The following is a 144179-nucleotide window of genomic DNA, read 5'->3' as shown; positions in this document are numbered from 1 at the left end:
CAGTTATTGACGGCAGGCGGGAATTCTGAAACGTTACAACACCACTGCAAAATAACTAATTCCGACAACTACATGACTCACCGCAATTCTAAAGGCGTCTTAGAGGTCAAATGTCATGTAATTTGTTTTGGGACAGTTTTGATAAAACAAGAATTACAGTTCTTTTGCCTTACCCTACTCCCTGTGTAGGCGGTCATGTACTAACAGTTGATGGGAATTCTTTAACGTTTACAACTTCACTGCCTTCGCTAAATAATTGCGACAAGTAAATGATAGATCGCCTAAACCATATTTCGAACTTTTGCGCCTGCGTATTCACAGGTAACGCATACGATGCAAATTAAATACCGTAATGCGGCTAAAACTCGAGACCCGAAGGTGTACAAGACAGAACTCGGACGCCAAAGCCGCGATTCGCTTTTCTTCATTACGTGCCTTCATTTGGTTGCTTAGGATGAGAGAATTCGTAGATACCCACCAAACAACAAACGTTTCAGCTTCTTAAGCTTTCCTTAATTTAACACACGCCCCTAACCACAAATCGTTGAATTTTTGAATAAAGGTACAATTGTTAACCCGTGCTGACTCGGGTCTAATATTTGGGCACAAGCCACAAAAAGCAAAGAGTACAGGATTTTTCTTCGAACGCAAGGAGCTTAAAAAGCTGAGTGTCCTTTTTATCACTCAGTTAGGCTTTGGCTACCTGAGCACAAAAAACGTTCGGTGTATCTGCCTGTCTATCACATGATTGAGCCACCTGGTCCAGAAACAACTAAGGAACTCGTGTTACGGAGGTTATATATATATATAGAGAGAGAGAGAGAGAGATCATGAGGTTCGATGGGCCAGTATAAAAATAGTGAAAGAAGTCGACTGACAGCCCTGAAGAAGGAGTTTCTAACTCCAAAACTGTTGGCAACAAAAACGGGAAACGTGTCAGTCGACTTCTTTCACTATATATATACAGAAAGATAGGTCGGCAGTCTACAATGCCAAAGGAGGCATAGGGGTGTTGTTAGGCTCTTTTCTTTTTCACTACGGTTAATTAAGTAAACATTATTTTTTTTTAAATATACAGAAGAAAGAAAGAAAAACACGCGCCCAGAGTGGGGACCGAACCCACGCCTTTCGATTACATGTCGAATGCCTGGTAAGGCATTGGACATGTAATCGAAAGGCGTGGGTTCGGTCCCCACTCTGGGCGCGTGTTTTTCTTTCTTTCTTCTGTATATTTAAAAAAAAGTAATGTTTACTTAATTAACCGTAGTGAAAAAGAAAAGAGCCTAACCACACCCCTATGCCTCCTTTGGCATTGTAGACTGCCGACCTATCTTTCTGTATTTTCCTCAACGAGCCCCTCATTTCCTTACTATACATATATATATATATATATATATTGTGAGCTGAGTTTGTGTCGTGCTGCCTGCTAGAAGATATTTGTCCACATCGGTAACAATCATCATCACCATGGCTTGCGGCTACCGCATCATCTGCTGTACCTACTGATCATCACCGGCGCAACCTCTTCTTCGGCTAATCATCATCAGCAGGGACGCTGAGTCGCCATCTTGGTTCTTCCCCGCCTGACGCCTCGGAATAAAGGAGCTGCGAAAGCAACGGTCCGGTCTCCTTCTATCTACGGCCTCACAAGTGATGGAGTTGCAACTCGATCCCGAGCCGTACCTCTCCTTCGACACTCCTGAAGCTTCGTTCCGGTCGCCGCTTGCCCTCAAGACCAATGTCCATGTCGCAAGATACTCCGAGTGGAGCAGCCTAAGCACCTCTACAATGCATCGTGACCACTCCTCAGCGTGACCCGCCTGAGTTCGCTGGTTTTCGGGGCGAAGACGTGGAGGAGTGGCTGGACAGCTTCACACGCGTCAGCCAGTTCAATAGGTGGGATGATCGCCTCAAATTGTTCAACGTTGGCTTCTCTCTGAAGCAGATTGCCGAGACGTGGTATTTAATCACAAACACGAATCTACCGACTGGGCTGGCTTCACCACGGAGGTGCAAAAGATTGTTGGCTCCCCTAAAGCGTGGAGTGACAACGCCAGGAGGAAACTGGAGGTCCGCGTGCAGCAAGTGAATGAGACATACACCTCATACATTGAGGATGTTCTAGCGCTGTGTCGCCGCGTCGACAAAGATATGCCGGAGTCTGACCCAGTTCGTCACATTCTCAAAGGGATCGGCGAGTTCGCTTTCAGCGCACTTGTTCTGCAGAACCTTTCCAACATAGCAGACGTAACATCCCCATGTCAGAGTATCGACGAACTTCAATCGATCCGCCTCCCACGGGACACAGCGTCTACCCCTCATCTTGGGAACAAAGACCTTCGTGCTATGATTCGAGCTATCGTTCGCGAAGAAGTGTACGGCAAGAGCTCTCATTTTGCGCACGGTGTTCGCCAAGCCGCTGTGGCTCCTGGCCTTCGCGAGATGGTTAAAGACGAGCTTGTGGCTATGCCTGTGCTAGTGCCACCTGTCCATCCAGTTGCCCCATCAACACCGTCCTACTCGGATGTCGCTGGCCGGACACCTCTGCCGTTGTCCCCGATCATGACTCACCCTTCGTCTGGCTATGTTGCGGCCATGCCTCACGCGCCGAGCTCAAAGCCATACTTTCCTCCAAGTCAGGATGCCTTCGTCAAACGTCCCGTGTGCTACTATTGCGGCATTCGAGGTCACATCTCCCGCTTTTGTCGACGCCGCTAACAGGATGAACGACGTGGCTATGCTGCCTATGAGCGCGAGAACGTACCCCTGAATTGCTACGGCTACTGGCGTCGTGCGTACCCGTCGCCTCCACGCCGCTCCTCGTCTCCGCCCCGGACTGACGACGTTCCTCGCAGCTCCCGTGCGCCGCTCCGAACCCGCTCGCCTTGACCAGGTCGCCGTTCAGTTTCCCGTCTTCGTCCTGCGTCTTACATCCCCGACCACCGCCAGGATAACTAGTTAATGCAGTTTTGGGAGGGACAACTGCATCTCCTGCGAAGCTTACAAGTCCTCCAGAGCGTCCGTCGAACTTGCTGTCCGTTTTGGTTGAAGGTGTTTGCGTCGATGCCTTTGCTGACACTGGTGCGAGCGTTTCAGTGATAAGTGTGGAATAGTGTGCTCGTCTACGCAAGGTACGAACACCCTACACGGGACCTTTTTTACGTGGAGCGAATAGCAGCGTGGTTAAGCCATCCAGACAATGCACAGTGCGGATTGTTGTTGGTTCGCTTCGGCAACATGTTCAGTGTGCGGTGTTGTCCCCCTGCGCTCATCATCTTATTTTGGGTTGGGATTTTCTGTCATCCGCATCCGCCGTCATTTCATGTGATCACCCTGAAATTCAACTCACGGATACAGAGCAGATAAGCGGAATTTCTGAAGTACCACAGCTACACCTCACAGCGAGTGTAGATTGTGTTTTAAACCCCCGCCGCGAGACGCTGTTTTCTGTCTGCTCAAACCGAATCGGTGACGGAGGCGTGCTTATAGTTCCCTCTCCACGTTTTCTACCCAAAGGTGTCGTCCTCCCAACATGCCTCGTCCGCTTTGCACAGGAATTAGCAAAACTTCTGGCTACAAACACCACTTCTGAATCCATATTGCTCCCTGCGAGCGCTACGATCGCCTCTGTTATGCCTGACGATACGCTCTCATTAGTTCCCCTGTGCTCCGTCTCTTCCGTTCCGGCGCCTGCACAATCTGAGCCAAGTATCTCCACACTTAAGGCTACCATCAGCAAAGATTTCTCAGAAAGCGAAACAAACCAGCTACTTCAGCTCCTGGAAAAACACAGGGACACATTTGACTGCCTTTCAAGCAAGCTGGGACCGACGTCTGTGACAGCACATCGGATCGAGACGGATGGGACCCACATCGTCCACCGTCGCCCATACCGCGTGTCATCGCGCGAACGAAAAGTGATCGAAGAAAATGTGGCGGACATGCTGGGACGAAACATCATTCGCCCATCTTCCAGCCCGTGGTCTTTCCCCGTGGTTTTGGTCCGCAAGAAGGATGGTTCCGTGCGGTTTTGCGTGCACTATCGAGCTTTGAATAAGATGACCAAGAAGGATGTTTATCCAATGCCACGTATAGATGACGCGCTCGACTGTCTACAGGGGGCGGAATTTTTCTCGAGCTTAGACCTGCGATCTGGTTATTGGCAGATACCCATGCACGAGCCTGACAAAGAAAAGAGAGCGTTTGCTACACCAGACGGCTTATACGAGTTTAACGTAATGCCGTTTGGTTTATGCAACGCCCCAGCCACGTTTGAGCGCATGATAGACACAGACCTTCGTGGCCTTAAATGGGAGACGTGCTTGTGTTACCTGGATGACATTGTTATTTTCTCGTCGAATTTTCCTGAACATTTCCGGCGCCTCGACGAAGTTTTGACTAATCTGGCCAAAGCCCACCTGACTCTGAACACCAAGAAGTGCCACTTCGCCGGCAAATCCATCAAAGATCTCGGTCACATTGTCAGCAAAGATGGTATACAGCCCTACCCCGACAAAATTTCCGCTGTGGCCAATTTCCCTCGACCTCAAGAGCAAAAATCTCTTCGCAGTTTCCTTGGTTCGGCATCATATTTCAGCTGTTTTGTTTGAAATTTCGCCACCCTGTCCTCGCCCCTCAATCCGCTGCTGCATTCCGGTAACCCCTTCGTCTGGAGTGACGACTGCGAGAAGGCTTTTCAAAACCTAAAGAAAGTACTTACTTCCGGGCCTGTACTTTGCCATTTCGATGGCACGCAGCCAGTTCTTCTTCATACCGATGCTAGCGGGCATGGAATTGGCGCCGTCTTGCTGCAACGCGATGCACACTCGCGTGAACGAGTGGTTACCTTCGCAAGCCGCTCTCTGACGTCCGCAGAAAAAAATTACCCCTTCACAGAGCAAGAATGTCTGGCTGTTGTGTGGTCTGTACAAAAGTTCCGGCCATACCTTTACGGCTGACATTCCAGTCGTTACAGATCACCATGCTCTGTGTTGGCTGTCATTTTCGAAAAATCTGTCAGGACGACTTGGGCACTGGATTCTCCGCTTGCAAGAATATGACTTCACTGTGATCTATAAGTCTGGTCGCAAGCACCTCGACACGGACGCACTCTCCCGGTGTCCGCTGGTGAAGTCTCTAGATGACGTTGCCAGACATTCCAATGTGCCACCTTTGCCCATTGCACCCATCGATATTCCTATCAACGATACCCCCGACTTGGTTGCCCTTCAACACGCAGATAGTTATTGTCGGACAATAATCGATCGGCTCACAGGCTCCACACGACCACCGAATAGCCGCCTACGTCGTCAGCTGCGCCAGTTTCAGCTTCTGGATGGCGCACTGTACCGCATCAACCACCACACCGATGGAGCTAGATGGGTTCCGGTTGTGCCCCGTTCCCTCCGTCCACGCATTTTGGAAGCGTTGCACGATGACCCGACTGCAGGCCACCTCGGATTACAGAAAACCTACGACCGTGTCCGAGGGCGCTTGCTTTGGCCAGGGATTTCTACGAGTGTCGCAAAATACGTCGCCTCTTGTGCGCCTTGTCAGAACCGGAAACGCTCCACGTCACCCCCTGCCGGTCTACTCCAGCCCCTTCCGTGTCGGTATTGAAGTAGTCGGTATTGACCTTTATGGTCCCTTGCCTCCGACAGCGGCCGGTCATCGCTGGATAGTTACTGCCGTGGATCACCTGACTCGCTACGCCGAAACCGCTCCACTTCCTTCAGCTAGCGCCACCGAAATCGCTCACTTCTTCTTAAACAACCTTTTGCTACGCCATGGAGCACCCCGCGTTTTGCTAAGCGATCGAGGCAAGACATTTCTGTCTCAAATTCTCGCCGACTTGCTTCGAGCTTCCAACACCTGTCACAAGATGACGTCCAGCTATCATCCCCAAACAAACGGCCTCACAGAACCCTTCCATCGAACTCTCTCTGATATGATCTCTATGTATATTCAACCTGATCATCGCAACTGGGACGCCATCTTACCTCCTGTTACCTATGCTTACAATACCGCAATTCAGACCACAACCGGATACTCCTTATACTACATTGTATATGGCCGTCACCCTTAGCACACTCTGGATACCTGCTTCTTCGCCGCTCCCGTGTGACCTTATGTGACGTCTCCCGAACAATTTGTTGCTCGCGTTGAACACTGCCGCCAAATTGCCCGCATGCGCAGTGAAGCGAGCCAACGGGATCGAAAGCAAGGCTACGACGCTGTGCATCACTCTCCTCAATTCCGACCCGGTGACGAAGTGTTGGTGTGGACGCCTATTCGTGTTCCGGGCCTCTGCGAGAAGTTCTTGCACCGTTTCCTTGGTCCGTACAAGGTTCTCGAGGCGACCTTTCCTGTAAACTTTCGCGTCACACCGGTTTGCCCAAGTTCCGACAGCCGCCATCGTGGCACCGAGATAGTTCACGTTTCCCGGCTCAAGGCCTTTAACCGCCGCGACGAACTCCGAAACGCGGCCAGGCGGCCGCTTCTTTCAACGAGGCGGACAATAGTGTGAGCTGAGTTTTTGTCTTGCTGCCTGCTAGAAGATATTTGTCCCCATCGGTAACAATCATCTTCACCAGTGGCTTGCGGCTACCGCATCATCTGCTGTACATACTCATCATCACCAGCGCAACCTCTTCTTCGGCTAATCATCATCAGCAGGGACGCTGAGTCGCCATCTTGGTTCTTCCCCGACTGACGCCTCGGAATAAAGGAGCTGCGAAAGCAACGGTCCGGTCTCCTTCTATCTACGGCCTCACAATATATATATATATATATATATATATATATATATATATATATATATATATATATATATATATATATATATATATATATATATATATATATATATATATATATATATATATATATATATATATATATATATATATATATATATATATATATATATATATATACGTCAGAAGATGATGCAATGGGGCCCGGTGAAAATACCGTAGAGCGAACAGACGAACGGGTAACAAACAAACTTTATTGACGTTTCGGCCTGGGACAGGCCTTCGTCAGAATAAAACCCAAGCGCACGAGCATAAGCTTATAAGGCTTCAAGGACCAATCACAGCAAAGAGGGTTACACGTGCTGCGTGGTACGTCAGAACAACTGATAAATCTTTAAAAATGATGTGCAATGCAATAGCAAAACATTACTGGTTTTCACAGAAACACGTCATTCATGGCTGTAGCGAACAAAACAAAAACAGATAAATGGAAGAGAGGGTGCAGCACAACAGAACCATCATTCAGTTACCATGCAAAGAGAAAGAGAGCAACCGCGACATTCGACCAATGCGTCACTGTTATATATATATATATATATATATATATATATATATATATATATATATATATATATATATATATATATATATATATATATATATATATATATATATATATATATATATATATATATATATATATATATATATATATATATATATATATACATATATATATCTATATATATATATATATATATATATTCAGTCGGTACTACTAGAACTCTTGTTATAGCTAATATATGTACACATTGTTCAGCGCGAACAATATATCGGGCAATTTGAAGCGAAATATAAGTACACAGCCGAAAGTACCAGCATTCTTTTAATTACGAGAAACACTAGGCAGAATAAATTTTATGATAGCAAATGAACAAACACGCGTTTGGCGTGGCGTCGAAGAGAGGCGAGATAAGAGATAACACTAAATAAGATCTCTAGCTCGGGCTGCGCCGGGCTTAAAAGAAGCAAAAGGTCCAAAAAGATGGCACGCCAGCAAGCAAACGCGGTAAAACAGCTGTATCGGGCCCAACTCTCCTGCATTCACCATAAGACGAGGGGGAAAGAATGGGGGTAGAATGGCGAGAGAAATCGGGATGTCACGCAGGAGTGGCAGCATTTGGAACGATGTAAGCAGATGCCCGGGCAATTTTTAAAGCAGAGCTTTGCTCCTGTACCATTCAAGGGCTTTGTCGCGACCGTCGGCGTCAACAGAGAACTCCGGCGAACAAATAAGAAACTACTCACACCGACAGGAATCGAACATGGACCGTATAGAAAAACGGAGCGGTAGCCCGTTGCCTTACCAATTGAACTACGAGAGCACGCCCAGACGAGGAGAGGAAGACGGTGTACTCACAAAGCACAGCCACGGGTTAGCGTTACGCGACTCCTCGCGCCGATGTGCGCTTCACCCACGTCACGTGTAGCGGCCGTATGCGCACCAGTGGTTCGTCCATTTCATCCTCGGAGAGATTGGACTCGTGTGTAACACCGATACCAAACAACCGACTACCATCCCTGGAAAGTGCATTGACCTAACGTTCACGAAAAATATAACTGCGGTGAAAACGCAAAGTCTGAGTGTGTATCACACCAATCATGAGGCCATCCTGAACGTCGTGCTGAAGTGAAATAATAAAGAAAGTGTAACAGCTACAGTGAAACGTGTGCTTAACGCAAGCAGGCCGTAGTCACCCGTGGTAGGTGATGCATAAAGCTTCGCTTCGCAACCACCTCCACAGGGTGGAATGGCCCGCAATTTTTTTTTTATTTTGTCGTCATCCCAACGCCGAATCACCGCCAGATCCCTCAGCAGCATTGACTATACTTTTGGTTCCGAAGTCAGCATCATGTTGTACAGTACAATGCCGGGAAAGTCTTAGCTCTGATTTTAGCTCTGCTCTTTGCTCGTACACAACTTTGTGATGAATTTTAGGTGAACTATTTTACGCTGATGGATTTCATCTACTGCTCATGTAGGGTATGCAGCCTGCAGCCGATCACGGCGCAATATGGCGAAAAATGTTGAGTAATATGTGGCTCAGTATCCCCACTTGGTTAGCCAAAACGTGGCACGACTCTCATTCGTTAGACGTAGGGTTCATGGCGAAGGCTTCGACGAATGTACACTCGTTAATTATAGACGACACGAATAGATGTCTAAGGAGACATCAGTTAATAAAACTATCACGGATGCAAATCTTGTGTTAATAAGCTTAAGAAATGAATAAAAAGATCGTGACAAATGTTCCCAAGAACAATGCAAGGTACTATTGTGATAAAATATATTGTTGAATGAATTCACTGGCAAAGCTTTAAAGCACAAATTCCCGAGTTAGACAAGACACAATACACGCACACGGAAGCGCTAATTTGTGTTACTCCTGCTTTTCTTGTTTGTCAATTTAGCGCATTAAGTGCGGAGTTCGGATGTACCCACTAGCTCAGAAGCAAGCTCCTGTTGCTCCAACGAGCTCTTTAAATTCCACCGCTTTAGAGATCGTTTTTCATGTTATTGTACTGGGAGTTTTTTGTAAGGAAGGTAAATTTGAGGACCTGCTGATGACCTTCCAGACATGCCATACTCATCATTATAAAGCAAACGTTTCTTTCGATGTCACACGTGCATAACCAAGGACAACATTTCAGTATATAACTCATTGTCGACGTTAATCGCCAGACGTATAGCCAAAGGCCTTGCAAATACGCAGCGTATGTGTTCTGCCATCACGGCGCTCACGTTTCAGCAATTGTTTGGTGTGACACGCATTTGCTAATATTTGTGTTTTGCTACGATCATTCCAGTATTTTTAATAAAGATCTGTTCATTTTCTTTTGATCACTTTATTATATAATTTCTGCGCGCTCTAAAAACTTAATACATGTCGTTTATCGCGTTCCTAATTCTGCTGTCGCTGATAAAACTTCACCTCAAATGATAAACTTTCGATAAACTTCAAAAGACTCTCAGTCTCTCTGAATCCCACAGAGGGAGCTGGCCAGAGCTGCCTCCAACACCGCGAACGTATTCGTGATAGTGTTTGTTGAAGACCACATAATAGGGCAGCCCCACGTTGTGTGAAATAAGTTACAAGGGCATCCGCATTTATTCAATGTGCCTGCGTGTTTGTGGGAACATTTTAAATACCTGGGACTTGTCTGTGCAAGTGTGTCGGTATTTGTCCCAGCGTTTAAGCATCCGCTTTAGAGAGGTTCTTGTCCGGTGTAAGGAAAACGATTCGTGCACCTCATTGGATCGTGAGGCGTTCTCCAGAGCCGCTTGTGGGGTGCTGTAGTATGCTAGGACTGTGGGCCGCGCGGTTTGTAAGATCTCGCGCAGCTTGATCGGCCTCTCGTTTTCCTCCAGCTCCTTGTGTCATGGATTTCACATAATGTTGGAAAACGAACATTCAAGTGTGTGTGCTATTGGCACGTGGTCACCGCCAAAGTGGCACGCCGTTCAAAACATGATCTGGACTTCAAGCTTACATCTTTCATCACTCGGATACGCATCTTGAGTACATTAGTTACCAATACAAACCAACCCGACCACCGTACCATTCAACAAAATTTGGAGCCACGTCTATGTTGTGAGCTAACAAGCATCGTTACAGATCCACTTTTAGGGAGTGCAATGGTTTCCGACATTTGCGTAAACACTTATTCGCATACCTTATACATTACATATTTTACTGAGTTTGTACATTGTGTAAAGTAAGCAGCCTGTCATGATTGCAGTCCATCTCATCCCAAGAACAGAGACATCCAAGTATAAATAAATGAATTCTACAAATTCTACATGGGCATCGGCAGGATTTTGTGTTGGGGACGATCGAGAGGGCCATGGGGCGGAGCAGTTGTGCTGGGCTGGCTTTGGGGCGAAGGGGGGGGCGAAGGGGGGGGTGCGGTGGGGCAGGTGCCCCTTTTGCACCCCCCTTCCAATGCCCATGCAATGCTGCATTGATAACATGAAGAAAAATGTCTATTTCTGGAGCAGTTTTACATACGATAGCAAGAGCTTTTGGTGTCATTGAAAACGCCTTATTTTCTATAAATTTTGTCAGCTTTCCAATCCCCTCAAATAATTTTAGATGTTTCACACAGTGTCAGCAATGCTTAGAAAAATTCAGTTATGAACATTTTAATGCTCATTTTTTGTGCTAGCAGGAACATACTCGAAACCTAAGTGTTTCTTTTTTTGTGCTGCCCTTGGAAACATGCTGCGATTGCGTCAAACATAGTGAACCTCGAAACTGTAACGATACTCAATAACTTCAGTGGAGGGACATTTTTGCGAAGACTGCATGAGGTCTTCTAATTACGAGGTGCATCACATACGTAACAAAGACTTGAAGGCACTCAAGAAATTTATCGTACGACATTGTGCGGGCGCCAGAGTTTACGCGCGACAAATAGACGAGGCATCGCACAGTCACCGCGCAATCGCCCGCGAGCGGCGTGTGCGCATTCGGAGGGACGGCTTCACCCGAACTCGTCACAGGTAGAGAGGAGGAGGTCATTCATTAGGGCCAGCTTCACGCTCGCGTCACCTTAATCAAGTCACGCGACAATGGCCGCATTCACCGAGAGGACAGGCAGCCACGGAAAATTTGCACGTAACATCGTATATTTCGTCCTGGTTTGGCTAAGAAGGGTGTCAAGTTGGGCAAATGATCTGTCCAGGATAATGATGAGAAATGGCGCAATGTACAAAAGGACGAAAGAAAAAGGGATGACAAGCGGCACAACGCTGCGTCGTCGCTCTTTTTTGTACGTGTCTATTCAAAGGTATTTTTCGTCCCGCTTTGGTTGAAGGGTAAATACAAGTGACCAAAGAGACTGAAATGAACTGCCGTGTTAATCATTGCCCCTAGAAAAAAACTCCTTGTATACGAGTGAAGATATGCAAAATGGTGTAATGCACGAAGAACGCTGCCTCTGCAAATTATATTTTCCAGAGCTTGATGAAAGAGTAAGCAGAAATGGAAAACGTATTTTACACTGCTTTAAAAAAAAGGGGCGGCCAGTGAAGCGGTACATAGCATGTATATGGCTCATTAAACATTTCTACTCCCATGCTCGAGGGAGCAAATGTTTTTTTTAGCACCTACCGGTGGTTCCACAAGTGATGCTGCCAAGTGTCTTAGGATTTGAGGTAGAAAGGAGCACACTGAGGTAGCGTGGGGTAAGAGCTCCAGGAAAAGGTACGTATTTTTGATAAAACCTTCAGTAAAGTCCATGCTTATTAAGCACATATTTTAGCCTAACCCGATAGACAGCACCCACAGAATACTTGGTAATTCTATTGTAACGCCCAATCTTTCCACTATTTAACAAAGGAAGCGAACAGGTAGGTCTACTCATGGTTTCCAGCACTTTCGGAGACCACGTGACCGTTAATCTACATTGGAAAAGTTGTCTTGGGGCCGATTTTGATGTCATCTTTCTGTCTAGCATGTTTCTCCAAAGTAAGCAACTTTAGGGAAGTTTCTTTACCATTCACAAAAAAAATTCTGACATTTCTTCCGCCCTGAATAATCACGTCTTACCTGTTCTCATGTAGAACGTGGATAGCACAGCTGACCTTATAGCAACCGTGTGCCCAAAAACAAACGATACCTTCACTTTTGCCTCAGAGCGAGATCACCGCAGTCAAAATACACCGCTTATGCTGTTGCCTGGTCGTCAGAACCGTAGCGCCTTAGTGACGACTCGCACCCCTTTGCAGCAGAGTTCTACGAGGAGGGCGTCGAAGCGTGAAATAAGATGTGAAGCGACGACAGCGCTGAGTAGGCGCAAAAATGATCGAAACGGAATAACCGCGGGAAAATGCGGATATGCCTTAGCCCAAGAACCTTACCGGCCACCTTACAGTTGCCCGAAATGCCTTCACTACTGGTCCATCGGGGTGGGTAGAAATGGCTTCAGCAGCGTTCGCCGTGAGGCATAAAAATGTATTCCGCCATATTTTCAAAAAAAAATGAAGAGGTTTTCTAACTTGCGCGTTTACCGGAGGAATAAAAAAAGGTGCAGATTCTAGCTACATCTCCAGATGTGGCGTCACAGGTGCACAAGGAAATGCAACGTATACACCACGGAAATGCAAAAAGGAAATGCAACATGGGAATGCAAGAAAATGCAACATATTTCGCACAATAGTTTCTGCGCATTCCTTTGCCGAACACTTGCCGCTTGTTTGTCGATTTTCGTTAACATACATTGTACGGATCGGTTTCTGCGCTCATTGTTGCTGAACACTTGTTGCTTCTTTGCATTTGTCGGAATAGCTTGGTTAATATGTACAAATTGTATCGTGCCCAAATTTGCGACTTTGTTTGCATATGGCAATGCTTCTCTGTACAGGGCTAAGATGCTTTGTTGGCGTTATTTCTCTTGTTGTTTTGAGCAGACTCACCCTGTAACGGCCCCACTATGGGGCTAACAGTATAAATAAATATGTAAATACACAGAAAAAAAAAATAAACGTTGGAACTTGTTACGCGAGAGTTTGAAACTGCAGCTTGAATGAACTGTGGGTCCTTGTTGTTAATGCCCTGTTTTATTTTTGTTCCATTTCCGTTTTCTTGTGTTGCAATTTTTGGTTTTGTTTTTTGTGTCCCTAATAGGTCAGCCATTGCCTGAAAGGGACCGCACAGGAGAATCGCTCCTACACAAGAAAATGATCTTCAAGTTCACTCTGTGGGTTGGAGCGCTTACGTTTGTCCTGAATAGCTGGCTCAGTCGGTTCCAGTGCGAGGCCGCAACTGGGATTGCCCCAGCTAAGATACATAATGGTAATACTTCGCGAATTAGGTCCTATCGTTCATTGCCTGTGCATTCCTCTGACCCGGCGCGGAACAGAGCCTGCTTATATGCCGCAGTTGCGAGTGCTACATAAGAAGAAATTGACTGCTGATTGGCCGTTCACTCAGATATTTATTATAGGAAGCATCATCAAAACGTATTTTTTGCGTTCTTTAAGCCCTCAGAGCAATATTCGAAACCCCATACATTGTGGTATAGAGCATGGAATCAAGAGACATAAGTGGTGAATGAGAACCGTGCCTAAGAAAAGCCAAAATACAGCTCAGACATGCCACCCAAATTAACCTAGGGTCTACTGGCAGATCCTTGCGGCACATGATAATGTATTTCCTGTCCCTCACGCCCATTATACTGGTCATGGTGCGCACGCATTGCTCAAGTTTTACTACCCGCTACACGTCCTTTGTCACACATCATCAGCGCACCATGCCAACCACGTTTTGCCTTGTAACGGTCTCCCTAATAGCCTCTGTTCGCTTTAGCAGGGGTACTGGCGACCGGTAGCTCCTTTCGTTGTTCACGAATATCGGCACTTTGCTGCCGCCATTTCTGTTCCCTATACATTTGCGCTTACTCGACATTTTATTTCTTGTCCTTTCTACACTTGGACGTCGGGAGCCCCGGAAGCCGGATGCGGCGAGAGCGTATCGCGCTGAGCCGCAGACTGGCAATGCGCAAAGTTAGCGCCTCCCATGCCAGCTGGGCTCGAAATCACCTGTCTCAGCACGTGATCTGCCGCCAGATTTTTTCAAGCGAAGCTTGTATTGCCTTAGTAGCGCCGTCGGTGGTGGCGTGCGCCGAAACGCCTTGCGGAAAAGTCAACTTCATTAACGTGCTTAATTATTAGTATCGAGATTATGACGATGATGATGATGATGCCTTTCAAGTGTTTGTCACGTGCCCACTAGGAAAGTTTGGACAAGGATAATGCGTTGACTATGACCACTCGGGCGAATCCAGGGATGGTGAGTGTGCCCTAGTTGGAGCTTATAAATTGAGTTATAATTAAAACCCTCCCGGGATTACCCTTTTCTGGCGCAGCTCTCTCTGGCCGTTCCCAAATGGCGCGTGCACGGGCGTGCAGACAAGGGTCTCGCTAGCGTCACTAAATAAGCTACGCTTAACAGTACGGCCACTTCGTGCACCCGGAAGCGTCTGGGGGCCATTTTGTTTCTGGCGTGCAGTGTTGCCATCTCTCCCAACGAAACCGCCGCCGGTTGTGACGGGCAGAGTGTGACAGGCCGCTCTAGCGTCCGCGCAGCAGAGAGAGTGAGGAGAGGCGCCCAGAAACCAAATGGCTGCGCCCATACGCAAACAAATATCACGTGGTGCCGACCAACCAATGAAAATCCTGGCGGCACATAACAATATTTAGTGACGCGCTATATACGCCAGAATGTGATATAAGTAGCGTCGTCGTAGGCATCACGCCACCATAGAGTTTGTTACTATATACACTGGAGAGGAATCTGGCGCTAGCGTCTATGTGGCTCAAATCAAGGCCGTGTGTGTCGTCATGGGGCGGCATTCTACCATGCGCTCGCCTTAGTTTCAATGGATTGAAACGTTTCAGTGGCCCTAAATTTCAGTACATTGCCACAAATAAATGAAAATAAAAATAAAAATCAAGCGTGTTCTTTTTTTTTTTGCTAAAGGACTGGCAGAACCGTTGTGCCTGATATTCTACAGAGCAAGCTGGAAGTCAACAATAATGGAAAATTTTGGGAGACACTCATTACAGACTTTTATTTTGCAAACATTTCAAATAATAGATTGTTTGAAAAGCTCAGAAAGGTTTTATGCGCGTGCTTACGAAAACATCGCCTTCGCGGTGTTTTCGTAACAGCCCATCTGCTACAACTTTCGAGGCGGCAAATTATCCGCTCAGTCAAGATCTCCGGGTGCTGTCAACGTATATGCTACGGAAAAAAGAACCGGGAAGCGCACTATCCTTACCACAAACTAACGCGTTTAGATAGTTAGTTTGTACTCGTGTAAATATGTACTGATGGTCGCTTACCGGCGCTAGACCTCCCACTTGCGTACAATGAAGCACAGCTGTCTTAGCATGAACTTGTGGGGCGAATTTCGAGTTTCCGAGGAAAGCGAGTTTCGGTCGGCCGGATCGGCTACCTCTTGGACCCATGGAGGAAAGAAAAGCTTAGGAGGGAGCATCACGTGACAATTGTGAAGCCTAGTCATAAAAATAAAAAGGAAAAGCTCATGGGATTTGCACCACCACGTGACAGGCAAGCGGTACTTTGCGCCTCATGCGACCGCCCGCCCCCGCTGCGTGCGTCTGTCCGTTCGGTTGCCGGGCCCTCCGGGTATTCGGGTTTCGCGGACGACTTGCCCTCCGGGCGTTGCGCGCAGCGCTGCCTGCAACCCGAAACGCGCAGCGGCTGATCGTGCGGGCACATTGGGCGGACGGGAGAGGCGGAAAACATCTTAATTTATTGAGCTTTCGGATCCGTCCAAGCTCACGCCGCAGTCGAAGTGTTGTGTGCCGCTGCCGTGCGAAGTAGAGATGAGAGAGTACGACATCCGTGCCTTATCTTTTATTTCACAAAACACACCGCACTTTCTTGGTTCTGGTCATTTTAGCTTTTCAACTCCCAGGCGTATAATCTTGCATTCGGTTTTTTTCCATATACCTATCGCACGGACTGAGCAGTCCTCGGACAATCAGCCCGCGTACTGCCTGCGACGTGAGGCGGGAAATGATCCGTTCCTACCGCACCCGCCCCCAATATCAGTGCTTCTGCACCTTTTTCTTTCCAATGCACTGAAGGAGACAGCAACGCACCACAAACATCATCCCGACAATTGTGGCACGTATAACGTGCCACCATGCCGGAGCACCGATAAGGTGATCGTATGCAAATGCACACACGAGCGAAACCAAAGCTTTTCGCACCGCCTCTTAGCTGATAGGACACTCGTTACAGCGCTATGATGTAAAGGGAAGGTGGCGCGATGACTCCCAGCCGAACGCCAAATGCAATCGCCAAATCACACCAGGCAAACACCACGCACCTGTAGGCCGCGCTGTGCTTGTGAATGTTTACGGCGGCGCAAAACCGGTCGTTGTTCGAGCGGCAAACGTCAGAAGTTGAATTTGGCTCGCAGCTAGTGAAGGTGTTTCCTGAGTATGGGATTTATGTCTCATGTCGCTTTGAACAGCGACACTACTTACACGATACGAGGGTGGGCGCGCAACGCTGGCGAAAAATCTCGTACGGCGCCTTCGGCGACGCCGCTCGGCTCCACCTCCACCGGCACCCAGCCGGAGCCACTAAATGCTACCACGGGCACCATGACCGCGGGCCTGAAAATGGTTTATCGTCCATGATACATTGCGCGGGAGGAGACCGAGAGAGGAGAAAGCGGCATCAGAGGAGGTTGGCTTGCCAAGTCTGGGCCGCCTGACGCCATGCTCCCATGGGAGCATGGCATCAGACGGCCCAGAAAATGTTACGTGCACGTAACATTTTCTTCTTCCATGCTTAGACCTGTTCTCAGCCATGACTGCCCCGGGGAACCCTTTTGGGCTTGCGAAAGTGATGGGGGACCCCATGATGGAGACATGTTGATCGGTGTCATAATGTCAAACAATTCACACTTACAGCGTACGTCCCCCACATTTATTCAATGCCTGCTTTTTCTGCTTGACGTTAATGACGGTGCGCGTCAAACTGTTGAACAATTTGCTCTTGAATGTGAAAGTGTTCTAAACACGTGTATGCCGCCTTTTCTGTTCATGGTGAAAAACGGCGCAAGAAAGACAGGGACAAAAGGAATTTGCATCTGCACGAGTTGCATAAATTTGTGTGAATCTGTGTGAATTTGCATGTCCACCAACTAGCCCAACTTGCTTTTTCGGTGTGCGTTCTTTTTCTTCTCATAGCTGGCGTGTTCTGAAAAAACGGATGCTAAATATATGCTACGCGGAGAAACAAAACGCACGTGTAATGCGTTGAAGCCACCTTTTTTTCGAATAGCAAGCAAGTACTGGCAAAAATAGAGAGAACATTGGCAGGGGGAATGTTTTGAGGAAGGCTTTGTGGACCCCTCAAATGCTCTCACAGACCCCCATTTGAAAACCACTGTCTTAGGCATAGTAATGCATAGTGAGGAAAACAAGCCCACGAAGACGCTTAAGAATACGATATACATGCCAAGCCCGCAGCTGTGGTGTTCCCATAAGTCCATAAATCCGCCCCCCGCCGACATGTATCCCAGGCGCAGTTTCCTGTCTAGTATAAAGAAACTCTATGCACGCCACATCGCTGGTAGGGCCGCTGGCACTCATTGAGCAGTTCACCTTCTAGCGTGGCATGGGTGCGGTGCACGCGGTTCCCTCCGCGGAGCAGCAGGCAGCCACTCAAGAATACAAATGTTCCCGATAATCACAGACGAATAATCTGCAGTTAAGGTATACCAAACATTTTTGTTCGGGCAAAGCTCAGTGAAATGAAAGGGTTTCATTTTGGTCGAATGATAGTTTTTGTTTCATTTCGGTGACTGCCTTTTGATTTTGTCAGAAGTGTTGGCGTTTTCGTTTTCCTTTCGCAGTTATTGTGTTTACATTTCGGGTCACTTTCATTTTCCTTGAGTTCAAGATCCGCGTGCACCCCTGTTTCCGGAGGGGAAGGGTAAAAACTCTTTTTCTCTTACTTTCTCTCCGTCGATCAAACCCTATATTTTTGCCCACACGGGCAATCTGTTGCTCACGCTTTCAAAAGACCGCATCGGGTTTTGAAATACAACTCTAAAAGACAACTTTGAAATACACCAGGAAAATGTTGGTGCGCCTTTTTGCAGGAAATCATGCTAGGAACGTGTTGTGTAGGCTGTTAAATTGGCTAAATGTAACAGAAAACCCAAAATGAAACGTAATACCTCAGCAAACAACCTGTAGAATATTGCTGAAGTGCCCCCGTCACCAAAGTCATTTCTTGCCTCTTTGTACAACACGTCTCCTTTGGTGCTTAGATCGCCTGGCTCCGGGGATATACGGAACTTCACCCTAAAAATTGATTTTTTCCTCTACTGTTGTACTGAAGCATTCATATTCGCAAAAATAAATTAATTTCACAACGGCCCACACAGATAAAGGCGTTATCAAAAACATTCCTCTAGCTGGGAGTTATATAAATATACTGAAACATCTTAGGAGCTAAATTTTGAAGAAATCATGATAGGTTTTGAGGCCATTAAAGGAGCCATGAAGACAAAACACAAGTTTGTGTTATTCGAAAGATTTCGTGTTTCATAGTGCCCCCAGCACTTGCCCGAGTGCAAACGATGCTTTATTCACTAAGAAATTAATTATTCTAAGTTAAAATTTTGATTTTCCCGGTAAATCGTGCGGTTTCGTTGTCTGCAATGACATCACAGGGACTTGTTCACCGTTAGTGAACCTAGATTGCGCCACCGCAACCGCGGCAAGCCGTTTTCTGCCTTTGGATTGTTTGTGAACGTATTTGCACCTGGCTTGTTTTGTTCATGGAGACAATCGTTTCGTGAAACCTGGTGCTCGCTCGACAAATACAGTCACGTAACACATCGCCGCTTGCGTCAATCGGCCAGTGTCGTCTGAAACAACCCAAAATCCCCGCAGTCCTGTGCAGCTAAACCAAGCATAGTGCGCGCAGTACCAACAGCAGTACGCATCGGTACTTCTATCTTTACGTGAGCTTTCGTAACGTCCACTGTTTGTCGAACCATTCTTAGGGATTTAAAAACGCGCCCTAAATTTAAGCGCAAATAGCTCGTTCTGCAAGCTTATAAGCTCTGCCTGATTTCCGTTTGCTTTTGCCGCCCTCCGCCAATCGCAGAGCTGTCTGGTATGACATCATAGGTTCTGCTGCGGGAAATGAGCTAGTGGGTCGCATGGCCATTCCCTTTTTTCCTAATTGTGTTGCTTATCTGAGCGAAGTTTACTTGTCAGTATGATTTTAACGAGGCAATCTTTTGAATGAACCAAACTGTTTTCTCTTCGTGGCTCCTTTAAGTAAGTCCGTCGTAGAAGCAGAAACCCAAGAGAGGCAGGCCTTCGTGGGCCTGGAAAATTGTGGCAGTGTGCTGACGCCTGTCACCCAGATAGAATTTGGTTATCTTCGTTAGGGCAAAGTTCTAAAATTTCTGATTTTTTCGGCAACTTTTTGGGCAAAATCCCTTCGACTACCTAAAGGGCCAAAGAAATATTGTGAGGTGTGTCATACTCACTTAAATCAAACGCTCCTACATTCATGAATTGAATCAAATAGATTTTTAAAAGTCTTGACCATTTTGGTCAAGATTGACCATAATACCTGTTATAATATGAGTAGCATAAATCTGGGGAAAATCATTCATATGTGAGTGCGCATTTCTTATGTGGCTGGCCACCATAAGAACGGTTCTCTGTATTCGTGGCTGTTAGCTTCAGTATTCTTGCGCGTTCGTTTATTTCATATTATATTCTATCAGTTTCATTTCAATCCCAATAGTACCGCTACAGATCTGCACTAGAATGCTCAACATGGTCATTGACTAACCTCCTGAAAATTTGGTGCGCCTGGCAATATTTATAACCGCAAGCGACAACTCCGCTTTCTCACTCTGCGGAGCGAAACTTACCAAAAGACCCGAAGTCAAAATGTACACCCACGTACAAATTTCCAGCAGTGAACATTCGAAACGAAGAAAATTACAAAGTAAAATTATCTCCGAAGTTTTAGATGTATGTAAAATCAAACAGAACAAAAAAACTTTTCTTTACTAGATGAATCTTGCAGCCACGTACACCAATCTAGTGAGTAGATACGGGTAAGGAGAGCAAAAACGCTCCTAAATCACCAGAAAAAGTTAGCCGGACTAGCCGCCCAACTTGATAAGCCAGATGGGGGTGGAGAGTAAAAAAAAGAACTCACATGCACATCGCTGTTCAAGCAAACACGAGCACAAAACGCAAACACAAATTCAGGTGAAACATTGATTTGACCGAATGTGTGCAGCGGTATGGCACACCCCGTTCCCAGAAGTTATGATAGGGGTACCTGTGTTGCGCAACAGGGCATACTCATAGAAGTTCTTCTTAAGAGATTTGGGTTGGCATGGGTAGGTCCAGAGAAATCTTAACGGTATTACTTTCCCAGTCGTATCGATAACACGCGCATCAAAGTGTTTGAGGTCTCCAAGAAGTGCACTGATCAGGCATAGGGAGGAAATCTATCATAGCTCAGAAAAGTGCTTGCTGTAATCCTTATTAAGCTTGATCCAACACAGGACAGCTTCACCTAGTTTTAAACGGCCACCGCGTTCGGTGTCGGGCCTGCCTCCTTGGGCTCAGCAGGACAACGTCTTAGCCACTCATCCACCGGGGCGACGTGCCCATGAACTCAATAAAGCACATGTCATGCAACTTCTTAAGTGGTATACAGTTAATGGTAACTCTCTCCATCCCTATCCATTTACTTGTAACGTGAAAACAAGCTACAAAGCAAATAGTCTGGAATAGATCGACAGTGTGAAGTCGTTGAACAGCGTCAGCGTGCTATGTTGGCAACATTACGTGAGTACTGGTACGGTACTCGCAGGATCAAAAAAATAATACACGAGAACTACATTTTCCGTCTTAACTTAGAGGCATCAGCGTTACTTTGTCATCGAGGGAGCGTGTTGTACGAGAGCAGCTGCCAACAATATTCATGCTTTCCAAGTACTGAAGGTGCGCTGCCATAGCTAGACTAGCCGCAACGTTTTTTTTTTTTTTTATAGATTACGGCGCAGCAAACACGGAGACTTCATTTACGCTTGCGTCGTGCAGAATGTAACCTGAGAACCTACGGCCGCCTGGGGCCGTTCGGTTTGAGCATGAAGGGGACAGTGCCAGTGCTTCCAAGCATTTATTTCGTAGCGTCGTGGCGAAACTGACCATTCTCGTCTTTCGCTGAAGCTTGGCCACGTAGCGCCATCGTACCTTTGCGAGACCGCTTGAAGCGACAGCTGGGCGACGGGAAATTATCACGGTGATATCCGAATTTCTGTTGTTATATACCGTTTACTGGGTTCAAATTCTGTTTACGACACATTTAAGGTCCTTTTTGTTCATATTCTACGCATTTCATTGCGTATTGAAACCAGCGGTAAGTTATTGCCATTTTTTTTCTTTCTATAACGTAATCTTGTCGCGGGCGTCACTGTAGGCAATTACGTATTTCCGCAGACACTTTATAAGCACGGGCTTCGACACCGAGTACCCACAGAAAGTCGTTTAATGAGCCTGGTAAAACTGTTGCATTATTATCCCGATGTTGTGCGTTTGCCTACGCACCTTAGCGAGGACGTGCTGCTAGCTCCACGATAAAGATAATATTGAACCCACCCTGATGAAACAAGAATTCCCAGGCTGATAGATGTATACCGCTTAAGCGCTAACACTGTGATGTTATAGGCCGTACATCACCAGGCAGAGGTGGGAAGACCAATCCCCGTTGTTAGCATAACAACCAAACGGGCAGGCATGCATTTGGCTCAACTCGACATAACTTATGGCATCGAGGGCTGCGTTAATTTTGTCATTTTTAACCAACCCTTGCCCTACTGACACACAAGCTAAATGACAACACACAAACAACAGCAGCACCACATGAAACAGAATACCGATATCACAGCATCACAACTGATCATTCGGTGGCCTCCATATAGTATCGGCGATTTTCGTTAGTGATGTGACCTGCTATGTACAGTCATGGACAACCGAAACGTGAACACGAAGTAATGAACCAGAACACGCAAAATGGAATATTATTAATTTATTTTGGAGATCATTTAACGGCTACTAGAGGTATATTTGGAAAGACGCATTTCTAAGCTGTGTTGCGGTAAAGAAGACACGCGATAAGGTTACATACATGGAAAAAAATCGCGCTATTCGTGTGTTCTGGTTCATAATTTCCTGCTCGCATTTCATTTGCGCATGACTGTACCTGTATGGTTTTATGGTTGTGCTACTGGTAGCGTTCATCGTACCTCGAATTGCCGGCCGCACCCCACCTCTTTTATTCGGCAAACGGCAAACGAGAATTCCAAGTTAGTGTTCAAGAAGATCGTTTAGTTTCGAAGAAAAGTACGTTTTGTTCACTGATGCTTCTCTTCTTAATGAGGCTGCACAATGTCCCTGTTATAATACATTTGGCGGTGGTGTGACCAAAATGGACGATTGGGCGAGCTGGTACACCGCGCCTAGTAAAAGCGCAAACAACACGAGACAAAACGTGAAGATAACAGCTGCGTAGGTTTGTATAAAAACCACTGCCTTAAGCAATAAAATCAGTTTTTAGTTACCTCTGTGTTTGTGCCCTCTTCGCTTTTCGTCTCGTTTTGTTTGCGCTCTTACTAGGCGATGTTTTAAGCCCGCTGTAGGGCCCCCATATAGGTTTGTCTTCCTTGTTTCCATCTTGTCGAGGACGAGCACGACCCCGCCTTCACACCAGTATGGAATCTAGAATGCTGGATGAGGTTCCCGCTTTGTTGACGCCTATACACTCTCGGGTAGGAAACTGCCTTCGTACATTCTGCTGCGCCATTCTCACTACCGGAAGGCTCGCCAAAAGGTGGCAGTGCTTCCTTCGTTCTAAAAGATTCCCAGCGGGCGCTGGTTGTTGCGTGTCATGCAGGTTTGGCGGTTTAATAAGGACGCGTCTTGTGTATGCAGGCCGGCGAATTGTGCTCCCTTTAGTCACAGGTAACATTGTAGAGGACAAGCACTGCGTGAACTGGGGACTTCAAACACGAGTGGTCCGCGGTTACGACTTGCTGTTTAGCCTTCTTGGTACTTGACCCGCTTCCATTTGCTGTTTGTTTTAGGTTCTTGTCAAGAGAAAGAGAGAGAAGGAACTTTCATCATTACCAGCCTATCTACGCCCACTGCAGGGCAAAGGCAACTCCCAATAATCTCCATTTACCCCGGTCCTGTGCCAACTGCGACCAATTTATCCCCCACACTTCTTGATCTCATCTGCCCATCTAACATTCTGCCGCCTTGTTCCATGCCTGCCTTCTCTAGGGATCCACTCTGTTACCCTCAATGACCAACGGTTATCTTGCCTTCGCACTGCATGCCCTGTCCACGCCCATTTCCTCTTCTTAATTTCTAATAATATGTCCTTAACACGCGTTTCATCCCTGACCCACTCCGCTCTCTTCTTGTACCTCAATGTTACACCTATCATCTTCCGTTCCATTGCGCGCTGAGTCGTCCTCAATTTAGGTTGAACCCTCTTATGAGCCTCCAAGTTTCTGCCCCGTAGGTGAGTACCGGTAAGATGTATCTGTCATACACTTTCTTCTTCAGGGACAATGGTAGGCTGCCATTCATTATCTGAGAATGCCTGCCGAATGCACTCCACCCCATTCTTATCCTTCGAATTATCTCTGCTTCATGGTTGGGATCTGGGGTCACAACTTGGCCAAGTTGTGGAGGAACTTTATTTGAGCCCAAACTGGTAGATTGAAGGGAGCGACAGGGACTAAGTCCCCTGGCCTTCCTCGTTAGATGGCGGCCATGAGCCCGTGGGCCCTAGCGGCATGTGCCGCCAGCTGGACTAGTCGGTGTGAGAGCTGAGCAAGGCGCCGGGCGACTTGAACGTGTGAAAATGGCCAGCCATGTGTCCGCCTTAGTCACTGGAAAACGTTCAGCTGGAACGTAAGGAAACCAAGGACGGTGGAGAGAACACGAACGCAATGCTGACTAACTGTAAAACGCACACATATATCCGCAAAAATCGCAACAATTTGGTTAAAATTTGCCCCAATCAGCGCACAGGATAACCCCAGAGCACGTCCTTTTCTTTTTCGGTTAGTGTGAGGGAATCGGTGGTAACGCACGTGTCGCCCTTCTTGTCGATTGCAAGTGATTCGATAGTTTATCTTGCCAGACAATTGTGTTTCCGTCCGATAACGTCGCTTTTTTCGAGATGTTACCAATCACACCGATATATGCGATTATTTACGCTTGTTCAATCTGCGGTGCCTCTAGAACCCTACAGATTGTGAAACTCCGGTTCACAAATAGCTTTGGCTGGAAACATCTACCCCTCCTGCAGATTGCCGAATATTTAGCTCTGTGTACCTTCGGATAACCTCACCAGGTTTGCTACGAGTTTCCTTTCTACTTGGATTACATAATATAAATCCCTAATACCCTCACAAGAATACCGGCCACAGCTACACATTTCAGTTAATGCCAGCGTCTACATGAACGCAGGCACAGACACATGTTGTTTATTTAGTTTATTATATTGCTTGTTTATTATATTTCTGCTTATCTGGTCTAAGGACCCGTATTTATTCTACCTCGACTCCATTTGTATCTTCTTAACTCATAAATGACATGCCAGCAAAGCGTGCTGTATGAAAGCGACACTAGTTTTGCAAAGCAAAATAGAAGCTTGCTATTAGTGCAGTTTCCAACGCAGGCAGATACATATGTTGCTTATTTAGTCTATATATTTCTGGTTACATGGTCTAAGGACATGTATTTATTCTACCTTGCTGCCGGGCACGACGCCTCGGGCTCCGCCCGCTACCTAGCGCAGGTAGTTAGACGAGGTGCGGCGAAGCCCTGCGTGGCCTGACCCGCACCTTTCTCGCAGGACGAATTTATAAAGGTCATTTCTCTCTCTCTCTCTCTACCTTGCTTCCATTTGTATCTTCTTAACTTATAAATGACATACCAGCAAAGCCGGCTATTTGAAAGCGATACTTATTTTGCAAAGCAAAACAACTCATGGATATCAAGAGAAATCCTTCACCTTCATCGTCGGCTTAAGCGTGCCAAACGGCGGCACTCCACTCCCAGCAAGTTAAACTCATTGAAAACTCTTGTTGCATCCAACCTTTCTGGTGCAGCTAAATATTTCTCGCAAACCCTTCCAGTTGTATATAAAGCTGTCCGGAGAAGTTCCGGCGGTACTTAGGTGATTGTACTGAAGACCTCCAACAGATATCAATTAACGGTTCTGTTACCTGTGACTCGGTCGCTATCGCTAACCGTTTTAACCAATATTTTCACTCCGTATTCTCTCCAATCCAAGAACGTACACCGTACAACATGCCCCTTCCAAATCTGTCCTCGGAATTTATAATCGTTCAGGGTGTTATTAACATGTTACTCAATCTAAAAATTAGATCTTCCATTAGCCCCGACAACATACCCAATGCGTTCTTGCACCGATACGCTGAGCCGAGAGGGCATATTCTTACTCACCTTTTTAGGCTATCATTTGACTGTATCCAAATTTCTGACGACTGGCGCATGGCCTGTGTCGTACCAATCTTCAAAAAAGGAGACCGCCTCTTTGCAGATTTGCAGACACTTACCACCCTATCTCTCTGACTTCTAGCATCTGCAAACTCTTCGAACATGTAGTATCAAATTTTATTGCCTCGTTCCTAGAAGCCAACAATATTCTAAAGCCTTTTCAGCACGGGTTCAGAAAACGCTTATCTACCGTTACCCAGTTAGAAACCATTATTCATGAACTTGCGTCTTCACTCGATAAGGCTGAACAAATCGACGTCATTTTTTAGGTTTCAGCAAAGGATTCGACCGTGTTCCTCACAGTAAACTGATACTAAAGCTTCAAAAAATTGGCTTACTAGTACACTCATAAAATAAATCCAGTGCTATTTGTCTAACCGTAAACAGTTTGTTAAAATCAATAGCTTTTTTTTCAATACTCTCGCTGTAAATTCCGGTATTCCTCAGGGCAGTGTGCTGGGACCTGTACTGTTGTTAATTTATATCAAGGAGATTTCTGACGTTATTGACGCATATTCGATTGGTTTAAAGTTGTTTGTGGATGACTGTGTACTCTTCAAACGAATTTCATCCTCAAGTGATTAAGCTAACCTGCAATGTAACCTTGATGCTGTCTCCGAATGGGGTGCGAAATGGTCCATGGAACTGAAATGTGACAAATCAGTATTGCTCCAGGTAACTAACAAAAAATGCATTCACGTCTTCTTACAGGCTTATTGACCACACGCTGAAACAAGTAGACAAATATAAATATCTAGGAGTTACTATAACAAGCTGACTAACTCGGTCCAGTCACATTAACAAAATTTGCGCATCGGCCTCCTGAAAACTCGGGTTCCTCAGGCACAAACTAAAAGCCGCATCTTCACATGTTAAATTGCTAGCTTATAATTCCATTGTTATGCCGCAACTCGAGTACTCAAGCGCAGCATGGGACCCATTCATTAAAAAAGACATTCACAGATTGAAAATAGTGCAAAGAAAGGCAGTCCGGTTCATTTTTAACAGCTATCATAGCTGAGCTTCACCATCGCTTCTCATGGCCAACAACAATATAATGACCCTGGAAAACAGGAGGCAGCTTGTACGACGAATGTTTCTGTTTTTGCTTAATTCACAACAATTTAATGTTAATCCAGGACTTTATATTAAGCCCCGATTATCTCGTTCAACTAGACGCACCCATGAGCGCAGTCTAACTCCAATTTTTGCACGCACTAATTTTTTAAGCACTCCTTCTTTCCCCGCACAATCGAGCAGTGGAACAGATTGCCTGTTGATGTGTTTTCGGCGCGTGATGTGTCGGACTTTAAAAAGCGTGTACTTTCTGCAATATTTTAAACATCCACTGTGCGGCTACTTTTCTTTGTGTACTTCTATCATTTCTGTCTTTAGTAAGTTTCTTATTTTTTCTTTCTGCTTTTTCGCACTTGTTTGACTGTTTTCTGAAATATGTACCAATTTACCGTGCGGATTGATTCTTTTTTTTGTAATTAATTCCTGCCCACCTGCAGTATGTCTTAAATAAATAAATAAAAATAGAAGTTTGACATTAGTACAGTTTTTTAGCGCGGGTACTTTGTTTGAGTAGTCTGTTCATTAACAGTATTTCTCTGTTGTTCAATTCGGTTTGCAGGCAAATGTATAATAAACGGGTCGGTCATTGCTGACGGAAAATCTCTTGAGCTGGAAAAACCGTGCATATCATACACTTGCGACGTAAAGGCAAAGACGGTCGAAATTGTATCGTAAGTACCAGTACGTAGCTCACATAACTTGGGGTCAAATGCAAGACTAGGCTACCGAACTATCGTACGGTCGTACTGGGCAACCTTCAGAAGCCCGCCTCTACGGAAAAAATTAAATAAGATCATTGTCGCGGTGATACAACACTGAAACAAGTGTAACTGCCATCCGTACCCAATTTTCACTGAACTGCAGTTGAAAAGGTTTGACATGATGTCGACCATATTTACATTCGTCGTTGACTCTACCAGATGCTCAAGCAGAAGCTTGCCCACTTACTGCCGTTCTCACAACCACCTGGTAAAAACGCCTATCGACACGTTACTGTATGTACTAAAGATAAAATTGCATATGCTGGTATGCCAGTGGGGAGAATATGTCCAGCTTCAGGGTACTTTTGCTCGTAAGAAAGATAATTGTAATAATACATAAATGCAACAGCCACGTATTCGACGGCGAGGCGTATTTACACGATGTTCTGTTTGCACGTTCACTTAGTTTCAGGGTGTTTTGTAGTTGTTGTAGTATTTGTAGCGGCGAAGAACTGGTTTAAATTCACCATTTATCGATAAGAAATGCTATAGTCATGTGAGAGGAAGCCGATGAATACTCCTCTCTTGGTACAGAAGGCGTTTAAACCTCATAATCGGGCTACACTTTTAGCTATCGCCTTCAAAAAAAGTGTTTGTGGCCTCATTTTTCTGGCGAATCATAAACGAGCGTTTGCTGATATTAAGTGCGAGCTTACATTTTTGAGACTTGAAGACTACTTAGACGGGTATGCTTTAGGCAAAATTTTCGATTCCAGCGAATAATAGGGGGGGGGGGGGGGGGCGTAGCAAAGCGTCTAGTAAACACGTTTTTGAAAAGTAAGTTATAATCCCGAAGTCCTCAACCTACGCTATACTGCGAAATTAAAAAACGCTTGCGTCTGAATAGAAATATACAGCACCGATTCAGACAGCTTACCAAATCAATGAAAATGTCTTAGCTATTCGTTACACAATTTTTCGCGCTTTTGTTATTCACACTGTCCGCTTCGGAACCCACTTCCCAATCAGTAATATTTCAAAAAATGATATATTGTACAATAGCAAACACGAAGAGCTCGAAAATTGTGCACGTCACTTTTTTTGCACTCTATAAAAGTGCAAAAAAAATATTTTTTGCTATTTTCTACTCCTTGCTCTCCATCCATGATCAAGGGCACCTTCCAGGAACACCTATCACGCAATAGCGATCTGGTAACATTGGTCTGAGTGGTGGAGTATCCAAATTGCTTGATTACCCAAGTTTCAACACTTGGTTGGTCCTTGACTGCCCACAGGCTTTGAGTGTGACGCACACTGAGGCACACCGGGTATCTTAAAAATAAACAAACCGATAGCCAAAGTTTAGCTAATATACCCATTTAACCGGGCTTCCTGGAATTAAACACTTACTGCCCACCGAAGAACCCAGCACCGGCTTTAATCCCTACCCCATTATGCGACGAGCCTCCTCATTGAATAAAGTCAAACATTCAATCTAAATCTTACACATATCAGTTATCAACAAAAAGAAATGCCTCATTATTTTTACAATGTTACCCTGCCTGCGGTTACGCCCCTAATGTCTATCGAGCACCATGACATAATAAAAATTCCTTAACGCCTATTTTACCGCGGACCACAAAAAACGAGGATCAAATGCACGCCCGCATCCAGAGACGTTTTAAACGAAACAAACTCATGATCCAGCAATATCTTTTGGCAGGTGGCATAAAAGGGGCACAAAAATCAGGTGAAAGGCATCAGGATTTTTTATTTCATTTGTGCGCTGACGGCGTGCATCTCTAAGAAAGACACATACACACACACACAAGCACATGCTTTTGTTTTGATTCTACGATCCTTGAGGGTAGTGAAGTGATAAGTTTACTCAAGATGTATATCCGAGTGATGAGATGCATTAGCTTTAGGCCTTAGCCATGTTTTGACCTCGAGAATGGTGCTTGTTATTAACTAACCTACACAAAATGCACACCGAACGATGAGACGCATAAGCATCACGTCTAAGTTTTGACATTGAAAATCGGGAGTATTGAGAACTAATCTACTATGTATGCACACACAAGCAACGAAACGTAGAAGAGTGAGGTCTAAAGCATGTTTTGAACGGCATGCGACTTCCGTGGCAACTGCGTGCTGATTTCACACAAATCAGGACTTCCGTCTTCCGATGTCACGCACTTCAAACACACAAAGCCTCGAACGTTTTTGTTCTCGGATATCAAAAATGCACAGAAACCTCGTCATATAAGCTTCGCTTAAACAGTACGCACACGCAAGCACAGTGCACTCGCGCATATAAATACGATGGGAAGCTCGTAGGCTACTCACATTCCGGGCCAGTCCCCTGCACCTGATCATTTTCTAATACTACACGCCCTGGATACTATCCAACACATTGTATATGCCAGACTTGCTAGCCTGCCCCGTCCCTTCTTTTTCAACTGTTAGGAGTGCCTTCGGCTTAAACAATGCTTCATACTGAAATTCTGGTTAATTTCCTTTCTATTCTCATACTGCCGAAGTCCGGACACAAGCGCTAACCAAGTTCTTAACTGAAACAATGAGTGCACCTAAAACTCCTGAAGATGTTGAGAACGCGTTAGTTTCCCCCTACCGAACGCGTCCACACATTATTTTCATCATTTTCTCTTGGCGTGTGCTTTGTTTCAGTTACTTATGACCCGACATATACCCTGTTTTCCCGTCCCAAACAAAAATCAGAGTTTGTGAGAACGTGCCATCATACCCTCTGAAGTCCTACTTCTGTAATTGGCATGCTTCATATAGACACAGCTATTGTTTCTGACGAAGAGGCATGCCACTTGGCTTTCATTAAGTGCATCTTTAGTAAGTAGAGTCTCGTAATAGTGTGGGTATGCGTGCCCGCTTCGCGTTCCAGAAGACACCGATTTTAATACCAGCCAAAATCCCCGTTTCCCAATGTTCTTTTTCACTCAAGTACATAAATTTGCTTGCAGAGCTTACACTAAGAAATTTGAGTCAATAAGAGCATTTTTCTCATTTTTATTATTCGAGCTTACGGCCGTTCAGTGTGCTATTTGAGTACTAGAGATGCAAGAGTATTGGTCTACCGACTGAACGTATGCTTTGAATGAGTGAGCTAAAGGATGAGCGAAAGAAAAATAAAGTACCATTATTCTTGTTTTAGTCAACTAAGGCTTTCTCATTGAAATATGGCGAAGGCAAATGAAAGAATACATTTTTCTGTATTTCTGTATTTTGTATTGTATTTTGTATTCCAGCAGCTGAAACACCGACTGCACACGCTGGGCTGGCGCACCCTGTGAAAATGAGGCGTTTAAGAAATGTGTGCTCAATACATCCTTGCCGATGAATCCTGCCGAGAACCGTGTTCAAATATCATAGGCGCACAGATGTTCTTTTTTATTCACTCCACAACGGCGGGCATTCTCTGTACTGGACAATAAGGAGGATCTTTCTGACATTGTGCACTGTCGCACCTGCTGACGTTCCTATGATATTTACTAATTCATGGTCCACGGGCTTAAAAAGCATCGTCTACCACAACGGAAAGTTTTATAAAACCATAAAAACGTTTCTAATGGCCTAGTGTGCTTCATCCAGAAGTATATCACTTCTTAACTAAAGTAAAAACAAAAAAAAACTTTGGTTTACATTGTTTTCACTAGGCGGGGCTAGCTGTCTAGCTAGCAAAAGTTTCATTTTTTTTTATTTCAGTACCGAAGTGACATATTTCGAACAGGTGAGGCCCCCTTAAAAGATGCAGTAACACTAGGAAGCAGCAGCAGCTTTTCCCCTAGCCAGCTAAAAAAAACCACCGTTTAGTTACATTGCTTAGGGCGCAGGCCCCAAAGGGTTGACGGGCACCACGTTGGTGTTGGTTACGAGTGTGACGCATGTCCAGATCGTTACCGCAAACAAGGTCGAATTGTCGGACACCACCAGACTCAATTAGACCATTCGCCTTTACTGGAACAATTTATCTCTTTTCGGCTTTTAATATTGAAACGCGTGAGTGAAGTTACTTACGTGGTATCACGTGTAACAAGTGGAAGACCATGCAAGAAAACACAGGTTGTGCACGTGGCACGCCTGAAACGCTATAACTCCCGTACTGCACAGTGACTCGCCCAGAGGGTTCCGTCTGCGACCGGGGAAGTGTCACGCACGTGAAATGTAGTTTGGCTAACCTCATAACTCCAGCCTGCAAGCTGAAGAAGAAGAAGAAGAGGTACGTTTGAAAAAGAGAAAAAAAGAAGCTGGGACCTCTTGACGGTTTGGACAATCGGCGCACCAGTTTTCCCTACGCCTCAAGAGCCAACGTTCTGCAAATAAACAATCCCGGACGTCACAATATGTCATAGCGGGCGCGTACATGTTCAGACATCATTTTGAAAAAAAAAACGGATATGCGCTAGAATCATAAAAAAATTGCCATTTTTTTAAAACTTGCTGTCGATAAAACAACCTTACTGCCTGCTACACTTGAAAGCGTCGCTCCTGTACTATGAACCGATTTTTTTCTCTGTGTAATTCCCTGCGCGGGTTCAACCCCTACAGGTGTGGAAAAATCACCGCCTCAGGAAACTGCACGACCGTTGAAGGAAAGGGCGTCTACCCGAACTGCTGCGAGCAAGTCGTCTGCACGAAAAGCGTGCCGGTGCCATTAAACGCCACCGCTCTTCTCTCCAATTCAAGCAGTGGGTGTTAAAGATGGAGCCTTATCAAGACATCCTTTCAAAACATCCTTTGCGCGATCTTTTCCTTTCTGCGTACTATTTCTTTAGATGTAAGCTCTCTCTGACGTCTTCCTCTATATGTGAGAAGTGGCTCTGTGTACTAATCATTAGTTAAACATAGGCTGCCGTGTATGCCACCACAGCTGTCGGTGAACAACTGCTTCCTTTCATGTATTCTTTAAAATAAATAAGCCTATATTTTGGCGTGTTCGTGGAAACACCCTTCGGTTACTTGATTTGTGAATCCTGCTTTGTAATTATGGGTGTGCTTACATTATTGAAAGATTTATCTACTCTGCTGGGAAGGTTACCAATCTGCTTTCAAATTCAAGGCTCCATTTACAGATACTTCTAAGGAGACTATTATATCAATCACATGGTATATTTCAAGCTATTTGCAAGTTAGAATATACACTCTATTTTCCGAGGGAATTTTTGGAAACAGAGCTGCTAGGAATATAACCACCGTGAGAAAGAAGACTCCTGACGGCACCTTCTTTCTAAGGGACTACAGAGCATATCCACCTCTCTCTTCTTTTTCATTGATTGTCTTATTGTTAAAGCTGTTTCCTTAGTAACGAGGTGTTAACGTGTGTCACGCAGGAAAAAATGGAATATATTCACACTGTACTACTGAGTTTTTTTTGGAGGGGGTAGGAAGGAAGGCAGCCTACCATTGTCCCTGAAGAAGAAAGTATATTACAGCTGCTTCTTACAGGTACTCACCCACGCGGAAGAAAGCTGGAGGCTCACTAAAAGGGTTCAACCTAAATTGAAGACGACTCAGCGAGCAATGGAACGGATGATGCCAAGTGTAAAGTTAAGGGACAACAAGACAGCGGAGTGGGTCAGGGAAGAAACGCGTGTTAAGGACGTATTAGTAGAATGTAAGAAGAAGAAATGGGTGTGGGTAGGGCATGTAATGCGAAGGCCCGATAACCGTTGGTCATTAAGGATAACAGAGTGTATCCCTGGAGAAGGCAAGGGTGGCAGGGAGCGGCAGAAGGTTAGATGGGCAGATCAGATCAAGAAGTTTGTGGGGATAAATTGGTCGCTGTTAACACAGGACCGGGGTAATTGGAGAGCTATGGGAGAGGCCTTTGCCCTGCAGTTGGCGTAGATACGCTGATTATGATAATGATGATGACGGTGGTGGTGGCGGAAGTGGTGATGACTGAGGTAATTGTAGCTCTGACGTAGGCAGCAGGTGCACCTAAAACTTTGTTAGTTTCCAGTGGTAGCTGCCTAGGCTATATTTTCCGCTTTTCTCCTCTCCCACCTACATTGTAATCTTCTTTGGGTCACCTCTACAGCCGTGACGTTTACAACCCCTGTGCTACCCTTACACCGGAGGGCTTAGGGAAGCCAAGAATTCCTCGAATAGACCAACAAACTAAACATTCAAACGCAGTGTGCCTAATTGTTTCTGTTTTCTTTCTGCAGGCCAGATATCCTCTATCATTGCGGGTATATTTCACCAAAAAGTTGTCCGTTTTCAAGTTACGTGCTCTAGCCTCAAAAAGAAAAGTTATAACTGTTTTCGCTTTCTGGCAATAAATATCAGGGCCTGTACATCTTTAACGCCGTTTTATATTCCATTGTTTTCCTCCATCCACATCGTTTCTCTCTGGTTCGCCTGTTTTTTGTTATCGCGGCTGTCTCTGCGTATCCACATTTCTTTATACTTATATTCGTTGACCTTCCTATCCATAATAACCAGTGATTGCCCAATAATTTCATGGAGATGTATATAGACCCTTTATCTGTCCGCTTCCTGTGATTGTCTCTACCTAAGACCCCCCCACCCCCTACTATTTCTCAAGACATATATTACCTTGAGCTTCTCAAACCTCAAACAACGCACAGCTCCTATTTCTCTCCACTGCTTTGTTAGTCCTTTTATTACCGGTGCCCTAAGCAAAACGTTCTAGTGATCTCATGTTTATTTCAAGGCGTGGTAGCACGTCCGATTTCATGCAGAGTAGTGCAGTCAGGGAGGTTATTCCCGGAATCATTACGCACTTCTAAATTAGCCTCCACGACTTCGTTTTCTGTCTATCCACTATGAGCTCCATGCGTTATGATCACTATATTTCGCTTTCCTTTTTAAGCTGGTATTCATGTGTGGTTTATCTCTCTGATGCTGCAACTTTAAAATGCTCAGCAAAACTGCAATTCTCCCCAAAACAATCTGGTAAGACCCATTCAATAGGTGGACAATACTTGTGTTACATTAAACAGAACGTTCATAAATCCCATTACTTATTACAAGAAGTTGCCAATTCAGTGGAAATTGAGACAGACAGCTGATGTATGTGCTTGAGGCAGACTGACTGTGGGGTTTAACGCGCCGACGCAACACATGCGATGAGGCGCGCCGGAGTGGAGGGCTCCGGATTAATTTTGACCACCTGGGGATCTTTAACGTGCGCCGAAATCTCGTACACACGGGCGTTTTTTGCTTTTTGCCTCCATAAAAAAAAAGGGCCGCCGAGGCCAGAAATCGAACCCGCCACCTCGTGCTCAGCAGCGCAACGCCTTAGCCACTAAGCCACCGTGGCGGGTGACAGAGATAAAACCTAAATTGTATTGAAGTTAAATAGGACGTGAGTCTTCAATCATATTTCATGGGCTAAACCAATCTACAGGTAAACTCGTCTGAGTTGCCCCTCCTGTATGGCGAATTTGGAATTAATGCAAAGTCCGGGCAAGTTGTTTTCGTTTCAGTTGAGGTTCGAGATAGCGATCTCACTTGGCCGCATCTCGAAAAAAGCAGCCTCCTAGATGCCTGAGAAATTAATGACTAGGGCTTTCTTGTGCCCGGAATTTGTTTCATTCCGTCAACGCAGACGCTTGGAGGATGACGACAAGCCCGCCCATAGAGTGCTCCGCATTTAAAAGGTCCTGTCGCAGCAGAGCGCGCGCCCAGCGCGCTACTATGGTCCCTAGAAATAATGGCGGACACGGGCGCGGCCGGTGAAGGGCGGATCAGCGTCAGCCTGGCCCACGTGACTCGCCCACACTAGCCCAAGTTACTTTGAAATGGGTAGGTCGCATGTCATGCGTCAAACAACAGCCGCACGTCAAAGCTTCACCGGTTAATCATCTGTACGAGTTGCATTGTTACATCTTTAAACGTACATTTTCACTTTACCTGCGACTAAAGCTGAAGGTGCATTTTGTAAGAAAAACAAACTTTCTATAATGAGCTCGCCAGTTGCTGCTTGAAATCAAAAGTGTAGTAAAGGCACATTCAAGGGATAACGTCATCCTAATTATCAAGTGCAATGTCCGGATCTCTGTGTTTTCTCGGCTATAAATGCAAAGACTCGGAAAAACGTAGGCTTAAAATTGCTTAAAACTTATACTCGCAACAACCAACGAAGAATTAAAAGCTAAAACAAGAGCGCGATGCTCGTATATTACTTAAAAATCGCGTGATGTTCTTACCAAATGCAAGAATGGAGACTACTACTCCAGCATATTCCGCCATGGCTTAGATATCTGAAAAATATAATAGCGCGAAGGCATTTGTATTGAAACGCCTGCTCATACAATCTCTATATCGTAGCGCAACACCACCTAGTAACTTCATTTTATTTGGTTAACTCTACTTTAGGTTTAGTAGAACGACCACTACGCTTTGACACTCAGTGGAAAATGCAAAAAGTCGAGCTTTCTCTGGGACGAAACCTGGGACAGTCACTTAAAATAGAATATTAAATTATTTGTCGTGTTATCCCTGAAGTACGCCGTAAAAGATGGTAACACGGAATTATACTCGCGGCTTCGCCCGAATAGCGGTTCTCGCCGGGAATGTATTTTAAGTCTTGCAACAAAGACATTCTTTCGTGCGAGTTATGAGTTGAGCCAACGCACTTCAACTAAGCACAACATTTCCTTGTAAAACCGCTACCGGAAAAATGTATCTTGGTAGTGGAATAGAGGCACCATAGTAAAGATGCAGTAACATTAGAAAGTAGCAGCAGTTTTTCCCCTAGCAAGCTAAAAAAACCACCATTCAGTTACATTGCTTGGGGCACAGGCCCCAAAGGGTTGACGGGCACCACGTTGGTGTTGGTTACGAGTGTGACGCATGCCCAGATCGTTACCGCAAAAAGGTGTAATTGTCGGACAGCACCAGACTCACTTAGACCATTCGCTTTTACTGGAACAATTTATCTCTTTTCGGCTTTTAATATTGAAACGCGTGAGTGAAGTTACTTACGTGGTATCACGTGTAACAAGTGGAAGACCATGCAAGAAAACACAGGTTGTGCACGTGGCACGCCTGAAACGCTATAACTCCCGTACTGCACAGTGACTCGCCCAGAGGGTTCCGTCTGCGACCGGGGAAGTGTCACGCACGTGAAATGTAGTTTGGCTAACCTCATAACTCCAGCCTGCAAGCTGAAGAAGAAGAAGAAGAGGTACGTTTGAAAAAGAGAAAAAAAGAAGCTGGGACCTCTTGACGGTTTGGACAATCGGCGCACCAGTTTTCCCTACGCCTCAAGAGCCAACGTTCTGCAAATAAACAATCCCGGACGTAACAATATGTCATAGCGGGCGCGTACATGTTCAGACATCATTTTGAAAAAAAAAACGGATATGCGCTAGAATCATAAAAAAATTGCCATTTTTTTAAAACTTGCTGTCGATAAAACAACCTTACTGCCTGCTACACTTGAAAGCGTCGCTCCTGTACTATGAACCGATTTTTTTCTCTGTGTAATTCCCTGCGCGGGTTCAACCCCTACAGGTGTGGAAAAATCACCGCCTCAGGAAACTGCACGACCGTTGAAGGAAAGGGCGTCTACCCGAACTGCTGCGAGCAAGTCGTCTGCACGAAAAGCGTGCCGGTGCCATTAAACGCCACCGCTCTTCTCTCCAATTCAAGCAGTGGGTGTTAAAGATGGAGCCTTATCAAGACATCCTTTCAAAACATCCTTTGCGCGATCTTTTCCTTTCTGCGTACTATTTCTTTAGATGTAAGCTCTCTCTGACGTCTTCCTCTATATGTGAGAAGTGGCTCTGTGTACTAATCATTAGTTAAACATAGGCTGCCGTGTATGCCACCACAGCTGTCGGTGAACAACTGCTTCCTTTCATGTATTCTTTAAAATAAATAAGCCTATATTTTGGCGTGTTCGTGGAAACACCCTTCGGTTACTTGATTTGTGAATCCTGCTTTGTAATTATGGGTGTGCTTACATTATTGAAAGATTTATCTACTCTGCTGGGAAGGTTACCAATCTGCTTTCAAATTCAAGGCTCCATTTACAGATACTTCTAAGGAGACTATTATATCAATCAAGTTTCGAACTACTCAGTTTCACTGCAATATTTTAGTACTGTAACCAGGCAGTTAAGGACCAGAGGATATCTGTGAAGTTTCCTTTCCGGTACCGTTGTATTGACCGCTTTGTTGCATTTATTCACTGTTCCGACCCATTGTTGTTCCTCTTGTTTTGTCATCATTGAATTACTGATACTATCGATGTCTTGGCTCATCTCGTGTATTTTTCAGTATGTACACGGGATGCTTTTGTTGTTTTTGTGTGTGTGTGCGATGTATGTACCCCTCCTGCCTGGGCTTATGGCCTGCAGTATTTCTTAAATAAATAAATAAATAATTCGGTCAGCCCATTTCTAAATGTCTTCCAGAGGGTTACGCGTACGGTAGTACCGGGTAGAATGATGTATAATTCTTCCTTACGTAGCACACAGGAACACCGGTAGCACGTGGATGCATGAATAGGGCTGCTTGTGTCATAGGGATTACTGCTCTATTTTGAAACAGCCTGATACCATAAAGCATGTATTCCTTCACTGCTGGGTGGCGGTTTTTCTTTAGAAGATCCTCCAAAGAACCCGTAAAAAGCTCTCACAACAGTCATCCGGCTTACGGTTTTTGTGTGTATAGGAAATCAGAATGGCGTCCTCGTACTCTGTGAAGTGGCGAGGTTGATTGACCTCCGAATTATTTGTAGCTCACCGATGTCCTAGCTCCACAACCACACGAGTCATTTCCGTCAAGTTCCTTGACCACGGGCCCGGACCGCTGCTTTTTTGCAGTATTTTGCCTACGCGCAGCTGCGGATGGAAACGGCCGTCCCAAATCACCACTCTCACCTCTCCGTCATTAAATTCATTTTTTCTCTGTTTCTTTGTTTTTTGTCACCTACCCCTTATGTAATACTCCCTCGTCGGGTCTATAAGGAAATAAAATGAAGTAAAAGAAAAAAAATGATGTGTGTTCTCGGCCCACCCGACAGAGCTTCCAAGATAAGATCTGAAAATTTTTCGACGTTTATAATGTGAAGGGGCCCCATTCCTATGTGGCGCTGGAGACTTGAACACCAGATCAGTGTAACTGGTTCAACGAGAAAGCTTGCCTACCATCTGGCTGTTTACCTCAAAATTTTGTCGGTAAATATTGCATGTCGTGCTATGTAGGAAAAAGGAATAAAATTAAAAAACAACAGTGCCCTTCCACTGTGTGAAGGAGGATGACCGGCGTACCTTTGCGCTGTGCAAGAAGTCCACGAACAAAAACACGTTTGTTTGTAATGTGTGATTGAGCATAAGTACTAGCTAATTAGCTGAATTTAAACCAGAAGGAGAACAGTTTTACTCCAGGGTACCAACATGGGGCTGCGTGTGTCCCTCCTGTGTCGTAGGCATCTTGCTGTGTAATACGCCAACCCAAACCTCTCGACCACGGAGGAAGCATACAGGTGGCATCGGGCTGCGAGATGCTTAGGTTGAAGTCTCCTCCCAGCGGAACGGGTATATGAACGGTCTGCGCGTGAAGACCGCCTGTGCGTGCGTGGCCCCTCAAAAAGAAACTGCAGACATAAAAATAGCTCGGGCCGATGGATACCGCCCATGGCGAGCAGTATATACGTCTTGGGAATGAGTCAGCGGCGGTGAATAGTATAAAGGGGGCTGTAACCATTCTCCCTCCGTAGATGGCTATGATTAAGTCGCAACGTACAGTGTTGAAAGCTAGCTTACAAAAACCAAGCCTACGCTTATCTCTTAACATTCGACTACACCTCTAAATACAAATACATCGCCGGGAAGACATTGTTTCTGGGGCAGCAAAAGACGTTGTTGAATCAGCAGCGCAACCAACAAGCAAGGACGATAGGGAGAGAGAGATGCACAGGCGCTGACTTACAAGTGAAGTTTATTGCTTTGACGTCTGGCCTATAGATGCAGCAGAAATCAAGGCAACAAGGGAATAGACAAATAACACGTGAAAACATAACAAAACTGCCACGACATCACTACCGCCATGTGCTTACACACTGTCCGGATAGTTCATTTCTTTTGCTGCTAGCGCGGCAGAAGAGACTCACACACACTTTTCTTCATTATTTGCTATTGTATAGCCTTAATAGCGTCCCTTGTTAGTTTTTTTTATTTTACACAATATTGCGGTCATATGGAAGCAAGGCTCACACCCAGCAGAGTCTCTCCAATGTACTACTAGATGTCCGGTTTGCCCTTTCTCACGTTCTGTGTTCCTTTCCCGTCATTAACACATCTCCCCGTTTGCCCGATATGTTCTCTGCCACTCAGTAAAGGCTCGCTCCAAACTACGTTTGTGACACATGGAATGAACTCTCATTGCTGCTTCTTCTTACAAACCAAAGAACTAAGGTATAAGTGTTAACCTGTCTACAAAGTTTCGAAAGTTTATCAGGAGCAGAAAAAAAACTCACATCGGCACGCTTATCTCCAACATAAGCGCAATATTGTGAAACAATAAGCACGAACTGACAAATGAAATTACTAAGGCTCATGCAATAGCAAAGAATAAAAGTGTGTAGGCGTCCCTTCTGTCGCGCTATCAGGAAAAGAAAGCACCTATTTGGACAGTGCGTAAGCACATGGTGGTAGTGAGGGCGTGTCAGTTTTGTTATTTTATTTTCACGAGTTATGTGTCGTTTACCTTGTTGCCTTTATTTCTGCTCAATTTATATGACAGGCGTCATAGCAATAAACTTCAGTTGTAAGTCAGCGACTGAGTGTATCGCTACCCCTGTCGTCCTTGTTTGTTGTTTGCGTGTGAATTCAAGAATATGAAACACCAACTCGCCCAAGCATCAACGCTGGCCAGTAAAAGACGCCTTACAGGAAAATATGGAGGCCCTAAGGCCATGTATTTTATGAATTTTTGGCCCCGAGTTATCGTTCCACACGCTTAGTTCTCGTTCCACACGGGCGCAAGGACTGTGGGTATGAGATATACAGTTTTGCTGTAAAAACCAACTGACATCATCACATTGCAAGCAGCGCCACAGCAGTTAGCCTAGTGGCTGCTGATGTCATATCGTGCGGTAAGTGCACGTGATGGCACGTGAGAAAACACCTGCACACCAGCCAGGGAGAAGTCTGGTTCTCAGAAAACTGTGGCGCGAAGCATCGCCAGAATGGCTGTTGAAGTAATTCCCGGCAAAAAACAAAGAGGGAGAAAGAGACACGACTTTATTTCTCACTTTTGCAGAGACTCGGGGGGAAAGGTTCCGCGTTGGCGTTTCTTCAGCCGAAGGCGTGTGGGAATGTGTCTTGGCGGCGTCTTCCTCCAACTAGATGACTAACTTGCACTTCGGGGAGAATGCTGAGCAGCACGGGCTGCCACTGCTCGTAATTATTGATGTGGAATTCCTGGTCGGTGAGCTGGTGCTTGAGATTATCAGCCCAAACAATATGTGTTAGGCGGCCGATAGGCCTAATCATGTGAAGTGTTGTTGTATCTGTCAGGGTATTCTTGGCAATATAAGGTGGTGTCGTGGAAAGAGTATGTCTGCAGCCAACACCACACTACTGAAGTTTCTTTTGTGAGTGACCTGTGAGCCGTTGGATGTGTCGGACAAATCAAGCTGTAGTGCTGGGTACATTTCTGACATATTCAAATCCTGTTCCTGCCCCACTAGCGGTCAGCCTGGTAGCAGTATCATCGGGCTGCCTCATCAGCCTTCCCCAGGAGGATGAGTGTGCTAATGCACAAATCAGGCAGACTTCATTATTTTCCCCTTATACCAGAACGGGCACAAACTAGATGCGCCGCCGCCACAGCCTCGAATGCGGTCTCTAATGCGATAGCGTGATATTGGCCTGGGAGCCGTAACGATGAGCGCGATGGCCACTCGTTCCCCCTAATATGTGCAGGACGCGAAGCCACGGCATTCTCATGTTGAAGAGTTGATTTACTAATACCTCTAACCCCTCTCTCTTGGGCGGCATACGGTGCAGGCAGTACAGTTCTGACAAAAATACCATCAAACACATAGACAGTCAAAGGGTTTTGACAATCCTTTAATTGTGTTTAAATCACAGAATAACAAATGCACGGTATTAGGTGCTTGCATTACTTCGGAATCGGCGTATTTTATTTCAGGTAAATGTTTCTCAAATACGTGCAACATCCTGGAAACTGTGGATAACAAACCGTACGCAGACACTCAGGTGCAAAACTGGTGCGCCGTTAGTTTTAGGGGGCTCTATAAATTTCATGTTTGTTTGACTAGTTAACAATAAAAGACAACAACCCCTAAACTCTTTTAGAATTAAACTTAGCATTTGCTGTTATCATTGCTAGTCCTTGGTAAAAGTTGGAACAAAACGGAAAAGCTTTCAAAGTTGGAGCAAAACAGAAAATGTGACAAAATAGGTAAAATAGACCACTTGCAAGTTGCCAAACACGTTAGGTTTCATACCTCCTGAACTATTATTATAAAGCGCAATACTCCTGGTGGTTATTGTGTCTTCAATGTGCTTAAGGCATCCAACTTGTAGGAAAGAGGACCATTTTTTGGTGGCGCTGTGCAATAGGTTTGCATTAGCCATGTTTTTCTTTTCGTTTGGTTGCCTAACGAATACAATCTTCGGTGATTATGGATTACGTAGCTCCTCGGCACGAAACTGTCGGGGTTCGGAACACTTTGAAGTGCGAAACAATTCGTGTTGTTATAAACTTACTAAAAACACAAAAGTTTTTATAGATTTACAAAGCAAACCAACCAGCTCTAGTTAAAGGCAGTACAGTACGAAATATTGGAAATAAAGAGACAGTTTGAATGTCCTTGGACCTACAAACAGCTCTGATTCTATCAATCATGCAACACTGCTAAATTAGGAACGCAGAAAACACGTGGAGTGGCGGCTAACTAAAAGTTATTTCAGCAGTACGGGGCCGTTCATTGCGTTTAATGGTGATTCATCACAAGCATTACCACTAGAATAAGAAATTTATTGTGGCCAAGTTGAGACCATTGTACTCATGTTGTATATAAATGATATTCCAAAAATAGCGTATCTTCCACTAGAGGTGCAAGGCTGCAAAAAATTACTCCCACCTCCCCTCGCGGGAACCCCTGTGTAGATGCGACGCATAGGGGGTTCCGTTGTTGTTTCCGTTAGGTTGATTCTCCCATCGCGTGAAACGTGCCGTGAACCCCCTGCAACGGCTATGACGCAACGTGGCCCGGCTATCACGCAACACAATCATCTTTAATCCAATCCAATCCAAATCCAATTCAACCCAATCCAATCCAAGCCAAGCCAATCCAATCCAATGACCCTCGAGAGTGCGGCGAAGAGAATGGGGGAGGGGTGTGGACGGACAGCAACAACGCCGTATGGAGGGACAAGGCGAGTGAATGAGATGCAGTCGCATCTAAAACAGCAGAGCTGGCGGCCCTTCTGCCTCCGTTGGAGACCGGCTGCTGCACCTCGCATGTATTTCCGAACTTGCCGCTCAAAGTTCTCCATAACTGGAAGGCCCCGATTGTTTTGTCCGCAGCTTTTCACGTCTCTTTCAAACTGAACCCGTTGGCCCACGCTAGAAATCGCGGCAACCAACTTCGCGAGCTCGGCGTATGCGCTTCCCAATTCAGGCGCGAACGCACGTGAACTACCGAGGAGAAGAGCACGCGAGAGATCACTCCACGAACGCTGAGCAGAACGTTTTCGAAGGGTGAGCTGGCCGCTACCGGGCCCTCCTCACGAGGCGCATTCTCACGTGGGCTAAGTATTGATATTTTTGTGAGCGCCTCACGAGGATCAGGATCACCTGAAGTCGGCTCCGCTGTTTTATCGTAGCGCTCGACGGCGCAACTACAAGCTTAACAGCTACGCTGTTGAAAACATGCCATGCACACCAAACAGAGCTACGAATTCAGACTACGCGGACACATCTTTCTTTTCTACAGTATAAACTAGGTAAATTTCTGTATGAAGCACACATTTTATTGATACGTTTTACCACTGTTTGCGCGAAAATAATTTCTGAGATTGACAGAGAAGAGTGCCGATTATATATAATTCGCTACAAATTATCGATATGTGGAACCACAAGTAGAACTAATTACAGTATCCTAATTGTATTTAATTCTACTGTGTACTTATTACTTTATCGTCTTACTTTGTAATTTTACTATTGAAGTTGCGCAGTACTATAAAGAAAGCATACTCCGCAATTTCCAAATTACCACAGGAATTATGGCAACTTTAGATCCGATCTATTATTTCTGCTTGAGATTTCATTAATAACGTTGTTCGTGTATCCGTAGTGAACAGTCCGTGTCTCAGAGTTAGTATGCGGAAAGATCAGTAGCACTGATTTTTTAAGTAAGTTGTGCTTAGAGGAGCCAGAAAAGAAAATACAACTTCGTTTAATTTGAAAGAACTAGGATTCAGTATCTCACTCAGCTCCATTACAGCCACAAAAGATGTTTTTATAACAAAAAAAAGTACGAAGTATTTAAAAACTTTCAAATTTTGCGGCACAGTGACGTGTATGAGCAAGAATGACGTCATACAGGCCAACAATAAAACATAATTTTCAGTGCATTAACTGCACGTTAGCATTCAAGTGATGCGGTCAAATGGAACTAGAGGCCCCATTACAGACGTCCAGTCATGTGTCGTCGCGACAGGCCAGTTAGGCGGCCGCCAATCGTACAAACAAGGTTCTGTGACGTCATAGAAAAGTTGCGGGAAATTGGCTAGGGGGTCGTGACTGCTTCACACGTTTTCTTTAATATCTCGTTATTCGTTCGAAGATTGCGATGATATTGGTATCATTGGTATCGGGACTAAGCAGTCTTTCAAATAAACCCAATTTGTATTTTTTCTTCATGGCTCCTTTGAGGGTTAGACAACCGATCTCCTGTTGTAGTGAAAGCTCTGGGTTCGGCCTTCGATAACTCATTCCTGTTCCTTTTGGAGAGAGTAGCCTGCCTTCAGGTACCTGTACACGCAACCTTTACTCTATCTGCATGTCCGTCTGTCCCTCGCTTCAACCACCCTGCCAAAAGCTGAAACCATTTATCTGAGAGAGGTATAGTTTGTATTCACTTGCGAGGCATGCATGCAGGCAACCATGAGAGTGCGAAGTCACTGGTTACGTCGGGCTCCGCGGAATGGCGGTATTTGTCCGTCTAACCCCACGATGTGTATTTGATGGTCCAAACTGCACCCCACCGAGCGCAAAGTAACGACTCGACTCCAATGTGAGTGCGATTAATAACATATCTGTTGACGCCACAACCATTGAGAATGGGGTTAAAACGGGGCAGACGATGCACGCCGGTGTTTGTTCTCTGCGGCGTGCGCGCGCAGTGGCAGAAGCCGCGCCATGTCCGTGGCCGTTTCCAGTGTTGCCAAGCGAAGAAATTGACAGCTAAACTCCTTCAGTAAATACCATCTATATATACTATAACACTGACCGTCCCAAACTATTTAAAGGGTCCATGAAGAGAAAATACAAATTTGTTTAACTTTAAACAGTTAGGCTTCAGTACTTCACTTAGCTCCATTCCGGCCACGGAAGACGTTGTTTAACCGATAAAAACAGAAGAAATATTTAAGAACTTTCAAATTTCGTGCCACAGTGACGTGTTATCGGCGCAAGTGACGTCATATGGGCCAGCACTAAAAACAATTTTCAGGTGATTCGATCAAACGGAACTAGCGGCCCCACTACAATCGTCCAGTCACGTGTCCTGGTGACTGATCAATTCGGCGGCCGTCAATCGCGCAAACAAGGTTCTGTGACGTCATAGAAAAGTTGCGGCAAACTGGCTAGCGAGTTGCCACAGCTCCACACGTTTTCTTTAATATCTCCGTTATATTTTCGAAGTTTGCGATGAAATCGGTATCATTTTTATCAGGACAAAGCAGCCTTTCCAATGAACCAAACTTGTATTTTAAGTGCGAATGCACTTTATAAGCGACCCTGAATTCCGGCGACCGCCGTCCGTCCACATAGCAACAGCTGCGGGTGCGCGCGCTCCTCGTCTTCCTTGGCAACGGGGGGAGATGGGCGCGCGCTGCCTGGCCGCTGACATGGCACATACCCACGTGGGGGATTGGCCAGGAATCTCCTCGTCTTCCTTGGCAACGGGGGGAGATGGGCGCGCGCTGCCTGGCCGCTGACATGGCACATACCCACGTGGGGGATTGGCCAGGAATCGGGCGTGAGAAGGGCTAATGCACCCGCTTAAAGGAGTACTGACACGAAATTTCAAAGATGAGATCCGCTCTAGCAATCAAGTACAACGACAACACAAATAGGTGTCTGTGCATGGCACATACCCACGTGGGGGATTGGCCAGGAATCGGGCGTGAGAAGGGCTAATGCACCCGCTTAAAGGAGTACTGACACGAAATTTCAAAGCTGAGATCCGCTCTAGCAATCAAGTACAAGGACAACACAAATAGGTGTCTGTGAATAAATGCATCTTTCTTTGTAGTTGTGTGTGTGTGTGTGTGTGTGTGATCTCTCTTTCGCGAACATTACCGAACCGCGCAAATTCAACTCGTGCATTCGCACTTTCAGATTCTTCCCCTCGGGGAAATGCGGGGAAATTTCTTGTATTCCTGGCCCCTTTAAACCTTGCGTAAGTCATACGTGTTCACGTATGCAGCATCAAAGACACCTCAGGCGTGTTTTAGGCAAAATATCAGCACATTGTCAACCAAAGCAACGTTCTTTTAGGAAGGTGTACAGGTTAGATTGGTTTTTACGACCGTAAATAAAAAAATTCACGCATCTCTACGAAGTGAATCATGACGAGTGGGCGAAGCACTGGGAATCGTTCTTACCGTAAATCACCCGTGAGATGCTTGCTGCTGCTAAAACGACTTCCAATCCAATCCAATACAATTCAATAAAATCCAGCACAATTCAATCCTTTTCAATTCAATTCAATCCAAATCTAATTCAATCCAATGATCCTCGCGCATGCACAGCATGGCTCTCCAGGCACTCTCTCTCTAACCTTTTGTGAACCTTTTATTTTGTTCTTGTTCACCTTTCGTGAACCTTTTCTTCACAGATGTTTCGATTTACACCCCCAACCCCTCCATACAACAGTGGACGGTACGGTTGACCAGCAAGGACCCTACGTTCCAGCTTGACCTGGTACAAAAGGCCCGCACAGCCAGCCGCAGCCAGGGAATGCCGGACTAGGGACCCCCTCCACCGGGCGGGTGCCCTAACAACTGCACCTGTTGTTAATAAAGATTTGTTTCATTCATTCATCTACACGGTGCTGCACGTTTCTCTCTCCCACCTCTCTTTCTCTCACTCTCTCTCTCTGTCTATCTCTAACCTTTTGTAAACCTTTTATTTTGTTCTTGTTAACCTTTTGTGGACCTTTTGTTCACAGATGTCTCTATTTACACAGTGCTGTGCCGTAAGCACGGACGCCGGACGCCAGGCAAGCCTCGGCCTTAAGGTGCTTCGCCCCTAAAAACCGTTCGGGCCGCCGCATCACAGCGTGGATATCCCCACTACTACGTCCGCCCTACGCTCGCAGTTGACTCAGATAGTGAACACGTTTCCCGGTCCACAAAAACGGAAACAATTTGCGCGCCCTCCGAGCAGATGGCGCACGAGCAGACCCAGAGCGGAAAAAATGAATTTAATTTACAAAATAAGGCGCGAGAGCCTAGGGTAAGAGCCACAGGGTTTGGTGGGGTAGAAAGGAGACCGTGTTACGTTGCTAGCGCGGCACAAGACTATCGTCTTTTGACGACATTTGCAGCCGGGCAAGTAAATACACGGCTTATTTTTGGTCTGTTGGTGACATTAAGTGGCGTCCGTAGGCTGAAACACTGGTGTTCTTAGTTGAGCGCCCCCTGCTGGTTAACCGAGCACACCAGCGTCAATGTTAGCTTGATGCATGTACGCATTGCTGTCTGCTTTTGTAGCGTAAGCTACACTGGCCGAGGCTCAGCAGCTTCGCATGGACTTTGAAGGGCCATGCTGCGCAAGCGCAAGAATCATCGGGTTGGATTAAATTGGATTGGATTAAATTGGATTGGATTTGGATTGAATTAAATTGGATTGGATTTGTTTGGATTGGAAATCCAATCCAATTGGAGCACGGGTGTGTAGAGAATTGGGTCTGCACATTCGTCGGTCTGCGCATTTTAGAGGAGTGACGTCATAGCCGCGGCAGACTCACTCGCGCCGGCGCGTGCCAGGCTGTGCGCCTCTATTGCGCAGTAGCCAAGTGTGACGGTGCGCTGCAGCCGCTTGATAGCCGTTTAGCGTGGCTCCTGGAGAGCCGTGCTGCGCATGCGCGAGCAGTGACTTGACTGGACTGGATTGCATTGGAAATCGTTTTAGCAGCAGTAAGCCTGATAATCAGCTAATGCTAGACAACCAGGAAACCTAAGAATAACCAGCTGAACCTTAGCTCACGCTACGAGTATCCTGCGCTGTAAACGCAAACTAGCCGGAAATGGCGTTTTTAAGAAGTAATGTGCCATGAAAAGTACCTATAGCAAAACATTTACTCCCTAAGCATGGCGTAAAAACGTCGACGAACTTCAATGGTACTACCGTTGACCATCTGAAAAATAAAAAAAGATAATTTAGAATGACTTAACACCATTGGTAAGATGGTGTTCGGTCCCTGCAGCACTTCCACGTCCACAAAAAACGCCACCAAGAGTGTAATCATCTCAAGCGGTCGGTCGCCATGTTAGTCCTATGTTCCGGCCGTTAATTCACGCTGAATGTTAACTGTAACCGTCACTTATGGCTAATTAAACGAGTGAGTAGCACGCGATGGCGGAACGCAGTTGCAAAGCCGATATTCCATGCCTCATCCGGCGCGATCGTCTATCTTGACCTGTTTACTTTAACAATAACTGCTGCCTCATCACGCTGCCGGAAACAAGAGATGCATAATGCTGGTCGTTGCAAAGCTGATTAACGTAACTTGCCTGCGCACAACTAGTCGGTTTAAATAGCACGCGAATGCGCGCTCAAGCAACCGAGCGACCGTTGCCGGCTCAACACGGCACAATTGCGGAACTGCACAGCAAACACTGGGTATCGAATTCCTCCCTGGTCTGTGGTGTCGTGTCGGTGGTTGTGCGGGCAGTCGGTGTGGTGAAATGTGCGTGTTTTTTTAGATGCGACGCTGAGAGGAGCATCTCTTGTCGGCGGCCCTGTCCTTCCTGCGTCGTCGTCGTCCGCGTCCGCACAGCTGCGCCTCTCCTCCGCTCACCCCCTATCCTCTCTCCGATAGCGAACACTCTCGCCCAACATCTGCGGGCGCGTGGCGCAGCGCACTCTCACTCCGCCGGTGGGCGGCGCTGCGCGCGGCGCAAGCGCGCTGTGCGCATGTGCAGCGCCCTCTCTCTCCGCGGTCTCCTCTCCTTCGGGCGCGCTGCGCATATAAGCGGAGTGCCGCGCTCTCGCCGGTCTCTCAGTCGACGGTCGTCCGCGCTACGCTTGCTCTCTCTCTCTGTCGCATTACCCGACGATTGCTCACGCAATTCGAGTAATCAACCCAACGGAAACGCACAATGGAACCCCCTTCAGCGTCGCATCACAACAGGATTCCCGCGAGGGGAGGTGGGCATAATTTTTTTTCTTTTTTGGGGGGAAGGGCGAGTAATGTGAGGTAATACGAACATTCCTAGGTGCTCCCATAACGCGAGGAACGGCCCTAAACGCATTGCACTGCGGTGTTGCATTACTCACAGCAGCGTCGTTGTCTCGCTAAACGTTGTTCCTTTTAAAACCTGCGCTTGAGAGCAGGTAACACACGCATACATTGCGTACGCACCGCTGCACCGTTTGCTGTAGCATCAAGCAGCCCCTAATTTTTTTCTTACTTTTAACACATCGCTGTGCCTAAGGTACGGCGAACGTAAGTACCACGATCCATCGGGTACAGCGGACGTAGCGGGTGAATGACAGCACAGGCAAGTCGGACGCGCACGCTGGCGTATTCTGAGTGAAGTGTACGAATTTTCGCATTTGTTCGATACAGCGAGGCTTTACGTACGTCTGCTGACTTAGTAAGACTGATAATGGGCGAGAAAGCACTTAGCAGCAGCTTTGCGGTCTCCCCTGGAAATGCGTTTGCAAATCCGGTGACACTGAGAAAGAGCATCCCGTGTGATCTCATGCGATTTACACTGGACGAGATTACGGAATGCGGGGGTGCCTAATGTACAAAAATTTACACCATCTTCCCGCGAGGGAAACCATGGGGTAGATGCAACGCATCGGGGGTTGCCGTTGCGTTTCCGTTATGTTAGCGATGTAAGCGTGTGGATTGCTGTTGTTGTGTATCCTATTTACGCAGCATGTTCACCCCCGATGCGTCGCATCTACCCTATGGTTCCCCTCGCGGGAAGATGGTGTAAATTTTTAACCGAGCGCAAGCTGCGCTCACGCACAGCTGGCACGGCGACGGGAGCGAGCGCAGCCGAGCGCAAGCTGCGCGCTGACCGCGCTGACGTACAGATGGCGCTGCGGTGAGAGCGGCGGAGCGCGCAGCTGCCGCGGCGAGGAGAATGGGGGAGGGATGCGGACTATGCAGCGACAATGACGCGGGACAAGGCGAGTTAAAGAGATGCGTTGCATCTAAAACTTCGCACTGGAATATTCATAATTAAGCCAACTATTGGCGACAGGCATTGCGGGGCGCACGATTGCGCATATTGGGAGTCTGTTAGCAGCGCGATTCTGCTGGGCTTCGTGGCAACGAGATATCGCCTCGAACTTGTAAACCATGTGAATTGAAATCCTAGGTTCAAATCGCCTTCCGGTGTCTTTTTTTTAAGATAACCGCTTCACATTGCTACTCATTTTTGCATCATTTTCAGATGAACCTTCCGAGGTGCCAGTCGTTCTCGTAAGCGTTCTCCCGCCCGTGGCAGAAAAGAGAGGACCCATCCGTGGGTTCTGAGCCATGTCTGTGTTGGTTTCACCAAGTTTGTGCTTCCTTGACCAGCCTAAGCAGGGGAGGACTGCGAAAATTTCACTCTGTGTGCATTGTAATGAACTTTTCTTGCTCCTTGTAAGCGGTTTGTCACAAGTCCGAAGCTGCACTAAAGAGCTGAATGGCTGTATGCGTGGCTGGCAGAGTTCCCGAAACTTAAACTGTGTTTTGTGCACACTGAGTAAACCGTAGGCTAAAAAGTCTCACTCCACACCAGCCTTTAAAAATCGAGTGTTTTTTGCAGTGCTTCGTGTAATGAACGCAGCGTAACACATGCCACTCTGGTCCATATTTTAACAAGATGCAAAAATGCATAGCAATGTTGGTTGTCTGAAAAAAAAATTCCCTGATGATTACTATACTCTCTAATGCGAAATTTGTGCGCAGTGTGAACTACAGTCCTCTTGGTGGCGCATATCTGCTACCTGACAGGAAGTGATCGCAGGATCAGTGAACGCACGGCAGTGCGTGCTACTCTGCCGTTATCTCACGGGTCAGAATTGCCGCCGTCGAGCATGTTGTTGCCAATTGTGTTAGAACCTCCCGTGCAGATGTCACGTGCTTCCATGCGTGCTTCACATGAGCTACTGTGTCGCAGGAAGGGACCGCGAACTGCGCATTAGGAAGTGAACGCACATCATTGTCAAGCCCGCACCACCCTCTCGCACTTTCACCGTGTCTCCATGGAGGAGCATCTCGTGTGGGCTCAGCATACTGTCCCTCCCTTCCGCCCCCCCTCCCCGCACACTTTCACAAAAGTGTCTGGCGTCGCCACTGTGAACGACCCTCCCCTCACAATTTCGTAAGTTTCCCATTTTGCTTTCTTTAAGTCTTCTGTCTTCCCATCGTTGGCTCGGTTACAACGCCATCGCCGCTTCAAAACCACAGATGCGGCCGCCAAAGGGCCGGGCCCTAAAACCCACGGGCAGGGGATTCAAACCTAGGATTTCCATTCACACGTTCGAGGCGACACCTCGTTGCCACGAAGGCCGGCAGAATCGCGCTGCTAACAGACGCCCAATAAGATGCACAATCGTGCACCCTACAATGCCTGTCGCAAAAAGTTTGCTTAATTATGAGTATTCCAGTGCGAAGCTTTTGTCCATTAGGCACCCCCGCATTCCGTAATCTCGTCCAGTGTAAATCGCATGAGATCGCACGGGAGGCTCTTTCTCAGTGTCACTGGGTTTGCATTTCCTGGGGAGACCACGAAGCTGCTGCGCAGTGCGTTCTCGCTCCTTGTCGGTCTTTCTAAGTCAGCAGACGTATGTAGAGGCTCGCTGCATCGTACAAATGCGAAAATTTGCACGCTTGACTCAGAATACATCATCGGGGTGTCTGATGGGCCTGTACTGGCATCTACCGGCTACATCAGCTGTAGCTTTTTTAGCCCCTGGATATAACCCATGTCCAGCATACCGTAGGATTTTTAATGTTGGTGTACGTCCAGTGTATCTTTAGCCTCTGGGTATGTGGGTACGTCCAACACTTTTACCTTTAGCCGGGCTTTTGAAAGATGGACAAGCAACATGCACGTCCAAATATATCCCCACTTATGACAACCTTTTTTTGTTTTTCTAATAAAGAAATTCAATTGTTAGTGCTATGTCCTTTTCACAAAGATGAGCATGTGTTGCTAGTGCATAAACCGTTGAAAGTACCTTGTACAAGTAAACTGCTACTCACTAGCAACCTATGTTGACAGCCAGAGACAGCAACAGCCTATCGAGGCAGTTGCTGTCCCAAATGAACTAACCAGGGCTTGTCGTTAGCAGTGTGAGAGCAAATTGATTGACAACTCGAAGTGAGAAACCAGTTTTAATCGACCCCAAACGTATAGAAAGTTTCTGCGAAGGGAAAGTTTTCCTTAGCAGAAATTTGCTCCACCTTAGGAGGAGGCTTTCCATTTGTCCTTATAGTTATGATTCTTTAAAAAAAACAATTGCGAAAATGCACACAAGGTAGATGAAGAAGACAGGACGAGCACTTACTCACCACTGTGTTTATTTTGCTGCAGGCATTGTGCTACATATCAAACAGCCTATCACATTTCAGTTAAAAAGATCAAGGAATGCAGCCTCATTTTTATGCAAACATTTCTGAAACCCCCAGTGATACATCTTAAAACCTTGAACAGATGCATCCATTTATTTATTTATCACAGTACCCACAGCGCCAGTTTGCCAATGTAGTGGTGGGGGAAGCAGTACATATGTAATTGACAAATGAATTAGGCCAGTTTTAGAATAGTACAGTATAGCCCACTTATAGCGAACCCGGTTTTAACGATATAGCGGCTATAACGAACAAATCTTCGTTTCCCGTTACTATTGGTATACATAGATTTTCTGTCCAGATATAGCGAAAAGCGGATATAACGAAGTGATTTCGGTTTCCCGTTGTGTTCGTTATAAGCGGGCTCACCTGTATATGTTGTGCAAAAGTTTTACTCTAAACGTTTTTCTACGCTTTTGTAGTGTATTCCAGCCTATTTGGATGGCTACTACAACCAGGTGGCTGTTATTTGGTGAAAAAATAGTTCGACAGTAATGCTAAGTGACCTTACTTCATATTTTCAAAATTGGAGTTACAGGTACATTACCCAAGACATATATTTCTACTCCTACCAAACTTCACCACGACTACTCGAGGATGACAAGTTTGATTACCTGATATGATTTTCACACTTACATTTCTACATTTCACATAATATAGCTGGAAATGTAAGCATACTGTGGTTATGCTTGCAGTGCGGTGGGCAGCAACTATGACCCATTATTGTTACTCTGCCTTTTAGGCAAGGCTTTAATAATGTCACTACGTGCAACCCTAGGGAAGAGTCCATAAACGAACTCCGTGTTGGTCCGAACGCCTTAAATAAAGCAATGGACAGTGTTTTCTCAATGTTGGCAGTTTATTCACTTATAGGGTAGGTCTTCCACAGTCACCACAGGTAGTTGGCATACAGCATCACAGGGATCTAATAAGGTACAACAAGGACAAGAACTACAGTATTATGAGGGACAATATGCGGAACAGGGAACACTTTTTTTAATAGCAATCTACATTCGTACACTTCACGTACACGAAAAAGAAATATGACATGCTACACATGATAAAAAAATGCACAAAGAAGGTACAATGCAATACTGCAAGACACTTTTTCCGCTTTCACAACAAAAATAGATCGATTGATTGTAGGGTTTAACGCGCCGACGCAACGCAGGCGATGAGGCGCGCCGTAGTGGAGGGCTCCGGATTAATTTTGACCACCTGGGGATCTTTAACGTGCGCCGAAATCTCGCACACACGGGCGTTTTTGCTTTTCGCCTCCATCAGAAAAGCGGCCGCCGCGGCCGGGAACCGAACTTCACAAGAAAAATAACTATATAGGCTCTGTTAGCCGTTCCACAAATAAGCAAAACTGATCAATATTTGTGCCATTTACAGCATCGCTTGAGAGTGTTCCAAGCATTCACAGTACGTTGCAATGTGCACTGAAGGGCACGAAATGACGACAGCATTTATTCTGGTTTGTTCGACTAGAATGTTGGCCAGGTGGAAGAATATAGTAGTCTTCGTGGTCAAATAATCCAGTCCGGTATTTGACACGAACTTTCATCAAGACACTAAAACTATCACATGGGAATCAAAAATAGCTACAGATTCTCTGCATTATCAAGTATTTCAAAACACCAATGTGAACTCGAAAGACTGAAGCTTGAAAAACTCGCAGTTTTTATTTCATGGGTCTCATGTCAGCTTGCGGGTAGCATCTATTTACATATTTACACAGATTTACATTAAAGATCCACCCGCTGCGGTGGCTCAGTGGCTAAGGCGTTGTGCTGCTGAGCATGAGGTCGCGGGTTCGATTCCCGGCCGAGGCGGCCACTTTTCTGATGGAGGTGAAAAGCAAAACGCCCGTGTACGAGATTTCGGCGCACGTTAAAGATCCCCAGGTGGTCAAAATTAATTCGAAGCCCTCCATTATGGTGCGCCTCATCGCCTGCATTGCGCCGGTGCGTTAAACCCTACAATCAATCTACATTAAAGATCCCCAGGTGGTCAAAATCAATCCAGAGCCCTCCACTATGGCGCACCTCATCTCCTGTGTAGCGTCGGCATGTTAAACTCCCACAATCAATCAAATCAATCAAGCATCTATTTACATGGAGAGAATGCCTTAATGCTGCAATAGAGTCTATCACCTAACAAGCTATCATACACCCAATAACACCATACACATAGCCAAAGTGTACATTGGTTCAAAATACTCTTCAAGATGTTCAATGTTTTCTATTACAACCTTATGTGGGCTTATGTGTGGGCGACAGTGAAACAGTGAAGATGACTGTCAAAGTATTGTGTCTCTAGGATAGATGTAACGACAAAGTACCTGTTGTCACAACATGCAATCAGCTGTACCTGAGCGAACTGAGGAAGTTCGTCTGCTGCGACAATTAGTGGCAGCACACCAGACGTGCATACTGTCGTTGCTGACAATGTAACTGTTGAAAAACATTCAACATGCATCCCTGCTATGCCAAGTTCCTGAAGCCTGTGCTTCAGCAGTTCAGGCAGTGAGTCAAAGTCTGTTTTTGCCACCCACGGTGGTTACTAGCTGAACTGGTTGAGCAAGGGAATACATCAAACTCAGCTGGTGGCGACGGCTTAGTGTAGCTGAAAGATTTTTGAAGTTGCGTGTTTTTCTTGCTACAGACTTGAAATATTGGTGCTTCACTTCAAACCGCATACAGGAGAGCTTTGAAAGTGGGCCATACAAAAGCAGAAGTCTGGGGTAGTGAATCAGATAGTGCATTTTTGGAATGACACAAACATTTGGGAATACTTCCTTAAAACTGCTGTAAAAATCTTCGATTTTCACCTTTAGGTGCGCTGCAACACTTTGGGGAATCTGAGGTGCAAGAATAATGTCAGTCACAACTTGCAATGCAAGGTAGACACCATAGGCTTCGTTGTCCCTAAGAATGCAGTCACCGATGATGAGGGAAAAGTAGCGAAAAAAGCAAAGCTTTTCTGCAGCTGAGCCCTTTATGACCTGGCTCCCAAAGGTAACTAGCCTAGCTTTCTTGTCAGCACCTTGAAGTGGGAATGAACTAAGCCTCTTGTTCAGCTTGTCTAGGGTGAAAACGTTGCTATCAAGTGCTTGATTACATGTTTCATTACGAAAGGAATGACACCCTCAAAGAGGTCATGCATAATGTCTGCTGGCAAACCTTGTGTGGCATCAAACGATTGGATGGCACTTAGGCAGCTTTCGCCAGTTGCACCATAGCAGTTGGATAAATTTTTGCCTGTCTTTATGAGCTCCACATGACGTGCATGGGCATCCTTGGTTCTCAGAGTGTATTTATGCTCCTGCCACTTTGCATCAATTTCATCTTTAGTGGCCATGCAAAAGCAGCAGATGGGGCCTGATGAAAAGCACTCGCTAAAGCCACCAATCTGGTGGCTGGATAAGTTGTTGCCGCACACGTACAACAATGACCCCTTTACTATTTCTCCATTGAGCTCGACCCCTTCAGTCTCGAACTTGTGAATGTCAGCAAGGAGTGGATGAAAAATTTTGTGCAGGCCGACTTTCTGGACAAGCACGTTCTTTACAATGAGTACAAGATACTTCTCATTCAGTTTTGAGCGAAATTTAAGAGGATGAGTTGAGAATTGTGAGGTACCCAGCTAACACCTTGTGCTTTCCATGCTTACTTCCTACAGGATTGCAAACATCAAACTCATCAAAGTAAAGTTGGAGAGCAAGCAGGCCTTCGTTGTTAGCACTCGAAAAAAATGAATGCTGTTGAAAATAAGAGCCATCTGGCACATCCTGCAGTAAGTTAGCCTTGTGTGGTTGAATACATTGAAATTCTTCACGAGCCTCTGCAACAGCCTGTATTGTCTCTAAAATTGGGACATACTCATAAGTGTCGCACTTTTCATCAGAGCAACTCACTCTGCGAGGAGACACAAATGTATGCACGGCCTTCCAGTGGTTTTCTCTGCCTATCCTGGTTTTCAATTTTCCAAGCTTAGATGTGTCAACTGATACTAGAGTCTCTTTAAACTCTGTTGTGAAGGCAATCACATCACTTGCTATCTCACTTATGGTACTTTCTGGTAACTGTCTGCCTTCCTGCCAGTTAAGACACGGCGGATCCACTGTATGCCACTTCCTCGCCTGCATCATCTTGGGCCTGCTGTAGCTCAGTAGGAGGTGCGCTGTTTATACTGCTCGAAGCAAACAGGTGACCATGATGACGGCTGACATGCTTGCGAAAGGAGCTGTAGAGCTTGTAAGTTCTGCTGCAGCCTTCCAGGTTACATTGCCGGTCATCTTCGGTGCCATGCCATGTGCAGTAGTGACGGAAAAGGTGGTTGAAAGAAGGTGTCCTCTGTTGACACCGATTGCAGACGTAAGCAGCTACGTGCTCCATCTGAAATGAAAAATGTGACAAAACAATAATTTGTTTCTACTTTGCTATGTATGTAACTTTGAGGAAAGCAGTGGGCTAACACACTGCCTGGGAGTGTAAAATGTGGAACCACTGAGCACAGAGGGTTTGGAAGTGTTTGGAAGGTGGGAAATGGGGAGGGGGAAGGGGGGATTTTCGACAGTGGCGCGGTTATGTTTACTGAGGAGGAGGAGGAAGTGGTAGTTGGGGGTGGGGGAAGGGGAGATAGAGGCCGGTAACTGTCTGGTGTTTCGCCGACACCTCAACCGGCCGAACGGAAGCGAGAGGGGGACAGTAAAAAGAGTAGAGAAGGAGGGATGGAGGAAGAGAGGGAGAATAATAATTCGGCACGCGACTCTTGCATTATACATTGGTTAGCAGGTTATGCAGGAGTGGATCACAAGGTTGGGGCTGTCGGGGGGAGAGGTGGGAGGGGACAAAAAGTAATAATAATAAAAAAATTAAATAAGAAAAATAAAAAATAAAAAAAAACAGTACATCAAAAGAAAATTAACAACAAAAGAGGCTAAGCAGTTGAGCCGCAAAACAGGACCGGAAGAGGAACGAACAGTGCGATGTTGGATAAAAAAACAAAAAAATAAAATAAAATAAAAAAAGATAATGAGAAAAAAAAAAGGAAACGAGAAAAAGAAGGAGTACACTAGATGGTAAGTAGTAGCTAAACTCTAATAACAACAATAAGGAAAAAGTTAAGTTGATGCCTAGAGTGGGTATCAAGACAAAATATAAGTTTATTAAATTTGTAATAACTAGCCTTCAGTAACTCACTCAACTGCATTACAGCCACGAAGATTTTTTGACCAAAAATAAACGCAAGAAATATGGAACACCTTTCAAATCTCGCACTAGTGACATATGGGCACCAGTGACGTTATATGTACCAGCATTAAACAGTTATCACTGCATTAACTGTTTTTCTTAACATTCAAACGATCTGATTAAAAGGAATCGCTCTGCTACGGTTGTCCAGTCATGTTTCGTGGCGGGGGCTGTAATCGGCCACAACCAATCTTACAAACAAGCCTTTGTGACATTGAGAAATCGCCAAAATGCGGCTGTGGAGTCGCTACTGCTTTATTTTTTTTTTACTACGTGGATTATTTGTTTGAAACATGTGATAAAATTGGTATTATTGCTATTAAGCTGAAGCATACTCTATTGATCTGAAGCATTCTTTGCATACTAACTTGTATGTATCTCACACCGTTGGAAATAATAAAGAATTCAAATTCAAATTCAATGAAGCACACTGGTCTTTTTGCTTTCCAACCAATTTTGACAAAACTTCGTGGGCTTGTTCAGTATTTGTAGCTGATTTCAAATATCTAATTAGTTTTATGTGAGATAAGAGTGTCCGAGTTAATAAAAAATTTCCTTGATTGTTATCAAGAACAATAGGAAAAAAACTATTCAACAAAAAATTACCAGCCAGACATGAATATATACCAGAAGTTTTGTAGAAGCAAATATGGGAAGCAGTTTTTTTGTTTTGCAATCACACACATGTTTACATCAATTAGAACTTTTAAGTTTGAACTACTACCACTAAACAATTAAAAATACGCAGTGTCTCGAGTTAGGTCTGACGGAGCACAAAATTGAAAACGAGTTACGTCCGACGAAACTTTAAGCCAGTTTCTAGAGCTACGCCCGACGGAACCCAGAATTGAAAACTAGAGTTACGTCCGAAGGAACTTTAGGCCAATGTTTTGAGTTACGTCCGGCGTAACGTAAAGCACTAAAAAAATTTTACAGCTAACGGCACCAAATACCGTGATGCTCTATACGTGTAATCTACACGCAATATTATTTAAAGGAGCCATGAAGGCAAAATACAAGTTGGGTTTATTAGAAAGACTGCTTAGCCCCGATAACAATGATACCAATACCATCACAATCTTCGAACAAATAACGGAGATATTAAAGAAGACGTGTGAAGCAGTCGCGACCCCCTAGCCAATTTCCCGCAACTTTTCTATGACGTCACGGAACCTTGTTTGTGCGATTGGCGGCCGCCTAACTGACCTGTCCCGACGACACATGACTGGACGTCTGTAATGGGGCCTCTAGTTCCATTTGACCGCATCACTTGAATGCTAACGTGCAGTTAACACACTGAAAATTATGTTTTATTGTTGGCCCGTATGACGTCATTCCTGCTCATAACACATCACTGTGGCGCAAAATTTGAAAGTTTTTAAATACTTCTTGCTATTTTTCCTTAAAAAAAAAACACCTTTTGTGGCTCTAATGGAACTGAGTGAGATACGGAATTCTAGTTCTCTCAAATTAAACGGAGTTGTATGTTCTCTTCATGACTCCTTGAAATGGTCGCTTGTACGATACACGACCTCAAATTCTAAAACACATAGGTCGCTGCTTTATGGCCAAACTGGTTCGGAATGAGTAAATCACAGGCAGGTAACATGTTTGACAGCGCCGGTTCCACGTCGGTCGAGTGGTCAGGAGCGTGATATAAGCGCCCACATGACTGCCCACACAACTGCCATACCACTCGTGGCGAAAAAGTGGGGAATTACGGGAAAATAATTATTTCTTTGTTGAAATCGGGCCTCGCCTTTTATAAGTACCTGGTACTGACTGACTGTTGAATCGGGGGCGGGACAGGACACGAGTGTTATAACAGAGTGGAGAACCGGTCCCGTACAGTACTTCCGCATGCGCGCAACCAGTATTTACATTTCTGTGCACGCGCAGTAGCACCAGTCGCCTACCAGAGCGTACCGTGACCTTCTTCACTCTGCTGCAACTCTTTTTTATGGCTAATCGCCAAATGGGCTTCGACGCCTCATTTCGGCAGAAAATACAATGCCGCTCTAGGCACAACTTCGACGCCCTTTGGCTTCATGCCAGGCATTGATGCCGTGTTTGATTCTTACCAGTTATTGTTAGAAAATTAAACATTTGTATATTTTTGTTTACTACCTTGTTCAGAGAACACCTGTTATGCAGTCAAGTGATTGGATTCTTTTGCTAGTGATTTTTGTAATTTGTGGCAAGGCATTAATTTAATTCACTCCTCTTTGCAGAACGCAAATCAGCCAAGAGAATTAGCCAGTGTTTACGCTGGTGTAATGCATTTTTATGTAGTTTTCTCTAAATGAAAGTCCCAATCCCCAATAAGCAACAATTTTTAACTAACAAGTTCATCATTGCCGAGTGCACCGCAGATTACGATGGCAGAAAAAGCTTATTCGCACCTTCCAGGACAGCCATACAAGACGCAGGGACTGGGGTTGGCGGGAAGCTTTAGGTGCTGATCACAAACGAAGGCCCCGTGCCAGCACCTGAGGACGTCGGGCTTCCGGCAACGCTTGCGACGAAAGCCAGCAGCTTCGATTTATCTGTTATAAGGGAAAAGGGCAGAACTAGGTAGTATCACACACTAGGAAGAAGACTATCATGCAATGAAAACAGACGAAGCCTTCACTCCTTTCGCCGTGGTAATTGCCATTCAAAAGCACACCAGATGCCAGAAGGTTAAACTGCACTTGTGGCAAAACAAGACGATGTGTCTTGACTTCGCACACAACTTCTACTCCTATGCTTCCACTCATTGTAATGCATACCACGCACGAAGAGCAGACACGCCAACATGAAAATGGCACACCCCGATTCAATCAACCAAACAGCTAGGAAATGCTAGGTGGCACTTGTGCTTCAGCACACCGCCTGTCCTCCAGCAAAGCTCCGTGCCAGTGCGCACTGTCGTAGGGCACTGCGCACCGCGCCGGTTTTGGGGGCAACCCCGGTGCATGTTTATCGAGGACGCTATAAGTGACCACATCCCCTTTTGGAATGTGCTTCGTGTTTATTGTCGTTTCTCCCATCAAAAAACTTCCAGCTCCGGACCAAAACGCTTTTCTGGAGCCAGCTGTATTAAGAACTTGCTTGGAAACCATTGCATAGCTGATTTTTCAGCCAAGTCAATCCAAAGACACTGTGCACCTTTTCCCACATTTCTGCTTCGGAGCCCCGTACCAAAAAATGCCTTTGTTAGGATTCACACTCTCAAGACTGCAATATTGGACGCTGTTCTTTTATCGAATGATAGCAACGCACAAGTGAGCATTTCGAAATCATTCGGATGGAACCTTGGGTGCTACACCACCATCTGGTGGCTGAAAGAGGCTGACAAGCGAAGATAGTTTGTGAAGAGAGCTTTACGACAGTTCACAAAATAGGCAAGGCAAGGCGGGCGACCGCCTGAAAAGCAAAAAAATGATTCGACGGTGATTACGAAGCTGGTGCTTACTAAATGAATGACTCAAGTGGTGTTTGCAGCAAAAAAGTATTCCTTTTCACCCCTTTTCTTGCTTTAAACTGAATTAGCTCAAAACAATGTTTTTTATTGCATACTAGGTATTATTATTTCCTATATCTTCCAGGATAACCACCTCCTTTTTTCCGTCATTTACATAAGTTGTCAGATCTATTGTGCCAGATTTGAAAATATGTACGCAGCGATTTTTTTCTTTACGCAATTTTGAATATGCAAATACAGCTAAAATTTCGTTAACGAGGAAAAAAAGTCGTAAGCAATTCAATTTAATATGATATTTCTAGTATAGTTAAAAGGGTCTAAAATTTGAAAGAAAATGATGAATGCATTACGTAGACACCTTTAGTAGATGCCGAGAAAAAAGGTACCTCAAAACGGTCAGAAATGCATGGGAAGTTTAGGGCTTAACGTGTGCCCTTAACTGCGGTAACTTCAGCGTGTGCATGCAATGCCGCAACCGAAAGTGAACCACAAATAATTATGATACTGAAATGGCTAACGAACAACGAAAATTGCTTTCACATTGGTTTTAAAGTCGAATACCGTTACAGTGGACTTGATCCAGTGGCGCGAATGGGAGCGCTCTGCAGCGTTGAAGCAAAACGCGTCTACCGCCGCTAGGAGCGCCACTGCGCCTTCTCCGAAAACGGTACCGCGGTTGAACGGGCCGTTGCTTGGGGCGCTCGCCAGCTATTGCCGCTGCCGTTTTTTAGTGTGGTACAGTAATTAACCTTTATGGAAGAAAGATTCTCACATTTGTTGTCCCTGTACCTTTTTGGGAACGTTTTGTTGCTTATCAGACCCGTTTGAGCCATTGGGCAATGGCTAGAAACAAAGTAGCACTGTGTCGTCTGCTAGCGGCGCAGACGATACGAGCGGATGTGCGATGCGTTGGCGGCGTGTGGTCAGACAGACTGTCCGTCTGTTTATGGTCGAGGCCGGCCTTTCATTTTCTGCGTGTTTTACGTTTCCGTGATGTTCCCCTACAGAAGCAAGAGGTATGCAATGGTCAGGAAAATAGTTATTGCGAGTGCTGTCGAAAAGAGGTTAGGCAGGCCGGGCAGCCGCGATGTCAAAACGAAGGACGGACACCTATTGCTTTGCTCCGGGGTGTCACAGTGGGTACCCAGGTGCTCCCAAGGCGTCTTTGTTCGCCGCTCCCCTGGACGATGAACTGCACCAAAAGTGGGAACAAAATTTGGGAAGACTGGACGAACCCTTGACCATATCTTCAGCCGTCGGTGAGCGCCACTTTGAGCCCAAATGCATATTGCGGGATTACATCCACGTAATAAACGGCTGTGAAGTGCGACTTGCACGTGGGAAACTGTCACTGGCTCCAGGTACAGTACCTACCATCCTGCCTGACTGTGCATCGAATTCTGTATGGAGCACGCGGAAGCCGCAAAGGAAAAGGTGGGCAACAACAAGAGTTCCAGTTTCGGCAGCCAACAAGAAGCCACGACAAAGCTCAAGAGCCGAAAAAGATGAGGTGTGCCAGCCACGCCACGAGGCTTCTCTCTCTCCGCAGGGCTCATCAAATGAAGTCGCAAGCTCTATGGAATGGGATGCTTTCACAATGACCCATCTTCAAGAAGTCAAGCTTCCTTCAAAGCTCTGGTGCCGGCTAAATTGTGCCAACGTTCGAAACGTTCTTTTCGCTACCACATAGATAAGAAGAGAAGAAAAGCAAGAATTTTTTCACGAGAAATTCATGCTCTTCTGCCCACATGACGACAAAGTGTCGGCGCAAACATTTTTTTACGGTGTGTTATGTGGAAGCGGTGAAATAGATTCTTTAGCTGTTGCGAACAGTGTGCTGCAAGAAGCTGACAGCAGTTCAGCTTGTAAAGGGGCCATGACGGCTACGGAGTTTAGTGCTAACACCGAAGCTGCTACCTCAAACAACCACATTTGGAGACGATGCCTTCAGCACTGAGTGCCTGGGGAAAGTTTCCTCTGAAGGTCATTTGTTCATTGCACACTTTGCTGCTGAGAAAATCAGCCGGGTGCTACTGGACGCGTGAATACTGGGTATAATTTGCTTCTGTAGAGGCAAATTCACAAGTAGGTTCATGCCGGGACTTTATTGCAGTAAATACAAAAAAGTAAATCCATTTGTAAAGAATTAAACATAGCAGTTGTCCGCTGGCGGCACAGCGAACGCGTATGCTCGTATTGATTGGCTGCGCAGGTAGCAGATGACACCAAACAACTCAATTTATAGCCGTTTCCCTACAGCTCAAATGGGCAGATTTGCAACAAAACGTTCCCAGCAAAGTACGGGGATGCCAGACACGAGTAGCCTTTTTTTTTTGTAAAGGTTAATTACTACCCAACATCGGAACAACGACAGCCAAAACCACTGCCGATCGCCTGAAGTACATCGACTGCCACGGCGGCACCTCTCGAAGAGGGCGCAGCAGCACCACCTGGTGGTTTCTACACAAAGAAGCACACCCCTTCCTCACCGTTTGCGCCACTAGATCATTCTAGTTCACTATACCGTACTTCCTAGAGCAAAAATAAACTCCGAAAATCAATTGTATGACTTCTTTAAGTGGCTGAACGTGATTGGACCAGGAGAGTGGTGACATGCCCGAGCTGAGACGACCGAGCTGCGGTAGCCAATCGAGGAAACAGTGCAAACCGGTGGAGTTTCTGTGCTACAAGCTGCGGTCTGTTTGGCTACTGATATTTAGCTACGAATAGCTTTGCGTTTTCTGCAGCGGTTGTTGGTCAGTCATTTGTGCGATGTGGCAGAAAACGGCCCCAATGGCGCTAATTAGGCGGGCACGCACCTGGACATTATAGGGCCCCTCAAGATGTGCACATGGCGAAGCAAAGCCCCGCGCACAATGCTATACTCTGATTTGACACTATTTTTACTCAACAAGCTGCCAGAACTTCACGACGCAGCCAACAAATACGCCTTCATCATCGACCCCAAGGTACCCCACGTGCCCGAACTCGTCGTGGCCATGTACTCTTTGGTCTTCAAATTCGCCAGCGCAGAACTAGCGCTTCCAGCACTGGCAAAGGACCTGCACAGAAACTTTGGCACACCCCGCACTGTGGAAGTGGATGTCGACAGCAACCAAAGTGATGCCATCGAGTTGGAGTTCGGGTACAAAATCTACGGGTAAAACGGCAGCCAAATTGCACACGGCAGTCGCATGTTACATTCGACGATTGAGGCCAACACGTGATAGCACGCAGATCGACCTGTAGCACCTGTTACCTGACACAGAGCTGCTCTACGCAGCGGTCTTTCACGCACTGTCTGATACTGGAGACTGAGGTTGAACTGGACATCAATTGGCCCATAATGGAAGTGGGCCTGAAGGTGCTCAACATCACCGATCTCGTCCAAAATGGGTACGCCCGGTTCGGCACCTATCTTTGTACCGTACTGGACACAGAGGTGTCTCACAGTGCCGACAAGACAGCAGTGGGCATTCCCAGCAGGTCACAGCTAAAAAGCCTTCAAAGTGCACTTGGTGCCAAGTTCACTACCGGGCAAGTTCCTGATAAAAACTTTGAATTGATCACACTAATCTGTACATCTAGGCACTTCTATGGACACAGCCTGAGATTTGTGTGCACTATGGTGAAGACCTGCATGGACAAACGCACTGACAGCGAGCTCATACAAGGAACCTGCAGCATTTACTCCCATAAGCTCTGGGAACCTGGAGCCGGAGTCTTGGTGCAGGTTGTTCTCGGACCTTGTAAGTGCCAGGTTTTCTTAATAGACTTTGGCAACTGAAAAACTGTGAGCTCATCGCGCCTGTACAAGGCCATTTCTAGGGTTCTGGCCATAGGTTGAAGTTCCAGCTGATGGACATCCAACCCTGCTCAGGATGGACTGATGGCAACTTTTCGCTGAGCTGACTTGTGGTGGCACCACACTGAGGGGCGCGATCATGGGGATCAAAAGTAGCTGCGGCGACTTTGACAAAACTGTCTACCTGCTAGAGCTGTTCAGTCCAAAGCCCGGCAATGTTTCTGAGCGGCCGTGCAAGGAAGGCCATGCCAGGCTCTTGACTGAAAGGGAAAGAAGGAACTTGCTTGTCCGCTGCAAATCCAGCCCTGCCACCACCTGACTCCATAGAGGTGGGCTACGACAGTCCGCTCAACAGCTACAGCGTCAACAAGGACAATCCCAGTGTGGCCACATGAACTGTTGCCATGAGAAGTACTGCGCAGCAAGCAGCCTAAGGCAGCAAGAGGTAGTTATTGAGAGCAGCTGGGGTAGCACTTGTACATGGCACGACTAGTGTCAGCCATGGAAAGGCTTGATGCGTTTTTTTTTGTGCTGTGAGCATGTGCCTTTAAAGCAGATTTTTGGGACCAGAATTTTGTCGGGTCGGCCATTGATGATGATGCTTAGTGGCTTCCCCTTTGTAACGGGGTGGCGTTGCACAGCGGCCTTAGTCGCAACGCCACTGTACAATCACCTCACCAAAAAATACAAACAAAATAAATAAAAAAACAATATCAAATAAAAAGAAAATACTTTGACAAAATTTTTGTGCTAGTCTCACTTCTTTGCTCGCATTTCTTCCCACATTGTTCTTTGCTCTTTTCCCGCCAACATTCTAACCTTCTTTTACAACCTCTACTGCTGTCCAATTAACTTTTCCGCTAACCTTAAAGCCAAGGGCCTCCGGAAGCTGGATGGCTCCATCACTGAGGACTGGACGGATACTTGTGCACTCCGTTACAACATGTCGCATGGTTTCTGGCTCATTTCCGCAGCCTGTGCATAGTTCTTCCTGTACCCGCTCGCGGATAAGCATTTTTGTCCGCAAGCAACCCGCCTAAGCTTCAAAAAGCAATGCACTCCCTTTGGTATAATCGAATAATTTTTCCCTGGTGATCTCCTGCTTCCCGATCCTGTTGATATCTAAGGACTTCTTCGCATCCATCCTTTTTTTTCAGGTCGTTGTATCTGTTTCTTTCACTTCATGTTTTTATTGCCTTGGTCATTTCCCCTGCACTTCCAGGTTCCATATACTTTGTCCTGAGCCTTCTGGTTCTTTTCCTCCACTGTGTGTCCATGCTTTCCATGTGAAGATACTGCAACACTTTGGCCGCCCATCTCTGATCATCCATATTTTTAAGTCGTTCTTCAAAACATATTTTGCTCTGTGCTTCTTTCACTTCGAAGGATGCACATCCCATGTCTCCCTGCACTGCCTCATTTGTTGTTTTACAGTGTGCTCCTAATGCCAATCGACCTATGGCCCTCTGATTTACTTCTAGCCCTGATTGAATCTGATTTGACACACACTACTGCGTTTGAAAAGGTGAGTGCTGGCCATCGAGGCGCCACCTGGCGGGCATTTCTTTGGGACTGCGGGGCGAGCAGACGATGCCGCAGTTTCACGCTCTGGCTCCGTGCTGTGCGTGAAGTGTCATTTCTTCGGTGTGTCAGCAGCGGCAAGTTAAGCCGTACTTTAAGCAGAACGTTTAAAACGTCCGAGAGCTGTCAGGTTTGCCCATAAATTCCGTTCCGAACCCCCGAAGACGGTGGGCCACCCCACATGGCTTCGTTCCGCCGTGCCAGCAGGACGCCTGTCTGTCCATCCCCAATTGATGTTTTAGGTGCGGAGTACCTTAGGACCGTGCAATGTCTGTGCGCATAGCATTTACAATCGCAAAAATCCCACAGGCACCGGCAGGATTCGAGCCTGTGTCTGGTAGACCACACAGAGTTAGTGTCAGTCATCTTACCCATTATGCTACGACCGTGAGTTAGTAGCCGAGTGTCAAACGGCTTACTTCAACACCTGTACCGGTGCAGAGTACAGTGACCTCCCAGTGTCCATCCATGCACACACCACCATCAAGCGAAATTCGGTTTGAGCCGTGAGTTGCAGTTTCATTTAGGAAACAATCAAGGTGAAACTCATGGCTCAAATCGAACGACGGTCGGGGCGCAAATCGGATGTCACCATGGGCCAAACTTGGTTGTCATTTCGAGTCCACGTACTCCGTACCATCGCCATCATCCACGGAGTGGAGATGCTGCCATTTTATTTTCTTAATTCTGGGCAGGTTGCCATCATTGCCTTTACTTGGCGACGTACAGAAGCTACCCGTCCGGGCGTCATTATGCCGTTGTTGGCTCCACCAGCAATCAGCGCAAGCGCAAAGTGCTCATGCAAGAAACGTGTGGAGCGCACCACAATAAAAGAAGTGTCTGCATGTGCGGAGTCTATTTGCTGCACAAATTCCTTGCGTCCCTTGAGTGCAACCGCGAATGGGTCGTCACACTGAATCATGTGCTTTCGTAACTTCCACTGTTTGTCCCACCATTCTTACTGATATCAAAAAATGCGCCCTAAATTCAGGTGCAAAAAGCTCATTAGGCAAGCTTATAAGCTCTGCCTAATTTGCGTTTGCTTTTTCCGGCCTCCGCCAATCACAGAGCTGGCTGGTATGACATCATAGGTTCTGTTGCAGTAAATTAGCTAGTGGGTCGCATGGCCATTCCCTATTTTCCTAATTATACAGCTCATTCGAGCAAAGTTTACGTTAAAAGTGGTGTGAACATGACTCTAATGAGGCAATCTTTCAAAGGAACCAAACTTTCATTTTGCTTTCATGGACCCTTTAAAAAGAAGCTAGTCGCATTCCAACCCTTTGTTGTCAAGAAGCAGCTGGAAAAAGACTGGAACAGATATGTAGTCCCAATAAGACCTCAGTGTATTTTGGCATGGTTGTGGCCTACACTGTAATGTTTCTTGAACTGCTACTAGAGCCACAGAGCTCTACCCATCTTGCAGGCTCTGTAGTATGTAAAAAGATTTGTCTTTAATTAAGGGGACACTACAGGGTCGTTGATTGACTGTGGGGCTTACAGGAGCCATGAAGACAAAACATACTTGACAAATGGAGGTGAAGCCACTTGCGAAAGGTAGTGATTGCTGAAGGATTTGGGACAAATAATCATTGCCCTCCTCCTCCCAGAAAATATTCGCAGAACAGAATTGAATTACAGAGTGACAATGTAGTGCTAAAGCAGTGATAGACAGGTCCGTTAATCTATTACCTACGAAACAGGGGGGAAGGTGAGGGTGGTGTGTTGGCTAGCCCAGTTGACACTGCATGGAAGAGAACCATGGCAGTGCGGGAGTGCACTGGCTGAAACACAGCCGCAGTGCAACACCAGGCCAGACATGGCACCAGGCTTGGGGTCTTGCGTGCTAAACCCGTGCCGGTAAAGACCCCAGGAAGAACCCGGCTGCATCCCCCAGGCATGCCATTTGCACAGGAAGCACATGGCAGTCTGCCAGGGGTGGTGTGAAATGCGAGTAGGTTAGGTTAGCCGTAAGAAGGTGCCACGGGCTTGCTGTGTCCTCCCGATCTTTGATCGGCCCCATCAGTGTCTCTAAGCTCAGCAGATACACTGCACCGGGGGTTTGAGGAAGGTTTAAACATGGGGACGGTGAACACTTGCCCCAAATACAGGCTGCATTGCAAGAGGGAGAACAGTATAATGATACCGGTCAACATACAACATTGTCGTACCAGACAGGAACTATGTGGAAGTTGAAAACCAGCAATTAAAAAAGGCAAAAATATTTATGGGGACACTGGGTAACTGCTGTTGAACTCAATGCTGAAGACCATATCTTCTCAATGCTTTCCAGCATGTTTGTTAAAAGCAGAGGTACACATACACATTATTATGTTGCTTTAACTCCAATCTCATTTCCCATTTGAAGACTTCAAAAGGACTAATTCTTTCCTTGGCATTGCTGCCATGTCCAAATACAATCTTTTGGTAGCAGTGGAATGCAGAAGGACAAGTAAGTACAATTTCCAGAATCTTTAAGTCTTACCTGCACAGAGCAGGCAGGGTAAGAGAACCTGTAGACTGCACATCGCTGCCACCAGTGATGCCATGCGTTATAAAAGCAGGTGAGTCAAGCCTCTCACACTGATTGGTGAGCTGTGCAGCGATGCGCCAAGTAGCTGGGAAGCCGGGCCGTGTTGAATCAGCAATCTTGACACTGCATCCAATGAGATTCATTGAAAGGCCAATCAATTTGCAAGTAAAGCTACAGATGCGTTGACATCAACAGTGTAATCCATATATTACTTCATCTCGGAATTGAAAAAAGAAATCAAGTTTATCGTCTATGAGAGGAGCAGTTGCGTTAGCTTTCACACTTCGCGAGGACGGCCGATATTTGTGCGGGTGTATTTGTTACCACGAGCAAGGCTGATTTTGGTTCACTTAGCGAATGAGGCATAAGTAGCACAAATGTTTATACTCGCGTGTACAACAACTCCAGTTAGGTCGCTAAACTTTTAAAAAGGTCTAAGAAATAGAGGTGGCATTGGGCCAGCCCAAATATGACAAATATTAGGCGCAGAAGTTCAAGTGGTCAAGGAGTTATAAAGATCTTTTTTTTCTGTGATAGATGCAATAGGAATGAGAAATGTAAGGCAAGTGTGCGTGTCGCGCATTTTTTTTAGTAGAAATATTATTTTCAATTGAAAAAAGTTTTGCTAGCTCCAGAACGTTCGCAAGCGTGTGAATAGTTTGTACATTTCTAATCTCTGATTGCACTGAAAAAAAAGGTGGTTATTGTTACCTATGCGGTTAGTGTGAAACATGATGGCAACGGCGGTACAGCGCGGTTATGTAGCAGAGAAAGCCCGGGTGAATGCGCCCCTGAACCCGGAGGAGCGCTGGAGAAGCGCCAGCTCCACGAGATAGGTTCCCCAACCTAACGTCACAGGCCGCTCGGAACTTGTTTCGGCGACTCTCCGCTAGGTGCACACATCGTCTGCATGGAGCTACTTTGAACGACGGTACCTAGTGTGCTGTGTGCTTATGAAGCTTAGGATTTCGCCATGGTGATTTTAAGAGCATAGACTACTTATTTGGATCAAATTGGGCAAAAGTAAAATTTGAGTGCAGTTGGCCTTTAATGTCTGATGTTACCACTGAGCACCTGAATGCACAGGGATTTCCAGATAACTGTGTTGGTTTTTCGTCCACAGAGCTTGTGATTCTTCGGCATTGAGACCTCGTTTTACCAAGAGGAATGTTTGTGTTACTAGTCATAGGATGAGGAATCGTTCTTAATATTTTTCGAAGAGGGCTGTGTGGTAGTCGCAGTCGCAAGGAGCACGGTAGGAGAGTTTGTCTGCCTCTTGCATAGTGCATCATTCGCTTACAGAGTACTGGATCCGGCAATCCACGTAACATGAACTTTCTGCACTGAGGATAGGAATATCTTACCGAAGCGCTTGGTATTCTGCCTCCAGAAAACTGTGTAATGTCCTTTGTGAGTTTGTAATGACGTTACGCTTCCAGTTGATACTTCGGCTATTCGGATTTCCAGGAGGATGGCTCCAACTTCTACTTCTTTGTTCTTGTATATTGGAGGGTCATGCAGTCACACTGATTGCCAGAGTAGCCAACTACGGCAGTTGAGGCCTCGTGCATTCGTACATCCCGGAGTTGGTGTACACTGTGGTCTCATGCTCTTGAAACGTTCCCCAAATGAACTTGAGCCTACCATACTGCCTCTTGTGTAGGATTGTATCTATATTTTTGGCAGAGGAGAGTTTTTATGCGAGTCGCTGCATCGATGCCATGTCCATCATGGCGAGACCATTTTCGAGACCACCCTAGCTGGTCTCACGCTTACAAAAGAAGTTCCTTCGGACAATGAGCTGCGGTTTTTGGACCTTCTCCTGAATTTCAGGCCAAGCCATGTTCGTTGGAAGTATGCGCCGCACTCAAAGAAAAGCCTGCTTCCATTCTCGTCCCATTCCAAAATCGTGGAACAGAGCATTGGCTTAGCTGTTTTAAGGGGATCCCTTAAAATAGGTCTTGCCCGCATGAAGTAGGGGCCAGTTTCTATTCACAGATTGTGAGGCTCCTGTGGGCAGGCTTCCCAGCTGCCTTGCTACGTGACTTAGCTGAAGTGTTGCTAGGGAAAATTCACAAACGCAGTGAACCTGGATCATTGAAGGGCAGGCCGACGAAAATCACTGTCGTCCTCTATGTGCTTGGGGTTTGGCACATGTTGAAAAAGGTAGTGGGACGCGCCGGGGTAAAAGTAGCGTTCTCTGCACCAAATAAACTGGGTGGCCTTTGTAGGCGAGTGAACACAAATGAGCCAAAGGGAACCTTTTGCTGAAAAGGCCACACAAAACCTTACGCCGAGTGTAGGCGCTCTGTTGTGTGTGGAGTTCCTCTTTCGTGTGGGAAGAACTATATGGTCAGACCGGGTGCTGTTTAAACAATCGTCTCTGCGAGCATGCAAACACACTAGAAACAGGTACTGGCAGCAACCCTGCCACACATTGTCACGACCACGAGTGCTTGCCCAGATTCCACGATAAGCATGTTGCACGAACGTATAAGGGTCAGCGCAAGTGTGAAATCTTTGAAGCTTACCTCATTCAGAAGGCAGGTGGCGATTATGTTAGTAAGCCGTCTGTTGAATTACTAGGTAAGGAAATCCGCTATCTGGATTCTCACAAAAACCAAGCTGCATTGTCCAGAATTGCCTTTCCTTGCCTCGTGCCTCTGGCCACGTCTTATACTGCTGCGCTGTATCAGCATCACAACTTTTTTATCAATGCACGTGCATGGATCTCGTGTTTTGAGTGTATTGTTGGATGCACTTCCTTTTTATCAGGATTCCTTCTCGCCTTTATTCCTTGGGTATATTTCGCAAGCCGCGGAATAAACCAACCAGTTGCTAGTCAGCGCCATGTGTCGTCGTTTCTTGTCCCATCCTTTTGCGCTGTTTTGAAATTCGGTTCAAGGGAAGCTTGCCCACAGGTTGGTCACCGTTGCTCCACGACACCAAAAAGCTGGCAGCAGCCCAGCTCTGAACAACACGATCAGGCCCAGTAAAGTATGCACGCTCTGCAAGCTAATCCAGAGTTTTGGCAATTAGAAAACTTGGCGAAACGACGACAGTGGGCCACAGATAGGGTTCAGCAATTTGGAGTTGGGCATTTGGTGTGACAAGGAGTCTACGAGAGATTCATTTACAGTTTCAAAGAGTTGGACAAGCTTTGCGTGCACTCTTGTTCCAAGTAGAAGAGAGGGTTTATGCTTGGATAGAAGCAGCATAGTGCTACAGAACTACTGCAATCGCAAAATCATGTTCAAATGGTAGCAGCTTCTGTCACTGTCCACCAAGCCTTGATTGAATGTAGGGTTTAACACGCCGACGCAACGCAGGCGATGAGGCGCATCGTAGAGGAGGGCTCCGGATTAATTTTGACCACCTGGGGATCTTTAACGTGCGCCGAAATCTCGTACACACAAGCGTTTTTGCTTTTCACCTCCATCAGAAAAGCGGCCGCCGCGGCCGGGAATCCACCAAGCATGCAAACCAGTCCCTGTGACATAATAGAGGCAGTACAAGGAAGTGGCAGACCAACTGCCATTGTTACACCCATCTCTTTCCTCCTTAGTATATAGTTTAAAATCTGTGCCAGACCATTTTGACCGTGACACAGCAGTTTTTTGGATGAACCAAAGTGACTTGTCTTCATGGTCCCTTCAAAGGAATCCTCATAAGAATTGATTTCGGGCCATATATGTGGCTGCATTGACTATTTAGTGGACGTTTAGAAATGGACAGCATGAATAAACTACTGCAGGAACGTCAGACTGGCTTAGACGTTAAATCCACGCTACTTAGCCTTCAAAATTTGTACTTCTTGCCATTGTATGGGTACTATTCACGTTCTGCTACTTTACAAACAAGCTGCACAGATTCAAAATGCTAGAAATCTGCTTAATTCACCTCAGTAGGCCGCTAGCAGACTCTAGCTAGCTAGGGTCATCCTAGGGTCGGGACCGTGTTTTCCCTTGTTTTTTCCTCTCCCACCTGTTCTCCGGGTGCGTGCCGCATTCCAATGGCAGGTGCAGTGGCACTGCTCCCGCGTGCTCTGTCCCCTACTCCTCACTGCACGACGCCACTGCTCCTTTTCTCTCAATGGAATTCGCCAAGAGTACATGCTTGTTTGGCATCCAAGGTGGCTCAGTGTTATCAGGCAACTCTTTTCTGCTGTGATTTGTGGAAGACCGGAGACACTTTTCGGGAAGAACGGCGACAGCCTGAACCGCACGCACAAATTGTCAAACGTCTCGCGCGACAACCGGAACAGCCTCTTGAATTCGAAGTCTAAGTATTTGACGGTCGACCCGTGCCACTTTGTACAAAGCAATAGAAAGGGCACAGTCAAATTCCTCGTCGCTGTCGGAGTCCACAATTTCCATGGCCGCAGCCAAAATGCACGCCATATCGAAAAAAAAAAAAAAATACAACGCGAGCGCGCAAACGCGGACCGCAGCAGACGACGTTTGTGCACTTTTGCCCTCGACTCGGCCGCTGCACGGAAAGCGCTTGTGTACGGCTGCACTCGCACTGAAAGAACTGGCGCTGCACTTGCACGGCACTTTTGTGAACTAGTGCAGAATGTGTAGCCAAATCGAGGAGACCATAAAGTTCCCCTTTGAATGTTTTGCATCGAAGTTCCGCTTTCGGCGCTTTGAAAACTATCCCTCCAAAAACGATGAAAGGGGCACTGAAGGCAAACAGCGATTGTTTTCTAATAAGGTCCAATGTTGAGCTAATTGGTCGAGCATATTTAAGGGGATGTACAGTGCGCGTCAGGCTTGTCTAGTGCAAGCGAGCGTGCGGCTTCTGAGCATGCTGGCGACATCTGCTGATAGTGGCTGGGTTGGAGATAGCTTGCGTGGATCTCGGACAGGCTCGGGTCGGTCGTCTTATAGCATGGGATTCTCAATCTTAGAGACGCCACGCCCCACAAGGGGCGCTTTTATTCTGAAGTGCCAATCGTAGGCGGTGACACGCGGTAAGCGCGTAATTTGACGCCATGCATTATCAGTGCAGCCGTTATTTATTCGCACAAAAGTTTTGACAGAAAGCGCTGCAGTGCGTTCTTGTTGCGTGCTTTTCGTTTGCTAAACAAAAGATTCAAAAGATTAGCGGAGGTCGTTTTCTAGCATCGCGTAACCGTCTGATGGGTTATTGCACCGCGTCGAACGACGCGTCTATCTGGCCTGTAAACGCTCCTGGCTGCCACTGTGAAAGACAATCGCCCCTCGAGGGTGGTGGCGTCTGCAAATTCGAGCGCACATGCGAAACGAAGACCGGCCTGACCCTGTCCGAGATCGGCGCACGCGCAATGGCAAGCTATCTCTAACCCAGCCGCTATCAGCAGATGTCGCCCGCGCGCTCGCTTGCCCTAGACAAGCCTGACGCGCACTGTACAGGGCAGCGTAAGACAAAGGATAGCGAGGATGCACAAGGCGCGTTGTCCTAGTGCGTCCTTACCGCCTTTCGTCCTCGCTGTGATTCCAGGAAGCAAACAGCGATAAACCGGAATCAAGCAAAGCAACGGTGATGTACAGCGGTATAGAAGCGACCGAATACAATTCTACCGCGTACCGAGCAGTATCGTCAGTTTGGACTGGCCGTTTTGACGCTTGGACCAGCCGCTAAAAAGGCCGCAAACGTGACATGCCGTGTGCACCTAGCAGTACCCAACTTACCACTAACTTCACGGAGGACTTGCACGGCGGGCACTGGCGGGCTCTAAGGTGACAACGCTTGCGACGAGCACGCAGCAGCAAAACACGTCTCGGCACGCCCGCTTTGACAACCTACCGTTGTCAGATGGTGGAGGGACAACCTTTCCCCTATGCATGCAAGTTGCAACTTGCACCTGTGAACTTCGCACGAAAATGCCGCCTCCACGACCATGCAGACCACGCCACTTTGCTTTTTTCCGGACTCTGGACAACAGGCCCATTCAACATTATTATGCCTGTTGTTTTGCCACTAACTCACCGGCCACTCGAAGGCGCCACTCACCAACCCTCATAGGCGTAGAATCTGGACAGTAGTGCGAGCAGACTGGCCTCTTTCACTCTATGTTAAAAGCCAAGACACATAATTAAAACTAAATAGAATACTAATATAAACAAACTGTGTAAAAAATTTACAAAAACAACATTCATTTTTGTCAAAATCAAACGCCGTAACCGTATCAGAATGGTGCTGTTGTCGGTAAGTATGCTCTCCTGCTCTCCGTCCATGGAGGCAAGGTCAGTGGCCTAGATAGTGAGAAACTCAATGTGTGGAGGATCTTCGTACGACATTTTTATTCCTGCCGCGAGTTGCGACACGCCGACTAGCTACCGTTTATGGACTATAACTGTGGCTACATGTGATTGGCCAGAAGACGGCGGCCCTCAGCAGCGGGCGTTTGGGACAGTTTGGGATGTGCGAACTCGGGGTCGTGGTCGGTGTGATGGCACGAGCCCGGCTTTCTGCGAAGAAATCAACGCGTGTGCACGCGCGGGGCGCACGACCGAGTGTTCTATTTCATCCTCCAGACCGCGGTTGGCTTCGGGTTGTATTTCACCTGCGTACCTTGCTGCCGAGCCCTTCAACCCACAAGTGAGTTGACTTCCCGTCAGATTTCTCTTCCTCCCGGTGTGTTGTTATAGAAACCCAGTTTTTGTGCCTCATCCGTGAACAAGACGAGCACCTTTACTGGCGTTGCAGCGGTCGAATTCCACATCTTGGCTTCTGCCACCTGTTTTGCCGTTGAGTAGGCTGACACTCGAGCGACGAGGTCGTTTCATGCACAATGTACGAAGTTGGGCTATCTTGATGTACGCTCGGCATAGTTTTGCATTTTGTATCGCTGTGGACCCGCGGTGTAACCGTCTTGTGCAGGCTGCCATGCCAGCGAAGACCCCGAAGCGTGAATGGAGCAAGAGGCCCAAGCCTAAAGCGCCTACGCTCTCACTCGGCTCGTCCGGCGGCGCCTGTCGCCGCCTGCACCCCTCGTGAGTATGCTGCCGGCATTAGTGCCTCCACCCTTTTGATGCATTCGTGTTCGGCAATTGCTCTTTGGCGAACAGAGCCTTGAAGGGTGAGACCAAAGAAACGGGGGAAGAATAAGCGGTCGGGGCGGCTATTCTGAATTTTGCTGAATCATTGAGAATTTCGTATGTGGCCTGTTTAACCAAATTGAATTTCCGCTGCGTGATTGAGGTGGCATGATGTGGATTGGGCTGTATCTCTAGGCACTTGCACAGTCGGTCAGTCTGTACAGGTGCCGTCGAAAGTAATTGGAGCACGGGCTGCGCCGTGTAGCTGCACCGTTGGTAAACGAAAGAAGCAGAACACACATGCGCGCCTGCCGATGGTGATAGCCCATCTATACTTCTCAACCCACTTCTTTTAACGCCGTTTCGAGCAAATTATTCGCAGCATACTCAACCCACCTAAAAATATTAGAAAAGAAAAATTGTCATTTCAGATCCCTGCGATTGCGACGCTTCTCCAGCAGCTTGCGTGCGCAGAAAAATGTGTGGGCGATGCTGCCAGATACCGCCTATGCTATCAGCGCCATCGCCGAGACCAATATGCTGCAAATAGTTTGCTCGAAGCTGTGTTAAAAGAAATGGGTTGCGAAGTATGAATGGGCTATCATTGTCGGCAGGCGTGCATGCGTGTTCTGCTTCTTTCGTTTACGGATGGTGCAACTACACAGCGCTCCTATGCTGTTCGGCCACAGCTCCCATGCTCCAATTACTTCTGACGGCACCTATACAGTAAACTTCTATTCAACCAAACCGGGTTAGGCCGAATGGAGCTTTCCCACGCCCTGAAAAGCACAATTGGTGGCTCATTAAGCCATGGTGGCCGGTGACACTTATCGCGGTGAACGCTTATGATAGCAAAGAGTCTTGCCTTGCACACACACTGCGCTCTGCTTCGTTAACTTCATGCGTGGAGGACTCTTTTCGAGTGTGCCGTTGACGAAGTTAAGCAGGTTTTCTTATGTCAGTGAATAACCATCTCATGAACTAGCGCTTCTTCACCGGTTCCTGAATGCCAACCAGTGTCAAGCTGGCATTGGGCCTGGCGCCCTTACGGCATCCGTCCGAAGCGGTATCTACAATAAGAGCGAGCCACTGAAAGTAATGGCGCCACCTGCATGCGCAGATAGAGGTAATAGGAAAGATGCATTGTCTCGTATAGGTTGTAATCATTGGCATGACTCGCATGCTGCCAACCATGTGTGGGCGTCGTCACTGGTTACGTCGAGCTCCACGGGATGGAGGTACTTGTCCGTGCTAAGCACACATGTTTGATATTCCAAACTCTACCTCACCGATCGCAAAGTAATGCCTCAAATCCAGTGTGTGTATGATTAATAACATATCTGTTGACACAGTCGGGTTTAAATGGGACAAAAGACTCACGCTGGTGTTTTTTTTTTTTTTTCTCTGAGGTGTGGGCGCAGGGGCTCAAGCTGCACCATGTTTGTGCTGCTTCTGTGCCGAAGCAGCTCAGACATGCCCGTTTTTAGTGTTGTGAAGCGCAGAAATTGGCAGATGTTATTCAAAGTGAATGACATAAGCTGTTAATGACATTCGGTTTGGTCGTGCGGGTCTTCACGGCAAAACAATTGTCATTTGATAGTGATAGCGGTGACGAGTAACGAGCTCACAAAACCGGAAAATATTTCAAGTCCATCTACAATGTTTTCATAGATATTTTTTTAAAACATAAGAAAGGATTATTTTTCTGAAGAAAAATAAGAAATTGTTATATAGGGGACATCAGTAGACATCGCAAGCCGACACAAGTTCGCAAAAAATCCGTTTTAGGGTAGTGGCGTGAGGACGAGATTTTGTTTTTGTTAGTACTTGTCTTCTTTTAATTTGCAAAACATAAAGGAGAAAATATAAGTTTACTAACAGATTTAGAAACAGTATTCTTCGGTTTATTAGTGAACTTTCTTCTCTAGTGTCATGCTACTCTACTCATTTGGCTGCTAAATTTGCTCCCGAACCTTAGTTAGCCACTAAACATAATTCGCCTCAAATGTCATTCAGTATTCTCGTATAGCGCTGAATTATTGACATTTAAAATGAATAACATTTGGTCTAAATGTCATTAGATCTGCCATGTGACAGGGGTATAACTTCGTTCACAACACAGAAACCATTGTCCACTATAGAAAAGCTATTCTGAACTTTGTGGATAAAAAAAGTCTGCACTGTGTGGACGTTTGCATATGAAGGGCAGTGTACTTATTTTTTGTAGTCTGTTCTAATCATTTTTATTGGCCTTGGCGTTGCCCTACAATAAGCATTAAGCCATTTTGTGTACTTGGTGCGTTAACCTGTGCGTGAGGTTGAGCTGTTTCTTTTTCGGGAAGGCAGATAAAGTTTTGAATATATATTTTCTGGCTAATGCTTCTGGTTGGCTTTGCTTTTTTTACACAAAACATTTTTGTGTCTTGTTTCGGAATGTGGCTGTGCACTCGATTTTCCCCTGTTGCAAATAACTCATCTTCCCTCTCCCTCCAATATGCTTCCTTACACGTTAGACAAGTTGCCCCTAGAGCCACTAAATCAGCTACGCTTAATGCCCCGGCTACACTAGGGTCCGAATGTCATTTGAACCAAATGTCATTTGACTCAAATGGGGTACTTTGAATGCCATTCAGAATCTCCCGTGCGACACTACAAATTCGATGGCATTTGAAAGCTTTCACAATTGCTCGCCATGCTGTAGTGGCGCTCTGTTGCTCCGTTCCGTTTTCGTACAATAATACAACAATCAAATTTAGGAGCAGCAGTAAGGCAGTAAAATGATATCAAATTAGAAGAGACACCAGTTTTGGCTCTAATGTGGTGTGGCTGTTTGCGTAGTTTTATATTTTTTTTTACAACTGACCCACTGGTTTTGACAGTATGAAAAATTAAATATGTTGATTTCGTATTTTAAGTAATTGAAAAGTGAATAAAGTTCCACAAACAAAAACATTTTGTTTGTTTTACGTACAGAGGCATTATATTTCTTATTGCCGATCGAAGACGCTGCGTGCGAGGGTGCTAAAAATGGCATTTGAAATCCCAAATGTCTCTCTCGGTGCTCATTTGGCTCGAATGGCATTTAAGCCGAATGGCATTTCGAAACCTTGAGTAGCAGCACAACTTGGCATTTGAGTCAAATGACATTTGGTTCAAATGACATTCGGACGCTAGTGTAGCAGGGGTATAAGAGTAATGACACTGACGCATGGCGGTAGCCATTTTGGTGCCTGATGCCAGGGTGGCCACCTTTGAGCCCTATTGCGGCTGTCAGTGACGGGCGGAGTTGGGCCAGGCGCCGTTTGGCAACCATGACAGCTGTATTTACTTTTAGAAGATTGAGACAGCGCGCCGGTGCGATAGGGTCAGGCTCGGTTACGCTAGTGAGCTCATTTAGTGGCTCTTGGTTACATTAGAGCCACTGTTGTTCTTTCCCAGCGGGAAGCGATGCAGGCATCCCACACCTGCCCGTTGGTTGAAACAGCCCAGTACAGAGCAGCACGGCATCACTACGGTCTGGGGGGCTTAAAAACTCACTCTCAACGTGTCCTACAGCCATACTGCGCTCCGAAAACCACGGCTTATCGAAGAGCGCACGCGCCACAAGAGAGGCGCCAAAATGTCAGTGCCCATGGGTCTTCTAGAGTAAACAAATTTCTTGTGACGCGGTTCAACCAATGGCCGCTGTCGGTGGCATACAGCAGTGACAGAAAAGAGTGCCGATACTCTGAAACCTGATCTAGTAGCTCTAATTGCCCCATATGTATACAAAATTGTGCCTTCCGTGGCCATGTAACCGTACTCTGTGCTTTCGACACAGGACGCGACCACAAGTGGGGGGTGGTTCGGATGCTGATGGAAACGTGACTGTGTGGCCTTGTCACGAGCAGTTGCCGTAAGTGTGGACTTCCTTTTTATATATATCCACGTATGCTTTCCGTCGTCAGGTGTTTTAGGTACCATGTACAGGATTATTTAAATTATGTAATAAGGAGCATTGGGAAGAGGATGTGTTTAACAATGTTAAGAGTATATTCTGATGGCAAACAGTGAACAGAGGCACCGCATTACCTTCAGGGAGGGTGGGTGAAATCTACCACACGCGTGGCAACACTTTGGTGAAGGATATGAATAGGGGTGAAGTGCGTCTTATGGCTTCAAACCTCTTTGACTTTTGTGTACCGCCTGCATTGCTGGTCTCGTGGGTCTTCCAAAAATTCGCAGCGAAGCTTAACGAAAAATAGGATGCATGTAGCATTTATGTTCCTCATAAATTGTTTGAAGAAAACATGGAAATATAAACACCCTGCAGAACCTTTGATACGCACGCAGCCGGTCTTTTGGAATGGGCGTTTAGCCCATCATTGGAGTCTGCCTTAGTGACATACTGTAAGAGCTTAAACGATGCTATATTTTCTTACATGGGCATGTAAGCTTGGCATAGTGTCGTGTTTTGTGTGTATAGCTGGAAGGAACAGGTCACAAATGCTCAGTGAGGTTGGCATGGAGTTTATGCTCGACTTTTGCATTGGAATGCGGCTGTTTTGCAATGTGGGCCGCTGGAACGATTACTTAGTGGTTTAATAAAGTGGGTAAATTTTATATCCAAAACAATACGGGGTTATGAAAGGTTTCATTCTGTGGGCACTCAGGTGAAAGATGTCTTTGCGGGGCATATGTACAGGTGGATTATATGTGCAAAAACAGTATGTGCGATTTGCAGCTATGAAGGTTTTGCACCTGCAGTGGCGAGACTATCTTTATCGTGTGCATGTGTGCAGCCAGGGGACAGCAAGGGCTATTGAACAATGTCCCATGCAGTTGCGCACATCGAAGCATTTTTTTTCACTAGTCCCACAAGCATCCAACTTGGCGATCCAATAGCTCATGCGTAAAATGTATGTGCATTCACTGTGCTCCCCTTTAAGGCAGGACGTCTGTTTTCCTTCACCTCTCGTAGTGTGAAGGACCACTCGGTGGGCGAGGATCACTTTGAGGCCCTGGATGAAGCTGAAATCGCCGACATTGTCACGTAAGGCTTTCTATTTGCTGGCAGCTTGTTCGTTGCTTCGAAGTACCGCGTTGTAGGAAAGACGTTTTTCACTTTTCTACGAGGGGAGACCTTGTTTTATCATCGTGAAGTCTTATAGGTGTGATGCAATAGGTTGGCAGCCTTGCATTTAATCGTACCAAGAAATTCACGCACAAGTGGCGGCCTGTTCTGTGGAACAAAACTAACCCTCTAAAAGTCATGACTTTTACCTTCACTACCTTCACTCATTGTTTCGCCTTCAATCATTCTGTTAAAAAAACGTCGCTATTGCAACTATTAGGGGCTAAGTTTCAGCCACTGTGTCATAGAGGCGAGTATGCGGTAAGTAGGGGTTCCACGCTGCGAGTGAAAGCGGATGTTTCGCAGCCAGCTAAACGCGAGATCACAATGGTGTCTTCTGTCCAGGCGTGCTCGTGAGTTCCTTGAGGAACGTGGCGCCTCCCAGGAAGAGGAACTATTTGAGGTGCTGGGTCCACGCCAGGCACAGAGGGTGCAGGTCTCCTTTGGCAGCCTGGTGGCCTGCCTCACCCGGCAGCCAGGCTTCCACGTCATCTGTGAGGGAGAGTGCTCCCGTGTCTACTACCGGGATCCAAAGCAGTACGATGCCACCCGCACAGCAAGCGCCCAGTCCTCCTTGGCACCTACTCCAGCTTCTCTCGTTCCCAACAGTGGCCTCCTGGATGCCTCATCTGAGGTGAGCCCACCTTGGGAATCGATAGGCAGTGTCCTGACCGTCTCCCCTGTGTGAGTGCCATTCAAAGTGGGACTGGGGAGAAAGACGCAAATAGCAGCAGTGGTGGGAGGCTTTTGGAGAGCACGCAAATATTGTTTAAATTTGCAGTAAGCTGTATGATTCTATTGTGAATGGAAGTGCATCTTTCTCGAGATAAATCGTGGGTAACCAGGCTTGAAGGCTGTGCAGCACCTTGCAAAACATGTGGAATAAACTTGGGTAGTACCAGACCAGAATAGGACCAGGCCTTATGGAGCCTTATGGAGTTCAAGTATGGTGGCTAGTTGGGCAAGCTCGTACGGGTTCATGGTATAACTACGGCGTGGAGTACAGAATACCGAAGGAATATAAAAAAGTTAGGCAGTGTCTTTCAACTGAAAATTTATTCAACAAATTCTCTTTAACGTGGAGTTAGTGACATTATGTGTTCAGGACCCTCTTGTCGGGGGGGATGCACTAGGAAACATCAAAGCAGAGTGCAGGGCAATAGCGGAGTGAACGTTTTGAGGTGCAGTTTGGGCGTCAGAGTTGATAGGAGAAAGTTGTATCACCCAATTACGCAAGCAAATACGCAAGCCTTGCTATGGGGTAATCAAATTAGGGGGAGAGTAAGAAGGTACGTTTGACCTGCTTGTGTGCAGGGATCACTAATCGAGGCCAGGGCAGTGGCAGCAGTGGGAAGTGGGCGTGCCAGCCCGTCTGGCAGCTCTGGAAGTGGCTCGTACGCGTCTGCCATGGACAAGCAGGAGGAGGAGAGGAGGAACGCCTGCACCCAAACGACCTTTGATGAGGAGTCGCCCAGCCGCTGGCAGCCTCGGAGCACCCGGGTCACATGTGGCACCCAGACGAGCGCCTGGGACTCTGCCGAAGAGGTAAGGGGTCGCTTGAGGACATTTCACATTCTTTGGGGGGAAGGAGCAATTTTAATTCGAAGAGAAAAGTGCTTAGTTAGCACTGGAGGTACTCTGTTTTACATTGCTGAGAATTGATTTGGCGCAGTGGTGTATGCAACAGCCATGCTTTATTGACATGAATAAGAAAAAGCTGCAAAACTGGTTTCGCCACCTTGTTTGCTTCTTCTCCATGACACCAGAAATGGCAAGCAATGAAGTAGCGTGGGTAGAGCTTGTCAACCCCTTTTCTGTTCAGAAATAAACGCTAAAATTGTAACAAAGTGACAGAATAAACGTATTACGCAACTACCGTGAAACACGAAGGGCACAAAATTCAGTTGGTTTTAGCTTTGTTGTGCAGTGGCAGTCAAAAGCGATTTACTTTCATACTGCAAGTGCATGTAGAAGTAGTCACCAGGTGCAGGTTGTTAGTCATTTACCTTGCTGTTCACGAAGGCATGATACTTAATACACCACCTCTAGGGATTCGCACTCTTAGTTTGGTATTGGGCTTCTTGCCGTAACTCTGCAATAAATACCAGCTGCATACCTGATCTTGACATTTTCTGGCCACTTCCCCTTCTCAACAAACTTTATTTTGGACTGTAAAAAAAAAGAATGTCGTACAGCTGGATATAAGCTGTCTTCAGTGTTTTCTACATCATTTTTTAGCAATGAAAGCTGGCTGCTCCTAACAAGCAAAATGGAGAGACGAGCTAGTTGGTGAACATCCATGAGTGAAATTTAAGCGCAAACAGACACAAACGAGTGCTGGTGTCGTTTCCCTTTCTCGTTCCTCTGTCTGTTCGCGCTTAAGTTTTATTATTGGATTCTCTTAACAGTTACAGCTTTAAGCGATGGAGCTAATGTGCTAAATAATGTGGTTAATTGATCAATTGACCTCTTGATCAATTTTACAGTCCAGTCTCTAGTGGCTGCAAACAAAGGGGACATCAGCTTACGTACCATTTTCTGAAATGTAGGCATGATGAGGAGTACTGCAACAACTACATCTTGTAAATGATGGCTTTTTACTACTAAAAAGGAATCTGAAATGAGAAAGAAATGCCCGCTTTAATAATTTGTTTCATTACAAGAGCATACGTACCGTCAAACGAAAGTCAAAATAACTACAAACTGAATGTATTGAGAAGTTTGTATCATCTTGGCATACTTTTCTTGTGTGCCCTCAAGATGTCGCACAGCTTTTATGATAAATCAACTTAAGCTATTTGTAGGAAAACTCAAAACAAGACTGCTTACTGTGCAGTCTTGTTTCCATGATCCGGGTATACATCAATACGGGTTTTTCCGATAAACATACCGCCTACAACATGGTCACCTTCGGTGCAACACCAGTCATAATGCCGTTCAGTGAGCTCTGTTGATCAACCAACGCAGCAGGTAGATCGTTTGAGGGTCGCCAAAACTAGAAATCAGCCATTGGACACTGCACATGCTTCCCCTCCTGTCTAACTTAGACAAAATGGTGCCCTTTCATTTGTGTATTCACTTTGAAATCTGATAGCTACAAATGCCCTAATTTCTTCGGCACTGCTCTTGGCCCATTTTGCCACCTTGCCATGCGCTGTCTCTACAAGAATATTGAGCACGAGGTCGTGGGTTCGATTCCCGGCTGACGCGGCCGCTTTTCTGATGGAGGCGAAAAGCAAGACCGCCCGTGTGATCGAGATTTCGGCGCATGTTAAAGATCTCCAGGTGGTCAAAATTAATCCGGAGCCCTCCACTGCAGTGCACCTCGTCGCCTGCGTTGCGTCGGCGCGTTGAACCCTACAATCAATCAATTACTAGATCATTGTGCTCATTAGCCACTGCCTTTCGCATGTCCAGCGAAAGACTTAATATGCGAAAAAAGTACCGTAATTACCTGATTCTAACGCACACCCGGTTTTCCTGGCAAAAAAACTGAAAAAACTTGTACCTCCGATTGTAACGCACACGGAACTTTGTAAGCAAGAAAAACGAATGCGAGAGAAACGGCCGATTTACTTCTCGAAGTAATCTCACTCCTCGTCGCTCTCTGCTGACCACATCTCGTCCTTGGTGCCGTCAAGCGCGTTTGCGAAGCGACACTTCTGAACGAACGTTCAACCATGGTCGTTGGGATCGTGTCCCACGCCTCGCATGCCCATCCCGCGAGCTTCTCCAGAGGCGCATGCTTCAGCCGACCGCTCGTTTGAACGCGTGAGAGCCGCTGCTGCCATTGCTGTTATCAAGTGCGCAAGTGGAATGATTTGACGATTTGTGTGAACGCCGATAAAAAAACCTAGGCGCCCATGCTTCCTGCATCCGAAAAATCATTGCTAAAAGGTTTGGCACCATCGTGAGATGGCCATGGGTGGGAGGAAATTTCCGCTGTTTCAGCAGTTTCGGTTTCGTATGTGATTCTAACGCGCATGCAATTTTTCGACCTATTTTTTCGGAAAAAAAGCGCGTTAGAATCGGATAAGTACGGCAAGGTCTTTCGTTTTGCAATGTTGCCTCAGCGGTATGAGGCGGGCTATCGCCACTGTGGCATTTTTACTCCAAAGCCATCAAACAGCGAATAATGCACTATCCCTGACAAACACATTGAAGTCGCGCCTTCGATTTTTAAAAAGTCCTCAGCCGTAGATAATAGGAAAAAACTTCCAGTGGGCACTCTGTATACTTTTGCACTCTGTTCACTTGAGTGGTGGTGAAGGATTCTTTACATGTGGCTAGGTTCGGATGTTTCAGTTAGTGCAGTACCATTTTTTTCTGGAGATTTTCGTAGCTCCTGCAAAGTTTGTTATATGCTGTTCACAATGTTTTAAGAATGTCCTGAATTATTTGTAATAAAAATAAATATGACCAACACATTTTTATAGGCGCACTTTTTCGGAACATAAAAATGCTTGTGCACCTATACTTTCTGCATAAAGTTTGCTCCCAGGTGTGCTGGAGCACATGAAGAATGCTGTGTCTGAAGTTTTTTTATGTTATGGTGTTTTTTGAGTTATCTTCCCATGCTTCTGAAGTGCATAGCGTCGACTCTTATTACTGCCATCAACATTATCCCTTCTTTGCTTCTCCCCACTCCATTACTATGACTGAGTATTGGCTGACAACTCTCGTTCAGTTTGTGCCTGGGCTCAACATTGCCAGTAGTGATGAGTTACGGTGAGCCAAGCAGTGTCACTTGTGTAGTCAGTACAAGGTGACGATGTTACAGCTCACAGCAGCGCAACATTAGGCTTGGCTTGCAGAAACATACTGTGCTGCTTGCCTAATTAGGCAAGCAGCACAATTGTTTCAAATGGAGTATTTGAAAATGCAAATGGTTCCATTTGGCCCAATTGTGTATTCGGCAGGTCCATTTGGGACTCCAATTGTTTTGTTTTTGTTTTTTTTTGTTTTGTGCCTCGGAATTGCCACTTCTGTAATTACCATCCCTAAACTACTCATGTAGGCCGCAGTTTATGGCTACAATATGCCTTGTGAGCCTTGCCCATTGTTTTAGGTGGGATGTGGGTTTTCATCTTTTTTTCTCTCGGAAATTACATGATTAAAACAGGCATTGATTTCTTTGGACACATCCCTGTCTTCCAGGAGAAGGAGGTGGTTAATGGCCTCCGCTCGGAGGAACAGGAGCAACAGGGAATCCTCTCCTCCTCCTCCCTCAGTGGAGAAGCAACCGTGGCTGGCGCCTGCTTGAGGAACACGGGTGTCGAGGAGGGATCGTGCCAGGAAGACTCGCTGAGCGTCGCTACCAATGAGGAGTCTCTGCTCAAGCGTGCGATCGGGTCAAGGCACGAGCCCGTTGCTCTCCCAGCAAAGCTTCAGGGCGAGGTGCTGAGTGGTGGGTGCTGGCTTTCCCTCTCTCCCTAACGTTTAATGGCAGAATTTTTCAGTCGTGGTCAACGGGAGCTGGCCCGCTATCAACATGCTAAAATTTTGATGCTGGTGCCCGTCTCTGCATGCTTCACGGAGAATGTGGTTATAAGGCCTTGATCTCGGCTGTTCCATAGATTCTACGTCCACCTTGGGAGCCAGTAGCTTAGCCATGGTTCCTTACATGGAGAAAGCACAGGTCCAGTCTGCAGTGCCCTGTGGTGTGTGCATCAAAAAAGTCTGGGAGGTACAAATTCAAGTCCAGGTCCTACTAAGCAAATTATAGTGTTGACCTTTTTCCATGCTCCCAATATATCTGAGGACGCTGTTGAATAAATATGATTTGATTTGAAGTATATGTGAAAACGAAGTAGTAGGCAAGACAAAACAATGGCAAGAGTGAAAATGAACACGTTGAGATAAAATTGCGGCAAAAACTCATTTATTCCACAAACACAACTTTTCAGTAAACAGACGAGGAGAGCAACGCACGGCACCTGATGAACCGAAACCAGATTATGGAGCTCTCTCAAAGAGTGCTCTCAAAAACACAGCACCATTTGAAAATGTTAGTCTCTATTATATTTTAGGACTTTTACTATATTTGGGGCAATTATCTTTGTTTCTTTCCCACAAAATGGAGAGTATTTGCATGTTTTGCAGTGAAGGCCAGGTTCCTAGGTGCTTGCAGCTAGCAGGGATGGCAGTGTTTCCTCAATTTTTCATTGAGGCATTGCCTCGTCTGGGCCATGTAGTGTCTGCATGACGGGTGAAAAACATGCACACTGGCATTTTGGTAATCAGCAACCTTGTTGACATGCCCCACACCATTCGTATATTCCTTTGTCTTTAAAAAAAATTTCTTGTTCACCTTTCTGTTAATGTCTCAAGTTCCAATAGGCCATACAGGACAACCAAATGTTGTCATGCTTCTGTCTTAAACGATGCGATACCTGATGGGACACCACCACAACAGGCTTCTGAAGTTTGTTGTAACTAATATAATATCCTTCCGTTTGCTTTCTTTGATAATTTAATTCACCATTTTCCGCCAGCAAAGAAATCAGGGTGGCTGTGTGCTTGCTGCATTTTAGTTTGTTCAGTTGATGTTCCCAACTTTTTCCTACAGAATGCTAAATAACTTTTTTGCTGAGACATTCATGAAGACATGGCTTCTCTCAATAAATTTGGAACATCCACCTTCGTAGAGACAGAAACCTTTTATGCTCTTTGTATTTTCCAACAAGCGTACATTTTCCATGCGTTTGATTCAATGGACTGCATGAAAGACTTGAACATGTCCAGTATGACACCTGGAAACAGACCAGGTAATTGTGAACACATTGAAAACTTCTCATGTCCGTAATCTGCTTGCCCTAAACTTATACGCCCTCTCTCTGGGTCGACACTTCACACCCAAAATCAACAAACAAGGACTGTAAGTGCAGAATGGGGGTAAAAACTGTGGAACGGGGACACCACAGCCATTCTTAAATGTAACCGTCCTAAACAAATCAATTCTTTGGTCATCTGCAGTGGGAGCATCCTTCGGAAGAATGTCAGATACAGATCCTTGGAATGTATGAATGGAATAGTTACAGGGCAACCTTGTCTCAAATTCCACCACTTCCTCGCAGTTCCAGATCATTAATATGTCATCAATGATGACCTATTTGTGCTTCACTGTTGTAGTTTTGCATCACATTTTTTTGTCATGCTTGTGAGAGTACATTGAAAATCTGGCTTCTCACCGCAAAGTGCGTTCAGTTGTGGGAAAAACCAGGGTAATCACCAAATCCAGCACTCAAATGGAAAGGGAAAATTCGGAGCGTACAGTGGGATCTGAGCAATTGATGGGCATGTGATTGTGTTAAGTTTAATGCTGCCAAAGGGTGAAATAAATTGCATAAGGAATTCTTGATAACAGTGCAACACTTTTGCAAGTGCACGCGTTGATACGTAATGTCTTTTTGGTTTGTTACGTGGTGCGCCTTTCAGTGTTACTCTTGGCTTCCCTTGTGCCTAGACATGTTTGCAAGCTGGTTAATTCAGACCTCAAGGGGCAACCATCTCGGTTGGAATGAAGGAAGATTTGAAGCATTGAATGCGACGAACAAAACTACACTTTGATTGGTTAGCAATAGCCCTTTTGTGGAAGGTGACAGCCAGTACTTTTTGCTCTAACGAGTGCATGTGGTGAGAAGCCCCCTCTTCAGTTTCTCCAAAGCTGAACAGACGGACAGCAGTCCACCCGGCAATGACTTCCGAATGGATGGCCGCTATGGCGCTTCGTCCGCTTGCTTGTCGTCGCTAGGTTTTGCGCTTCTGATAGCAGGAATGATTTCAGTGGGCCATGCGTACACCACTGCAGTTGCACTCACATTGGCGTAATCTGCAAATACGCCTTACAAAATATGTGGGATGTGAAAGTGAAACTCAGATTGGTTTTACCGGATTTTACTTTTTCTTGCTGTACTGGGGGGAGTGCAGTTTCATATGCATAGTTTCTAACTAGCTGGCGGGTGCCTTTTCCTGACCGTTCATGAGGCACCAAGCTGCCAGTATGGTGGCGTGTAATCCAAATTATCTGAAGGGGAAGGGGGGGGGGGGGACTGACTCATTCGAATTAACAGGCTTTTTATATGTAGACTTCTATACAGCCTAAGCAGACCAAATTGTACAGTTTGAATTATTCAGGTTTGAATTAACAAGCTTTTGCAGCAGTGAGTAGCACTTTGTACTCTACGTGTCAGTTCCACCTCATGCTGTTTTCTTTAGCTGCACTTTGTTTTCCCATGATGAAACACCTAGAAGCCGCCTTCAATGCGTAGTTGATGATAAAATGGCATGACAAACTTATGTACATGTGCAGTTAAACCTCGATATAACGAAGTCGTACTTGCGGGCGAAAATTTCGTTAAATCGAGAATTTCGTAAAATCGAGGTTTCGATTTTACAGTTAATTTAAGCAGTTATTGAGGTTGTAAAACCTTGCCCATCGCTCAGAAACAACTGCTATATAATTACCTCTCCACTTAAAGCGAAATTTGTACTAAAACTGGCCGCGAAAATTGTGTGAATTAAGAGCTTTAACACCTAGGCAATGGAATTCGGATAGCCGACAGTAGTTCGTGTCGTCGTAAAACCGGTGCTTTTTCCGCAACGCCTCATTAAATATGATAGCAGACTACGTTTTCACTTTTTCTTTTTTTCATTTCGGTCACTACTAAACGCCGCTGTTAGTCAACTGAACCCGCGTCCATGCCCCGTGAACTTCACCCCGGCGAGGCGCTGGTTCGAAGTTACGCCTCTTTTCGTCCGTTCAGTGGTAGGCTTAGGCGCGGCGTTGGGTGCGGCGGGCCAACAGCGGAAGTGTGCTATAAAGCTTTCGAAATACTTTTTTCATGCACAAAGGCTCTGCAGTATGGGCGCGTGATGCAACCACGACACTAGAGATAAAGCCATGATTGAGAGTTGAGCAGAGTACACACGGACCGCTTCATTTTGTGGAGCAGCGCTTACGTGCTCCCGCTAAAGCGGAAAGCTTACATTAAATATCTTCTGGCTAAATTTGATTAAGCAATTAATTTTATGCCCGCTGAGCCCTAAAGAAACCGATTTCTCGCGTCGCAGCTGTCTAATGAACACGTTTTGACCACGTTCGGAGAGCAATTTATTGCCACCAGCACTCGATGTTCAAGCCGTAGTGAAGAAGTCCGTAAGCAGTGCTTGGCGTTTCTTGACCTGGGTGGGCTTTATGTGACGCTCGTATGCTGACAGCGCTAACAAGGCTTGCTCTTAAACATTCGCGTGCACTTGCGTGCCTCCGCAGAACGTTGATGGCATCCATCACTTCGGTGGCCTTCGGTTTCACCAACACTTCCTCAGGCTCTTGTTCGGAACACTTTTCTTTCCCTTCGAGTGTTCATGCTGCCTATAAGACTCATCTAATGATGGACGAACAAAATATTTATGTGGTTATCAGCGAGCACTGAGCAAGGATGCGTAGAAAAACACTTGAAGTAGACTTCGGCAGCCTAAGCATAGAGGGCGTCATGGAGATGGAGACGTCAAAAACATGGCCGCACTATTAAACCGTCCATGACTGCTAGCGGTTTTTGAGCAGCTTCTTTCATCGCTTTTAATTGTTGTCAACCGCATAATTCACCGCTTTTCTTTTATTTTAGCCTTTAAGAGTTAATGTGAGTACTGAATGTTTTCAATGTAGGCTCTGAGAGGCAAAACAAAACGTGCCTCGACCGGAATTTCGTTCTTCCTTTCTCAACATGACTTCGTTAAATCGAAAGCGCCGGACGAAATTACTTCGTAAAATCGAGATAAAAATACATGGATTTAGCAAAATTTTGATAGAAAACTTGAAAAAATTCGTTATATCGCGAATTTCGTTGAATCGAGGTTCGTTATATCGAGGTTCAACTGTATAAAACTGTTTACTGTGTAGCCATGTACACATTATTTTATGTGCTAAAAAGTGGATAATATAGGGTGGAATGGGGAACACTATAAAAACCGATCATGTTCTTGGCAGTCTCCCCATCCCTTGCCTTGTTCTGTAATCGCGTGCCAGTTCTTAACATAATCAACACAGCCAGTTTTTACCATGATCAACACATGATCTTAACATAACACAGCCCACAGTGTTGTGTTATTATCATTGGCGAATGTTTTCAAGTGCTGCATTCATTACTGCTTTTGAGGGGGGGGGGGGTATTGAACCTAATCCGGGTCCTGTTGATACCGTAGATACCCTGCTCACCAAGCTAAAAAACTTGTCTGCAGCGCAGGCCAAGCTAATTTCCAAACTTCAAACTCTTAAAGATCATCTGCAATCAACAGACGCAGCAATGAACGATATGTGCAAGCGTCTAACGTAGAAACTCATTACTGTCGGCTTTCAAGCATGCGCAGAGAACTAGATGACACGAAAACTTTAAAGGTAGCAACTTATGAAAATTTTCACCCAGATGTGTTTTTCCCTGTAGATTTCAAATGTGCAATTATATTTGAGCTGGTGCTGTTAGTTCAAAGGTTATCATACAAAGTCTAAACCGCAATTAGGTAATTTCTTACGCAGCTTTAATGAACTTTCCCATTGCATTTTGTAGCTTTTATTTACATGAATGGATAGCCAGAGAGTTCCCATACCCGATGACATTATTCGTTTTTCTCTAAAGTCACGGCATCCTAAAAAAATATGTCAAGTATAAAAGATAGCAGTATTCAATATTTTGGCTCATCAAAATAACTGCAAGTCATTATTTATGCGTAGCCTAAACAAAGAAACTAAGAATGTCATTGGCTGCCTCAGGCTGTACTGAAAAAAATGGTACGAAGATTCACCTTATGAAGCAAAAAGAAGTTTCCAAAAAGCTGCGTAAGGCTGAGGGAAGTGACCAAAAATATGAAACTGAGAAAACTGCATTTCAAGTTTGGCCATGTGTTATGAGATGAACCGTCAGTAGTGTAGCTTCAAACTTTTCCAGTAATAAAGACATGTTCTTCCCATTTTCAAATCTGTCTTTGGATTCCAAAAATGTCAACTAGAACTGGAGATACAAAAGGCCAAGTAACAGACCCCGTCAGGAATTCAGCAAAATTTATCGACTTAGAATCGGTTGGCATTTTGCTAGCGTTGTGAAATCTTGTGGTGTCTTGCTGGTGTCGTGAAAACTGAAACAGTCCTTCGTAAAGTGCCATCGTCCATTACAGTGCACTGTGGTACCCAGAATATTGGGTACGGCAGAAGTGTGAGGGTGAAACTTGCTTTAGATGCCCCCCTTTTTTTGTTTTTAGGTGAGGCTATTTTATTCATGGTTTTTATGCTGGAAGTTTGAGAGGATACAGGGGTGGGGCACTGCAGTGCGTTCTCTGCAAATGCATCATTTTGTTGGCCCTCAAAAGAGCCTTTTGGGGAAAATAAATGTAGCCGAAACGCGCAAACTTTCTTGGCCTATGGCTGGAAAAAGGTCGGGCGATCCTGTGACAAATCACTGAGCTTTGAGTACGCAACACTGAAGTTCTGATGGGTGGGAAGGGGGGGGGGGGGGGAGCTTTCACAAGTTGCAGAAGGCTTGCTGTACCAGTTGATGCCGATTTAGAGCTGTCCAGGGCTGTAGTCCGTAGACCTGTCTGCCTTGTGCCGCTTGGCAAGCCTCCTCTTGCTGGTGCCGTTGCTCAAAAAGGCTGTGGTCGACTTCTTGAGCCTTTTCTTGTCCTTCTCAAGGCTCCGACGAAGGAGGCAGCTGCTTGCAGTGTAGCCGAGGCCCGCCGCAATGCTCTCGTTGGTCTCTCTCCTGCCCCGATTGAAGACCGAAACAGCTTCGGCAACTGCTCGGGTGATGCTTAGCAGTGATGCGTGCTGGTTTTTGGACGCCTGAGTCCAAATAACCGAATGCAGGCACTCACTTGCATTCTGAGTCTTGCCATCCGCACACCTCTCCAGCAAGGCCTCATCACTCAGGCAATCAAAGATGGGCTCCAGTGCAGCTCGAACAGAGTCTGGCAAAGTGTCTTTGTGCGGAGGGGGCTCCTCCCCATTGGCGACAGCGCGGTTGCACTTGCACCACGAGCTGGGACTGTCAGGGCACAAGCTGTGGTCGGGAGCACCATCTGTGGAGGCCATGTGGCGAAGTGTGGCTTGCAGCGCCTTCTGCATTGCCGGCACGTCATGAGCATGGCTGCGGAGGGCATACCCATAGTAGCTAGAGATTTTTCTGATTTTTTGGTCTGTTAGCTTTTCTCGACCCCAAGCGTTACACCCTGGGCCTTCTTCTGCTCACATACACTTCGCAGGGCAGTGTGCATACGCTTGCACACATGTGATGCAGTCCTTTTTTTTCAACCCATAGACGCCTTCTTCCTTCAAGCCGTGCATGGTGCGGCTATCTCCATCGGACATCACGGTTGTGTACCGCAGCCCACTCTTGGAGAGTGAGCGCTTGAACATGATCAGGGCTGCCTCTACTTCCATGCGTCCTGCACCACAGTCAATGTTTCGCTGGCCTTCGTGCCCTGCTAGCCAATCTTCGTAGCCTTCATCTGAAGCTTTGGGTCTGATGGCACAACCTAAGCAAAAGTTTGAGAGGACTACATCATCAATCACCAAGCCGGTGTACACTTCAGTGATGCAGCCCACTCCAATGTGTGAAGACCATCCCCTTGTCATCCACGTGCCATCAAACATCACATCTATGCTGTTTGGCGGCTGACCAAGGTCCGAGTACAAGTCCTCGACGGCACGCACACTATCAGCTTCAGAGGCTGCAGCACTGTCCTCGCAAACCTGAACCACTTCCCTCAAGTACGCTTGGAATGTCTTGTGGTGCAGGCCTCTGTGGGACAAGTTCATACCAGCACAAAAATACAACAGAGCAGTCACCCCCTTCCCGATGCTTTGAATACTTTTTAAATCCCTCATATTCACATCAAAAGAAGTGATATTACCAGATCCTTCGGTCCTTGGTGAGGAAAAACGTTCCACACGGTGCTCACAAACCGAGCACGTCACCTCGAGCTTCACGGCGAGGCCGTACTGGCGATCAGCCTTCCTCAAATCCGGCGCCGCCAGCCCGCACTTGCTGCACCTGACGTGCGCAACAAGGTCCTTCAGCATTGCAAAATCCACTAAGACAAAATCTGTGCCGGATTCTTCCTCTGAGTGCGCCAAATCCACTTCAAGGAGGTCGAATTTCCGCTGCGTTGCTGGCTTGGTCTCCATGCCGCGCTTCACCTCTGCCGCGCGTCCGGAACACGCGGACATCTACTTCGCCGTGTAATACCTCGTGTCAAGACGGCAAGACGTGCTTGGACCAGGTCTGGATTCCGGAGGTGGTTGGTCAGGCGATGGGGCAGGCGACGCAATACGAAGCGGCGAACGATTCTCATCCGGCGTAGTCGAGCGGCCCGAAGTCGCACCACGCGACTTTGGGATAGGCGGACGACGCTTTCGCTTCCCGTACGCATGACGGGTCGTCTTCTTCAAACGTACGTCTCCTGGTATCAGTCATGAAAGTACGCGATGGAAGAATTAGAAGAAACTGTAAAAAGATCTAGCAAAACTGCTCTAAGCAAGCGCTGCGCCAGAAGAGCAGACTTTGTCAGACGCGCGTAGCAGACGCCATGATGGCGACTGCCATGACAGCAGTCGCGCCGACCAATGGGAGGTGTCGTACGGCGAACTCAAACCGCACGCGCCCGCTCTAGCCAATCGGCGGCCGAGAAGGCGCCTTCGGAAAACTGGCAAGGGCAGTCGTTCTACTCAGGCGACGCCATTTTGAGATCGCAAAATGCTAACAAAGAAACAAGCTTCAAAACAAGACCAAGATGGCGGCGATCGGTCGGCTGCTTCGCCCGCAAGGCGCGCGGGAATTTGAAGCAACTTTTGCCCAATTCAAGGCATTTCATGGCCCCCGAGGCGTTTCAAAACATGATTTTAGAGTATTTCCCGATGGAATTTCGCGTTGATATTTTGAAGGCAGGTGCTTGAAGGTACAATAATTCCAAAAATTAGATTTTTCCAAAATCGATATTTTGGCCATTTTTGACCATTCTAAGACCCGCGTCCCCCCTTAACTGGTGAAATCACCCGGCATTATCATAACTTTCAATCCCGTGTGGACGACAGGGAAAACTATTCACGCCGAAATAAGTTGATATTTTATGGTATTCCTGATCCAAATCCCAAAGAAGCCTTCCCCGATTCCGAGGCAAAAGTCATTCGTTGTATCACTGAAAATACATCCTTCACATGTGGAACCCGCACATCACCTTGGATGCCATTCGGCTGACCGTGTCTGCCCTGTAATTGCAAAATTTAGCTTGTTTAAGGTCAAACAGTCAATCTTCTTGGGAGGCAAAAAACTCTGGACACTAACTACAGCGTTGGCGAGGACTTCTTGCCTGCCGTCCGACATACCCAAAGACATCTTGTGACTTTCGCCAAATCAAAATCTACAGCATTTAGGTTGCGCTTCAAAACTATGTTCATTGGGTCTAAATGTTGCGCCTTTGATGAATCCTCACAATGAGAGAAGTAACCTAACAATCGCTGCGTCGTCCATTATCATCAAGCAACTCCAACCAATGCCCTAAACTAGCGTGTCTTTCTATAACCTTCACCAACATTCTCGGTTTCATTTCAAAACGCGAAATCGTCTCTAATCTTGTTTCATTATCCAGTAGCAACTCGCTTTTATTAACGGAAACATGACTTAATAGCAATGTAAATGATCAGGAAGTTCTGGCTGACTTACCAAATCTTTAGACATTCCGTAAGGACCGGGACGGCAGCATGGCAGGAGAGGTGCTCATTGCTGTTAGCCAGGACCTACCAGCAACTTTGGTCATTCTTTCGTCCGACTTGGAGATGATATGGATAAAATATCAAGGAGTACCACAATCAGTTTTAATTAACGTGGGCTACAGGCCCCCTCATAGGAATCCTGACTTCTCTGGCGAGCTTAAAGGAGCCATGAAGAGAAAATACAACTTCGTTTAATTTGAAGAAACTAGGATTCAGTATCTCACTCAGCTCCATTACAGCCACAAAATATGTTTTTTAACGAATAAAAAGCAAGAATAATTTAAAAACTCAAATTTTGCGCCACAGTGACGTGTTATGAGCAAGAATGACGTCATCGGGCCAACAATAACATAATTTTCAGTGCGTTAACTGCGCGTTAGCATTCAAGTAATGCGGTCGAATGGAACTAGAGGCCCCATTACAGACGTCCAGTCATGTCCCGTCACGACAGGTCAGTTAGGTGGCCGCCAATCGCACAAACAAGGTTCCGTGACGTCATAAAAAAGTTGCGGGGAATCGGCTAGGGGGTCGCGACTGCTTCACACGTTTTCTTTAATATCTCCGTTATTTGTTCAAAGATTGCGATGATATTGGTATCATTACCCGCCGCGGTGGCTCAGTGGCTAAGGCGTTGCGCTGCTGAGCACGAGGTCGCGGGTTCGATTCCCGGCCGCGGCGGCCGTTTTTCTGCTGGAGGTGAAAAGCAAAAACGCCCGTGTGTATGAGATTTCGGCGCACGTTAAAGATCCCCAGGTGGTCAAAATTAATCCGGAGCCCTCCACTACGGCGCGCCTCATCGCCTGCGTTGCGTCGGCGCGTTAAACCCTACAATCAATCAATCAATATTGGTATCATTGTTATCGGGACTAAGCAGCCTTTCTAATAAACCCAACTTGTATTTTGTCTTCATGGTTCCTTTAATTCTGTGTTAAATGCACTTTCAACAATGTACCCTAGTGCCCATATTATCTTGTTTGGCGACTTTAACTTCCTGAATATTGACTGGCCTAATCTGTTAACAGAGGATTACACAGTGAGGCAAGTGAATTTGTTAATGTCTGTCTAAATTTCAACCTAGCTCAAGTTGTCACCAAGCCCACCTGCGAACTTAAGACTGTTAAATAATATGAAACCTAATATCAGGGTTCATACATGTCCTTGAAAACCTTGAAAACCCTTGAAATTGAAAATTCCGTTTTCAAAGGCCTTGAATTTTGTTTCTTCTCCTTGAAAGCCCTTGAATTCTTTGGGCAATAAAGAGGAGGCCTGGATATGTGACCTGCTTTTTATGGATTATCATTGTGGCCCTGCACTCCTCCCCATAAAAAACATGCTTTTTCAATTTCAAGCCAGCTTTGGAGTACAGGCAGGCTGCTTTATGCAAGGGCTCGTACAGAATGAAATCCCCGCATCGGACGAAGGGAAATTAACATAGGTCCCCTTCCCATGTTAGATGCTTTCCGCATTCCCTCGTCTTGCTATTCATTTTGCATATCTCTTGTGCCCCACCATAGCTATGCCCCACTACGTTCCAAAAACGAGCGGAGCTGACACCCCAAAATTACATAAAAATGAGCACAGATAAGCAAGACTCTGAATGGGAATGTGAGAACACTGTGCATCTAGCTCCTGAGCCTTGTTGGAATATTTTATTTTGGCAGTGATGGTGGGCAGAGTCAGTAGACCCCTCCTCCCCTTGTTGATTGATTGTATGGTTTAACGCGCTGATGCAATGCAGATGATGAGGCGCGCCGTAGTGGAGGGCTCTGGGTTAATTTTGACCACCTGGGGATCTTTAACGTGCACCGAAATCTCGTACACACGGGCGTTCTTGCTATTCACCTTCATCGGAAATCGCCACCCCCTTGTTGATGAACAGACATTTAGGGGATGACAATGGCAGGAGGTATGTTCCTCGCTATCCAAGACGTGTATTAAGAGCATTTGCAGAGCTTGAAAAAGTTCAAAATGGCATGTTTTTTGTAAAGCTCTCAGATTATTATTGCGGGTGGCACTAAATTTGACCACTTCCAAAGGGTGGAGTTCCAGATTTTTCTCAAGGTCATTTTTTGTAATGTAAAGAAGCAAATGTTTTGCGTTTGAGCAGGACAGTAGTAGAACAGTTTGGTACATGTTTTCCCCTGCACCCTTAAAAATACCTTGACAGGGCCTTGAAAGCCCTTGAATATCCTTGAATTTTTGTATTTGAATCTTGTACGAACTATGTAATACTAACCAGTGTTCCTGAAAGCATAAAATCTATTTCCTACTTGCCAGAAATAAGCAACCACAATGTAATTCAAGCCAACATTTTATTGCCTCCTCCAAAACAACGAACCGCCAAAAAGACCATATGACTGTATGGTAAAGGAAACTACACTGCTATAAATAACGAATCAAACCATTTTCTTCCAATATTCAAAGCAAATTTTCATTGTCGCTCGGTGCATGATAACTGGAAGTTGTTTAAGGATAAATGTGATACACTTGTCGAAAAATTCATCCCTAAGCTCAATTACCGTGCCAGTTCCCAAAAACCATGGTTCACCAAAACGCCCAAGAGACTAGAAAATGGAAAAAAATGCCTTATCCGCTCTGCCAAGCAGCAGAATATTGAACAGGGTTTGCACAGGTCCTTGAAAACCTTGAAAACCCTTGAATTTAGAAGTGTCAATTTCAAGGCCTGGAAAGTCCTGGAATTAGTCCTTGAAAACCCTTGATTTTTCTGGAGAGAACCAATGACCCTGTCTTTTCACAAGAATTTAAAGTGTTTGTCGTGGATTTTAGGTGTTAAAAATGTAAAGAAACATTGTAACAATCAAGTTTCAGTGCATTGCATGAAATTACGAGTTTGGTGGATTGTCATTATTACGAGGCAACATTGGGAACAGCATTCCTCAATAGAATCCATGTCACGATACAATCCAGTGAAGGCCGGCTTCTCTTCTCTATCTTGCATGTTCTATTTAGTCTGTGGACGGCCGCTCATTGCATGTTTCCTGTGCCTCATACGCTCCATCTGCATTTGCTTTTATGTGCAAATGGTGGACGTGTACATAGTTCATCCTGCCTTGCAGCAACACTTGCTGATTTAATTTCAGCTCGTATTCTTGCTGACAAAGCAGAAGATGCAGGCAACATTATGAAGTTTTGAAATCAAACAGCCTCAGCAAAACACCAAGAAAAAAGAAAGACCTCTAAATGCCAGCTGTGAAATAAAAAATAAAGCTGGGGAGCATTCACGAACCCCTTAGCGCCTATGTAAATGTGCACTAATGTGCTTGGGTATTGGGCAATAACGAAATTTTGCATTGCGTTGAAAAAGTTGTAAATAATCCCAGATAAAACATTAGATGGGGGCCTTGAAAATGTTTTTTCTGGTCCTTGAAAGTCCTTTAAAACCCTTGAATTTTTGCTTTTGAAGCCCGTACGAACCCTGTTGAAAATGCATGGCTAAAATATGCTGCTGAAGAAGCTTACCTAACGGCGATACGAAACGCTAAGCATTCTTTTTTTCACAGTGACTTACCGAAATTGCTTACTAGTAACCCTAGGAAATTTTGTCAGGTCATGAATCGCAACCACTCATGCACTGTTACTCTTACCAATGAAGCAGCTGACATGGCCACTGACTCTGAATGTGCCGATATGTTTAACAGAGCCTTTGCATCTGTTTTTAGCAAAGAGGCGGACGTTTCAGCCCCGCCACAGCCTATTGAAGTCGGAACTTTCATGCCACCAATTCTTTTTCTCGAACCCGGAATTTCGGCAGTCATTGACAAACTTAAATTATCTTCATCATCCAGTGTCGACAACATAAATTTGAAATTTCTAAAGAACACAAAACACATCTGTGCAACATTTTTGTGCCTACTTTATTTGCAGTCGCTTTCCACGGGTCGGCTTCCTGCTGACTGGAAACACGGAAATATCACCCCAGTATTCAAATCAGGTATAAGAGAGTCCCCCCTGAATTATCGACCCATTTCATTAACCAGCATTCCATGCAAATTCATCGAACATGTCATCTACACCCGGATCATGGACTTCCTAGAATCAATAACTTCTTTAATTCCACGCAGCATGGGTTTCGCAAAGGTGTCTCGTGCGAGACTCCACTGGCCATGTTTTCGCACGACTTGCATACTAACTCGGATTCTACCATGCAGACTCACTCCATCTTTCTGGACTTTGTGAAAGCGTTCAGTAAAGTACCCCATAAACGCCTTCTGAAACTTTTTCAGTTAAGCCTACACCCGACGTTATACAGTGGATTCGTGAATTTTTAAGTAACCGCACTCAAGCTGTCTTTGTTAACAATGCTACCTCTACTTCCCTTCCGGTAACATCAGGTGTCCCGCACGGGTCAGTTCTGGGTCTGCTTTTATTTCTCATATTTATTAACGATCTCCCAACTCGCGTATTCTGTAAAATTAGAATGTTTACCAATGATTGTGGTATTTACCACACTGTTTGTAACGTTTCTGATCAATTAGCTCTACAAAGTCATCTTAAAGGAGCCATGAAGAGAAAACAAGTTTGGTTCATTCGAAAGATTGCCTCGTTAGAACCATAACGACACCACTTATAACGCAAACTTCGCTCAAATAATCTACATAATTAGGAAAAAAGGAAATGACCGTGCGACCCACCAGCTCATTTTCCGCAACACAACCTATGATGTCACTCGAGAATGCTCTGCGATTGGCGGTGGCCGGCAAAAGCATACGCATGTTAGGCAGGGCTTACAGTTTGCATAGCGAGCTAAATGCCCGTGAAACATACTGCACATTCTTTTTATGACAAAGAACGGTGGAGTAAACGGTTGAAGTTCCGAACGAACACGCAAGCGTGTGCGCCAATGAGTACGAAACTACCGCCGGCCGAGCTTGACATCTCGCCGTCGTGCAGACGAATTTTCGGGTTGAAGCTCTTAGGGGGCCAACGAACCGTTCCAGCACGTACAGCCGCGACCTTGCTTGGTATCTTAATCCCTTGACAGGAGGTTGGCCATCATATCGCCAACCAGCAAAGGTAAAAATACAAACGAGGGGAGTAAGGAACAGCAAGAAGCGACGAGATAGTGCCAGTCGTCGCAGAAGTTTCGAATGGTGTTGGCTTGCTGCTGTCATTACGAGCTCGTTTCCAGTTTACAACCACTGAAAACTTCAGTTTGTTCGAGTACTTTACAATGAAATTTCGTTGCTGCGTTTTGAAATGCCCACGTAGTACGGGCAAATCATCGAGGGAGTGCGACATCCCCGCCGGTGAGGAGATCTCCTTTCATGTGCTGCCCAACGACGAACCTCGGCGAAGCAAGTGGCTACGTTTTGTGAACTTTGCAAACGGAGGAGAAAGAGAGCTAAAGGAAGTACGAGTGTGCTCGCTTCATTTCCGAGGAAGTGATTACGGCAAGGACCCTTACGTTAGCTCACTCCTGGGACATGCTGGCGCTCGTCGCCGACTTCGTCAAATCGCTCTGACCTTGGGGAAAAAAAAATGCCGTAAACACCGCGCATTGACGCTCGTATCTTTCTGGTCGAAGCAGAGAGCTCGCGCGAATGGCTTTCCATACATGACACCGGCCAACTGGCATAAGCGATACTGCTACTGAAATTGAACTATTATTAACCGTAATAAAAATACGGCACATACGTACCAGTCTGTATTCGTCCGTCGCGACGGGGCTGACGAGGCAGCGGTGCCGTCGGCAGGGCGCTCGTCTGTTGTGGCTATCGCGGAATGGTCGCTTTCCCGTCCACCGCGTATCCCACAACTCTTGCCGCTCGTGCACTTAGAAGCATTGAGTGTTCAAGTGGTGTGAGGTTAAATGCAAGCCCGAGCTCCTCGGCGAGAGTTTTGTTCTCCGGATCAGGCGATTCCATGACTAGGGCTGCGGGTGCACTAGGTTTTACTAGTATTTTTAAAATGGTCGTCGTCTCGGTCAACTCCCGCGTGTGGGTGCTATATGGAGTCGACATACTAAGTATCTGTTTCATGGACTGGCTCGTATGACGCCATTGTTCACGTCACGGAATGTGCAATTTTAGCGGGAGATTTAAAATTTTGGCTTAAATTGCCTTATTTCTCGGTGAATAAAGCATCATTTGCTTCCGAGAAAGCGCTTGGGGTACTATGAAACACCTAATCTTTCGAATAAAACAAACTTTTGTTTTCTCTTCATGGCTCCTTTAATAACGTAAAACAATGGTGCGAAGATTAGCTAATGGAACTTAACCCTCACAAATGCAAAGCCTTATTCTCCACCCACCGCCGCTCTCCACTTGTTTTTCCTTATGCTATTAATAACGTTCCAGTTCAAGCAGTTAATTCGTTTAAATATCTGGGAGTCACATTTTTCAACAATATTTCATGTGGTTTGCATATCGCAAACGTCATATCATCGGCAAATAAAACACACGGATTCTTGCGACGTCATCTACGTAACGCACCGAGAAATGTAAAATTATTAGCTTACAAAAGCCTTGTAAAAACTAAACTGGAACATGCTTCCCCAATCTGGAGCCCGCAACAATGTTATCTTCAAGACGCCCTTGAGTGTCTTCAAAACTGCGCAGCTAGGTTTATCCATGGTGCGTACTCCTATGACGTCAGTGTATCTTCACTGAAGGCAGAGCCTGAACTACCCCTCCTTTCCTTTTGCCGCTGTATCGACAGCCTTTCTTTATTTCATAAGTTTTTTCACGGCTCGATGCGCATGCCACCTTGTTTTGGTCCCCCAGCGCACATCTCTCAACACACTGGTCATCCCCTTCCAAGTTGCCCAGCCACATGCACGCACCGTTACTCTCTACATCATTTTTTTTTTCCTCGCGCAGCAGCTGCCTGGAATGGGCTTTAAGGCAGCATTCCTGCCACTATTTGTACTCCCGCCTTCACAAACAGCATCACTAATCACCTTTCACCATAGGACAAGTAATTGTTTTCTGCGCAGTTTTTTATGTACCCACCTCTGATGTAATGCCTCTCAATGGGTCTGCATGGAAATAAAATGAAATGAAATCATGTAGGAGTGAAAATGGGTCGTCTCCTAACCCGCTCCCTGTCCACAGGTGCAGTGGAGTGCCATCGGGTGCCGGAGTTTGCAGAGCTGCAGTGGAAATTGGAGCAGTCCAAGGGTAGAACCAGCCCTGTCCAAAAGTCCAGCCAAGGCGGCCCCACTGGTTCCACGCCCAAGAGCAAGGTGTGTGACCAAGTGGAATTAGCTGTTGGGCTAGTTGTTGAGGAGTTCCTTTAGTGGGATGGGCAACGGCAAAACACGGATAGACAATGAATTAGGCATCGTCTCTTGTATTTTGTCAGTGCCAAACGCATCAGTTCCGAGCAGCCAACAACCCCTTTCCTCCTATGTATTGTTGCGACCGGGCGGGGGCACCCGATCCGAGCTCCGTGGCCTCCGACATACGAGTGGTAGCGTGTATGATGCGAGCGGCCAGCCGCTGTTGCAGCCATGAAGAAGTCCAGAAGCCGTAGGCTAACGTAACTGTTTACTTCATAGTGAGAGGTGAGCCGAAGCCAAAGAACAATGCCCCGACGGGCGAGGTTACCATACAGGACTCGAGCAGAGCGACAACATCGATTCGCTGCTCTAACAGGAATGGTTTACAACGCTTGGGCAGCTCTATTTATACCCAAAAGCGACAACGGTCAAACGCAACAGGCTGGAACACGCCGCGAACGTCACAGACACACACGACACTCTTTCCAGAGTTCGTAAGCCGTTCATAGCCTCGGGCACGTTGAGTCCGAGAGAGGGGAGAGAGGAGGACTCCGTTGCGATCGACGGGGCCTCGGTGTCCTTGAAGAGCGTGGAGACGAGCCTTGCAGGCAGCCGCCGAAGTTTTGCCGAGAGCAAAGCGTCTGACGCGGCTTTGTCGCAACTTGTTGCCGACATGGTGGCGCGTGTTTTCAAAGGCGCACGAGTGGCTTCGCTGCACAGCCGAGGAGTGATGCGGGGAAGTACTGCGGCGCTGGCCGAGTCGTAACAGTATGCTACTCTCCTCCAATTGTTAGCCTTCCCAGTGTTTTAGTCACATGACCGGTTCATCTTGAGGCGATGCATGGTCGAAAGCGGCAACGTAGACAAAAATGTGCTCAGCCGCAGCGCCAAGTTTATCGCTGGCTAGAGCGCCGCTACTTCGGCGGTCTTGAGCATCGGTTGTTTTGGAAACCAGGCACAAGCCGCTTTTGCATTCAGATACAATCTGGGACACGACTGGTTAAGAATACCGGTTAAGGTTGAGGCTGAACATTATGACATGTGGCAAAACAGATGTTCCCGTCACTCCCATTATAAAGCAGGTAATGCGTTTAGTATTGATAAAATACAGGAGGCGACGAATTCCGCTTATTTGGGTGCTTGTGTTCTGTTTTTTGTTGTGCTCGCCACCAAGGCATTTTGCAGAGGATGCCTTCTAGCCACTCTTCCTTACTAGTCATTACAAGGAAGGCAGTGGGCATGTGCACCCTGATGGCTGGGTATGCCAACAGCTGTCTATTGAGCCAGCATGTGTGTCCTTATTTTTCACAGTGCAAGTTCTGTCTGAAGCAGTGCCATATGCAGTACAGTCTCAAGGACAAATAGCCAGGGAAAATAAGTAAAAGATGGAATTTGCATGGGTGTTAACTGGAGAATCTACAGTGCACAATGTTGTACTGTCAGTTGTTCTAACAGTCTGCCTGCTGCACTGAAGGTTCGCGACCTTCAATGGCTTACAATATGGCACAATGCACTTGGCAACTGGTACTTATCTGTGGTTTTTGCTTTTTTATAGATGAAAATGTCTTATGATGGTCAGCACACAAAAAAAATTGTCCCCCCTCTTGGACGAAATGAGTGCTCCTCTCATCCTGTGCCAAGTTTTTTGTTTGCTCTGACAATCATGAATACCTCCCAACCAGCCTGATTTGCAACGCTACTCCCAAAAATGTACTTCTTCCTCGTGCAGTTTAGCGCATTGTATTTAAATAGGCTAAAGCCAGATTAAGAACTAGGAACCTGAGACTGTGGGTGCATCCCACAATGCTGTCCTCATTGTACCTCTCCCGTTTCTTTTATGGCATGCCCTGGTTCTCACCGCTAACACAGGTCCTGCACTGCAGATCAAAGTTGTAGGCCCAAAGAAGGACAGGCTAATCATCCAACTCCCCACCCTTCCGATTTGCTCCTGGTTGACACGCACTGCGCTGCGTCTGCTCTCCATCGCATTTTCACATGCATCTGTGTAGCACCACGGAGACTTTGCCAGGTTGCCAGGGGCCCTTCTTGGTGGCTGCCTTTGCGGTCCCTCATTCACAAGCTGGAGAGGATGCTATACTCCGTTACAACTCAAGAACGGCACCACCTCATGTAGTGTATCACTCCGCCAAGCCGCCGGACCCGTGACATCAGTGCGCGCACGTTTTGAAAGGGGTTCGCTTGCGTGATATCGTCTGCCTTGTCTCACGCAGTTTGTTTGTCGTCACTAGAGTCGTTTATAAGCACATTAAGTCCAAAAAATCACGGGAACGGCTCACGCCATGTTCAAAATATTCCCAGTAACGCCCTACTTGCGCCACGCGGAGAAACATCCGGCTACGGTGATGAAGCACAGCGGCAACTTCCGGTGCCGTTCTTAAAGGGGCCCTGAAAGGCATTTTGAGCACACTAAATGAACTAGCGCAATCGCTAGATATGGTCGCCAACGTCACCTGTGCCAAGTATTACTCTTTTACGCGCAGCGGAAAGCTCACACTTTTGTTGCAAAGTTTGTCGCTTTTTTCTCACCCTTTCCTTCGTGTTTTTGGACGCCGCCATCTTCACGTCTACATCATCGATTCCCAGATGTTCGTCATGAGCTAGACATCCTGCTATTGGGCGGCTTTTTCACGCACTTCCGGCAAAGAGATGAGTCGTCTGCTCAGCGTCGGCTCGCCGGCTGATCTGCCAGCGGAGTGCCGGAGTGCTTTGACATTTTACGACAAACGAAACAAGTGTAAACAAACGCTTAACCGTTTGTATTGAATGCAACACGGCCATAACACGACGTGGATTTTATCTTACGTGAGTACGTACCATAAAGAAAGTCCCGTGGCACTTCTTTGGTGCAATCGCAGAGAACGCCCTGAGCCGAATGCCCGGGTTTGACGCGTACATTTTATTCAACTTCAAAACAATCCAGAGATGCGTTTCGAACGAACGCAACGTCACAACATGCGTTGCAAGTCTGAACCGCGATTGACAGACGATGAGTTGCCTCCTCCTGCCCGTCGTAAATACGGCACTCACCTCACACCCGGTTTGCGGGGACGAGCAGCAAGTCACAACTCTGGCGCGCAAGCGAGAAGGCTTTTAGCCAGGCACACTGCACATACCCCATGCGAGGTTGAGTGGTACGTCGTTCGAGAAAGATAATCCAGACCATGGGAAGCACTATCCACCCGCAGAAGTACAATGTCGCATTTCATCGCGAAACGAACGCGTCCACAACACACCGGAGGCGATGCACACACACACACACACAGCTTCGGTCGCTGCATTGGCTTAGCTGCAAGCTTCGTTCGGACAATCAGCGATGCTACGACGATACAGAGCTGCGTGAGGACGACGTGCTAACCACTTCACGTATTTAAAAACACAGGGGCAAAGAACTAGGTTCATCGGAAGCAAAAAATCTTTCCTCCATTATAGTGCCTGAAATATACTGGCTAGTGTGCCGAGGGCGGGCTCCAGGCGTGCGCCGGGAGCGATGTACGCGGCCGTCTGCCGCTTGGGGCGCTGCCGTGCGGGAGTGTGCGCGTTCATCCGGCCCGAGCAGATCGCGCGGTTACCTCCGAGCTGCTTAGCAGACGGCAGCGGCAGAACTTTCCATTCCCGCTTGCGACGAAAGCGAGCGAAAGCGACGGGAATTCTGTCGCGCAACCAAAATTTGTCCCGACCATTCGACAAAAACGATCGTCGCGCGACAAAGCGACGGAATTCCTGCCGCTCTCACTCGCTTTCGTCGCAAGTGCGAACGGGCCTTTATGCGCAATCTCCGCCCCACATAAAACAAGCTCTTGCTTGTCGCATGAGCATACGGTTGATATCTGACTACGTTACACTGTGCTTGCCAGTGTATTTAAACGATGTCACTAGGTTTGAAACGTACGCGCTCGGCGTGCAGCTTTGTAAACGCAAGCGGTTTCACATACGCACGCTATTTTGCTGCTAATAGAGTTTTAGTACAGCGTTTGTGGCCTTTGCATACGCTAAACGCTAAATTTTTGCGTCCCGCTACGTGACACCGCGATGGGAGTTTTAGTAGAGCGTCTCATCAGTTTTGCGTAGCGACACACTAATGCATACGGCGCCATCTGTCAAATGTTTTCCGAAATGTCTCGCCGGCTGATCTGCTAGCGGAGTGCCGGAGTGTTTGGACATTTTACGACTATCCAAACAAGTGCAAACAAACGCTTTCCCGTCAGTGTTGAATGCAACACATGGGTGCAGCTTGTCAGAACACGGGTTCTCGCTGATCGAGTGCAGCGTTGGTTTGCTCTTCGCCTTCACGTTCATCGCCGCTGATAAAGCGATCCGATCCGGCGCGTTTTGTGCACGGGTTCTGTGTCGGTTGAAAATGTCTTTTTTAACATGCCGCCGGTAGTAGGAATTACAACCACCGCAAAATAACACCCGGCACCAGCGGGGCCACATCTGAGACCGCGCTTTTTGGATAAACAGTGCGCGGTGCACCAAAGGGAACGAGCGCACGATTCTCCCCACGCGGCTGCGAGTTCGCCGCCGATACCAACTGCAGCCCTGCAGCTACGTACACCGCGAAAGGGCAAGGCCAGGCCGCACACATGCGGCCAGGTCATTCGTTCGCTTTTCCAGCCTGTGTCCATGGTGTCTACAGAGATGAAAAAGCCGAAAGGACGGCAGTCTGTGGGAGCGCAATAGCGGAAGTACGTCACCGCTGAGGAGCGGAGCATCATGGGAGGGGAGGCCAACAGCGAAGAAACAGTTGAAAGGAGGAGGAAATACGGCGCGACGATGATTCGCGGTTTTTGATTTACGATTTCTCAGCTAATACTCATCGCTTTAACAAAATTCTTGCAGGAGGAGATTGCTAATACATTGCTTTATTTGGTTACATGTACATCCAAGCATCGGCGGAAGGCATTTCAGGACCCCTTTAAGTTGTCACCGAGTGTAGCTGCTAGGATGCCTTCTTCTTCCATGGTGCACACATGACTCCAGGGCCACTGGCCCTGCTACATGTCTGTATAGAACTTGCAGTGTGCTTGTGTGTCGCACTTGTCACAAATGTGTCGCAATGGCACTATGCTGCCTCGTTGGGCCCCCTTGCATGAACATACAAAGGGGGCACTACGATAAACTGTCCTTTCTTCATGTCCTCCCTCTGGGATTCCCTGCATTGGCTGTTACAGCACCAAGTATTTCAAGCACCTCCTTCTCTTGTTATTTCAGTCGGAGGCACAGCTCATCAGCATAGTCAAGTCAATCAAGAAGAAAATGCCCCACTGCTGCGAGTGAGTGTTCCCCTCTCTCTCTTTTTAAAAAGTTTGTACTCGTTGGGTTTAGGCTTTTTTATGTGAACTTGTTTCTCATTCGTCAGCGTTTAACGCCACCTGCAGGCTCTCGGTGCTCTGTCAGACCCGCTTTCTTGCAACCTGTCCATGTTTGTGTAAAGGACTGAGCCAGTTTTTATCAATTTGATGCTGGTCGTAATTGTGTCATGTAAGTAACCATATTGAGCAGGAGAACGGAGGTCATTATTTAGTAACGACCTGTAAAGGAGAGACAAAATCAGTGTGTGTTATCTATGACTAAAACAGAAATTATGACAGTGTAATCAAAGAGAGCAACAACTGTGCACTGTAGCCATTGCATTGTAACAGCAGTATATAAAAAGGTACAAGCTAATAAACTTGCCAAATTTGTTTGCACTTGTTCTGTTTGCGTGACCCACTTCCCTCTGCTGGGGGTCGTTCGGGGTGAGGTAAATCTCTCAACGATGCACGAAAAAGGCTTACTTCATGTGTGTTTCTGGGTTTGGCAGCAGGAAGCTTTGATAAGGCAGCTGCTCGTTTATGCAACTGGAAACATCATGCCTATGGACGTATAAAGGGACACTGAAGTGAATTTGTCGAGCTCCTGTTATTGCTTACACTGTGTAGACTGGTTTCAATAAAGTCTTTTCATCGTTTATCTGGGCGATAAGGCAGTACAGTCGAACCCCGCTACAACGAACGCCGCTTCAACGAAATTTCCGCTTCAACGAAATATTTCCGATTCCCCGTCAGCTAGCCATAGAAGTCAATGCAACAAAGTCCTTGCCACAACGAACCATTTGTCTGGCTTGCTTTCGCTTCAACGAAATTTTAGATGATTTGTGCTGGGTTTGAACAATTATTTTACAATAAAATAAGCATAGCGCCAGCTATCTGTAACTTTTTATACATTCAGGACGCTTAGTTTCACCGAAAACATGCGCGTTGCGACCACACCGCCACCCAAAACAAAACAAAAAATAACTCATAGGCGCACGCCATTGCTTGATGGTGATAACGATGTGGCTGGCCGTCTTTACACGAGGCGCAGGCCCGCTTCGCCAAGGCGGAGCCCCAGAGCTACAGCCAATCCGTATCCAGTTGAAATTGCATGAATGTGCTCCGCTGCTGGCGCGGTGCCGTCATGTATGCGTTGTGAGCAGCTGTCCTTGCCGTTTTCCTTCTACCATTCTTCATAGCCAAGAGCAAAAATCATGTTTGCGTGTTTGGTCTTGAAGCCTAGTCATCCTATCTTAGTCGCGGGCGCGCGGTCATGTTAAATGCAAGGGCGCGCGTCTTGCCTGCCAAGGTCAGTAGCTGCCGTGCCCTGTCGGAGGATAAGATAATGGCACTGCTCCTGCCTCAAGCGAGAGGGGGGCTTCCGACTGCCTAGCAGTTATCTGCAAGTAATCAGCTCGGTGGGCACGCCTTGTTGTACAGCGATACGTTTTGCGCCTGCATATCTTCACCCCCCTCCGTAACGCGTTCTTTGGGTGGTGAAAAAACAGATAACCATTGGTATGTTTGTTATCCGAATAAACATGAGTTCTTGCGCGTCACTCCTTTTTCTAAACATTGTATTATGCTGCCAATGTTGCGGAAACGTACGGGGCTATTTTTCTGGCCTTTCCGTGGTGTGTTGGGGCAGATTTCGCCTCAACGAATTTTCGCTTCAACGAAATTTTTCGCACGTCCCGTCAATTTCGTTGTAGCGGGATTCGACTGTATTTATTTTTAAACAAAGAAAAACTACCATGCACGATTTGTGGGGGCCGCACCAACCAACAGCAGTGACGTCAGTACAAGGTGCTACATGATAGTACGATGTCCAAGATTAGAATGCAAACCAGTTTTGGTTTCGTTTCTGTGAAAAAGCATACTTGGCATCTGGCGTTATTGGCATTCTCGATATATCAGTACTTGGCATACCCTGCTTCTGCCACGTTGTTAGCTGTAAAATGCGTCAGATAAGCCTGCCAGCAGAGCTTGGAATGGTAGCTATCACTAGCAGAGAAGTATGTTGTGGATGAACGCCCACCACGTCACTGCAGACGTTCAGATGCAATGCGCTTTCCCTCCCAATCTTTGGGGATTGCCTGGCTCGTGCCTGCATTGTAAGAGGCGTGTTCGCACCAGGCCGAAAGTCGGCTGATTCGGGACTGTGCCTGCAAGCAGTCTGTGCTTGTTGAACGCTTCTTCTGAATGCTTTTCGTGTTTATCTAGCTGAGGCAACAGTGTGGTCGAAACCAGCAATGCACTGTACCCTACATGAATGGCTCTTCAGGAAGAGGTCCTGTTAAAAGGCTGCTGAAGAGCTTTTCAAAAAAATTTTGTTGGGGTCATTACATTATGGTTTTCCTAACGCTGAATTCGAAAACCATGTTTGTTTTATGTGTAAATACACCCAAACTATCTTTTTTCGTCAAAACAAACGATCCCTGCCCGCGGGCACGGTGAGAGCCCTGGCTGCCTTTCGCGATTGGCTGGTGGCAGATGACGTCATATTCGGAAGTTCCGGCGCTGCGGGGACCGCACAGCCTGAAGGTATCATTCTGTTCGCGTTCAGATACGGGCTAGAAGGTCCTCTGGTGAATGGAGGGCTCACACAATCTTTCCTTCGAATAGGAGAGCCTGAGGGAAGTATAAACAAAACAGGTTCGCTCGCGGCAAGCTTTAGAAAGAGGTTCTCCCGCGACGACTCATGGCCGACTTGTTTCTCTGGTGTAGGGAAGTTGCGCAGATATTGGTTCGCCGCTTTCACTACTAGCGCTAGTCACAAATACTGGCACAATTTTTCAACCCACCATCATCCCCATCCTCGAATGTGGAACTTTGTTTCTACATTTGGACAGGCGGCAACAAGCTCTGTGCAGCGGCCTGCGATGCACACAGGCAGCGCGGTCGCCGCCGGTCGCCGCGTCGCGCAGGGGTGCTGGTGCCGGGTCGCTGTTCGGCCAGTCAGCGGAACATGGCATTGCTGCACATACGCATGTTTTAGAATAGAGGAGGTGAACGTTGGTAGCCGAAAAGGTAGAGGAACCCAAGAGCAGCACGCCGGTCCCCGACGAGCTTCAGAACGCCTTCCCCAACAGCTCCAGCCGGCTCAGGTTGCACGGATCGCCGGTGATATTGGGAACTTTAGGTTTAGTACCAAGGGAGATAGTTGGTCGCCGCTATCTGTACAGTTGCGAATGACTACCCTTAACACAGTTTTTCACCACATTATCATCCCCTTTCTGGCATATGGAACCTTATTCCTAGGTTGATAGTCATTCTAGCGATCGGTGCTGTGCTCATTCTTGCGCGCAGGTAACACCATCCATCGGCCTCTCACCGCATCTCTTGCTCGGGCAGGCACTTCGACGAGCCGCCGCGACCGGTCGGCGCTCCGCGTCGCGATACAAATTCGATCACCTCTTTCGAAATCACCTTGGATGACAATCCCTAGCACAATTTTTCACCACACTATCATCCTCTCTTGCACGTTTACCTTGCTTTTCGCAGCAGCCTTGATTCTGGACGGCAGCGAAGAGCAGTCGCTGCCGCGGCATGTGTGGTGCGAGCCGTTTCGTGCGCCGTACGGGCATGCACGACCGGCGAGTGTGCAGAGCGCTTCCGCGCGCAGAAAATGCTTCATGCTTTCAGCTTGCTTGATTTCTTCTTAAAATCTAGCTATTCAGCTAATCTGTCGTCACAGCCAACAACGTTGATTGGGTAAACAAGCAAGAAGTTCGGGAAGCAAGCCCAGAGCGCTGTGGTCCCACAAATTTTCTAATTCCCTTATAATAGTGGATCAGAAACTTGTGATACCTCCGTATTTGTTTGAGCCCGTCGCTTCACGTATGAAGCACAGAGCAGCCGACGACACGGCCGGCCCCGCGACTACTCGTGAAGGCAATGTAGTATCCACGGGCGCTCGGGTAGGAAATCCTTAGTATTTAGGAGTCGCTTTAGGGAATCACACAGTAGCATTACGGTTAAAAAAATCGACGCGGAAGCAACTTAAGACAATGATGATTAATAAAGTGCAGATTACACGCCTGCTTAATTCAGAATTTCGCCCAGAAAACTGGGACGCAGCAAAGCAGTGGCGCACGTCGCTGGCAGTCTTCCGAATATGATGCTACTTCTGGTCGCTGCTTCTCAGTTTCTCGCTCTTCCGGCGATGCGGCAGGAAGCAGTGGGCGGGGCGTAGGGTCAACTTTAACGACGAATACCGCTGTCCCCAAGCTAAAAATGACCAAAAAACTTTACAGGCACAAACTGACCAATGTAATAATTGTAAAAAGTACAGTTTTGCCCGGTTTTAAAAGTGCTTCAGTAGCCCTTTAAGGCCTAAACAGAGCAAGACTTGGAAGCAGTAGCTTTTGATGCCCATTTTTGCTTGTTTTTAAATGTGTTTGCTGCTTCAGCATTAAGTTCAGAGTGTAGAGCAAGGGGCCTATCTTCGGCCATTATATAATGGCAGCTTGAACAGCACGAGTTGTGCATCGCGGTCCCCAAGCTAAAAATGACCAAAAAATTTTTACAGGCACAAACTGACCAATGTAATAATTGTAAAAAGTACATTTGTGCCCGGTTTTAAAAGTGCTTCAGTAGCCCTTTAAGGCCTAAACAGAGCAAGACTTGGGAGCAGTAGCTTTTGATGCCCATTTTCGGTTGTTTTTAAATGTGTTTGCTGCTTCAGCATCAAGTTCAGAGTGTAGAGCAAGGGGCCTATCTTCGGCCATTATATAATGGCAGCTTGAATAGCACGAGTTGTGGCATTGTGTAACATTATAATGTGAAAAGAAAGGTAAAAAGGAGTTGTTGTGGAAATGTTGAACGGAAAACTACAGAGGGAATATTGTTCAGTACCATGCATATATGGCTTACAGGCTCAGTTTGAGCATCCCTCGATGTTTTCAAGGTACCCCAAAATATGCTTGAGCCTGGCAAAAGTGGCAAAGTTTTTTCAGCGGCGGCGTCTGTGCCAAGAGTAGCTATTTTAGTAAGGCGATAAACTCGTACTTTTGCTGCAGCATTTGGAACCCATTTACTTTGCTTGCGGCGGCCGCTTTTCTGGTGGAGGCGGAAAGCAAAAACACTTGTGTTCACGAGGTTTTGACGCACGTTAAAGATCGCCAGGTGGTAAAAATTAATCCAGAGCCCTTTACTGCAGAGTGCCTCATCGCCTGGGTTGCGTTGTCGCATTAAGCCCCACAATCAATCAACCCTTTGCTTTGCCTATTTTGAATGTCCATTTTTTAGTGTTGGAGTCCTCACTCCATGTACATTTTTTCGTGTCCTTCAAGTTAGAGAAAGTGTTCTCTGCTGAACCTCAATGTGCCCCATGGATACTGGCACTCTTAGTTGTTTAGCGTGCATGCGGCCTAGTAATGGGTATTGCATTTGTGAGGGTTTAACCTTAATGTTAAGTTACCTTGGTGTGCTCCTCATTGAAACATGGGCATACTTTTTCAACTATGTATCTCTCCTGCTTATGTGCGCCACCCGTTTGCCCCGTGCCATCCTAGGGAGGCCTCTTATCACTGAGAAGGCAGCTCAATGCCTTTTGAGGTCACGTGTTATTCGCTGCTTCTAACTGCAGTCTTTGGCCAGCACATGAAAGAATTATTCTGCAGCCACTTGCTGCACAGCCAGCCGAAAGGACATGAGCGTTTACCATCGCATACCACTGCACAGCGAGCTGCCGCTGTTTGGGAGCTGTTGGCGTCGCCTGAGTTAACAGATGGGCAGAAGTTTGATAGGGACATTCACAGCGAAAATCCGGATGTGAAACTATCGATCGTACTCAATAGAAAATTTTAAAGACAGCAGTGCCAGCATAGCAGCACCACTGCGTGAGGGCACTCCAGGCGGTAGAGGACCTTTAGCAGCGGACACACGGCCAAAGTAACTATCTGTGCAAATGTACGCTTACGTGTCCCTTCATTGTACGTGATCATGTGTGTGCCACGTGTGGGGCATGGAGGGGTTCCTGTGTTGTATGGTCTTATTATCCATTCTCTCGGATATTGAAATCATGGAACCGCCCTTTTGCGCCGTACCTTGATTTATGTTCTTAACTTCTTTTGCGATAATTGTTATGCTATGGAAGGAGTGGCTCATTTCTTGTTTTTTTATTTACCATGAAATATAGTGCAGTCTCACCAGTGTGCTTATGCCTCAGCTGTGTGGGACCAAGTTTGTGTCTCTGACTCGGTAAGAACTTGCATCATTCACTGGGCAGTGGAGCTTGTTAACACTGGAGGGATGGAGGGGTTTGGACACCAAATTGTCATTACATGTATCATAGAAGTTACTGGTACCATAAAGACGACATGGCCTGTGGTGGTGGACTAACGCAGGGCGGAGATCCGCTGCCATCTGGACCAGGTGCGCTGCATCCAGGGTGGATTCTCGCAGATGACCCTGCGGGATATCCGGGCCCTGGTCCTCAGCCACATGGAGAATAAGAACGGTGGCTCTGGTGTGTACACATTCCTTTGCTAAAAAATCCTGACGTCTACCATCTGATATCGCCATTTTATAAGGCATACAACTTTTCAATGTGGAGCTCACTTACGGCAAATGTTTATGAGGGTTGAAGTCGGTGGCCAGCCTCAGTTGTCGAGGAAACCTAATAGAGAAGGGTTGGAGGCATTTATCAAAATAACTTCAAACCAGCATTATCTCATGAGCACCGTTCCTTCCTTCATTTTGTTATTAAAAAAGGGAGGCATTCCCCGCATGGGCTGCTTGAGTATTCGTGGTGACGGTTTTGGCGAGACCGCGCACTCCGAGCCCCGATGCTCCTGCTGTATCTTACCGTGGCTTGGAGTTTTGAGGTGAAGGGCAGGAACCACAAATGGTGGCTGTCGGAGCCGTAGTCAAACTCCGGCGGAGGGGCTCCGTGTCTGTTTACCAGGCAGGGAGCTCTGGGACCTCTCTCGGCATCAGGGTAAACCGAATGAAGAAAGTGCCCGCATCCCTGGCTTTTTTTCTGTGCCATATGGTAAACCAGAAATCCCCCCAAATGTTGTCAGCCCCTGACAAGAAGTATCCTTTCCACTTCGAACCATGACTCTCTCGCAACCGGACAACTGTCCCTATTTTTTGGTAATTGAATCAGTCAACAAATCAAAACCCGTTTCATCTCAAGTGGTATTCCCCATTTCCAAGTCCTTTGAAGGGACCCTTGGCAAATTTTACAATGTTACAAAACTCGGAAACTGGTGGATGTTAGTCGAAGTAAATACTCAGCAGCAGGCAACAAGTCCCCTGACCCAAACCAGAATGGCAAATATGTACATCAGTGTCACACCCCACCGCAGCCACAGCAGCTTGCAGGGTGTGTGATGTGAGCCAGATATGCTAAGCGAAACAGAGGCTGACCTTCTGGAAGGCCTGAAGGATTAAGCCTTACACTTGTGGGGAGAATCACCATCCGCAGAGATAATATAGAAGTACCAACAAAATACAGCATCTTGACTTTCAGTTTATCGAAACTTCCTGAACATATCAGTGCTGGTTCCATTAGGTGTGCAGTACGTCCCTACATCCCTAACTCATGCCGCTACTTCAAGTGCCAGCGAATTGGGCATGGTACAAACTCTTGCTGTGGTACAACAACCTGTGTGAAATGCACTGCACAGGACAACCCCACTGACAGCTGTAACTCCACCACCCTCACCTGTCAACTGTTGAGGACCGCACGAAGCATATTCCCGGACCTGCAAAAAATTTCAACAAGAAAGTCATTGTCAGTCACCGCACGCACCTTCCCAAAGGGGCGAAAGATGTTCGCCTCTTTCCTCCTGGGGAAGTACACACACAGCTTGGCAGGGGCCGAATGGTGCCTGGTTTCGGTGGCGACCCAGGTCAGAAACTAACTGACTTGGTCCCACCCACGTCCCCCCGCTGGCTTGTCTCCAGTAACCCAACCCATCACCAATGCTAATGAGTCAGCAGCGGTTGTGGTTGCAACCATCTCCATGAGGAATGAGGCTGCTTTACCTGCTTCCACTTCGTTGAACCCCAGTACACTTGGGGGCGCAAAGGAGATGGACACAGGGGAGCCCACAGCAGCTCCCAACCCTGCTGCACCACCCGTGCCACATGCAGCGCCCCAGACGCTTTCAGCGGTGGTGGTTGCAGCAGCAAGCACCCACAAAGGTGTACGATCTAAAGAGCCCAATTCGTCGGATACTCTGGGGATGTTGGACGAGGACATAGACATCTGACCTTTCCTGTCTGTATCGCAGCAGAAGGAATGGGTTATGACGTCCAAACCTCCAGATAAGCCAAGAAAAACAAGAGTCACTGCCTTGAAAGACCATGCATAAATGCACACACATCCAGTCACTCCAAACTGTAGGTAATGGGAAGAGAACTGTACAAGGAATTGTGAGGCCTTACAGAAGATCTTGATGATGTATATCAGATATTGCATGCCAATCAACCAAGTGTAATGTTTCTGCAGAAAGTGCATCTAAACAGCACACACAAACTTGAATAATTATATGGTATTTAGAAAGGACAGAGATGGATGCGCACACTCCTCAAGCAGTGTGGCCATTGTTGCCCGGAAATTTATAGCATGCGATCAGTGGCGTAACTAAGGGGGGGCAGGGGGGTACAAGTGCTCCGGGCGCCACTTGGGAGGGGGCACCGAGCCGAGTCTGCCCAACATGTGCCTGAGGGGATAAGGCGGCAGCGGGGCAGCACTGCCGCAAATTCGCTGTTAAAAAGAGTGCCAGTTTGGACTTGTTGGCACGACAGTGGAGCAAAAGAATAGTGCTGAGCAAGACAAGGACGACAAGAGGGGGTCACACATGGGGCGCAATGTTGGGATGTTGGAGACAACACAGGGCGCTAGCGCCCCGCGCACCTTTTGGCATAGCGCCCCATATATGTCCCCCTTTATCCGTCCTTGTCTTCCTTAGCACTATTTTTTTGCTACAATGTCGCTGTTCAAGCAGTTAAGGGGCGTTCCTTGTCACGAAGCGGCGCCACCTATGTGTGAATACTTAGGTACGGAGTCCAGGAGGCAACGCCAGATGATATTCAGTGTGTGTGTGTGCTGAATGTATGCATGCGCTTTCTGTTTTCGTTTGTATTCCAGAAGCGGGCGGTAGGGGGGGGGGGGGTGCGCTCTTAAAATTTTCACCCTTCCAATTCGATTAACCCTTTGCAGGTATTTTTATAAGCCGAGGTGAACCAAGTGCAGTAGATTTTAGGGATCCTCTTTTATTTTCACACCAAAGCATTATGGTCGTGTTCCATCAAAAACTACCCGCCGCGCATGCTCAGTGGAAGGCGTTACGCTCCTGAGCTTGTGCGGTTGCGTTCTATTTTTCAGCCACAGCGGTTATTTTTCTGATGAAGTTGAAACACTGAAACACCCAATAAACAACCGGTCAATGATGACCAACCGATTTAAGACGTTAGGCGATAATCACGGTGAAGAAGTGACCCGCTTGTGGCCAGCCTATCTTATTTCAAACAGGCAACATTTTGCATTTGCTGTCTCTTTTTTTCCCCGCTCAGATCAACTACAGTTAAACCTCGTTATAACGAAATTGAAGGGGCGCCGCGATTTGCTCGTTATAGCCAATATTTCGTTATAGACGTAGCCGACATTTACTGCAAATATTATGCATTGTAGTTACCTAAAACAAAAAGCGGGCGAAATAGCATCTTGCTGCACGGCGATAGTTAGTAAAGTAAACACATTCCGGAGGTAAAAAGGAAAAGTCACGAACCTACTTTATTGCAGTTCAAAACTCGTATTTCAAACAGACTTGGCTACGAAGAAGTCCGTAATTGGACATTGATAATTGAACATTGATGCACCTTCCCGATGCGAGCGATGGCTCCCTCAGCTGCGGCCGCTACATTCACGCAATCTTTGCCGCCCTCGTGCGCGCCGAAGTAGCGACGCAGCACGTCCACCGCATCTAGTGCCTCCGACGCCATCCTTAGCGCTTCTTTTCAAGCCATGTGCAACAGCGCTGACGATGGACTCTCGGTTGCTCACGATGGTGGACAGCGTACTCGTCCACACGTCAAAGTCTCTTGCCACCTTACCACGGAGTGCACCTTACCTTCCTTCGCGCCCGATGCGACGGCTTTTATCATGGCCGTCTTCTGTTCAAGCGTTAGTCTTTCGCTTTCGCTTCCCGCCTGTCGCACTGGCGTTGTCGGAATCACGCCGGCAGTACGATAAAAGATAAGGCTGAAGACTGTCAAAACCCATGCACACACAACTACGCAGCGACATCGGCGATACGAACAGGGGAAGGGGGGGAGGAGAGGAAGGCGACGCAACAGCGCGCGCCATGTGCATTGGGGTTCTTCTCGGGCTCACCGCGGATAGTCCGCGGATTCCCCGAAGCCATAGGGATACGTGGGAAAATCGAACGTCGGACTGCTTCTCGGGGAGCCCGCGGTGAGTCCGACACTGTAAATCGAAGGGCCCCATTGTCTGCATGCCGTGCGCAGCGAGAGGAGGGTGGGGGCTTCGCGGGCGCAGCGTACGCACGGACGGCGCGCCAGCCAGCTTCGCGCGCGTGGCGGGAGTTTTGAACTGCTAATACAGTTGCCGCGTCACGCACTGTCTCAAATCCGCGTTGCGCACTGTTGTAAAATTAGCTCAAAATTTGATTTCTCAACGAAATTTGTTCGTTATATCACGTAACGAGGAAATTTTACCTCGTTAAAACGAGGTTTTAAATACATTGGTTTCTATGGGGACTTTCAAGGGGAATTACGATTTGCTCGTTATATCCATTATTTCGACCCGCAGGGGGCATCTGCTAAAGCAGATGTTTGCGTGTACTGTGCGACACCACGGACCCCGAGCACCCACGTCTAGCCGTACGTGGCAGCGCCGTGACCGGGGAAAAGAGGGTCCTGGTGGTTGAGCCGACGCCGAGTGCTTGGACCTTTAAGGCCCCTTGGCGAAGGCAACACACCACTTTGGCCTCCGCTTCTCGTAGACGGCACCTCCGGTCTGACCCGCCCGGGGGGAATCGGCAGTCGCCTTTTCCTGTCCTCCCCTTCAACCTTTCACTTTCCTATCTTCTCTCTAACAACTTTCCTGTCGTCTCGTTCTTTCTCAGTTTCCTTTTTTCCTGGCGGCTAGGGTTAACCTTGTGTGGCGGACAACCCTGTGTTCAGCCATATTTGGTTATAGTCGCGGTGTACAGCTGGCGTAGGCATGACTTGGTCACGAGTTCATGTCCCGTCCCCTTGTTGGGCTCCATGGTGGGTGGCTGGCACCATGGCCGAACAGTTTTTTCAATTTATGGCTTCCTTTTTTCGCCCATCTGATCCCTCTCGTAAAAGAGGAGGCACCGATGCAACCGCCCAGTTTTTCACGAAGAACGTTGCCAACTTTCCACGCTTCCACGTAATACACAGCAGTGACGAAGAGAAGACTGCCCGACTTGTGTCGCCATTTCTAGTCGCAAAGACCCTAACTGCCACCATTGGGGAAGGCTATAAGATCAAGAAGCTTGCAAATGGAGACCTTCTACTCGAAGTACTTTACAAACATCAGCTCGACAAGCTCTCAGCGTTAACTTCTTTCGGAGAAATTCCTGTAACTGTCAGTGAGCACCGATCACTAAATACAGTCCGCGGAGTCATCTCAGATGACGACCTAAAGTATGTGTCCGAGGAAGAGCTTCTAGAAGGTCTGAAGGAACAAAATGTGACAAATGTCTACCGTATCAAAATCAGAAGAGAAAACAAAGAAATTCAGACAAGGCATATCGTCCTCACCTTTGCATCAAGCATCCTCCCAGAATCTGTGGAGGTGGGCTATACCAAAATGAAACTTCGACCCTACATCCCCAACCCACGGCGATGCTACAAATGCCAACGCTATGGCCACGGCTCATTGAACTGCCGGGGCCAACAGACATGTGCGAAATGTGCCTCTCATGAACACCCTCCTGAAAACTGTCAAACCCAAACATATCTTTGTGTAAACTGTGAGGGCAACCACGCAGCGTACTCACGTGTTTGCCCTGCATGGAAAAAAGAAAAAGAGATAATAACACTCAAAGTAACAGAGAACCTGACATTTCGCGAAGCACGGAGGCGACTCTCCTCGGCGCATACGCGACCCTACTCCGTTGTGGTGCAACAGGGCGCAGCATCACAGCGGTCTTCGGCGCTTGCTGAAGCCACACAGAGTGAGGTTCCAGCAAGGCACCCCGCGCCCCCGGTGGAAGCAGCTAGCGCTGCGCCACCACCTCCAAAGCGGGCTGCACGGACCTCTGGTTCGGCAGTCTCCAAGGCCTCACCCCACACGGTGAGGTCAAACAGTTCGACACACGTGCGTTCTGCACGAACCTCCAGCGTCTCCGAAGAGACGATGGACACATCTGAAGGAGGTTCTGCGCCCTCTACGTCGGATGGGCGGCGGAACTCCCTAGACAACATAAAGAGAAACAAGCCCCGAATCACAGGACCGAAAACCTAGTTTTCACCCCACCAAAAAAAGCAGCATGGCATTCATTGTCCACTGGAATTGCAGAGGACTTTTAAATAATTTAAATGACATCAAAGACATCTTCGCCACACACTCTCCTGTAGCCGTTTGTGTTCAGGAAACAAACTTAGGTCCTAAACACCATAATATACTCAAAGGTTACCAGGTCTTTCGCTGCGACCGAGAGCAGGCGAGTAGGCTCTCGGGCGGAGTGGCAATAATTGTCCAAAATGGCATAGCAACTCGAGAAGACAAACTTAAAACTAGGCTAGAAGCAGTGGCGGTCACCCTGCTTGCATTTAAAACAATTACAGTGTGCTGCGTGTACATTGAACCACACCTCACAGTAACACTGCAAGATTTTGAAGACTTGGTAAACCAACTACCGGAGCCTTTTTTAATAGTTGGCGATTTTAATGCCCACTCTTCTTTTTGGGGGAGCGAAAAAACTGACGCAAGGGGGCAGATTTTAGAGGATTTTATTTTATCCAATAATGTTTGTCTTTTAAACACCGGCAAACCTACATACTGCTCTCCAAGCTCAGGGAAAATGAGCTGCATAGATTTATCCTTTAGTTCACCGAGTGTTTTTAGCGATATTAAGTGGGATGTCATTGATAACCCATACGGGAGCGATCATCTACCTGTAATGATTAGCGTAACATCATCATCACCAACCATTATCCCGACAAAACCACGCAGGTGGAAACTTCAGTTTGCCGACTGGGGTCTTTTTACTTCCGAAGCTACTTTAGACCAAGTTTTTTCGGACACACTGAGCATCGACGAATTGAATGAAAGGTTTACATCTTGCATTCTTAAGGCTGCACGCTTAGCTATTCCACAGTCCTCGGGAATGGTGAGACCAAACAACAAAGTATGGTGGACACAAGAGTGTAAGGAAGCCAAAAAGCAGCAAAACAAAGCATGGGGAGTCTTGCGAAGATATCCAACGCAAGAAAATTTATTAGAGTTTAAAAGGAAACAAGCTAAAGCCCGATACATTCGGCGGAATGCCGAGAAAGATTCATGGAAAAATTACGTCTCGTCTATAAACAGCTCAGTCACATCAAAAAAAAATGTGGGAGCAAGTTCGGAAACTCAATGGCACGTACTCCCCTTTTACAGTTCCTCTTCTAACAGCACCTGGTGTACAAAGTAGCCTAGAAGAGCAGGCGGATATACTGGGAGAACATTTCTCCAGCGTCTCCAGTTCTGTGCATTATGCAGAAGCATTTTTAAAATACAAACACACTGTAGAGAAACAAAAACTTCCAACACACGGGGGTATAAACGAACCTTATAATAGTTTAATAACGCTCCAAGAATTGAAGAGAGCTCTATCGGCCGGTAAGCAGACTGCACCCGGCCCAGATGATATACATTATGAAATGCTCGCACATCTTTCGGGTCCTTCTGTAGAAGTACTTCTGAAGTTTTTTAATAAAGTTTGGGTATCGGGAAGGATGCCGGTAGCCTGGAAAAAAGCATTCATTGTAGCTTTACTCAAACCCGGAAAGCCGCCAACCTCCCCAAGTAGTTATAGACCAATAGCCCTCACGAGCTGTCTAGCCAAAACTTTTGAACTTGTCGTGAATACCAGGCTAAGTTTTGTACTACAATCAAACGAACTTCTTGACATTCACCAGTGCGGGTTTAAAAAGGCGTGCTCAACAACTGATCATCTTGTCCGCCTCGAAAATACCGTACGAGAAGCATTCATACACAAACAACACTGTCTTGCTGTCTTTTTTGATCTGGAGAAGGCTTATGACACTACGTGGAGGTTTGGAATAATGCGGGATTTAGTAGAGTTAGGCATCCGTGGAAGAATGTTGAATTGCCTGAATGACTTCATGGCAAACCGTTCATTTCAAGTACGCCTGGGCTCAACCCTCTCGAGAACATTTGTACAGGAGAACGGGGTCCCTCAAGGGTGTATTCTAAGCACAACACTGTTCGTTGTAAAAATGAACTCCATATGCAAAATAATTCCAAAGTCGATTATGTACTCTGTCTATGTTGATGATCTTCAAATTGCTTGTACATCTTCCAATGTAGCAACATGCGAGAGACAAGTACAGTTGACTATAAACAAACTGACAACATGGGCAGACAGAAATGGTTTCCAGTTTTCAGCACGCAAAACAGTGGCTATTCTCTTCTCTCTCAAAAGAGGCTTACAGACCAATCCGACCCTACACCTCAAGGAAACCGACTTACCCATACAAAACGAACACAAATTTCTAGGCATAATGTTCGACAAAAAACTCACTTTCCTGCCCCACATCAATATGCTTAAAAAGAAAGCTTCGCGAGCTCTAAATATACTTAAGGTTCTGTCACGGAAACACTGGGGTTCCGACAGATCATGCCTTCTACAAGTTTATCGCTCCGTTGTTCGCTCCTGCCTAGACTATGGTAGCATTGTTTATGGCTCCGCGAGACAGTCCTACTTGAAACGATTGGATCCCGTTCACAATTTAGGTTTATGTCTCTCGTCTGGGGCGTATAGGACATCCCCAATTAACAGCCTCTACGTAGAAACAAATGAACCACCACTCACATATAGAAGAACAATGCTCACATGCTCATACGTACTAAAGATCCGTTCACTGCCGAAACATCTGTGTTACCCCATAGTTACAAAATGCCCATCTAGAACACTGTTCAATAATAAACCCCAAGCTATCAGACCATTGCTTCTTCGGTTTGAAGAGAGATGCCAAGAATTTACTACGCTGCACACATTACCTCAAATTTCCCATAGACAGAACCAACTACCCCCTTGGTATAGTTTTCCTACAACATGTGACTTCACACTAACACGCCTTTAAAAAATAGCAGACATCGCAAGAACATATTTTGCAGGAATTTTTGGCACTAAACGAAAAATACAAAGACTACACCTCATTTTACACAGACGGTTCCAAAACATCATGCTATGTTGGGAGTGCAGTAGTGCAAGGGAAATGGGAAAAGGTGATCAGGCTACCCCAGTGCGCTTCGGTTTACACAGCTGAATGTTATGCCATTGCTGTGGCGGTAGAAAGGATAATGAGGAATAAAATTAAACGCAGTATTATATATACAGACTCTCTCAGCGCAGTCACAGCAGTGCAATACAAAAATGCAGCTCAACCTCTAGTAGGAGAAATAATACACAATTTGGTAAAAATCACAACACAAGGACAGGAAATTAAGTTGTGCTGGGTCCCTAGCCATGTGGGAATCAAAGGAAATGAGAGAGCCGACGTATGTGCCGCACAGGCGGGTAACGGAACAATAGAGACAGTACAGATTCCTCACAGCGACTGCATGAAATTTATACAGAGCAAACTGAGGGAAACTTGGCAGTCCTCATGGGATAAGGAAATCGACAACAAACTCCACCTGGTTAAACCCACGATAGAAGAGTGGGAATCAAGCAGACATGAAGAACGCCTCAAAGAAGTGATTTTATGCCGTCTCCGCATTGGACACACACATCTTACACATAACTTTCTTCTTATGAAACAAGACAAACCGAGATGTGAAGATTGTGACCAGGAACTTACAGTAAATCACATCTTATTCTCATGTACGAAATTCGAGGCCTTGAGGAAAAAACATTTTAGGCTGTTCTACAGCGAGCAAATTCCATTTCACCCCAGCCTACTTCTAGGAGAGAATGCTGTTGTCAAACTTCCCTCTGTCTTTAGTTTTTTAAAAGAAGCTACACTTCTAAACAAGCTATAACAAGATAAAGCAATCGGTTATTATCCACAAAAAACACAAAACCTTTTGTTTGGCGCATGATAGCCTTAGTTGCTTATGCGCCATAAAACACAACACAACACAACACCCATTATTTCGTTATAGCCCGTCTCGTTATAACGAGGTTTAACTGTATCATCTTTGGAGAAAGAAGGGCGATTTAACAAGTGGAAGGCACACAAGAGCATTATGCTTCACGAAAATGCAAAAAATCACCGAATGTGTTTTACACAGTGAAAGTAAACTTAATTGGTGCCGACCTTCAATTACAGATGGAGAAAGAAAAGCACCAGCGGCGTGAACTTTTGACGAGAGTCCTCCACTGGATAAAATTCCTTGCTACTCAGAACTTAGTACTGCGAGGGCACTGAGAGTCTTCAAACAGCCACGAGAGCAAACCAGAGCTTGGAATGGGGCTAGTTGGTTTTCGAATCGAAGCATTGCTGGTGTAAGCTAGACGAAGGATTAAGGATTGCACAAACGAGTGAAGCGCTTGCTACCAAGTTATTTTTTAATCCCAACAACAGATTCTAAGCAAACATTCAGATTACATAACAGGAAGGGGTAATCATTATCGATTAAAATAAATACAATGTTCATCATTGCGCATTCGTGGCCTAATCGAGTAATGCCACTTCCGTTGTTAATGCAATCGACAGGGAACTGACAGTCTTTTTCTTTCCAAAATGCAAACGCTTCCCAAATCTTGCGTGTGAGCGTGTCAGGGGATCTAAAGAGGATCGCGGTGCGTTAAAATTGCGCGGAGCAATCACGTCTGGCGAAGTAGGCAGCCAAGTGTCCTGGTGCTGAAACTTTCTTGCGCAGGTTGTTGTGTTCTCTAAGCCTTTCATTAATGCATTGCCCAGGTAGTGCTATCTAAGTTCTCCCGCAAGACATAGGTGTCCTGCAAACAACCCCGGAGTGGCAGGCGACAAAATTGTTCGTGTGCCTAAGGGGCAGACTGGTCTTAGAGCTATTTTTTTATTTACCAACCAATTTTAATGAAACTGCACTACATTATAGGGTCTTTTGTGCCGATTTCAAATCTGCCATTAGATTTTTTGTAACTTGATTATATGTTGAGTTAATTAATGGTTAATTGTTGCCATTGTTTTGGGTCACAGTTGCAAAATATAACCACTCCACACAGAGTGGCAATTACCACGTCGCTAGGCAGACAAATGACTAAGGAATACAACGTAGGAAGAACTTTTTTGATTCAGCTATTTTTCGTCGTTTTACAGCACAGTGAACTTCGCTCCTCCCACGCTTTGCCAGAAATGGCTCGCGGGTGGTGCCAATTGAACACAATAATAACTTTCCAAAGCCTCCATTTGAAAAATTTGTTTCCAACATTGTATTCTCCACGCGTTTCGGTATCAGAAGCAAAAGAAAAGTACAGTTGTGCCTGCTCTGGGTGCCGAGATATCTGAGGATGAAATGCTAGCTTTGCATTGCAAGGAAAGTGCTATTTCACCATCGAATTTTGTGCTAACTGAGCTGTAGAGTGCACTTTAAAATGTTATTATAATATAATAACAACGAAATATGGTTCCTTTTGATGAGGAAATTTACAGACTGATAGAAAAATGGCCGTGAAGGCCGAAAATGCCATTTTTCAGAAAACGCTTTTTTTGACCGTTTTTGGCCCCAAAGACCCAACTGCCCCCTTAACACCGCATCCTGTTTGTTTAGCGTCTCTATTTTGATTAGCCATCTTGCACAGCATTTTTAGTTTCTTCGTTGCCAAAAAAAGCACCGGGACTTCATGCCTCGTGCCAACCTTCCTTAATTTGTGTGAAACTGTGAATGTGCTGCAGAACGACTGGCTGCTTCTTTGGTTTTTTGCTATCTTTTTCTTTGTCAGTCCCTTTTGCCATGGTTCTTAGCAATTTTTCTGCAACCGAGACAAGCATGTGACAGTGAACCCACTTTTTGTTAAGCGATCAATTTGGGCCGACTGACTTTCACATACTCTGTGTTCGCAAGATTTCTTGATGGCTTGCGACATGCAAGAAGTGGCAATAGCTCTTTTCACCAACTTTGAGTGTGCCAAATCGTACGGCAGCAGCGCCTTTTCTCCTCTCGTGCAATAGCACCAGCATGTGTGGGACAGTCCGGTCTTTAGGTTAATGTCAAGAAATTAGATGGCATGATTAGCAGGTTTTTCACATGTGAAATCCAGGTCCTAGTGCGTAGTCTCAAATGCTTCACTGATAGGGATGCTACTTTCAATGTCAGTGCTTGGCTTTAAGTGAACTAAACAATCATCACATACAGGAAACGTTTCTGCACATGCATATCTTGTAATACATTTTCCAAAATGCGGTTGCCTTGCGCCAAAGAGATGTCGGAAAGCAGCGGCGCTATACATGAACCTATTCCTATGCCATCACACTGAACGGTTACATCATCGTTGTAGTTGATGAGCAAAGACTTTAGGTAGAACTTGATTAGGTCTACAAATTTCCTGCTCGCAGTGCCTGCCTCATTTTGAATTTTAACAGGTCCGTAAGAGTCAATAGCCACACCGCACCCAGAGAGCGGAGGGCCCGCCCGACCATCTGTCGTACATGGGGAGTGAAACTGAGGGAACTGTCGAACAGCAATCCAAGATCTCTAACCTCGGAATATTTTGACAGACGAGCGTTATTAAGGGTATAAGAGAATTGGAAAGGATGTGTTTTCTGGCTGTAGGTGATAACTTTGGTTTTATTATAGTTAAGAATTCCTGCTCAGCACACCAGCGCGCGAAAGATGAGATGTCATGTTGAAGGGCGAGACAGTCCTCTGGGCAATTAATTATTTTGTACACTTTGATATCGACAATAATAATAATAATAATAATCACTATCACTATTATTATGAGGGGCGTGAAAATATATATACTTGCCATGGGCGCCAGCCTACCGTATTTATTCGAATATAGGTCGACCTTTTTTTTCCGAAAATGTGCTTAAAAATTGAGAGTCGACCTATAATCGTGACCGAAGAACCTCGACCTATAGTCATGATCAAAAATGGCGAGCGCACCGAGCGATCCGTTTCTCCGTCGCGCCCGGCGCTCCTCAATTTGAGGCGGCTGCGCGGAGCATCTAGAACAAAGACAGGCAAGAAAATAAAGGAAAAAAATAACAAAACAATCAGCGTAAGAAAACCACCCACAGTCACTGCCGGCCATCGCGCATTACCTGCGGCCGAACCGCACGAGCGAGCTTACGTACTGGCTAGAGAGCCAGATTGGCTTGGCTTGGTGACTTCGGAGCCGCGGTAGCGGCTAGCGCGAGGTGGGGGTAAAGGTGACTTGCGCCACCTAGCGTAGCCACCTCGTGAACGGAACGGCGTTGCCTGCTTCGCTCGCTGTCTCTACTATCTCCGGTTCTCCGTTTCATGCGCTTTCTTTGTGTTTGCTTCGTTGTGATTTCCACACACAATGTTTTTCTCGTACGCATTATGCGATGTCACGTCAGACTTTAAGCGCCGGGTGATCCTGTTTGCTGAGAACTTGAACAACTGCACCGCTCAGCGAGAGTTAGTCGTTAATGAAAAGCAGATCAGGGGATGGCGGAAACAGCGGGACGAACTTTTTGCTTGTAGGGGACTGCGTCGTGCGTTTTGTGGTGGGAGGCACGATGCTCTCGAGAAAAAACTCCGGCTGCACGTGGAAGAGGAGTGTGCGAAAGGACACCGAGTGTCCTGCGAAGATATTCAGACCAAAGCTCAACAGTTAGCGCTGCGAGGCGGGATTGGCCGTTCAGCCTTCAAAGCCAGTCGGGGGCGGGGGTGGGTAATGAACTGCGGCGCATGCGGCGCAAGTTCCGACGACGACGCAGTGTGTGGCTCCGACCAGTGAGGTGACCGCGTTGTAAATAAATGGGAGTTTTAAAAAGTTTCCTCAAGTTTTTTTCTTAAAAGTATGGGTCGACCTATAATCGAATAAATTATTTTTTTTTCGGCGACTTCAATTTTTAGGAGGTCGACCTATATTCGTGCTCGACCTATTTTCGAATAAATACGGTATCTAGTTACGCCACTGCATGCGATGATACTCTCAATTTAGACACTGTCCGTGAGGCTGCTGCAGTCAGATCAATTAAATGTAACAGGTTCATAACACTTTGCTCTATATACATCTCTCCTGCTTTCCAGCTGGTCCAGTTGTGATGTTCAGGGGCACTGATAATCAGTTGCCTGAACCATATATACTTATAGGCGACCTAAATGCACATAACCCTCTTTGGGGCTCTTCCTGCATGGACGCCTGGGGTCGCCTCATCGAGACATCCTTAACATCCTCAAAAGCGTGTCTTTTTAATAAAAAGCAGCCCACATACCACAATATAGGACACTATACTTATTCACACCTCGATGTAGTGATTGGCTCTGCAGTTATCTTCCCATCTCTTTAGTGGAATGTGGACATTAACCCATACGGTAGTAACCACCTCCCTACCTCACTGACATATATAGTTCTCAGTAGTTCTACTTCCCATAGGAGGTTTACTGAAGCACGAGCAAACTGTAGTCTATTTACAGAAACATTAAAACTGCACACCACATCCGTAACACAGCTACATATAAATGAAGCCGTCCAACGCCTCACAGCGCACATCCTCAACAACGCTGGAAAGTTCATTTCCCAGGCCTCAGGTGCCCTTTGCAACCCAAGGAGGCCCTGGTGGAACTAGGACTGCAGGCGGGCAGTAAAGTCTGCACACGAATACGTAAATTTAAAGGTCTACAGATACGCAGCCTGCCGCTAATCAGCACAACAGGGGATACACTCGAAGGCTACGCTAACACACTTGCGCAACGCTTTCAACACGTGTCCAGTTCTGCACACTGCGCAACCACTTTCATGAAACACAAAACATCTAGCGAAAAGACGTCCTGGCGAGATAATACGTCAACCGCATCTTACAACACCCCCTTTTCACTTCATGAGCTGAAAATGGCTTGAAGTACTTGTAAGCCTTCAGTTCCAGGCCCAGACAATAATCACGTACTCCATGATACACCTATACTCAGACACTCTTGACACACTGCTATACTTATACAACAAAATATGGCTTTCGGGGCACATTCCCAGGGCTTGGCGGGAGGCCCATAGTAGTGGCTTTTTTAAATGAGAAAAGGACACTTCCTCTCCCAACAGCTATCGGCCCATTGCCGTGACAAGCTGCCTGTAAGCTTCTCGAGAAGATAAACTGGAGAGCTGCCAGGCAGGCTTCACGGTGCACAAGGACACAGGTTCAATGCCCGTTTCAGCGCAGGTTAACGATCCCCAGGTGGTCAAAATTAATCCGGAACCCTCCGCTACGGCGCGACTCATCGCCTGTGTAGCATAGACGCGTTAACCCTACATCAATCAATCAAATCAACCAGGCTTGAGGGTGGGGTGATCTACCAACAATCAACTTTTTGCGTTGGAATCCTACATAAATGACACATTCGTCCATAACCAATTGTACCTTACGGTATTTTTTGATATTGAATAAGCTTGCGACACAGCCTGGTGATACGGCATCCTTAGCAAGCTTAACTCCTTTGGTGTCAGGCAACATGTTGAACACTATTTATGCTTGCATATTTAAGAGGATGTTTCGCATTAAGGTAGGGTCAGCTCTGTCCAGGATACATGTGCACAAAAATGGTGTGCCACAAGGTGCAGTTGTAGGCTGCACATTGTTTATAGTTAAGACGAACTTTCTCCAAAAGGCATTCCCACCAACCATTTCCTGTTCCATGTATGTAGACGATGTTTAAATATCTCAAATCCTGTTACATGTCAATCTGCGAACGTCCAGTACAGCTTGGTGTTGAGAAACTTGCTAGCTGGGCAGACTTAAATGATTTTAAACTGATTCCAAGCAAAAGTACTTGCATTGTGTTCTTCCGTGAGCACAGGATTCATGTGGACCCTCAAATTACCCTTAATTGTGCTTCGATTCCCGTAAAAAAGGAGCACAAGTGTTTAGGTGTCACATTTGATGAAAAACTCGTGTTCATTTCGCACATCAAACAACTCAAAACATAAACGCCTGAAAACGATAAACATTCTGCAGGTCATTCTGTTTGTTTTGTGGTTCAAAAACAACACTAAAGATGATACAGGCCCCACTTGGGCTTTCACCTTGCGTATAGCACGTTTCACAATAGCCCAACCCAGAGTCTGCACGTCGAATTTAACAAATAGTGCCTGGGACATCAACGAATGTACATAGATTTATTATATATTTTTAAGGTTTCATGATTGGATAACCATCTTTTTAAACCTGTCCTCAACGATACATCCTCAACGCAGCTCTTCACAAATCGCCTATCGGTTTTTTTGGCCTTCTCTCTGAGGGTGAGAGCAAGTCTTTCTGTTGGGTTTTTGGATGTACACACATCATCTTTTACTAACACTGTAGCATCATGGCAACTGCAGTCTATTTGTTGTGATTTATCTTTTATGAAACTTGACACGAACCAAGTGCCAAGAAGTACGATTTGCAGCACTTCTTGGCGTTGCAGCATAAATATCAGCGAGCAAAGTTTTACCGTGATGCATCGAAAACTTTCTCCATGGTGTCTTGCTCTGCTCATGGGCCAAACGTTGGATGCGTGCAGGACCATGAGCATGCGCACCTCAATTTACTCAGCGAAAGCACATGGCATACTACTTATTGCACAACACGTTCTTGAACACAAAATTTGAGTCCATCATGTATACAGATTCTTTGAGCGTTGTGCTAGCATTGGCATCACACAAGCCGTACAAAAATCGCATTGTCAATGTGGTTTTTTTCCGTGCTGGGATCCCCGGCAATGAGGTTCCTTCCTGATGAGCGGGCCGCTGCTGCTACATACACTCTGGACCACTGTGGACATAACAACAGTACCCCACGCTAACGCCAAGCCACACATCACACAGCACCTTCATAACATTATGGCAAGCACAGTGGAGTGAACAGACAACAAGCAACACATAATGCAGCCACACTTGGGACGACGCGCTACCGACTCTCTCAACAGACACACTGAAGTGACGTTGGCTAGGTTATGGATAGTGGTGGTGGTGATTCATTAAGAAGGCAGGGAAGAGAAAAGAACTGGGGATATTGTTGAACTCAACGGGAAGTTCACCCTCATACAACCCAGTCCAGGGAAGGGAAAGGGGGTGCAAAGGATAGGAAGACAGAAATAGAGGGATGAAGGAGGTGAGTGGAGTACAGTCTATGTAGCGTTCATCTCGGCCAAGGCTTGTGGTTATGGATAGTCCACACCCATGCGACACACTCCCACCTTCTCACTGGATTTCAGACCCCTGTGCAGCAGGTGTGGGGAGGGCCTATCGGTAATTCACATAGACACAAACATTTCCCTAAACTCTAGAGATGACCCATTCCACTGCACCTATTACACATTTTAGCCGATGAACCAACCCTTCCTGTTGAGATAAGCTATCTGCAGCTGTTGTGATGTTGCACATAATCATCCTGGCCCTATGCACTGAATGGACTATTAATTGTCCTTTGTTTTGTTTCACTTTTACTTTCAGTCATATTTTAGATTTTATGGTTACCGTGTTTACTCGCGTAAGAACTCACTTTTTTTCCGGAAATTTCGGCATGAATTGGGGGAAGGGTTCATTATGCGGGAAAACAATTGCAAGAGATTTTTAAAAGTTGAAATTTCATACGATAAGGTTGCTAACAGAAGCACTGTCAGAGCCTTACCATTTTCGTAAAAACACGTAGGTAATTATGTAATGAAATTTATATTTTATTTGCAACTCGCCATCGTCCCCCTTTGCCATGGAGCTTCCCTCCTCACTGAAGTCGCTTGCGGCCGCACTTTTGTTGTCGGCACCGTCTTCCGTGCCATCGAGGCACTCCAAAATTTCTATTCTGACACCGGCAAACCTCCTTTGGGCCCACGAAACACACAGCGACCCCTGTTCATTGCCCGAAAACCTCTCGTTTTCACCCGTAGCCAACACACATTGGGTCAACACTAAAGTCCCACACAGCTGCGCCATTTCCATGTGCAGTGCATTCTCCGCCACCGTAGTTTAAAATGCTGCACAGCACTAAAAAAAGGTTGGAACACAGCTGAACAACAAAACCACGGAGCGTAATGGCGAAGTCGCGTAACAGCAAGAGCAGAGGAGTGCGGAGTACGTTTAGTACTTTGTTCTCACGCTGGCGGAACAAAATTAAAGATCAAATAGCAGGGAAGGAGTGCGGAGTATGTTTGGTGCTTTGTTCGCACGCCGCAACATTTATATGGCACAAGGTTTGTTTTGCATTTAATAGGTGGCGCACCGCAAACGCGCAATTTTTAAATTCTAAGCAACTGCATTCGCGCTCACGTCTCCGGCTACAATATGAGATTTGTTTTTCTTGGAATGCATTTTTAGCATTTCTCCACGTACTGTAGCACGATATGAAGTTACTGCGATCGCATGCAGCATCAGCAACTATGCTTAAAATAAAAACATATCGCCGCATTTTTTATTCAGTGAAAAAAAAGTAAATTCTCACTTTGGACCTCGGGAGCAGAAGTACGCCTCAGGGGTCTGTCCTCCCGCCCTTCCTTTTCAACGTGGCCATGATGGGTCTTCCAGAAATACTAAACGACATAGAGGGACTATATCACAGCCTGTGCGCCAATGATGTCACGCTCTGGGTGGCCGGGGGTAGCGACGGGCATGTACAGGACACTCTACAACGGGCGATCGAGGCTGTAGAGGGGTATGTAGGACCGAGAGGCTTGAGTTGCTCCCCACAAAAGTCAAAGCTGCTAATATACCGTCCGACCAGCAGAGGGCGCAAAACCGACTCGACCACTCCGAACATTCACCTTTTTGCAGGTGGTACGCAGCGTATCCCGACAGTTCAGAGTATCAGGATCCTGGGCCTAAGAATTCAGGCCATTGGGCACAACATAGAAACCATACGCGCGCTGGAAAAAAGCGTCCATCAAACAATTCGGCTCATCTCGCGCATCGCAAACAGGCACCACGGAATGAAAGAGCCTAACATAATGAGATTGGTACAGGCTTTTGTTTTAAGTAGGATCACATACGTTACCATATTTATATTTTCCGGTGTATAAGTCGCATTTTTTCTCTGAAATTTTCTTTGGTGCGTCTTATCTACCAGTGCGACTTATTTATGGATTAAATCTAGTTCGCGTCGGCCGCACATGGCCAGCGCACGTTATGAGACACAGCTCTATGGTCTAAATGAATCCGAAGCCCACCGCTACAGCGTCTCTCGTAGCCCATATGTCACTTGGGGACATCAAACCAAAGAATTCGCAGCTTTTTCTAGTCAAAAGCAATAATAATAGCCTGCGACAACTGAGCGCAACTTCCTGCCATGCGCAGTAACTACAGTTCAGAATAAATTCAATGTAACATCAAACTAAGTTGCAAAAACAAAATGCAGCTTATAAATTATTACAGATTTACTCTGAAGGAGGTAAACATGCTGCTAATTTTTAAAATGACAGCTTGCTGATAAGTTTCGATTTTCGAGCCGCTTCCGTCCGCCATGACATCTTTATCGTGCTGATTTACGACAGCACGCAAGAGACGCGCAATGTTTGGAGAGGTGGCCAAATGGGTCTCAGACTCTTGGGACTCCATTTCTACAAAAACAGTTGTAGGAGTGATGTGGTCTGCGAGTGGTGACGATGTTGGCAAAGAAGACATCAGTGAGTCGGAGGATGACAGCGATGCGCCGGCGGAACTACCACTTGAAGTTGCTGAATTATTTGTTAGTGAGTCGGTGGAAGAAGACTTCGATGGTTTTGCCTAAACGCCGTCTGTAGGTACATGCCATCTGTGTGTATTAATAAACCGTTTTTGAGAACTTAGTTCTGTCTTGACTTTGGACGGTATATGCACGTGTCTAGCCCTCCTTACCGGGGGATGCGTTCATAGGCGGCGGCCGCCGCAACCATGTACTTTCGCCGCACTTTCTAACAGTCTGATTCATTATGAGGTTACCTAATTAACAAGTGCGTCTTGTACACCGGTGCGTCTTATACACCAGTGCGACTTTACGTTTTTTTTTTTTTGGAAAAACTGTCATTTTGAGGGGGGTGCGACTTATAGACCGGAAAATACGGTACCCCTTACCTGAACCTAAAGCTGGACGAGGAGAACAACATAAACGCTATGATAAGGAGAGCACACAAAAGAAGCTCTCTGTATACCTGTAACTGCATTGAATGCACGATTTGAAGCACTCGGCCTCCATAACAACCTTAGTGAGCTCATAGAATCCCAGCTAACCGCCCAAAAGGAACGGCTTTCCAAGAGTCAGACAGGGAGGAAAATACTAGATTCTCTCAGCATAAACTACAGAGGTGCGCAAGGCGCGAAAGTCGAAATACCAGCGGAGATAGGGACCCACATACATATCCCTCCACTCCCTAAGAACATGCATCCTGTACATAACGGGGAGCGACGACAGGCCAGAGCCAGGGCTCTGCACAGAAGATACGCGAAATCCGAGGACGTGATGTACGTGGACACCGCCAAATATACCAGCCGCGACGCTATGGCCTTAGCGGTTGTGAATCGACAGGGCGATTGCATCGCCTCCGGCTCGGTCTGGACGACGGACCCGGAGGTTGGCGAGGAGGTGGCCATTTCCCTGGCAATGGTCGCGTCCTCCAAGACCAAAGTTATAGTAAGCGACTCCAAGTCGCCATACTAAACTACGCGAGGGGCTGCATCTCAGCCGAGGCGTTTCGCATTCTAAAATCCGGCTTGACTATGGAGCAACACGGCAGAATACATCTGCTATGGGCAAGGCACACTCTGGCCTGGCCGGGAATGAGTGTGCGCATGACGCGGCTCGAGGTTTCATTGACCAAGCCGATGTCGAAACTCCTGACACAGACGCGCACTCGATACGACGGTCGGGAAGGGACAGGCTGGTGTTCTACAGAGACATAGTTGACCACTATAGACTGGAAAGGGCCAAATACCCAGCCCCAAACAGGACACTGAGTAAATGGCAGTCAGTAGCGTGGCGATGGCTGCAGACAGATTGTTTCCCCAATCCAGTGGCTTACAGCCTATGTTACCCAGGGCTCTATTCAGATAAATGCAAGGCGTGCGGTGACAGGGCTGACCTACATCACATGGTATGGTCTTGCCCTCTCCAGAGAAATGACTACCAAAACAGTAAGGCAGGGCTGCCTGCACTCAGCATAAGTTCGAAGGAGCAGTGGGAGACCGCGCTACTCAGCTCCGACCCGGGTATCCATACCCGGCTCATCCAGATGGCCATGACTGCCGCCAGGGACCAAGGACTCCTGACCGATGGTTAAGTGAAAAATCTGGGCTAATAAAAAGTTGTTCAATCAATCAATCAACAAGAAAAGTTGGGGGAGGGTTCATTACGCGAGTGGGTTCATTATGCGAAAAAATACGGTACATATCCCATTAAATTACTGTTGTTTTGGTGCTAGTTCCCTAGTTGCCCTTGCGCCATTAAACATCAATTCATAAACTGAGACACTTAAAATTTTTCTAAACTTAGTAGACTTCGCCACTATGCAGAGATGATGCATGGGCTGTGTCAGTCACGTTCCAACCTTGTCTGGTCATTGAAGTTTAGTCTCTGATCAACCTGAATTTTAGGTCTAAGTCCTCAAAATTCTCTCTTACACCCCAGCAGAGTGTACTGCTCTCGTATGCATGGGCTTGAAACTCCTTATAAAACTTGTCGGGACAGACGTGCCTTTGTAGCAGTGCACTATCTAGTTCATATAGTACCCTAATAGCAGCAGCATTTCCTATAACAATCGCATCTTTAAAACTTTCCTTCTGGGGGTGCAGGAAAAACTTTTTAAAGACTGTTTACACCAGTTCAGCATGAACTCCAAGTTACTGCATGCATAAAAACCCCTGTGGGACAGGTTTAGCAATGTATCGTACCGTTTAAAGGAGCCATGAAGACAAAACACAAATTTGGTTCATTCAAAAGACGGCCACGTTAGAATCGTACTGACACCAGTTTTAAAGTAAACTTCGCTCAAATAAGCTATACAATTGGGGAAAAAAGGGAACGGCCATGCGACCCACTCGCTCATTTCCCGCAACAGAACCCATGATGTTATACCAGCCTGCTCTGCAATTCGCGGAGGCCGGCTAAAGCAAACGCAAATTAGGCTGAGCTTATAAGATTACAGAACGAGCTGTTTGTGCTTAAATTTAGGGCACATCCTTTTTTAAAGCAATAAGAATGTTGGGACAAACAGTGGAAGTTAAGAAAGCACATGTAACATAGAAGTACTGATGTGTACTGCTGTTGGTACTGCACGCACTATGCTTGGCTTAGCTGCACAGCACTGCGAAGCTTTGGGGTTGTCTCAGACGACACTAGCGGATTAACGTAAGCACCGGTGTCTTACATGACCATATTTGTCGATCGAGCACTAAATTTTCTCCCAGAACAAAAACATCCAGGTTTAAATGCGGTCAAAAACAAACCAAAGGCAGAAAACGGCTTGCCACGGTATGGTGGCGCCATCTAGGTTCAGTAACGTAAACACGCGCGAAGACCTCGGAGCTACCGCCGCTGTGCAGGGTGGAGACACCCTTTGAACGGTCCCATGCCCCTGCAATTGGGTCAGCGTGCTCAATGCGTTCTTTTCGTTTCCCATGATACCCAGCAATGCGAAACAGATATGATTCAAGCTTTGCCAGTAAACCGCGTTGCGGCCATAATTTTAGCTCGATTTTGATACACTGACTTGCTCGGAGGCGAGTGACCCAAAATGGCGGCGCCAGCGTATACGTGTGTCCACACTGTACGGCAGACGCGTGAATCAAGGTTCCTGTGATGTCATTGCAGACCACGGAAACGCACGATTTAGCGGGGAAATCAAAATTTTAACTTAAATTAATTGATTTCTCAGTGAATAAAGCATCGTTTGTATCCGGACAAGTGCTGGGGCACTATAAAACACGAAAGCTTTCGAATAAAACGAACTTGTATTTTGTCTTCATGGCTCCTTTAAACAATCCCAGATGAACTCCAAGTTACTGCATGCTTAATAACCCCTGTGGGGCAGGTTTAGCAATGTATCGTACTGTTTAAACAATGTCAGCACCCTACACTTTTGTACCAAAGCATGTGGGATGTTATTCGTGGTGTTTTTATCATTTGTGTGGTCGCCCATGATTGGGCTTTACTTGGCTGCATCTGCAACCTCTGCGCAAGTGAGCAGATAGTGGGCTCAACATTGTATGAATGCAGCTGGTAGGCTTTTTTCTCATTTTAAAAACTCTCCGCATTTTAAAGAGTGCAGGGTTGCCACCCCTGCTAAGCTTGCACCCTACCTCATTTTCAGGTGAGCCCTGAACCAGCATCGACTCCCTCCAAGTTGCTCTCTTCCCGGAGAATCAACAGAGACGTCTCATGCGCTTTTGATTTCTGGCTTTCCTCGTACAGCTTTTTTTGTTTGTTTGCCTGTGTGTGTGTATTAAAAAATAAAGGCCTCATTTTGACTGAACAAACCAGGAGCCATGTGCAGTTTTCCTTTGCTTTGTTTTCTGTTAAGACGTTGGTGATTAGCCTGGCCTGGCGATGCCACGTAATAGTCAGCAGTAGCCAAAATTGCTGGGCCCTGACTTCGAAATCGGCTTAAACTGACCACTGAATTCAAGCTGTGAATAGTGTCTCTGCTGTGCTTATTGAGACTTCCTTCACCCTTGAAGCGCTACCTTATTAGAGCCATTATCATTATGTTGTATTTTCCCAGTTTCCATAACCGTTCCTGTAAACACCAAACTTTGCCAAAGCATAACATGGTGTCCCCATTAAGCAAGTCTGTTGGGCAAGTTGGTGTACCCTATTATGATTCAAAAAATTAGAGTGCGACTTGGACAATGACAGTAAATAAGGACGACGGGACAAGCGCTCACTTGCAACTAACATTTATTGAGGCATCGACTCATATTTATACATGAATTATCAGGAGCATGCGCACGTGCACTTCAGTACACTACATGGAACACATCAACCACAGAATATGATCAAGGTGACGTTTTCAAAAATTCAAACTCGCTGGCACGCAAAAGCACAGTAGTATCGCTGACGCACTTGTCCCCTTTCTGCTTAATATAAAACGCTTCCAAGAGCTCCCTCGCCACTGTATTATCACTGCTTACGAGAATTCTAATCTGCCCAAAGAAAGGTCTGCATTTTTCCAAAGGACCGACAGGCCTGCAATCTTCGCAATGTGCGGGTAAATGCACACGCGTTTAATTAAGAGAAGAACTATGCTCGTGTGCCGGGTCATTCACACATCTGCCCATCTGATCTGCCTCAATAAATGTTAGTTGCAAGTGAGCGCTTGTCCCGTCGTCCTTCTTTACTGCCATTGTCCAAGTCGTGCTAATTCTTTTAATCATAGCATGGTGTCTTTGTAACCTCTCTGCCAATAAATATTCACCAGTAGAAGCAAAGGTATCTACGCTTTTATCATGCAATACCTTACCACCTGACAGCTAACAGGGGCTCGCTGCTTTCATGCCTTTTTATCGTTTGTGGTGTCACTTGCCCACACAGTTGCATTGTTTGTTTTGTTTTTAAAGTAAATAATGTTGAGGAGTTCAGCTCCGCAGTTCTTTTGGGAGGTGTACATATGTGTCGATCGCCGACGTGCTTGCTGAGAAGACATAACAAAGCTTTTTTTTTTTTTTGCTAACTTGTCTCTAGCCTTGAGTGAGGACAGATGTTTTTAAATGCTTCCATGAACTTTTTGTAGTAGGCACGTCTTGGCCATTATGACTGGGACCCATTGGGATTACTTGTTGAGATGCCCAAGTAGAGTCGACTTACACTTAACACAAGCCATTCTTCAGGTACGGGGCATTTCACCACTAGACCTGCACTTTCTCCATTGCAGTTGTCATGGGACGCGAGAGATATAGCACTCCAAGGCTGCTTTATAGTCTCGCTGCAGTGAACCCTCTTGTTTCTGGGAATTTCTACCAATTCGAAGCCTCTTCCAAGAGCATTAGAGATGATGTGGAATGGGTATGCTTTTGCCAAATGGGACGGTTGCATGCTATTGTGCTGGCCAGTTTTGGCGCCTGAAATGAATTCGGCCTCAAGATTTGCGGACTTAAAACACATGTATGGCTTTACTAGGCATAAATGACCTCAAATTGCTGTGCGCGTATTATGTCTTCTGTGGCTCTTTGGTATTCTTCTGTGAGGTGATTAAGTGATAGCCATGATCTGCATTTGAGCAAAGTTGGTGGTTGCGTCTCATAGTAGTGCTGAGCACAAATGATAGAATGTCTATGTAAACTGGAGTGAATATCGGGCATTTCGTAAAGATTTCACAGTTTTTCCTCAGTGTTTTCTTAATAAATTCTGTGAATATTGGCACGAACTATGTATTTGGTTTGTTTGTTTTGCTTTTAGCGCCCGGCTGTGCCATGGTGTTATCCGTGTCCCAAGTGAAATGCATGTTCCTTTCTTTTTTATGCCACATGGGTTCTCATTTGATAAGGAAAATTTTTCGCCCTAACGCCACTAGCCTAGAATAATCTTCTTTGATCTACAGTGTTCTCAATGTAATTCGACCTTTCGAGGAAGCACTCACGCCAAAAGATAAATACCCGCAGAGCTGACGCCACGGCATGCGATTTGCCGACACTCACCTGCGCACGTCACTTTGATGACTGCTGCTTTGCTGCCTGTCTATTTTTTGAGTGGTTAGTTGGGCATAAGTTTGCTCCAATAAACTTGTTTTTCCTTCAAGCCAACTGCGTCATCTTTGGCTTCATGACGTCTAGTGGAGGTCAGGGTGCATGCACCCTAAACCATCTCAAAGTCGTCAACCAAGCCCCACTCGTTCCAGCTGCAGACAGCAAGGCCTAAAGCCAGAGTTTGGACTACTGCCAAATAAATTGAAGTTGGAAGACGCCATGATGGGTGCCGTAAACAACGCATCCATGATGATCACCGTAGCGAGCACTCCTGTAGTTGTGCACAACCCCAGGAGCCACCATCATTTCACGGGTCACCTATGGAAGATACTGAAGAATGGCTGGAACATCTCAAGACGGTCCGGACATTTAACCGATGGGATGATGACAAAACGCTCAGGAAAGCGTTTTTCTATCATGAAGACTTCACATGTATTTGGTTCGACAAACACAAACGTACGCAGACAACCTGAGAGGTTTTCAAGACTGAGGTTTTGAAAACTTTCACGTCTCCGGTATGCACGGAACGGGCCAAGCAGCTGCTACAGACATGCACACAGCATCCCAATGCTGCGTGCGAACCCAGAATTGAGTGAGGAAAAGAAACTAAGGTTTTTGATGGGAGGGGTTAAGCAAGAGCTCTTTGCATGCCTTCTCCGCAACCCCCTGAAGACTGGACGAATTCACGTCTGAGGAGGCCGCGTTGGAGAAGACGCTTGAAATACACACGAGGCAGTACGCTGTTTTCGGAGACGATTGATGCCGGGGCTATTAGCTCTGACACACTACGCGAGACCATCCATGCAGTGTGAGGGAAGAGCCTCAAAAAGTTTACCAGCGACGTCACAACCTCAAGTCACCAAGTCACCTCCCTGACCGATGTGATCCCACAGAAGTTCAACACACTTCGGGAACTTCTACCCCGTCTGAAACAGCCCGCGAGCCACAAGCTATGACCTACTCCACAGCTGTTTGTTGACCCCACCCACCTTTAACTCATCGTCAAGAGGCCCCTACCGCTGCCCACTGTCGCCCGCCCGACCCCCCGTAGTCCAGGAAGCCGAGGCGAACCCCCTATAATCGCGTGCTGTGCAACCACTGTGGGGGAGGCAGACTACATCTTCCGTCGCTGCCCCTACAAGAGGCTGGGTTTGCGAGGGTTCTCTTTTGATGCACCACAGTCCCTACCCGGCCAGCACGCTACTGAGATCGAGGAATACCCGTTGAACATCCACCGAGGTCCAGCGTGCTTCAACCGTTTGCCACTGTCCTACCCATACCGATCGCCAAGCCGTCGAAGCAATGCAGACGTCACGCATGCATGGGAGATCCCCCAGCCCATGCAGGGGAAACTAAAAGCAGCAACTTATGGAGGTGAAGTTGCTCAACGGCAGAATAACGCAAACAGTCCAACGACGCAACGACTCGCCGATGAATGGTGTTCACGAGATGCCCTCAGCCCAACCCGATCTAACCCTGATGCGACTCTCCCAAACATGAAAACAGCAACACGGCGCGATGCATACCGGACATGACCAAGCCTGCCACTGAGAAGATGACGACCATGGCGGCACATAGTTCCCAACCAACACGCACAAGCCAAGATACAACGCCCTGACGCACCCGGAACTTGAGAACGGCGGCATCCGATGTCCAGTTGTCCATCGACAGCTTTGATGTGGGAGCACAGCTTGGTTTGGGAGAAGCATGTACAGAGGATTTTTCGGAATGAGTAAACACCGAGTGGAAGTATTCGTTAAATCTTCAAGTTATTTCCGATTCGTCAGTTGTAATATGTCCATCGACAGAAATATATTCGAATTTGCTTTGCAACGGGGAAAGCTGATACCAAGGTGAGGGAAACAGGGAAAGCTGAGGCCCCAGCAATCATTTAGAGTGCTAAGTCGATGCTTGGGAACGTACATGGCGGTATGTTTAAAGGGACACTGAAGTGATATGTAAACATTGCGGGATTACTAGCGCAAATTGTAGTCTGAAGTCCCCAGGCCATGTTTCCACCACTCTGGGCGCGTTTACGCGATTTTATTTATTAGAAAAATTAATTCGAAAATCCTGTCCTCCTCTCTTTACGCTCGCCCATTTTCTGTGGCGTTTTCGTGTGACGTCGTGAGGAGCCGAGCTCACAATTGGCTGCGCTACTGCACGGCTCCCCGGCCTTCAGACAGAGGGTCTATTCATTTCACCTGCACCGCGTGAACCAGTTCAGGCGGTGCCGCACTTCGCCGTTCGTTTCAGCGGTGCAGCTCGCGGCACCTGAACCGCGCCGTTCGATTCACCGGTGGTGCCGACGGGTGCAGGACGGGTTCATGGCTTTGCCTGCACTCCCTGTCGAGGAGGTGCAGAAGCAGACGAAAAATGTGCAGGTCTGGTTCCGCCGATGGCGGAACCCGCTTTGCACCGCTGTGAACTGGTTCAAGAGGTGCAGGCTGAATCGAATAGACTCAGAGTCAGTCGGCCCAGCGTTTCGTCTGCCGGCCGCCGACGGGTCGTCGCAATTCGTTCGCCGAGTTGAAACGAAGCCAGGACACGTTTGTAAATGGAAGAATGGGCCTTTCTTTACTTGGTTAGTTTGTACACTGTATCTAGCTCCAAGTCAAGGTCGCTTCACACAAGCGCTGCACAAGCGCACATGCGACGCTTCACTGACTGGTACGCCAGTAGGACAATATAAGGCCTCTTGAAGGCAGGAGAAGAGTCAGCGAAGTCAATATAGGTACTAAGGAAATAAAATCAACTGATATTTTTACCGTACAGCGTAAAACTAGGGTGCGGAAAGCACTTTTTTGCGCTGGGCGGACAAGCACAGCGGCCAGCAGCACGACTACGCATCTGCGAACGCTTTTCCGTGTAAGAAATGCAATTGCTAGACGTGAGATATTGTGGAAACTTGGGGGATGCTTACTGCACGAGCGCAAAACAACAAATAGTCAGCTAAGCTGCTTGGAACGCTAAAACTAAATAAAAGTGTAAACTGGTTATACATTATATACCTTATATTTCCAAGGTCGCAGCGCTGGCCTGTGGCCTAGTGGCTTGGAGCGCAAGGTATGTCATTGCAAGTGTTTTGCAAGGCACAAGGTCGAATCCCCGCTGGTACGTGCTTTTTTTTTTCTTTTTTACAAGTTAACTTTTTCGTTTTCCGCCGATCTTTTCTAAACTAAGTTCACCTTTTATGGGGCCGCAACGTTCACTGCTCCACGAACTATTTCACAGAACGCGCGCAGGCTGGCACTGGCGCGCTAGCGAGTTCTCGTTGGCGTGCTGTTGCCATAA

At 46.5% G+C, this 144179-nt stretch overlaps 3 protein-coding genes and 1 long non-coding RNA gene across 6 annotated transcripts; 3 read left to right on the top strand and 1 right to left on the bottom strand.

The window, feature by feature from the left end:
• Positions 1-53655: 53655 nt before the first annotated feature.
• LOC144172804 (uncharacterized) lies at positions 53656-75463 on the bottom strand. Its single transcript, XR_013323106.1, has 4 exons — positions 75134-75463; positions 69411-69581; positions 60476-60619; positions 53656-57215 (listed from the first exon to the last, which is right to left on the bottom strand). It is a non-coding gene; the product is annotated as an uncharacterized LOC144172804 (long non-coding RNA).
• Positions 62627-63496, top strand: LOC144172820 (uncharacterized). The gene is made up of 2 exons (XM_077701447.1): positions 62627-62973; positions 63340-63496. The coding sequence occupies exons 1-2, from the start codon at positions 62627-62629 to the stop codon at positions 63494-63496; spliced, it is 504 nt and encodes a 167-aa protein (XP_077557573.1).
• Positions 75464-75688: 225 nt separating the features above from the next.
• Positions 75689-138992, top strand: LOC144172803 (uncharacterized). Of its 3 annotated transcripts, XM_077701420.1 has the most exons (11): positions 75695-76043; positions 76326-76438; positions 80304-80378; positions 81444-81515; positions 81942-82230; positions 82911-83141; positions 86754-87003; positions 103431-103561; positions 108830-108891; positions 115263-115384; positions 138515-138973. In XM_077701420.1, exons 1-11 carry the CDS (start codon positions 75717-75719, stop codon positions 138523-138525), a joined length of 1683 nt encoding a protein of 560 aa, XP_077557546.1. In that variant the 5' UTR covers positions 75695-75716; the 3' UTR covers positions 138526-138973. The 3 variants fall into 3 exon arrangements, with proteins under 3 accessions (XP_077557547.1, XP_077557548.1, XP_077557546.1); XM_077701421.1 differs by lacking the exon at positions 103431-103561 and having other exon boundaries at positions 75689-76043; positions 138515-138992; XM_077701422.1 differs by lacking the exons at positions 108830-108891; positions 115263-115384; positions 138515-138973 and adding an exon at positions 100243-100309 and having other exon boundaries at positions 75689-76043.
• Positions 119708-122077, top strand: LOC144172756 (uncharacterized). The gene has a single exon (XM_077701363.1). The coding sequence runs from the start codon at positions 120116-120118 to the stop codon at positions 121385-121387; it is 1272 nt and encodes a 423-aa protein (XP_077557489.1). The 5' UTR covers positions 119708-120115; the 3' UTR covers positions 121388-122077.
• Positions 138993-144179: the final 5187 nt, after the last annotated feature.

Source organism: Haemaphysalis longicornis, unplaced genomic scaffold (assembly GCF_048455015.1).
Source record: "Haemaphysalis longicornis isolate Haplotype H1 unplaced genomic scaffold, Haemaphysalis longicornis Haplotype H1 scaffold_26, whole genome shotgun sequence".
Lineage (NCBI taxonomy): Eukaryota > Metazoa > Arthropoda > Arachnida > Ixodida > Ixodidae > Haemaphysalis > Haemaphysalis longicornis.
Note: the sequence above shows the minus strand (reverse complement) of the source record. Positions and strands in the feature narration are given on the sequence as shown.

Excerpts from the sequence above, each read along its gene's own strand:
- LOC144172756 (XM_077701363.1), top strand. The coding sequence starts at position 120,116 with ATGACTTGGTCACGAGTTCATGTCCCGTCCCCTTGTTGGGCTCCATGG.
- LOC144172803 (XM_077701420.1), top strand. The coding sequence starts at position 75,717 with ATGTGTGGAGGATCTTCGTACGACATTTTTATTCCTGCCGCGAGTTGC. Across the intron at positions 82,231-82,910 it reads TCCTGGATGCCTCATCTGAG|GGATCACTAATCGAGGCCAG; the intron begins GTGAGCCCACCT and ends GCTTGTGTGCAG. Across the intron at positions 83,142-86,753 it reads CCTGGGACTCTGCCGAAGAG|GAGAAGGAGGTGGTTAATGG; the intron begins GTAAGGGGTCGC and ends CCTGTCTTCCAG.
- LOC144172820 (XM_077701447.1), top strand. The coding sequence starts at position 62,627 with ATGTCAAAACGAAGGACGGACACCTATTGCTTTGCTCCGGGGTGTCAC. Across the intron at positions 62,974-63,339 it reads CGGAAGCCGCAAAGGAAAAG|CGGTGAAATAGATTCTTTAG; the intron begins GTGGGCAACAAC and ends GTTATGTGGAAG.